Source organism: Kogia breviceps, chromosome 1, assembly GCF_026419965.1.
Source record: "Kogia breviceps isolate mKogBre1 chromosome 1, mKogBre1 haplotype 1, whole genome shotgun sequence".
In the NCBI taxonomy this organism is placed as follows: Eukaryota; Metazoa; Chordata; class Mammalia; order Artiodactyla; family Physeteridae; genus Kogia; species Kogia breviceps.
In genome coordinates this window covers 23061012-23188400 of record NC_081310.1, presented here as the reverse complement: position 1 = coordinate 23188400, position 127389 = coordinate 23061012, and the positions used below count along the sequence as shown (strand labels likewise).

General features: G+C 49.0%; 1 protein-coding gene across 4 annotated transcripts; it reads right to left on the bottom strand.

Annotated features, from left to right (window-relative positions):
- Window positions 1-21428: 21428 nt before the first annotated feature.
- Window positions 21429-91126, bottom strand: STUM (stum, mechanosensory transduction mediator homolog). 4 transcript variants are annotated; one of them, XM_067028623.1, is made up of 3 exons: window positions 90662-91126; window positions 35176-35355; window positions 21429-23056 (listed from the first exon to the last, which is right to left on the bottom strand). In XM_067028623.1, exons 1-3 carry the CDS (start codon window positions 90867-90869, stop codon window positions 22788-22790), a joined length of 657 nt encoding a protein of 218 aa, XP_066884724.1. In that variant the 5' UTR covers window positions 90870-91126; the 3' UTR covers window positions 21429-22787. The 4 variants fall into 4 exon arrangements, with proteins under 4 accessions (XP_066884724.1, XP_058927790.1, XP_066884733.1 ...); XM_059071807.2 differs by lacking the exon at window positions 21429-23056 and adding an exon at window positions 23096-30417 and having other exon boundaries at window positions 90662-91123; XM_067028632.1 differs by lacking the exon at window positions 21429-23056 and adding an exon at window positions 32421-34389 and having other exon boundaries at window positions 90662-91125.
- Between the last annotated feature and the right edge of the window lie 36263 nt (window positions 91127-127389).

Sequence of the window (127389 nt, the reverse complement as noted above, 5' to 3'; positions counted from 1 at the left end):
TTGCCTGACTGAGGGCCTCACCTCCTTACCCAATTGGGCAGGAAGCTGGTCACATCAAACTCCCCCACCAGTTCTGCCAGGGCTGGGGAGGGGAGAGAGGTTGAAAATAACAGAGCACCCCCCCGGGGGGGGGTGTCTACAGAGGGTTGGCTGGAGAGTTCTCAGCTGTCTTGGTAACAAGGAGGCTGTCTTGGGACCAGGGATCAACAGGAAAACCTCCTTGAGCCAGTTTGAGAAGCAGAGGTTAGGGGGTAGGCCTCTGGGGAAGGAACAGGGAGACCCCTGCCTGCCTCTAAGCAGCTGTGTCCCACTCAGCCAGAGGACCTCTCCTCCCACATCTGTCATGGCCCCAAGGTCTCCCGGGGCACTTTACTGAAGTCTGGGGAGTCACGTGGCTTAACACAGTGGTTTTTCACCTTTTGAGGATCACAGATGGCTGAGAAAATCTACAGGGAGCTATGAGCCCTCTTTCCAGAAAAATGTCCATAAGCATATACATAAACAAACGTATGTACGAATTTAGGGACTCCTAGACACCCCTCAAAGCCCCTTGAAAAATTCCCAGATGGTCTACGGGCCCTGGTTTAAGAACCCTTGGATTGTAATAGCCCTTTCTAATAATACATTAGGGACACGTGCCCGCCTCCCCTCGCTGCATGGACATCTCTGTGCATCAGAGACCTGCCTGGCCTCTGCAACCCCCCTTTCCCCTCCCTTAACCATGCAGCCTTCTGTACAGGCACCACCTTTGAACTACGGCCCACCTGCTTTTAGGCAAAGCTTTATGGGAAACAACCATGTGCATTTCTTTATGTACTGCTTATGGCTGCTTTCATATTAAACAGCAGAACTGAGTAGTTGCCAGAGACTGAACAGCTGCAAAGCCTAAAGTATTTACTATCTGGCCCTTTATCGAAAAGTCCTCCAACCCCTGACTTAGAATAACGGTGACCACTGATGAAGAATTCCTCCCTGTCAGGCACCATACCAGGTAATTTAAGGCTACATAGTTTAATCCTTATAAAAACTTCATGAAATGAGCTTTGTTAACCCCATTTTGTACACAAGAAAGAAGAGGCACAGAGAGGGTGAGTAACTTATCTAAGATCACACAGCTGATAAGCAACAGACCAGGCTTGGAACCAAAGCTCAAGATCTTTCCATGACCCTGCATGACTGAGCTTCCTCAAGCAGCAGGGTTTGTCCCTACACCTGGCTGCATCACAGGATTGCTGGAATGGCCTGTTGTCAAGCCAGGAGTCCTGGTTTTGGCGACTATAAACCTGACCAGGCCCTGGGAATGTTAATCCCAAGCATGGCTTTCTCCTGGGGCTGGAGGATGAGCTGCAGAACCCCTAAGACCAACAGGCTGGACCTGGTCTCCAGCCAGCCTGGGGGAGTAGGGGATGGAGGGAGACCCTGGATCAGGTGTTCTCTGATGAGGCACTGTTCGTTCTAGACGCTGTGGGACCCTGCAGGGAAGTGCAGCCTGCACAGCACCGTGACCCCAACACTCAGACTCACACTGCTGCCCCTACCCCACCCACAGCAGACTGTGCAGAGCCAAGTCCACGTGCGAGTTCACGGGCTGGCTCACACGCCTTTCCACAGAAAAACAGAAAACGCATCCTAGCTTTCGAAAACACCAGGAAACAGCACTTGTGTCGTTTTTCTCTCTTTACTGTGACAGCTGTGGCCTGCTCCTGGCTTTCAGTGTGCCACGTGCAGGCCTGAGGTGATAAATTCAGCAGAGAAGTCAGGAAGGGAGTGGAAAGTGCTGAGTGAGAAGCGGGCTTTCACACTTTAGCAAGAGGTGAGGGTTTGCGGTTATTTCTTTTTTTTTTAAAGAAGAAAATAACTAGTTTGATATAATACTGACAACAATAATAATATAAGGAAGGGAAGTGCTTCCCTGACTAGGTACCTGTCTCAAAACATAACCAAAGGGCTTCCCTGGTGGCGCAGGGGTTGAGAGTCCTCCTGCCGATGCAGGGGACGCGGGTTCGTGACCCGGTCCGGGAAGATCCCACGTGCCGCGGAGCGGCTGGGCCCGTGAGCCATGGCTGCTGAGCCTGCGCGCCCGGAGCCTGTGCTCCGCAACGGGAGAGGCCACAACAGTGAGAGGCCCGCGTACCGCAAATAAACAAACCAAAACAAACAAACAAAAAAACATAACCAAAAGTCACAGACTGGGTGGCTTAAACAACAAAAATTAATTTTCTCCCAGTTCTGTAGGCTGGAAGTCTCTGATGAAGGTCTGGCAGGGCTTGGTTTCTGGTGAGGGTTTCTCTCTTCCTGGCTTGCAGATGCTGCCTTCTCACTGTGTCTTCACACGGCACAGTGGCTGGGAGTGGGAGAGTCAGCTCCTGTGTCTCTTCCTCTTCTTCTAAGGGCACCAGCTCTATCTGGTGCTCATAAGGGCTCCACCATTATGACCTCACTTAACCTTTATCAGGCCCTCACAGACCCCATCTCCAAATACAATCACTTCTGGGGATTAGGGCTTCAACATATGAATGGGGCAGGGAGAGACACCTTCCGTAACAGAGCTCCGGTCTACCTAACTTCAGGGACTGTTTCCAACTCCACCTTCCAGGCCTGTACCTTCCAAACTGGTGAATTAGTAAAGCAGTTTGAGGGTGGGTGTGGGGCATGCAACGCTAGTTTCTGTGGTTTGCGATGTGGTTTGCAACCTGTATTGGGGTTATTTTAAAAATAGTTTCTGCAAATCATGGACAAACAGCATCTTACTGAGACAATTTGCTGTCGACAGCAGCCCTGTTTTATTTCAATGGGAAAAAATGCCCAAGTTTAGTCATGCTTTCGAGAACACATGCTGGAGTGAAATCGAGACTGCAGCCTACACAGGCTGCTGAAATAATGCGGCCACTTCAGGGGAGGGTGCCCCCTTCTGGACAGTCATGTGCATTACAAGGTACAGGAAGAAAAGGAAGATGGGTGGAGAGTTCGTTGAACTTCCTTCCAGGTCTGGGAGCCCCGCTGCTCAGCGAGCCTCCTTCCTCTGCTGTCCCCCAGGAATGCCCTGGGGAAGAGAAAGTTCCCTTCCTTCCATGGCTTCTCCAAGCCTAGCTACATCTTTAACTAACAGGGATGCAGTGGCCGTGGCAATGATGAAGGAATCACCAGCTACCATTACAGAGGGTTCAATGTTGGGTGGGGAGGCATGGTGGTAAGCACAGTACGTACATTACTCCATTTAATCCTTACAACACCCAGCTGAGGGAGGTACTGTTAGTATTACTACCTGTGTTGTCTAAATCAGGGAACTGAGGCTTAGAGAGGTTAAGTAATTTGACCAAGCTTGCATTGCAAGTAAATACCAGCTGTGGACCCAGGTGTACAGGCGTGGCGTGGAGGTGGGCGGTAAGCGGGCACATGCAATGCAGAAGAGGGTCATGCTGGGGTAAACATGGGGCTCCACGGGGCACAGAGGAGGGTGCCTGATCCAGGAGAGGCACAAGAAGGCCACTGGAGAGAGTCTTTGCAGAGGAGGTGCCACTCAAGGTCGGTTGACAGGCTTAGTAGGAATTATCTGGAAGGGGAGGGCAGGTAGAGGGAACAGAACCTGCAAAGCCACAGAGGCACATGGGAGGACACGGGTCAGCTGTCACTCAGGTGGCAGGAGCATAGGGTCTGTGTGGGGCTGAGATGGCGGATGGGATGGGGGGACGGGCAGGACCCTATCACAGGGCTGGTGAGCCCAGTGCGGTGCATGGACTTTCCCCCCCGGATAAGGGGCCGTCTTATAGGCTCTTACACCAGGACATGACGAGATCGCCATTTGTACGTGGCGGATGGCTCTGGCTGCCTGTGCCTTGGGGGTGGGGTGGGGGGACGGAGGAGGTGAGGGGATTCATTCGGAGGAGGTTAGGATAAGCCAGAAGAGAAATGCTGGGGTCCTGAAATGAGGCGAAGGCTGTGGGCTGCAGAGATGTGAGAGACGCAGTGTGGGTGCCCTTCCATGAGTGACTGCAGGAGGGCTGGGCCTGGGGGCCCAAGAGTGACCAGCTGGTAGATTGGGGCAGGGTGGCACCACTCCCCTAGGGGAAAGGCGGGGAGGAGAAGCAGGATTGGGGTCCGGCTAGGGGGAGCAGATAATGAGTTTAGTTTGGACGTCCTGAGTTAGAGGTGCCTGGGGCACATCCACGTGGAGCCGGCCTCGGACAACTGGGCACAGGGACCTGGAGTTCAAGAGCCAGGCCTGGAGGGGAAACGATGCTTCTGGAGTCGTCGGGATAGACTGTGGGCTTCCCCAGGGAGGTCGGAGCGGGGAGAATGCTCGCAATATCACCATAAGTGAGAAAAACAGAATTCAGAATTGTATGCGCAATTTAGCCCGGGATTTTGGAGTTAAAAGGAAAACATCAGATTATTAATGGTGTTTTTTTTGAGTGACGGGCTCATGAATGCTTTTAATTTCCTTCCTTACAGTTTTCTATTTAATCAAAAATTTCCCAGCAAGCATAATTTGCTTTCATAATCAGAAATGTTGTTTTAGTCACTACCTCTGTAACCAGATCATCCGGAACCCTCCCAGCAGTGGTGGGTACCCCTTTCCGAGTCCCCCAGCCCTTTGGTGCTTATCACACTCTGTTGTATTTGTTTAACTGCAGGAGGGTCCAAGTCCTCGTCATCCCAATGTCCTCAGCTCCAGCCCAGGACCTGGCACACAGAGGTGGCATGATAAATGTTGCATGAGTGGAAAAATAAAACCTAAAAGGCCTACCACAAAGCGTGTACACCAGAGCCTTGACAGTGCCCTTGTCAGCGTTCACAGGCTTGGGCAGGGGACAGGAACTTGCTTTTTATGGAGCTCTCATTCCTTGGCAAAATCTGTTTATAAAGAAAAATATAGTTGTAAATGCTAATGAAATGCTAATATGAAATAAGGATCAGTAATGAATAATATACCAACTCAGAAATGAGCTCATAAAGAGCAACGCTACTCACTGACATATACACACTACCAAATGTAAAATAGACAGCTAGTGGGAAGCTGCCGCATAGCACAGGGAGATCAGCTCGGTGCTTTGTGACCACCTAGAGGGGTGGGTTAGGGAGGGTGGGAGGGAGACGCAAGAGGGAGGGGATATGGGGATATATGTATACATATAGCTCATGCACTTTGTTGTACAGCAGAAACCAACACAACATTGTAAAGCAATTATACTCCAGTAAAGATATATTTTTTTAAAAAGATGCCATATAAACCCAAGTTCTAACCACCTCCTCCAAGGTACTCATCACTGGGTGCTCCCATATGTATGTACAATGCACACATTAATAAACTTCTGTCTGTTTTTCTCTTGTCAAAAAAAAAAAAAAAAGAAAAGCAACACTACTTTCATAGGGGAAAATTTGGTGGTAAATAGTCCCAAGTTTTTAAAGCACATACATACCCGCTGACTGAGCAAAACTATCCAGGTGTTTACTTATAGATACCATAGCCCATATGTCCGATGACACTGACACAAGAATATTTATTCCAGGACAGCAAAAGATTGCAAACACCGTCCGTGTCATCGTGGGGACTCTGTCTAAATGTATCCTTCTAATGCAGCTGTTACAAAGAACGAAACGGCTCTATCAGTACTGAGAGGCAACTGGCTCCAGAGCATATAGTTAATTGGAAAAAAGCTAGGTTGATAACAGTGTATGTTTGTTATTGTGTAGCCTCTTTGGCAACAATACTTGCTTCCGGGGTGGCGAGGAGAGCTGTGGGTGAGATCCTGTAGGAGGGGGCCTCTTCTCGCTACAGTGTCTTTTTGTTACTTTGAGTTTTGTACCATGTTTAGGTACCCTCATATGAAAAAATTAATAAAATAAGATAAATAAATATTTAGTGAGGCACAATTAATACCAGGCTATAGCAAATACATATTTTATTTTATCTATTTATTTTCTTGGCTGTGCCATGCAGCCTGTGGGGATCTTAGTTCCCCGACCAGGGATCGAACCCCAGCCCACCGCAGTGAAAGCATGGAGTCCTAATCACTGGACCGCCAGGGAATTCCCAGCAAATACATTTTTTTTTTTTTTGCGGTATGCAGGCCTCTCACTGTTGTGGCCTCTCCCGCTGCAGAGTACAGGCTCCAGATGTTCAGGCTCAGTGGCCATGGCTCACAGGCCCAGCCACTCCGCGGCATGTGGGATCTTCCTGGACAGGGGCACGAACCCGTGTCCCCTGCATAGGCAGGCGGACTCTCAACCCCTGTGCCACCAGGGAAGCCCGCAAATACATATTTTAAACCACAGCGTGTTGTATTTTGTTTTCCCCTTTTCAGACAAAGTTCTGCTCAGAAACACTAACCTCTCTCGTTTTCAGGCAGTGCAACTCTCCTATGTATCTTAACAGATTCTCTTGAAAAAAGCTTAGATGAAGGACCAGTTTGGTTGTTTCTTTAGAAAATGAGATTGAGGGGCTTCCCTGGTGGCCCAGTGATTAAGAATCTGCCTGCCAATGCAGGGGACACGGGTTTGAGCCCTGGTCTGGGAAGATCCCACATGCCACGGAGCAACTAAGCCCATGCGTCACAACTACTGATCCTGCACTCTAGACCTCGCGAGCCACAACTACTGAGTCCATGAGCCACAGCTACTGAAGCCCGCGTACCTAGAGCCCATGCTCCACAATAAGAGAAGCCACCGCAATGAGAATCCCACACACCACAACAGAGAGTAGCCCCCTCTCACCACAACTAGAGAAAGCCCACGTGCAGCAGCAACAAAGACCTGACCCAGCCAAAAATAAATAAATAAATAATTAAAAAATGAGATTGAAAGTGCCATATCTGACTTTTCTGCCCTTTTCTTGCTGCCAGTACCATGAAAGGGTCATTCAAGAAGCTACCAGCCATTATGTGGAGCAGATTAGGTTGCAGGTGGCCTGTGAGGGTGGTGGTGGGCTACTGGGAAGGTGTGGGTGGGTTGGAGGAGCCATACGTGGAAAAGCCCCTGACCCTCATCTGCCTGAGGTCGTTGGTCCTCTCATTTGCTAACTGGTGTGAGAAGAACCTTGCAGGGTCCAGAGGTGGGAACTGCTGCTTGGAGCTGTGTGGGCTTGAGCTTCAGTTTCCTTCCCTATGACATAGGCATAACCTCAGGCTCAACGGATCACAAAGGAGGGAAACCCCTGCACCTTCCAAGCAGGATAGAAGCTCTGGATCCTGCCCAAGAGCATCATTCCCTTGGATTTCCTGTGAATGGTCCTCCTTGGAACCCACAACCTGGGCCTTTGGGCTTTATTCCAACTGGAGAACCCCAGGAACCACCCTTGAGGGTCTGCGGTGGACATTGGCCAGATGGTGGCCTGGGGTGTGATCAGAGGGAACGAGTGTGTCCTAGGTCCCCTGGGGAGTGGGAGGTCAGTATCCAGGAAACTGACCAAAGAGTGAGTAGGACTTTAAACAGTGTGGGGTCAAGAAGCAAAGGAGCACAAGATCATGAGAAGAGGGGTCCAGGGCAAGGTGCTGAGGGCCTGGTTTTGCTGGATGCTGGGTGAGGGCTGGACAGGCTGCCCCTTAAAAGTGAAAGGCCAGGCTCACAAGTGGGAATTTTGTTGGACCCCACAAAACAGAAGGAGAAATGGTCCTCAACATTCTTCTCCTAGATGCTGCCTGGAGTCTCCCTCCAGGCTGTCCTCCCACCCTGCTGAGGCCCAGGAGGTCTGGCTCCCCTGGCTGCTGGATGTGGGCACTGTGATTCACACAGGCCATGTGCTGGGAAACACCCAGGATCTTTGAGAAAAGTGTTAGAGATTTGTGATTTGGGGGCCTGTTCAGCCCTGTACTTCTATAGGGCACCAGGGGCTCAGGGCTGGGTCAGATTGGGAAATTAGGAACATTACTAAATGCACCAACATACATGTATGTAGACTACCAGAAGGAGAGGAGAGAGAGAAAGAAGCAGGGGGGAAAAAGTCATTAGAAAATATGTATGAAAGACAGACTTTTAACATGTGATGAAAATCACTAATCTACACATCCAAGAAGCTTGACAGACTCTTAGTATAAACACAAACACTTCATAGAATAAATCCTGTAAATAGATTAATGCTCCAACCAAAAGACATAGACTGGCTGCATGTATACAAAAACAAGACCCATATAAATGCTGTCTACAAAAGACTCACTTCAGACCTGGGGACACATACAGACTGAAAGTGAGGGGATGGAAAAAGATATTCCATGCAAATGGAAATCAGAAGAAAGCTGGAGTAGAAGTTCTCATATCAGAAAAAACAGACTTTAAAATAAAGAGTATTACAAGAGACAAAGAAGGACACTACACAATGATCAAGGGATCAATCCAAGAAGAAGACATAACAATTGTAAATATTTATGCACCCAACATGGGAGCACCTCAATACATAAGGCAAATGCCAACAGCCATAAAACGGGAATCAACAGTAACACAATAATACTAGGGGACTTTTAACACCTCACTTTCACCAATGGACAGATCATCCAAAATGAAAATAAATAAGGAAACACAAGCTTTAAATGATACATTAAACAAGAGGGACTTGACTGATATTTATAGGACATTCCATCCAAAAACAACAGAATACACTTTCTTCTCAAGTGCTCATGGAACATTCTCCAGGATAGATCATATCCTGGGTCACAAATCAAGCCTTGGGAAATTTAAGAAAACTGAAATCATATCAAGTATCTTTTCCAACCACAATGCTATGAGACTAGATATCAATTACAAGAAAAAAAATCTGTAAAAGATACAAACACATGGAAGCTAAATAATACACTACTTAATAACCAAGAGATCACTGAAGAAATCAAAAAATTCCTAGAAACAAATGACAATGAAAACATGACAACCCAAAACCTATGGGATGCAGCAAAAGCAGTTCTAAGAGGGAAGTTTATAGCAATACAATCCTACCTCAAGAAACAAGAAACATCTCAAATAAACAAGCTAACCTTACACCTAAAGCAATTAGAGAAAGAAGAACAAAAAAAAAACCCCCAAAGTTAGCAGAAGGAAAGAAATCATAAAGATCAGATCAGAAATAAATGAAAAAGAAATGAAGGGAACAATAACAAAGATCAATAAAACTAAAAGCTGGTTCTTGGAGAAAATAAACAAAATTGATAAACTATTAGCCAGACTTAACAAGAAAAAAAGGGAGAAGACTCAACTGAATAGAATTAGAAATGAAAAAGGAGAAGTAACAACTGACACTGCAGAAATACAAAGGATCATGGGAGATTACTATAAGAAACTATATGCCAATAAAATGAACAATCTGGAGGAAATGAACAAATTCTTAGAAAAGCACAATCTTCCAAGACTGAACCAGGAAGAAATAGAAAATATAAACAGACCAATCACAAGCACTGAAATTGAAACTGTGATTAAAAGTCTTCCAACAAACAAAAGCCCAGGACAAGATGGCTTCACAAGCAAATTCTACCAAACATTTAGCGAAGAGCTAACATCTGTCCTTCTCAAACTCTTCCAAAATACAGCAGAGGGAGGAACACTTCCAAACTCATTCTACGAGGCCACCATCACCCTGATACCAAAACCAGACAAAGATGTCACCAAGAAAGAAAACTATAGGCCAATATCACTGATGAACATTGTTGCAAAAATCCTCAACAAAATACTAGCAGACAGAATCCAACAGCACATTAAAAGGATCATCCACCATGATCAAGTGGGGTTTATCCCAGGAATGCAAGGATTCTTCAATATATGCAAATCAATCAATGTGATACACACCATATTAACAAATTGAAGGAGAAAAACCATATGATAATCTCAATAGATGCAGAAGAAGCTTTTGACAAAATTCAACACCAATTTATGATAAAAACTCTCCAGAAAATGGGCATAGAGGGAACTTAACCTCAACATAATAAAGCCCATATATGACAAACCCAGAACCAACATCATTCTCAATGGTGAAAAACTGAAAGCATTTCCTCTAAGATCAGGAAAAAGACAAGGATGTCCACTCTCACCACTGTTATTCAACATGGTTTTGGAAGTCCTAGCCATGGCAATTAGAGAAGAAAAAGATATATAAGGAATACACATTGAAAAAGAAGAAGTAAAAGTGTCACTGCTTTACAGTGACATGACACTATACATAGAGAATCCTAAGGATGCTACCAGAAAACTACTAGAGCTAATCAATGAATTTGGTAAAGTAGCAGGATCCAAAATTAATGCACAGAAATATCTTGCATTCTTATACCCTAATGATGAAAAATCTGAAAGAGAAATTAAGGAAACACTCCCATTTATGATTGCAACAGAAAGAATAAAATACCTAGGAATAAACCTACCTAAGGAGACAAAAGACCTGTATGCAGAAAACTATAAGGCACTGATGAAAGAAATTAAAGATGATACCAACAGATGGAGAGATATACCATGTTCTTGGATTGGAAGAATCAACATTGTGAAAATGACTATACTACCCAAAGCAATCTACAGATAGAATGCAATCCCTATCAAACTACCAATGGCATTTTTCACAAAACTAGAACAAAAAATTTCACAATTTGTATGGAAACACAAAAGACCCCTAATAGCCAAAGCAAGCTTGAGAAAGAAAAATGGAGCTGGAGGAATCAGGCTCCCTGATTTCAGACTATACTACAAAGCTACAGTAATCAAGACAGTATGGTACTGGCACAGAAACAGAAATATAGATCAGTGGAACAGGATAGAAAGCCCAGAGATAAAGCCATGTACATATGGTCACCTTATTTTTGATAACGGAGGCAAGAAGATACAATGGAGAAAAGACAGCCTCTTAAATAAGTGGTGCTGGGCAAAATGGACAGCTACACGTAAAAGAATGAAATTAGAACACTCCCTAACACCATACACAAAAATAAACTCAAAATGGATTAGAGACCTAAATGAAAGGCCACACACTATCAAACTCTTAGAGAAAACATAGAGAGAACACTCTATGACATAAATCACAGCAAGATCCTTTTTGACCCACCTCCTAGAGAAATGGAAATAAAAACAAAAATAAACAAATGGGACCTAATGAAACTTAAAAGCTTTTGCACAGCAAAGGAAACCATAAACAAGACGAAAAGACAATCCTCAGAATGGGAGAAAATATTTGCAAAGGAAGCAAAGGACAAAGGATTAATCTCCAAAATTTACAAGCAGCTCATGCAGCTCAACACCAAAAAAATAAACAACCCAGTCCAAAAATGGGCAGAAGACCTAAATAGAGATTTCTCCAAAGAAGACATACAGATTGCCAACAAACACATGAAAGAATGCTCAACATCACTAATCATTAGAGAAATGCAAATCAAAAGTACAGTGAGGTATCACCACACACCAGTCAGAATGGCCATCATCAGAAAATCTACAAGCAACAAATGCTGGAGAGGGTGTGGAGAAAAGGGAACCCTCTTGCACTGTTGGTGGGAATGTAAATTGATATAGCTACTATGGAGAACAATATGGATATTCCTTAAAAAACTAAAAATAGAATTACCATATGACCCAGCAATCCCACTACTGAGCATATACCCAGAGAAAACCATCATTCAAAAAGACACATGCACTCCAATGTTCATTGCAACACTATTTACAATAGCCAGGTCATGGAAGCAAACTAAATGCCCATAGACAGACTAATGGATAAAGAAGTTGTGGTACATATATACAATGGAATATGACTCAGCCATAAAAAGGGACGAAATTGGGTCATTTGTAGAGATGTGGATGGACCTAGAGACTGTCATACAGACTGAAGTAAGTCAGAAAGAGAAAAACAAATATCGTATATTAACGCATATATTTGGAACCTAGAAAAATGGTACTGGTGAACTGGTTTGCAAGGCAGAAATAGAGACACAGATGTAGAGAACAAACGTATGGACACCAAGTGGGGAGGGGTGGTGGTGGTTTGGGCATGAATTGGGAGAATGACATATATACACTAATATGTATAAAATAGATAACTAATAAGAACTTGCTGTATAAATAAATAAATAAATAAATAAATAAATAAATAAATAAATAAAATACGTATATGTAAAAAAAGAAAAAATCTTTCCACAGAGAATAATTCAGGCCATGATGGCTTTGTTAGCAAAATCTACTAATTGTTGAAAGAAACAAAAATACAAATTCTACACTAACTTTTCCAGAATGTAGAAGAAAAGGGAACACTTTCCAACTCATTTTGTGAGGTCAGCACTACCCTATTATCAAAACCAGAAAAACCATTACAAGAAAATGACAGATAAATTACTTTCAGGGCCATAGACACAAATATTTTCAACAAAATGTTAGCAAATCATGTCCAGCAATATGCAAAAAGAATAATACATCATGACCATATGGGGATTATCCTGGGGATGTGAGACTAGCTCGGATTTGAAAGTTAATCAATGCAATTCATCATATCAATAGACTAAATAAGAAAAGATATATGATCATATTAATAGATGCCAAGAAATTATTTAACAAAATTCATCATCCATTCAACATTCAATTCCAGGTAAACAAGAACCAAAAATACTCCTTAACATAATAAGGGCTTCTACAAAAAAAACTGCAACTAACATCATACTTAATGGTGAAAGACTAAGTGTTTTTCTCCTAAGAATGGGAACAAGGCAAAGATATGTTCTCTCACCACTCCTATTCAACATTGTACTGAAGGTCCTATCCACTGAAATAAGGCCAGAAAAAGAAATTTAAAACATGCAGACTGCAAAGAAAACAAATAAAATTTTCTCTATTTGCAGATGACATTTTTGTCTACTCAGAAAATTTGAAAGAACCTTACAAAAAAGCAACTAAAACTAACAGGTGAGTTTAGCAATGTCTCAGGATACAAGGTAAATACACAAAAATCAATTATTTTTTTCCATATACTAGTGATGAACAAACAGATATTGACCTTTTAAGAACAGTACCATTTACCATAAATCATGCCCAAAATGATGAAATACTTAGGTATAAATCTAACAAAATATGTGCAGGATTTATATCTTGAAAACTGTAAAATGCTGATGAAAGAAATCAAAGAAGCACTAAATACATGGATTGATATAACATATTCATGAATGGGAAGACTCAATCTTGTTAAGATGTCAAGTCTCAAAATTCATGTAATCAAAATCCTAGAAGGAGTTTTTTGGGGTAAAAACTGATAAGTTTATCCTAAAATATACATGGTAAGACAAAGTAATTAGAATAGCCAAAATAATTTTGAAAAAGAACAAAGTTGGAGGACTCACACTACCTGATTTCATTACTTACTATAAAGCTAGAGTAATTGAGACAATGGGCACCAATGCAAGAATAGACACATAGGTACATATATGTAGTGGAATACTACTCAGCCATAAAAAAGAATGAAATAATTCAATTTTCAGTAACATGGATGCTACTAGAGATTATCATACTAAGTGAAGTAAGTCAGAAAGAGAAAGACAAATACCATATGATATCACTTATATATGGAATCTAAAATATGACACAAATGAACCTATCTGCGAAACAGAAACAGACTCACAGACAAAGAGAACAGAATTGTGGTTGCTAAGGGGGAGGTGAGGTGGGGGAGGGATAGATTGGGAGTTTGGGATCAGCAGATGCAAACCATTATAGATAGAATGGATAAACAGCAAGGCCCTACTGTATAGCACAGGGAACTATATTCAATATCCTGAGATAAACCATAATGGAAAAGCATTTTGAAAAGAATGTACATATATGTATAACTGAATCACTTTGCTGTACAGCATAAATTAACACATTGTAAATCAACTATACTTCAATTTAAAAAAATAAATTAAAAAGAATAAACACATAAATCAGTGGGACATGAGAGAGAGTTCAGAAAGAGATCTATACACAGATTATTAATTCATTTTCAACAAAAATGCAAAAGTAACTCAATGAAGAAAGGATAGTTCTTTCAACAAATAGTGCTGGAACAATTGGACATCCATACACAAAATAAACAACCTTAACTCAAACTTTGCATCACATGCAAAAGTGAACTCATGTAAACTGAACTCATGTAAACTCATGTAAAACCTAAAACTATAAAACCTCCAGAAGAAAATATGGGATAGCATCTTTGTGATTTGGAGTTAAGTGGAGAAACTTCTGTTCTTTTTTAAAATTTATTTATTTATTTATTTACTTTTGGCTGTGTTGGGTCTTCGTTGCCGTGTGCGGGCTTGGTCTAGTTGCAACGAGCAGGGGCTACTCTTCGTCGCGTTGCATGGGCTTCTCATTGTGGAGCACGGGCTCTAGGCATGCAGGCTTCAGTAGCCGTAGCATGCTGACTCAGTAGTTGTGGTGCACTGGCTTAGCTGCTCTGCGGCATGTAGGATCTTCCCGGACCAGGGCTCAAACCCACGTCCCCTGCATTGGCAGGCGGATTCTAAACCACTGCGCCACCAGGGAAGTCCCTGAAACTTCTGTTCTTTTAACAATATTATTAAGAAAGTGAAAAGACAAGCCACAGGCTGAGAAAAAATATTTGCAAAACACGTATATGACAAAGGATGCAACCATTGTATCCAGAATATATTAAAAAAAAATTTTGTGGTAAAAAACACATAACATGAAATCTACCTTCTTAACAAAATTTTAAATGTATATTATGCTACTGTTAACTCTATGCACATTGTTGTACAATAAAACTCTAGAATTTTTTTCATTTTGCATGACTGAAACTCTGTACTCATTAAATAGCAATTCTCCATTTCCTTCTCCATCCAGCCCCTGACAACCACCATTGTGCTCTCTGCTTCTGTGTTCAACTACTTTAAATACCTTGTGTAAGTGGAATCATACAGCATTTGTCATTCCGTGACTGGCTTATTTTACTTAGCAGAATGTACTCAAGTTTCATCCATGTTATAACACATGACAGGATTTCCTTCTTTTTAAAGCTAAATACTATTCCATTGTATATCTATTCTATGTTTTCTTTGTCCATTCATCCATTGATAGGCATCAGAAACTCATCAATATGTAAACGAATAACCTTCTGCCAAATGGGCAAAACATCTGAACAGACATCTCACCAAATAAGATAGGAAATAAGCACATTAAACGATACTCAACATCATTAGTCATATGGAAAATGCAAATTAAAACCATAATGAACTGCTACTACATACCTATTAGAATGGCTTAAAAAAACAAACTGTGGGGCTTCCCTGGTGGCGCAGTGGTTGGGAATCTGCCTGCCAATGCAGGGGACACGGGTTCGAGCCCTGGTCTGGGAAGATCCCACATGCCGTGGAACAACTAGGCTCATGAGTCACAACTACCGAGCCTGCGCGTCTGGAGCCTGTGCTCCGCAACAAGAGAGGCCGCGATAGTGAGAGACCCGCGCACAGCAATGAAGAGTGGCCCCTGCTCGCCGCAACTGGAGAAAGCCCTCGCACAGAAACGAAGACCCAACACAGCAAAAATAAATAAACAAATTAATAAACTCCTACCCCCAACATCTTCTTTAAAAACAAACAAACTGTGATTGCAAGTGCTGGTGAGGATACAGTGCAAGTGGGACTCTGACTCACAGCTGAAGGGGATACTGAAGGGAATGGTGCAGTCACTTTAGAAAATAGTTTGGCAGCTTCATATAAAATAAACATACGCTTGTCATACAATCCAACAAGCCCACAATCTCTTGTATTTACCCAAATGAAATTAAATTTTATGTTCGCACAAGAACATTCCCAAATGTGTGTAACAGCTTTATTCACGATCATGAAAAACTGAAAACTGCTTATCTCCGTCAACTTGTGAATACATAAAAACTGTGGTTATCCTTACGGTGAAATACTACGCAGCAATGAACAGGAACAAACTATTGGTACAGGCAATGACATGGATGAATCAGAAATGCATTATGCTAAGTGAAGGAAACAATTATTCTAGTTATAATTAAATATGATTCTCATGATATGACATCCTGGAAGTGTAAAAGCTACAGTGACAGAAAACAGCAGTGGTGGCCAAAAGCTGAGGTTCGGGGCAGGGCTTGAACACAGGAAACTCTCTGGTGTGAAGGAACTCTTCTATATCTTCATGGTGGTCATGGTTATACAGCTGTATGTGTTTGACAAATTGTACATAGGACTGTATATAGAACTATTCCCTATAAAGGGTGAATTATGTAAACTATTTCTCAAAAAACCTGACTGAAAAATTAATTGATCTCTGTTATGAATAACAAAGCCTGGAACATAAAGAAAATAAATCACCCAGCATCCCTGTTAGTGTCTTGGACTAATTCCTTCTACATTTCTTTTTTGTGCGCATCACCCTTTACCCTTTGCCTGCTCTATATCAGCTCTGTTCTAGGCATTGTGCACGTGTTCTTTCATTTATCCTTAAACGTGGTTATTATTTACAGAAAACAAGTGTGATGGCCAGTTCTGTGTGTCCACCTCATGTGGCTGTGAAGGTATTTTATAGATGTGTTTAAAGTCCATAATCAGTTGACTTTCAGTAAGGAAGATTATCCTAGATGACCTGGAGGGCTAGATTCTCTCTCTGGGGCACCTTCTTTATTTTAAGCTTCTCCCTTCCTCTCCCCTTCCTCCCTACTCAGTTTCCAGCTTCCCCTGCAGTAGGTTGACAAGAGTCCCTTCCCTGGTGAAAGAGCCGCAAGGCTTTCCTGCACCAGGGCCTTCCAGAGAGGAGCTGGAGCCCTCCCAGCCAGCATCCACTCTCCTCCACCTGCCTCTGGCAGGCAACAGTGCCTATGGAAGAGGCTCCTTCTCTTGGCCCGTTCGTTCGGGAGAGAACAGAGTAGATGCGCCAGCAGTGGCAGGGCTGAAAGTTCTAGCATCTGCAGGGAAGGGTGCGAGTTGGCTCAGGCTCTCTCAGGGCTCGGGGTGTGGGGAGAGTGGGGGGTCTTAAGCCTGGGGTTGCAATCACTCAGGAAGGGAGGCCAAGGTGGGTGCCGAGGACTCATTTATTTCACGGCTGTGTCTAAACCTGTGTTGGGCAGTGAGGTGACCATTGCAAGGACAGAGCTGTGGTGACCCCAGCTCTTTTCTAATCTCAAGGCCGTGGATTGTGGGGTACTGGGACTTGCGATCTAGTTGGTGAGACACCCACTCTCTATACCCACACGCACGTACACTCATCAACAATCAAAACACATGGACTAGGGTTCCTGGTTCAAAACATGGGCATGTCTGGAATCCAGGTCACATGGGTGACGGTTAAAAGGACCAAAGGTATTTATTTACCCTGCAGAAGAGACGGGGAGATGGAGACAAGAGAGACACCTTCAGATAATCGAGGGGCTGGCTGTCTAGCAGAAGAGGGAGAGGACCTCCTGTACTCCCATCTTATCCTCATTCTTTAGCTCTGGAAGGAACCACTGGGACTGATGGGGAGAAGTTACAGGAAAGTAGGTTATGACTCAACCAACGGGCTCTCACAATTCTCTTCACATCCCACAGAGGAATAAGGTAGCGAGTCCCTGGTCATTGGAGGAATTTACACAGAAGCTTCATGACCACGCATCTGGCAGACGGTAGGGGGTATTCACCAAAAAGGTAGGGCATGGGGCACCGTGACCTCCAAGCTCGCTCCCAACTCTAGATTTTATGAAGAGCCAGTTGATGTACAGAAAAGTAATTTTCAACCAACAAATAAGCTTTTATTTTAACTGCCTTTTTATATTTTCCAAAATGTTTTCATGAACATGTATTGCTATGATAGTGAAAAAGATACATTTAAAGGCTCAACTTTTTTGCATCAAATCCTGCAAAACCAGATGGTCTTCCTGTGTCCTGAGGAGGATGTAATAATGACATGACTGACAGGAAATGAATGTGGAAAGCAATCTGGGGAGGTGAGTTTTGAACGGGATGGTCTTGACCTTCACCACTCAAACCACACTACTGTCAGTAGAGAATTCGATCTCTCCAACTAGGCACTCAGGGCAGGCCACCTCCACGGGGATGGCCAGACCAGTTCCCGGGCTGGGACCTAGAGGCCCAGGCAGAAGTCGAGGCCAGTGACCTGCAGTGACGTCTTTCCTTACACCGTGGTCCTTCGCGCACGCGGTGTTCCCCACCTCTGCAAAATGTGGCTCCCTCAGATGTTTCCAGACATGCTCCCAAGTGACCTGGGGCCTCAGGACTCTGGGCTGCCATACGGCCACAGCAAACAGTGCCTCTTGGGTCTCACAGCAAAGAGAGAACAGAGTCTGCAGGATAATGCTTTCGCTGAAATTGAGAGACATTTTGGAAATCCCTGTCAGTCCACCCAAGTGTCACCACCGCTTCGAGAGGCTTGGCTGTTCATCTTCTTCCATATGTTTGTTCTCTTTCTGTCTAGCTTCTTTCTGGTCCAAATGAAATTCTTTGACTTGTGCTTATTTTCATGACTAGTAACCAGCATTTCAGACAGGCAGGAAGCCAACGGACACAAACTTTGCTTCTATCCTAGGTTCCGAGATGGTCCTTTGCACAGAATATTTCCCATTTTAGGTAGAAGGTGGGAGGTTGGAAGAGGGGACCAATATGCAGGTGTGCTTCATGTTAATTAGCAACTTGCTGCTTCTAACTCTTCCTTCCCCGTGCAATGAAATTTCCCTGGGACAGGGCCAGAGGTGGCACGAGGGAAATAAAAATATTATCGGAGCTGGTGCTATTGGGGGGAGAGTTTCATGTCTGAGAAACCAAGTTCCCTCTGTGTAGCGACTTGGGCCACTGGCCTTGCTTTGTGGAGAATTTAGTGGGGCTGGACGGCAGGACACCGGCTGAGGGTCCAGAATCACAGAGAATTCCCAGGGACTTTGGAACACTAACCTCCGGCTGCAGTTCTCACAACGGCTAAAAAGGAGAAACTTAGACCGAAGTCGTGAGCCTTCAGCCTTAGTTTCTTATTCTTTAACTGGCTCCTTATTAACCAGCTAGCAACTCCCAGCATGCTTTTGGTGCCTCGCCACGTGCTCGAAGGCCCTGCACCCACCTGGAGGGTCCATACTTACAATCTTTTATTGGTGGGAAAAGAAAGGGGTTTTGTATGTATGTTAACCTTTTCTGGAACTTCTTATTTATTTATTTATTTATTTATTTATTTTGGCCATGCCGTGAGGCTTGTGGGATCTCAGTTTCCCAATCAGGGATCGATCCCAGGCAGTGAGAGCGCGGAGCCCTAACCACTGGACCACCAGGGAATTCCCAGGAACTTTTTAATATAAAAAAAAGTTTTCATTGAAATCACTGTGCATATATACACCTACATTTTTTCTTCTAAACAGTGTTCTCCACTACTGTCAGGTGACACAGGAGGGGTCAGGTGGAGTGGGAAGCTGGGAGGACGGGGCTGGAAGAGCTGAAAACCTGAAACACGTAGGAGCCAGATCCATCACTTGTCACAGGTGGAAAACAATCACACGTGTCTCCAGGCCTGGCGCATGCACACGTGTGTGTGTGTGTGTGTGTGTGTGTATGTATGTGTACATGCAATGTACGTAAGGATGGAGTCTGTGTCTGACACATTGTAGAAGCTCAGTAGATGGTGGCTATTGTTCATAGGTGGAAGAACAGTGAAGACAGGGTGAGTCAGAGGAGGCTTTGGGAGCAAATATTTACTTAGGATTTCTTCGTGTTAGTGAGAGAATCTCAAGTTGAATGAGTTTATGAAAACGAAGAAAGAAAAAAAGGCAGGGAGGGGGGGAGGGAGAGAGGGGAGAGGAGCACACGGCTCATGCGTTTAAACTGTGTGATGGCCAGGGCTGGTACTGCCTTGGGGGTGACGGGGGACAGCCTCCGTCCCTCTTTCACCTCTACTCTTCCCCGTGTGCTGATGTCTTGCTCCGTCCTCATGTCTCCACGAGTGAGGGGGCCTTGGCCATTGGCAGATTTGGGCTGACAAACCACCGCCTCAGGACCAAGGAGGAAAAATTGCTTTCCCGTACTCCTGTTAGAAAGATCTCAGGAAGGAGCCGGGTCTTTGCAGGTTAGCCCAGCAAAAGGGACATGCTGTGGGCCTGTCTGGGGTGGGGTGCGGTCTGGGAGTGACTCCCTCCCCCAGAATCCCACGCGCTGAGTAGGGGGAGGAACTGGTCCCTGGGAAAGGCAGGTGGAGAGCAGAGCAAAGAAGGTTCCAGTCTCGTCTTGCCCTGGTGGATGCGGTTCCTGATCTGGGCCTGGGAGCCAGCGGGGATCTGAGGAGAGGGGAGGAGGGCTGCCTCCGCTCAGGGAGAGGGAACAGGTGGCAGACGCTCGGGGCACCCCCATGCTGGGGGGACAGGATGCTCAAAGCCACAACTCTGACCGCTCTGTCATAAAAAGCTATACATCACCACCTCAGCTTTTTCAGAAGATTCTGGATGTGTTTCAAGTTTCCCCAGAAACTTTTAAGTAAAAGCAACAGCGGAGGTGAATCCTCTGTCCCCTGACTGCTGGGTTCCCCTCCTGGCCCGGAACCTCAGGAGATGGGGACAGCTTCTAAGGGTTTGGAAAGTGCTGATTTCCTTCACTGAAGACATTCCTAGTTTTAAAAGTTTCTTTGCTTTCTAGAGCTTTTTTTTTTTTTTTTAAACATAGCTATTTTTGACAAAAATATAAATATCCACTGCCCTGACTGGAGAGACAGCTGCAGGCTCCTGCTCTGAGCCCCTCCTCCTCTGATTACCCTCCACAGAGCCAGAGCCCATCGGGGGGCCTGGACTCAGCATCGTGGGTGGAGGGGGCAGTAACCCAGGGGCCATTCAGGTCTCCAGGTTCTCCACAAGGACACTCAGGGCCAAGGCCACAGGAGTGGCTGCACAGCTGCGCCCCACAGCTGTGGGGCACCGGAAGTACCCTGGGCCCAGGACATGGGGCTGCCCCCGGAGCCATGAAAGTGCACCCCACTCACGTGGCCAGACATTGCTCTGTCTCCTCGGTTTCTGCGGGGGGTGCCCCTTCGCGCCCTGCTACCCTCCAAGTGACCATCTCAGTAATTCCTAGTTTATGTCGCTGTGTGATAAGGTCTCAGTGACCTAGCTGGCGGCCATCCTCCAGGACTTTGGGCCACTGGCCAGCTGGGGGCTGAGGACAGGTCACGGGGCTGGGGGAGAGGAGCCATGTGTACAGGAGGCAACTTCCTGCTCAAGGAGCTGCCCCGGCCCGCTGCTTCCTTAGCGCCTCTGCCCCACCCCCCTCCATTCCATGCTTCCTTTCCATAAACGGATTCAAGTTGAGTCCCTCTCACTAGTGACAACAAATCCAAGTTAAGTCCTTGCTCCCAGGATACTCTCTGCCCCGGCCGGGCGCTCTCTTCCTGCTTGGAAGGCCATGCGTCTTCAGAATGGATCCACAGCCCCGTCCACAAACCCAACCATGGCCGCCCCGCCTCTTGCCCCCCCCCCCCCCCCCGTGTATCCTCCCGCACCCCCCACTGTGACTGACTACAGGCGACCACGAATCTCCCTCAGAGCCTGAGCTCTGGGAGTGCAGGGGTTTCTGGACAGCAGATGGCTCTGTGTTTTTTCACAGCCCCTTCCCTCTGGGTCTGAGGAGAACTGTCCGTCTCTTTGGGGGACACTGGTCCTCACTCTCCAGGAGGAGCACTAGAAGATTCAACCCTGTCACCTTCCTCAGGATGAGCAGGTGGTGGCGGGCAGGGGAGGGGAGATGTCGGCGGCCCCCAGGGTTCTCTTCTGTCACGTAGCAGGGCTGCAGGGTGCTGCTAACTTCACTTCCCACTGTGCCTTCCCGCCAGCCCCTCTGAAGCCGGAACCCTCTGCAGGAAGAAGTCTCGAGCCAAAAGCATTCCTGGAATAACCTGAGCACAGTAAGTATTGGAAGATGCACACGGTCAAGAAATGCTCCCCGGGGCGTCTGGGCGACCGCGATGCGTCTTCGGGCATTATGCTGCCGCGAGCTCTGCGTCCTGGTTTCAGCAGTGACTAAAGTCAATCCTTAGGCACAGATGGCATTTCTGGGGCCTCGAAGCAGTCCCTGAGGTCGAGCCGGAAGTCTCCCTGGAAGGTGTACCTCGCAGCAGATTCACTCTTTGGGGCCACAGCAGCATCAAGGCCCCGAGGCGGCTGCATCTCTCAGTAGACACACCAAAACACCCCCCCCGACAAGTGGACGAGGATGGCAGGCCCCAGGGGTACCGGGCTGACGTGAGGAAACAGTGAGCGGCAAGGCCTTTCCCTTGGGGTGTGAGTCTTGGGGTGACACGTGGGGATTCACCTCCCACAGCCCCCAGTGCTGAATGCGGCACTGCAGATGTGGCCTCGTTCTGGACCCCAGCTTGCTGCTCCTAAGGCGTCGGAAATCAGACGGTCTGTTCTGTCACCTACACAGCAGTGCTGCCGGGTGCCAAGCCGCCTGTCAGATGCTTCCCTGGCACGAGGGAGAGCCTGGAGCCTTCTTAATTCCAAGCACGACTCGTTCGTTTCACGCTATTAGATTTCATCTTGTTAGACGGCCTCTGCCTCTCAAGAGCTTTTTGAATTCTGATTGGTCTAATATATTTAGTTCCTTTCATCAACACATTTGATAAGCTCTCTAGGTCTTCATTCAGTTATTAAAGAGAACACCGACTGGGCCACGGGCCATGCCCTGAAATTCCCTTCAAGGTAACCTCAGTTCAACCAGTCCCTTGTTACAACGGAACCGCTAGTTGTAAGTTCTCCTAACCACCCTTACCCAGCGTCTCATTTACACAGGAGACTTGGACAAATAAGTACGCTATACACACGTCTCTCATCAACCCATCTGGCAATCAAGAGAAGGAAATGAGTTTCATCTGTACACTTATTTTTGGAAAACCCAGTCTGGGTCCAACACTCGATTTAGCGCGCAAACTCCAGGTTGAGAAGGGATCAGATTACCAGACATGTGGGCCTTTGAGGAGTAACTTGTACAAGCCTCCCAGGAGAAGGGGGATGCGAGGAAGAAGTCTGAAGGAAGGCAAGGCCCGCCTTGGAGAAGGGCAAGCTTCGTAACAGGGAGGACACCAACAGCAAATGCTGCCGAGGGAGAAGGAGGGAGGCATCGAGGACCAGTCAGAGATCTGCCCAGTTCTGAAAACGAGAGGACACAGGGATCTGAGAAGCCACCAGAAAGGTCACATGGATGTTTATTACATAGAAAAGAGGGAAAGGAAGAAAAGGTTTCCAAAGCCATAGTTCCGGGATTTAAAAAAACACAAACTTGGAATGTCGGAGAGATGCCATGCTTTCTATATTTATAATAGGAATATATAAATATGTACATGGAGATATGTACACAAGTTTTTATTGTCATACATGGTATTTTTCATTACATGTACAGTAAAGGTGCTTGAATTACGCATCTGAAAGCTGGCAGAAGGCTGGAGAAACTGGTTGGAGGGTCTGTGGGAGCTAAGCTGCAGGCAGGCCTGGGACCCAGGCTGCAAGGTTTGGGCCAGGGCAAGTCTGGAAGCTTCCCTAGTCTGCGACATTAGAAGTTTCTTCCTCTCTTGGAAACGAGGAAGGCTCCAGTCATTGCCATGGGCTGGAAAATGGAAAAGTGCCTTGGCTGGACTGGATCCCAGGGGAAGCTTGTGGAGGTAGGGTGGGCTCCCAAGGGTCAGGGTAGAAGTGAGACAAGAAAGCCCTGGAGATCAGGGAGTAGGTCTTGCCAGAGAACAATAGAACTGTACGGCGATTAATTTAACATAAAGAAGAGCGACCCAAACAAAGCCAATCACGGAATCAAAAACTGTAAATCACAACACTCATCCATATATAAATTCAACTGAGAAGCAGCAGAAACAGTCTTGTTTCTAGGTATGTTGTTTTTTTTTAAAAAAAATGGCACCATGTACAACAGCATGGAGCTTAGCCTGTGAAGGGGGCCGGCCAAGGGCTCCCTCAGGGTGCCCAGGCCACTTATAGCCACCATCACCCTCTCCCTGCTTGGAACATGGGCCAAGCACTAACCCAGAAAGTGGGGTGGACGTGACCTCTGTCCCCCTTCTCTCCTCACTGGTTCCTATACCGGGGCTGGTGGGAGGGTTGCAGGAACAGAAAAGGACCTCAGAGGACAGTGTTGTCTGCGGTCCTACAAGAGCCCAGAAAGAGACCATTGTCCCCTCTTTTCTCTGGGCAGACTCCTCTCGCCCCTCCCACAGAAGGCCAAGCTGGGGCGTGGAGCTGAGCACAGCCAGGTTTGGTGGGGTGCGAGTGCTAAGCCCGTGGACCCTGGGAGGAAGAGGTCCAAGACCAGGGGCCCTGGAGGGAGAGGAAACGGTGTGGGCATCTGGGCCTGGGACGGGGGTGATGACGGCAAAAGTGCCACCAGCCAGAGGCCCTGCTGAAGGGAGGTGGCTCCTGGATGGGGCACGGGGCTCCTTTGGAGACGTTAAGTCCCAATCCTGAGTCTCCAGACAGACTGGCCTGACTTCTCCCAGCCTCAAAGGGGCTGTGAGTGTGCACATGCATGCTGTGTGTGGGTGTGAGTGTGTGCACAGGCGGGGCTGTGCATGTGTCTGTGCTTTTACTCCCTCCAGGGTGAAAGTGCGGGGTCGGGGATGACCGTGGAGTCCGGACCAGCCTGGGTGGTTGGCATTTTGGCAAATCCAGACAGGGAGGAAGAGGGGTTAGGAACAGAGATTCCACAGCTAAATCAAAAGCGAGAGACAACCTGTACCAGAAATTAGGACACACAAGTGGGACCCTGTGGTCAACCTCCCCTCTCTGGGGCAGGATCAGGAAGGGAGAGCAGAATTGGAGGGGCCAGTGTTTCTGTTTTACTAGGAAGAGTCCTGGCCTCTAAGTCCATGGGGCCGGCTACTCCCTGTCCTGTCCCTGTCCCTCGCCTGACAAGGCTCATCCTCCAAGCCCTTTGCTCTGAGAGAAGTGGGTTGAATGACAGTTGCCCAAGCCCCTCCTGGTACCCAAGCTATAGATTTAAAACTGAGGCACAAGACACTGGGAGAGACGTATAGCGCTGAGGCTGGAACTCACCCCCTGGGCATGGGGGACATTCGGGGTCACTCTGGTTGGGGTTTCCCCCATCCGTCACCAGAGTGGCTCATTCTGTCTCCACGTGGGACCTGGGGTGGATCCATGAGAATCGGAGCATGAGCCTCCACACCTCTGTTGAGCCCAAGAGCGTTCTGAAGTTCTAAGAATCCAACGGGAAGAAAAGTGATGAAAAATACAGGACCCCGGGCATCGCCACATGCTCAGGCTGACCTCAGCCTCCCTTCCCCTGACAGCCTGGACTCCTGTCTCCTCCAATACACGCAGAGCTCTCTGTGGGGGAGAGGCTCCAGCCCCAGGCCTTGGAGAGCGGCTCCCCTCTTGGACGTCCACTCACCTCCTGTGGAGGTGGGGATGCTAGAGGTGCTGCTCACCAGGGAAGTGGTATCTTTGAAGGGCTCCTCCGAGGCCACGCCCAGGACCTGCTTGGCCCACTCAGCACCCGCTGAGCGCTTGCTGAATGCATACAAGCAAAACAGGGAGCCTCCACTGGTGGGCCTGCTAGGGGGAGCCCACAGAGACAAAGGCCAGGTTCCACGGGGGAGTGTGTGTCAGCCGAGGGTCAGCAACTGCTTCAACCTGCTCCTCCCACAGACGAGGTCACGGTCTCTGGGGAAGGTCAGCGTGGCTGAAGTGGCGGTTGATGCTTTAAAAGCGTTCATCTACCTCGCGTGCCCCTGTTGAAAGCCCTCTAAGCAAGCTGGCCAGAGGGAGTACGCTAACACATATATATGGAATCTAAGAAAAAAAATGTCGTCAAGAGATTAGTGGTAGGACAGGAATAAAACACAGACCTACTAGAGCATGGACTTGAGGATATGGGGAGGGGGAAGGGGAAGCTGGGACAAAGTGAGAGAGTGGCATGGACGTATACACACTACCAAACGTAAAATAGAGAGCTAGTGGGAAGCTGCCGCATAGCACAGGGAGATCAGCTCGGTGCTTTGTGACCACCTAGAGGGGTGGGAGGGAGGGAGATGTAAGAGGGAAGCGATATGGGAACATATGTATATGTATAACTGATTCACTTTGTTGTAAAGCAGAAACTAACACACCATTGTAAAACAGTTATACTCCAGTAAAGATGTTAAAAAAAAATAATAATAACAGTGAACAGCCCCTGCAGCCAACAACTGGAGGATTTACATCTCAATTACATATCCCCAGGCCGTTTACACAACGGAGGAGGCTTTCTCTGTCAACATCACAAACAGGATAAAAACAGCCGGTGTCATTAAATCCTGATGTGGGCCTGGAGCCCATGGCCCAGCGCTTCTCCCAGGGTAGGATCCGCCCAGGCTGGGGCCCAGCAGCCCAGAGGAGCTGGATCCAGGCAGAACTGAAGTGACCCTCACAAACACACCTGTCTGGGCAGGGATGGGGGCTCACGAAAGAAAACCTGTCAGGTCTTTTTTGTTTTTTTAATTTTAAAGAGCCAAGATGGCCCAGAGAGACCACTGTCAGCCAGTGCCTTGCTTTCCTCCTCAGGAGCCCCAGGCCTTTGGGAGCCATCCTCCTGGTCCTGTGGATCCGGTCCCTCCTTTCACTGGCCTCAGGGCTTGAGGTTTGGTTTTTCTTTCTGAGATCTGGGTCCCGGCCCTCCAGGGGCAAATCTCTCTTTCTGTCCTTCCTGTCTGCATGCTCGCTACAGCTCCTGAGGCCTGGTTGGCGCCCAGACGAGGCTGAAGTCACCGCCGTGCCTCTGAGACACGGGTCAGGGACTGGAGCCCCTGGGCGGGGTCCTGCGTGTTGGGACCGAGCAGGTTTGCCTGCCTTCATCGAGGGAGCGCAGGTTTGAGGGCCGCCCAGGATGGTGGCAGCAGGGTGGCACCCTATTACTTCTGAGTGGGCCGGGCACTGCCCCCCGAGAGGATCTTCTCTTGTCGCCTCAGTTCTGACATCTGAAAAACACCCCACCCCCTCCCATCCCCGCACACTGATATCTAGCCCCCCTCCAATTCCCCGGCAGGCTATCGGTAAGGGTCACAGGAGATGAAATGCACCCCACAGTGCCTGGCAAGGGCCCAGCATCTAGAGGCTGCCTTTGTCATTGGGGCTCACACGTGGGTCCGAGGCAGCAGAGAGAGGGCCTCATGTCCCTTCCTTCCCTTCCCTCGAGCACAGCCAGAGCCTGGCTCCAAGGTCAGGCCTGCTGCTCGTCAGGCAGGGGCTGCAGGAGGGCTCCCGCTTGCAGCCTCAGCACCGTGGCAGGCAGGAGGGGTGCCGGAACAGAGCCGGGAGCCATCTGCCCCTGTTGCTCCGGCCTTCCCGGCCTGAAATCTTGGCTCGGGCTCAGATCTTAAGATCCAGGTCAGCTGTCTCCACTGTCCACAAGACACTCCCAGGCGGCCAGGTGGCTCATTCTTGCTCCAGAATCCTGCTCTGGCCCGAGGGAATTACCACTGTGTTCCAAGTATCATAATTAGGTTCTGGGAGTATCTCATTCACTGTGAAGTTCTCTGTGTGCCTGTGATCCCTGCCCCAAACACCCGGGGCCTAGGAATGTCCTACGGAATTCTGACTGATAAATGGCTGGACCTGCAATGCACCCTGGGGTTTCTGGACCATCACCCTTGTGCTGCACCACTGAGGTAAGCCAAGATCTGTCAGCAAAGGGCTGTGTGTCTACCAATCTCTTGCTGGCCAGAGAACCATGCTTTTCAGCTGGCTGGTGTTTCATAAATTAACTTTGGCCATCTAAAAGCCTGAGCGGTCAGCTCAGAGGACTAGCCATTGTTCCTTATCTAATGATGATGATCATGATGAGACCATGGTCTCACTCAAAGAGAAGCTATTTTGAGCTGATCCACACGCCTGGCAATCCCCATAGACTCATTGTTCAGAAGACGGGCTGGGGTCCTCTTGGTTTCTTCTGCACGTCAGTTACCCGGAAAGGGGCTGCCTCTGAGGCTGGTGTCTTCTCAAGTTTGGAGAAGCAGCCGCAGGTGAGGGGAGGATCCCGGGAACGGGATGTAGGAGGGGAGATGTCCTTCCAAGCACACAAACCCTGGCATGAAAGCCATCCCACACTGGGACACATGGTGACACTTGTCACTCAAGAAAACTCCACCCGTGTCTGAATGTGTCACTAAACATGAGACATAAATTGCTCTCTCTTCTCTACCTCCTTAGCAGCCACCCCCGGCCACACCAGGAAAATAAGATCCACCCTCTCCCTGTGGGGGCAGTCCCCCCTCCTGACACCTGTCATCTCTCCGGGGAGTCAAGCAAACTTGGGGGAGCTGTTTGGGGTGACGGACAGTGGGCTGGAGTTACTTCCCTCGGCTGGAGCTGTTTTTATCTGAGTCTAGGGGAGGCTCCGTGCTCTGACGCTGCTTCCTTGAGAGCGGCCAGCCGCCAGCCTGCTCTCCTCTTGGCCTGGAGGATGCTGTCTTCACACAGCAGAAGGTTCTGACTTTCTGGATAAAACCAGATCTGAGCCCGCACCTTGAAAACACAGAGGCTTCCAAACGTGAAAGAAGCAGCAAAGGCCCAGGTTGGGGCCGGGAAGAAAGGAGGGGGAAAGAGATAGACACTGCCAGGTGTTCAGAAAGTGCAACCCGGCCCCAGGCAGCTCATCAGAACTAAGGGGTGCACAGCCGGGTAGGATCAGGCCAAGGAGGAGAGAACCCACCTCTGAGTCAGGGCCAGGGTGGGCTAGGGGAACAAGTGGCTGGAAGGAATTCTGTCTCTCCCAGGATGCCGGTTTGCTCTCCAGGCCACAGGGACACTGAGGCCCACTTCCCAACAGGACTGTAATTAGAAAGCCCAGTGGATGGGGTAGGTGGGCCACTGCCCCAGGTGGAGGGTTGTAGGAACACAGACTATGCAAGCAGTGGCTCGCAAAGGGGCTCACAGTGGAGCGAGGGACCTGTCCTGCGGCCGGCTCCCCAAGCCTTCCCATCTAGCATGGGGAAAAAGGCCAGACAGGCCACTCCTCCTCCAGCCCTGGCCAAATTCTGACTGAGCCCCTGATGGATAGGAAATGCCCCTTGGAGAGAAACACGCCCAATGGCACAAAGTCCAGTCAGGCCAAAAACTTGGCTTTGGGCCAGTCGCACATTTTAGCAATTCCTACATTAGAATGAAAATGAAAAGAAGACAGACATGTAAATGTCCATCTTGTCACTGTCATGTAGATCTCCGTTCTCTTAATTTCTGATTGATCTTGAATCAGACAGCTTCCCTTGGCTCCGCTCTGTCATAATCACTTACAGAGGTGTCTTAAAGGGCCTGATTGTCCCTTTGCAACAGGAGAAATCCCTGTGTAACACCAACAGTATCACCTGAATGCATCTGCTTGCAAGAAGGATTTTCAGAGAGAGGGCCAGCACCCACACAATTTTTTTTTTTTTTTTTTTGCAATCCTAAAGCCGCCAAAGCTCTCAAATGGTGAGTTTTCTCCCATAGCTTATTTAGTGGCAAAATCTGACCTGTACTGAGGTAAGGCTATTTACAGTTTTATTGATCCTAATTAGTCTGACTATTCACATGTTTCTCTGCAGAAATGGTCACGTGTTTGATGGTGGTGAGCTGTTCCAGACTCTGCCGGGCTGTAAGGAAATGTATGGCAAATAGCTCTTATTCTCCTCCTCAGATCCATAATTTGTCATGTCAGAGACCCATTTGGCCCCAGGGATTTCAGAAAAAGGAGAGTGGACCCCAAATGGTGTTAAGTATAATGGGAAAGGCTGCCCATGCAAACCCGGGTTGGTAAATCTGTGTATGAACATCTGGCAGTTCCAGCAGTTTCGCCCCAGGAATGGAGCCACTGCCCTCCTTCCCAGGGAAACAAAGGTCAAACACACCCAGGCCTGGAGATTTCAGGGGCGAGGAGGTGAGGGCTGCGATTAGGGTCAGCAGACACCTGCAGGGATCTGTCCCCCTGACAGCCGAGGGCACAGCGGGCCTTTCCACGCTGGGCCAGAGTCTGTCCATCCTCACTCCTGCTGCCCACAGGAGACCAATCTGGCAGGGGCTGGGGACCCGGAAGAGGTGTCCATGGCAGTCCTGCCCCTTGACGAGCCCTGCTCGTCTGGACGGGGCCGCTGCTGCCTGGACCGGCGGCCCCTCGCGCCCTCGCAGTGGGCAGCGGGTGACGCGACGCGGGCCGAGCCGGGGCGCTCCTGCCTCTCTCTAGGCATTCCCATCTCCATCCCAGCCAACCCAGATGCTCTGGGTGTCTGCACTACAGGGCTCTCTGGAGCAGCGGGAGGAGCTGGTAGCCCTTAGAGCCTGCTGAGAAAAGCAGATGCGTTTTCAAAATCAATAATATGTTTAAGTCCCCTCTTTCCACTCCAAACCCGGGAAGCGGCAGAAGAGAACATGTGAAGACCCCGTGCCCGCCTCAGCCTGACGTGGCCCTCCTGGACACTGGGCTTCTCAGTGGCTCGCCCGGGCTCACAGCTGCTGTGGGATGCCCTGCTCCTTGTAGCCTGTAAGGAAGAAGCAGAGGAGAGATGGTCAGACACCCACTTCCCTCAGCACTCCTCCAGGCATGCCCCCAGACTAGAATATGCTAGAACTTATTCACACAGAGGTGTAAATGACTGCCAAGGTCATTGGCTTTTAATGGGAAACAAAGGGATGAATGGAGAACAGTGGCTCTTTGGGCTTAGTGGGGCATATATGAGAGGAGGGTGTCTGCTGCAGATCTGGTGGGGCTTGGAAGGCTATCACTGTGCTCCTGAATCCACACCCCTGAAGCTACTGCACAGCAGTGGCCCCAGCAGACCGGCCTGCTGTGATTTCCCAATGCAGAGCCTTGGGAGAAGGTACCAGGCAGGCTTCCCCAAGCGATGGGCATCTGGTACACGTGGACCGAGAGGAGGAAAGAATGAAAAAGGAAGACAGAGTACAGAAGGCGGGAGCCAAGCGTGCGCGCTCCATCAGCTGGACGTCTCTGACACAGGCCAAGGCGACTGATGGCTTCGAGCCTTTAAAGCCTTGGTGATGATTATGAGGACATGGGAAAAAATTGACCATTGTTGATACTAAGGAACTGATGCTAGTTTATTTGAGCATGAAAGGGTATTGTGGTTTTTGGTTTTGTTTTTTTTAAAAAGACATCTACTGAAATATTTAAGGGTGAAATTAGAGGCCTGGAATTTGCTGAGTGGTTTTACCCCTATTAGCTGCTAACTCGGCCCACAGAGGAGCATCAGTGGACTTACATGTAGTTTTTCTCTTTATTTACCAGATATTCGTCAAATTTAGGTGTTCAGGGTAGAGGAAGATGTAGGAAGTAATAGAGGAAACCAGAGTGGCCATGAGTGGATAATGGTTAAAGCCAATATGTGCGTTTAGGGACTCATTGTACTAGGCCTTCTACTTGTGTCTATGCTTAAACATTTTCCAAAATAAACAAAAAAAGAAGCTTCTGAAAATAGAAGCTTGTTGACCAATTGGGAGAGGGGGTGTTTGTGTGCACTGGGGGAGCGGGGCAGGACAGTGAAGGGGAGGCCCAAGGCAGCCCAGGCAAGAGGCCTGCCATCCCCCAACAGACTCACCTTGGGAAACTTTGGAGCCACACAGGGGTATGAGGCAGCGTGAGGAAGAGGAGAAAAAGAGAAAGAGAAAACAGTCTGAAAACAGAGGCCAGAGGGACTGCCTGCAATAGAAAAAGAGGGAGGATGCACCGTGGGGCCCAGGAGATGGAAGCGGGCTGTGGCCAGTACTCAGCGGCCAGCCACGGAGGCCAGGGGCCAGCCCCAGCAGGCGTGTGGAGGTGGCTGCAGGAGCGCACAGAGAGCGTGCTCCCCTCCCTGGGGGGTCACACCTGGTGAGATACTGCCAAGGAGCTCTCTCCCCTTCCCTCCGTATCTCAGCCAAGGCCACTCTTCTGCTCATCTCCCGCCTCTCACTCTTCTTCCACCCCCAACCCATGTTTGTCTTGAGATGAATTCTCGATGGACCCCAAGAGGGACGGGTATAGGACAGGTTTAACTGTGACAACCTAAAGATGTTGAAGTGACCCATCCTGGCCCCAGCCCAGCTCTGTCTGAGCCACGGGGTTCGCCTTTTATGTGGACAGGCGCCACATACATAAAACTTATTGCTTTGGGAAAGACCCAGGTGGGGGATGGCAAACAGACTTTATCTTGCAGACATCTTGGATCCATTGATAGTGACTGCCTGAAGCCCTGTGTTAAGAACTTGTAAGACTATTCAGCAGAAAGTGTCATAATTGATTAGCCATGTCTGTCATGGGTATGGCTGTAGAGAGAGGCTCTCGTACAACTACCAAATATTTATTGATCCACAACCAATACAGGGCAGTTGTTGACTGTTGTTTGTTATTATTAATATAAATAGAGCTGTGGCCTTGTAAGTTCCTGATTTTAACTTCTACTTTAATCTATATTTCTGATTCCCCTCTTAGGAGGTTTTTCTTGATGGTACATTTCTTTTTTTTTTTTTTTTTTTTTTTTTGCGTTACGCGGGCCTCTCACTGTTGTGGCCTCTCCCGCTGCGGAGCACAGGCTCCGGACGCACAGGCTCAGCGGCCATGGCTCACGGGCCCAGCCGCTCTGCGGCATGTGGGATCTTCCCGGACCGGGGCACGAACCCGTGTCCCCTGCATCGGCAGGCAGACTCTCAACCACTGCACCACCAGGGAAGCCCGATGGTACATTTCTTGATGACACCCCAGGCAATGCCAGGTAAAAAAAAAAAAAATCACCCTGTATTGTTATAATTGAAAAGTTCCCTTCATTTTCACAGGATGGGGCTGGAGTGACACTGGAAAGAACAGCCCCTTATCCAACTAGCTACCAGGACAAATAAGTCAATTGTGGCTATTCTCTTCTACGTAGTCATCCTGGGGTACACACACTCCATTGCTGCTCGGGGCAGTTCCAGCCCACAGCACCATCTTAGCAGTGGCAATTAGTCATCCTTTGAGGGTGGGCTTACTTTTTGGAGAAAGGGCAAAGGCACCCCTTCCTGAGATGTGTGAGCAAGTCTGGTGGCCAGGAGGGGTCAGTGGGTAGCAGTTAGGTGTGTTGGGTTTTCTGGTGCAGCCCTCAAGTCCAACCCCCAAACAGTGTTCTAAAAAGTCTGACACAAAGACAGCATCCCTGGAACCAAGGAGGTGACCCACAGTGAAAGCTTGGATCGTGGGGAAGAGGGTAGGAAGGGTGGGGAGGTGGGTTCCAGCACTTGATTAGCCTGCAGCCCAAATGTGGCCCCAACACCAGCCACAGAAGAGGGATTTCTGCTGAGTCAACAGCTAGGGTGGTGGAAGGTGAGGAAGTGACAGGTCCCCATCTGCCCTTCTCGGGTCTCTGTTTCCTCCTCTAGGAGGTGATAAGGGGAGTTCTTGAAGCTGTCTCTAAGATCCAGACCCTGTGGGTCCTGGTATCAAGCATGACCAAAAAAAGAATACCAGAAAGCTCTAGGGGTCAGATTAGGCATCAACACATTTATTGAGACCCACCCTGTGACACAGGCTTGTGCCGCTGTAACAGGAAATTTCCTTACTAACATGCCCCAGCGCCTGGCCAGACAGTTGTGTGATGAGGAGATGATGCAGTAAGAGGGGTCGGGGCTCATATTGGGTGGAGATGGGGCAGCCGTCACAGGCTTTCCATCTGCCGCTGAGGAAGCCTCTGAGAGCAGAGGTCCCTTCCAGTTTCCAGCTGGGACCAAGGTCAGGAGCTTACACAGGCCTCTCGGGAAGCACCCAACTCCCTGGGAAATTGTCAGACTTGGCTTCTCAGGGCTCGAAGGATGATAGGCAGCACTTCTGTCCAATGAGCGATGTTCTGCACCCCTCCCCACAAATGCAAGTGGTCCGTGGACAGGCCCATGGGGCGAGGCTCCCACGAGGGGCCCGCCTTGGTCTCTGCCTGCTCTGCCCACTCTCCAACGTCCTCCCTGACATCAGCCCCTGCCCTGAGAGCAGCTCTCCCCAGCAAGGAAGGACTGTCTTCTGACTGCTGCTCAGCTTCTCCCTGCCCAGTGTCTCCCTCCCTCCTCTCTGGCTGCCCCTGTCTCCCAGCTCTAACTTTGGGATGCCCTGGCAGTCCAGCATCCCAGGCAGGGGAGGAGCTGCTTCCAAGCAGCCTGCCTGACCTATCTACGGGCTCTGCCGAGCTCGCTCAGGCTCAGGGACCTGCATTTTCTCCAGCCTGCTGGCTTAATTGGTCACTGACCCGAGTCTTGCTGGGCCCTGACATCTGTGTGTGCTCTGAATCTTGGATCCTCACATGATCCTGAACTCAGACTGGGTCAACTAGGAATCATTCTAGATCGTTCTCGAGCCCCCAACCCCTGCGCTTCCCCTCCTGCTTCTGCTGTCCTTACCTGGCACAGCTCACCTCTGGCATTGATATTCCACCTGTCAATGGTTTTGTCAGGTGTAGGACACGGTAGGAGCGTGGGGTGTGGGGAGAAGGGCAAAGTGCCTGAGGAGACATGGTCCTTGTTAGTGGGGACCTGAGGCCTAATGAGGTAGACAGAACGTGTGACAATACAGGGACATGCACGGGGGCACAGGGTGACGAGCATGGCTGCTTAAAATAGGTGTCTGTTTTAAGATCTCACTAGGTTATTTTAAAAACGTTCATCAAGTCTTCTCTGGTAGTTTCGTGTCGGGATCAAGTTTGTGTTAAGTGACTGGTGAAGGTCCACTGCATACAAATTAGGAAGAGTAAGGCTTTAGCATCAAGGAACAAAGAGCTTAGTTTAAAAGAAGTTGACATTATGCTGGTCTAGTTGTAAAAAAAAAACAGTTACAGTGTTTCCTGAGGGCAAACATACCCAGTGGCCTTTTCCTTCTTTCTGGAAACGGCATGATGGAGGCACAGGGGACCTGAGCTCACGCGGGCCGTACCCCTGCTACCTCGGTTGTCAGCCGGGCTGTTTCTGAGCTGAACAGGGGCTCCCTCCCTCCCTTATTCACGCCCTTCCCCTCCGGCTGGGGTCTCTCAAGATTCCCTGCAGGCCTCGGGGCTGGGCGTGCGGGGAGGGTCCCGGAGCCAGGCGGCCACGGGGCGCTAGTGACGAGGACACAGGTGAGCCCTGGGAGGAGGAGCAGGCCCAGGCGTGCAGACGGCCCTGCGAAGCCCCCATGCCCCGAAGGATCGCAAAGCCCCAGAGCACCCGGGCCCCTGCCCCTCCTCCAGCCCTGCTCCCCGAATGCCGGCCCCGCCCCAGCCCCTCTCGGAGGCGGGGTACCAGCGGTTACTCACTGGCGAGGATGACCATGTCCATGCCCCAGAAGATGCTCATGATCCAGCCCACCATGACGATGGCCGTGAGCATCTGGATGAGGGCCGCGGCGATGTTCAGCCAGAAGACGCAGCACACGTGCCTGTCCGGGAGGTCGGTGCGGGCACCACACAGCACGGTGAAGGCCGAGACGAACGTCCCTGTGAGAGGCCGGAGGGGACAGCCTTCTGAGGGCGCTGGGAGACACAGCGGCACGTGGGCCCATCACTAGCCTGGGGCCCAGCGGTTCGCCCCCCGGGAGCTCCGAGAGAGCGGCCTGTGTGGCACCTTCCGGCTCAGACCACCTCTACTGCCCGTACTAGAGATGCCAACGTAGCAGCCTGGAGGAGGCGTGGCCTGGGGATGCCAAGGACCCAGCACAGCCCTGAGGCCACGGGGGGAACACAGATGTCACACGACAATGGGTCCCTGCCGTTAAGGAGCAACGGTGCAGCCACTTGCAAGGACGACAGACAGCGGGTGGAAAGGGCGCCAACCTCATGTGGCAAAGATCCTTAGGGCCTAAGAGTTCAGAGGCAGGAGTTGCTGCCGCTGAGGTGACGGGAAGCCACCCACAGGGCAAATTCAGGAAATGACCCCCAGCACACACGCTGATTGCGGGGGCCAGCAGAGGGGAGAGAGCACAGGCCAGGGCATATCTCCCGGAACGCTTCCCTGAGGGGGCTCCCCCAAGCACCCCAGACCTGTAAGGGGAAGGACAGAGAGCCCGAGATTTACTGAGCAGCCACAAGGCACAGAGCAACGTGGTGGGTGTGTCCATGGCCTTTACCTCGTCCCAAACTTCCCAGAGCCCTGCGGGTAATATTGCTATATTTACTGACATTTCCCTCCAGCCAGGCCTTTTTCTACACAGGCTCTGAGCCCCTCAATGACCCTGCAAGGCAGCTGGCCTTCCTTCTATTTGTACGAGGTTCCTATGGCTGTTGTAACAAGTTACCACAAACTTAGTGGCTTAAAACAACACAGTTCTGGAGATAAGAAGTCTGAAATGGGTCCTCAGGGCTGGGTCCTTTCTGGAGGCTCTGGGGGACAGTTGGTCTCCTGGCCTTTTCCAGCTTCTTGCGGCTGCCTGCATTCCTTGGCTCGTGGCTGTGTCATCACAGCCAGGAGCTGCACTTCTCTCCTCTCAGACCTCAGCTCCCATCCTTACATCTTCTCTCTCTGACTCTGATCCTCCTGTCTCCCTCTTATAAGGACCCTTGTGATTACATTGGGCCCACCGGATAATCCAGGGTAATTCCCACATTTTAAGGTCCTTAACTTAGTCACATCTGCCAAGTCCTTTGGACCATGTAAGGTACCGTATTTGCAGGTTCTGGGGACCACGGTATGGACATTTCTCTGCCCACCACACCGTCTTACGTATTGTATTAACCATGTGTTTCTGATGCTTTGCTATCGGGGGCCTTGCTGACCCTGGAGAGAACCCCCTCCCAGAGCTAGCCAAGTCCTACAGATACTAAATGACTTTCTTACGAAACCCAACCAATCCAGAGCCCACACCCAAACTCCTCCTTTATGGACTCTCACACTCTGGGTCACTCCCCCCTACCCCAATCACCCAGAGCCAGGTACCAGACCACTAGGGCAGCCCCTACACCCCAGAGACAACGGAAATGATTCAAACTAGGCAATCCTAAACCTGCTTACCCTGTCTTGCCGTTCCTTCCCATGGAAACCACATTAAAGGCTCCTCCCCACGTTCTCCCCTCATTTCTTCCGCCTCCTAACTGTGCCTTCCTCATCTGCCCCCCCCCCCAAAGTGTGGTGTGCCCCGCCTCTTAGGAGCTGTCACAACCTATCTTTCCTGCAAACTATTATCTAGAGAATGGATAAACAACAAGGTCCTACTGGATAGCACAGAAAACTGTATTCAGTATCCTGTGATAAACTATAATGGAAAAGACTATGAAAAAGAACATATATATGTATAACTGAATCACTTTGCTGTACACCAGAAATTAATACAACATTGTAAATCAACTATACTTCAATAAAACTTTTTTTAAAAGAGGAATGTTAAAGAGAAAAAAACCTATCTTCTCAGTGGCCATAATTTCCTGATCTGTTGGCCTCACCATACCTAACTCCTAATAAAATCTACATTTTAAAGCACGCGCACACACACAATCAAGAATTAAGTATCTTGTCCAAGGTCACACTCCCAGGTGGGCATTGACCCCACGACTGTCTGATGCCGATGGCCACCTCTGTCACCCTGACCCCACAGGTGGAGTGACCTGGGAAGGCAGGTCCAGACGAGAAAGCAAGCCACTTGGGAAATCAGCCCACGATTCTCACGTTCCTACTTCTTATGCTTCCTGCTCCTTGAGGAAGCTGCCCGGCAGGCGGGGAGTGGGGTGGACGGAGTTGGGGGAGCTTTGATCTCCTCCCTCTCTGCACCCTGGCTGCTGGCCCTTCTCTGTCCAAACGTGGCGGCTCCTGCTGGCTTCCTAACGTGGCCTTTCCCTCAGTCCACACACTCGTGCCTCAGATCCAAGCCCGACCCCTGAGTCCACCAGGCTGATTTCTGATCCCCGTCCTGCCCCGTCCTCCTCCTCATCCGAACAACTGCCACTGCTTGTGGGTGTTTCTGCCTCCTGAGTTACTGAGAACTCCTCTGAGGTGCCAGGTGGCATCTCACCCACCTTTCTGCCCCCAGCCCAGCACAGCGCCTGGTGAACAGCAGGTGGGAGCCGGGGACCCAAAGAAATGCAACCAGTGTGAAGTTCATCCTCAGACCACCTGCATCATCACCTGCAGTATTTGTTTAAAATGCAGATGCCTGGGTGTCCGTCTGAGAGCTGGATGTCTAAGGGGTGGCCCAGGAATCTGCATTTCTAAGCAAGTTTCTCCTTCCACTCAAATAATGATAATGCTCACTAAAGTGTAATTACCAAGGGTTCAAGTTCAACCAGACAGATTCAAGACCAAGATTCAAGTCTAAACAGCCCTTCTGTGTTCCTCACACAGCGCCAGGGGTGGCCCTCTGGGAGATTTGGGGAGGCAAATGCTGTTCTCCCACTCTCACCAAATGGACAGTCCGGGTTTTTTTGGTTTCTAAAAATTTATTTATTTATTTATTTTTGGCTGCGTTGGGTCTTCGTTGCTGCGCATGGGCTTTCTCTAGTTGCGGCGAGCGGGGGGTACCCTTCGTTGCGGTGCGCAGGCTTCTCATTGTGTGGCTTCTCTTGTTGCGGAGCACGGTGTCTAGGTGCGCAGGCTTCAGTAGTTGTGGCACGCGGGCTTAGTTGCTCCACGGCATGTGGCATCTTCCCGGACCAGGGATCAAACCCTGTCCCCTGCATCGGCAGGCAGACACCCAACCACTGCGCCACCAGGGAAGACGGACGGTCCGTTTTGTCAGCAGGGTGTTGAGTAGACTGAAAGTGTCTGAGATGACTAAGACAAACGAAGAAGGCAGAGCTGAAAAATGATGGGGACACGACTTCAGGGCTTGGTAGTGGACACAGGAGGAAACAGGGCATAGGGACCATTAGAAAGTGTGTGCCACCATCCTTCGCCTCTGCTCGTGTATCATGCTGTGGGATATGAGGTGAACACAGGCTGACACCATTATAAAAGAGAACATCACTGAAGTCGAAAGATGGTAGAAGGTGAACACAGGCATGCGGGGGAAATATTAAGTAAAATTAACACAGATATCATTTACTGCACACTTATAGTGTGCTGCGGCACGCTACCCTCTCCTAACCACACTACCTCTAATCCTTACGACAGCTGGATGGTGGTTCCCACTTTATCGAAGGGGAAACCAAAGCTCAGAAAGGCTAAGTGCCCACATAGCAGAGTGCAGATTTAAACCCAGATCTGTCTAGTGTGGAAGCCTGGGCTCTTTTCAGTCTAGGAGGTTGCATCCTTACATTAAAAATTAAGGAGGGGCTTCCCTGGTGGCGCAGTGGTTGGAAGTCCTCCTGCCGATGCAGGGGACGCGGGTTCGTGCCCCGGTCCGGGAAGATCCCACATGCTGCGGAGCAGCTGGGCCCGTGAGCCATGGCCGCTGAGCCTACGCGTCCGGAGCCTGTGCTCCGCAACGGGAGAGGCCACGACAGTGAGAGGCCCGCATACCGCAAAAAAAAAAAAAAAAAAAAAAAAGTAAAAAGGAAGGAAGTTCTGACACAGGCTACAACATGGGTGAACTTGGAAGATATTATGCTAAGTGAAATAAGTAAATCACAAGAAGACAAATGTTGTCTGATTTCACTTGTATGAGGTACCTAGGGTAGTCAGATCATAGGAAGAGAAAATAGAATGGTGGTTGCCAGGGGCTGGGGGAGGAAGAGATGAGGAGTTATTATTTAATGGGCACAGAGTTTCAGTTTTGCAAGATGAAAGGGTTCTGGAGATGGATGGTAGTGATGGTTGCACAACAATGTGAATGTGCTTAATGCCACTGAACTGTACACTTTTTTGGTTTTGTTTTTTTAAAATTTATGCATTTTATTTATTTATTTTTGGCTGTGTTGGGTCTTTGTTGCTGCGCACGGGCTTTCTCTAGTTGCGGAGAGCGGCAGCTACTCTTTGCTGTGGTGCAGGGGCTTCTCTTGTTGCAGAGCTTGGGCTCTAGGCGTGCGGGCTCAGTAGTTGTGCCGTGCAGGCTCAGTAGTTGTGGCTCGCGGGCTCTAGAGCACAGGCTCAGTAGTTGTGGCGCACGGGCTTAGTTGCTCCGCGGCACGTGGGATCTTCCCAGACCAGGGCTCGAACCCGTGTCCCCTGCATTGACAGGCGGATTCTTAAACACTGCGCCCCCATGGAAGTCCCGTGAATGGATTTATAATATAAAAACATCGTTTTAACCTATTCAACCGGAAGTTTTTTTTTTTAATGATTTTGGCACCCTTTCATACGAAGAGGTGTTAATTACTTTAAATGAGTCTTACCCGCTAAAAAACGAACCCTCTCCAACAGCGACAGGTTAGTTCTAACTTATTGCATGAGCACCAACCGTGAGTCCGTGCTGGGCCCTGGGAATACAGAGTGCCGCAGGAGGTGGGGCTCGGCCGGGTCCCACTCCGGGAGCTCACATTCTGGTGGGGACACTGGGTCACAAAAGGAACAGTGACGAATCTTGTTTGGTTTATCAGAAAAGGCTTCACAGAAGAGAACATGAAGTGGGGAGAGGTCTGGAAAGCTGATGGGAAAAAAATCAAGGGGAGGAGGAGGGGAAGAGCATCCCAGAGATGACCCAGTGTGTCCGTCCGGAAGCTCAGAGGGTGGCAGGGGACTTTGAGGACACAGGGAGCTGGGCATAGGCTGCGGCGTTCGGGGCAGGGATGAAAAACAGGGCTGGAGGCGGGCAGCGGTCAGACTGCAGAGGGCCCCGAGGGACGTGCTGCGGGGCCCGACTGCCTCTTCTAGGCAACACGCAGCCCCGGGAAGGGTTTCAATGGGGGAATCACAGACCAGGGTTTTGACTCCCAAGGGGAGGATGGGGCAGAAGGGGTGAGGCAGAGGCTAGGAGATGAGATGAGGTGAGGTGGGCAGGGAGGCATGGCAGCGGAGAGGGGAGGGGGAGAAGGACCCCCAGGAGGGGACAGTCCCAGGGATTGGGGGACTTGCTGCATGTCCGAGGAGGGAGAAGGGGGCACAGGTGGGTCTGGGTGTCCGGTTTCCCACACTATGTGATGAGGGTGGAGCCACAAACCAGGTATGGAGCCCAGTGAGGGCTGTGCCCACGGGCTGAGCACAGCCGAGCTGGAGACAGTGGCTGCAGCTGGCGCAAGTCACCAAAGCGAATGAGGTCACCTGGGAGGGCATGGAATTCAAGGGAAGATCACTGAAAGACCCAGGGGGACATTAAGACCACAAAAGGGACAGAGCGGGGCCGATCCGAGAGGTGAGGGAGAGTGTCCCAGAAACAGAGGAGTCTCAGGGAAGAGAAGCTGGTGGACAGGGACACTTACCGCAGAGATGGAGAAGGGACATGTGGGTCCCGGGTCTGATTAGGTCACGAGCAGCCTCAGAGGGGGGCTGAGAGGATGATGAGGAGGGAGCAGCATGTCAGAGGTCTGAGGGGAGAATGAGGTGAAGATTTCAGAACACAGGCGAGGACCACTCTCTCAGAAGTGCTTGGGAGAAACTTCAGCTTGTCTGTCTGCTGAGGAGAAGCCGCCAGAGAGGGGAGAGTATGAGGATATAACCAGATAGAGGGTAAGTGGGTGGCGAGGTTCTCGACAAGGTGAGAAGGTGAGGGGTGAGCGGGGGGGTGGTCTACAGCAGATTTCCCAAACCGGTTTGCGCATTAGAATTCTCCAACTGAGGTTCACGCAAATGCAGGTTGCAGAGCTGCACCTCCAGACCACCAAAGGCACAGTGACACATCCAGGGATGGGTCCAGGGATGGCTTGTTTGAAAGGATGAAAGAAACAGTCCCCCAGCTGATTCTAACTCACAATCAGGTTTGAGAATCCTTCTCCGAGGGGCGGTGAGACTGGCCTCCTGGATACAGAGCCGGAAAACCACAGAACCTTGTAGGAAATTAGTCTGTGATTCCGGCCTTTCACTCCGTCCCACAGCGTCCGCCACGTGACCCGGCGCTGAGTCAGGGAGATTACCCTCTGCAGCAGAGGCAGGGGCCTGGCCATAATGTTTCTGGGGGTGTCAAGGCCCGGCCAACACTAATTGGCACAAAGGAAAAGGATGGTAATGAACTGAACTGTCAGCCACCAAAATCAGTGTGCTGTAAGACACCTGCAACTTAGGCATGGACAGGTGCTTTGCGTGTCCTACAGGATCCTGAGGGAGAGAGGCGTGTGGGAGAAGCCTGAGGAGGACCCCACCCTCACCGCACAGAGATTTACGGCAAAGACCCCCCAAGGACTTTGCAGCCATAGTCCTCTCTGGACACCATGGATCTGCCGAGGTCACTGGCTTCCCTGAGGAGCTCAGGGCTCGGGCCCCAGGCGCAGGCAGTGGGGAGGAGAAAGCATCCCTCCACTTCCATCCTGGATATCCCTAAGGGTCCTGGGGGAGGGCTCTTGGTTCCCGCCCCTCCCCCCCGCCCCCCCCCCCCCCACCGTCAGACGCCAGAAGAGAAGCAGCGCAAAGTGGGCTGGCAGTTTCCCGTCAGGAGAGGGGCTGGCTCTGCTCCATAGGATGGAGCTTGGGGGCTGAAATCGTCCTTCATGAGCCCCATCAGGTTCAGCTTGTCACATGACTCACGTGAGAGAAGTAGAAGGTTCTGGACTCGAGGGGGGCTCTCAAGGCCTCTTGAACTCAGGGGGAGAAGGGCAGAGCTGTCCTCTGAAGAAGCTGCTCCCAGAAAATGCACTCCCCTGGGACGGAGACCAGTAAGTCCAGTTGGACCCCAGCCATCACCTGCAGCTGGCTCTGCGGTCATTAAGATGCGCTACTCATCAGTGGCCGAGACTTAAACCTGGACCCCCTCCATCATTCCTCCAGGGAGGGTTGGTTGAGCACAGCTCTCTTACCAGCACAAACTTGAACGTGAGCTTTGGGGGACGGGAAGGAAATGTAAGGAAAGGCTTGGCCTGGACTTCACAGCCGATTTGGAAGGACAAGCCACACCATACAAAACACGTCCCACTGCTGACTGTGTGTTCCGGTTCACAGCCAGAACAAGATAAATGGGAGATCACGTTCAGGGTCAGACTCAGTCCTACGAGATTTCAATTCTCACACGTGGAGGTGGGGGCATAAGAAGCCATGGAGATTGTGCTAACAATACACCTTCCTGGGCTACACCAACCTGAGATTGTAATTCAGTGGGTCTGGTCATCATCTTTTCATCATTGTGCAATCGTTTCAATGGGAAGTGGAAAAGGAAAGGAAAAAGAAGTGACTACAAGTTCACAAATGAGTCTGGACAAAAGCCCTAGGAACACAGAATCAGGAGGGTTTAAAAGTGCCTGTGACAGCCACTCTGGAGAACGGTATGGAGGTTCCTTAAAAAGACAAAAATAGAACTAACATAAGACCCAGCAATCCCACTACTGGGCATATACCCAGAGAAAATCATAATTCTAAAAGACATATGCACCCCCAATGTTCATTGCAACACTATTTACAATGGCCAGGACATGGAAGCAACCTAAATATCCATCGACAGAGGAATGGATAAAGCAGACGTGGTACATATATACAATGGACTATTACTCAGCCATAAGAAGGAATGAAATTGGGTCATTTTTTAGAGACGTGGATGGACCTAGAGACTATCATAGAGTGAAGTAAGTCAGAAAGAGAAAAACAGATGTTGTATATTAACACATATATGTGGAATCTAGAATAAATGGTACAGATGATCTTATTTGCAAAGCAGAAATAGAGACACAGACGTAGAGAACAAACGTATGGACACCAACGGGGGAAAGGGGAGGGGGTGAGATGAATTGGGAGATTGGGGTTGACATATATACACTCTTGACACTACGTATAAAATGGATAACCAATGAGAACCTACTGTATAGCTCAGGGAACTCTACTCAATGATCTGTGGTACCTAAATGGGAAGGAAATCCAAAAAGGAGGGGATATATGTATATATATAGCTGATGCACTTTGCTGTACAGCGGAAACTAACACAACATTGCCAAGCAATACTCCAATAAAAATTATACTCCAGTAAAAATGTTTATACTCCAGTAAAAATTAATTAAAAATAACATAAAAGTGCCTGTGGCCTAAGTAAGCCAGGGCCGGTCTGCAGAAGACAAGGTCTTGGTCGTCCTGGATGGGGCTCTGCGTGCTCCTTCTGTCACCCCGGCTCCTGTGGTTCTGATTTCTTAACAGACGGGCCAGAAAGGGGAGAGGCTTTTGGACACTGCGTGTTCACATGTGCCTGTGGGAAGGCACTGTCTGTTTTTTCAGCTTGACAACTCGAACAGAGTCTGAGAAGGCTGTGCTAGGCGGGCAAGGAAGGCACGCCAGGCCACTACGAGTGGGACCTCGTGCGTCTCAGAGAACGAAGAGTATCGCTGTGAGCCAAAGGACAGTCGGCCCAAGGGCCAAGGCTGTGGAGGTCTGTGAGGACGACTGTGTCCTCATCCAGAAAGTGTTTTGTAGACCCAACACCATGCTTCTCATGTCCTGGCCAGCAAGAAACTTGCAAAGAGGAGACAAATTATAAAACCAAGAGAGAACAGTGCAGGCAAAACATGGACAGTTCTAGTATTTTTGTCATCCTGAGCACCCTCAACGTCTTCAAAACAAATCTGCCTTGTTTCTTCAAAACAAAGCTAACTGCATTCCTCAAGAACAAAACAAAAAGGCCACATACTTAATGGGAGAAGATATTTGCAAATGATATATCCGACAAGGGGTTAATATCCAAAATATACAAAGAACTCATACAATTCTACATCAAAACAAAAATAAAAACAAGAACACAAACGACCCGATTTAAAATTGCACAGAGGGGCTTCCCTGGTGGCGCAGTGGTTGAGAATCCGCCTGCCGATGCAGGAGACACGGGTTCGTGCCCTGGTCCGGGAGGATCCCACATGCCGCGGAGCGGCTGGGCCCGTGAGCCATGGCCGCTGAGCCTGTGCGTCCGGAGCCTGTGCTCCGCAACGGGAGAGGCCACAACAGTGAGAGGCCCGCATACCGCAAAAAAAAAATAATAATAAAATAAAAAAATAAAAAAATAAAATAAAATTGCACAGAGGAACTGAATAGACATTTTTCCAAAGAAGATACACAGATGACAATTTTCCAAAGAAGACATACAGGTGACACATGAAAAGATGCTCAACGTCAATAGTCATCAGGGAAATGTAAATCAAAACCACAATGAGATATCACTTCATATCTGCCAGAATGGCCATCAGTAAAAGGCAACAAATAACAAGCGTGGGCGAGGATGTGGAGAAGAGGAAACCCTCATGCACTATTGATGGGAATGAAAATGCAGCCACTGTGAAAAACAGTACGGAGGTTCCTCAAAAAATTAAAAACAGAACTACCATACGATCCAGCAATCCCGCTTCTGGGTATTTATCTGAAGGAAATGAAAACACTAATTTGAAAAGGTATATGCTATGTTCATTGCGGCATTATTTTCAGTAGCCAAGGTAGAGAAGCAACTTGTGTCCATCAATAGATAAAAGGATAAAGAAGATGTGGTATGTGTATGTACATAAATATATATATATATATTTATATACGCACACGCAGTGGAATAGTACTCAGCTGTAAAAATGAATGAAGTATGCCATTTGCAACAACATGGATAAAGCTAGAGGGAATTATGCTAAGTGAAATAAGTCAGACAGAGAAAGACAAATACCATCTGATTTCACTTATACGTAGAATCTAAAAAAAAAACCAAAACAAATGAACAAACAGAGCCAAACAGAACCAGAGTCATAAACACATAAAACAGAGTCTGGTGGTTGCCAGAGGGGAAGGGGTGGGAGAGGAAAGAAATAGGTGAGGGAGATTAAGAGTTACAAACTTCCACTTACAAAATGCATGAGTCATGGGTATGAAATGTACAGTGTGGGTAATAGTCGATAATTACGTAATATCTTTGTATAGTGACAGATGGTAACTAGATTTATCATGATGATCATTTTGAAAGGTACAGAAATATCGAATCACTACGTGGTGTAACAGTAACTAAAATAGTGTCATAGGACTATTATACTTCAAAAACAAATAAACAAACACAGTTGCAGAAAAAGAGATCAGATTTGTGGTTACCAGAGTCAGGGGATACGGGAAAGGGTAACTGGATGAAGTGGGTCAAAATGTACCAACTTGAGGGGCTTCCCTGGTGGCGCAGTGGTTGAGAATCCGCCTGCCGATGCAGGAGACACGGGTTCATGCCCTGGTCCGGGAAGATCCCACATGCCGCGGAGCAACTAAGCCCGTGAGCCATGGCCGCTAGGCCTGCGTGTCCGGAGCCTGTGCTCCGCAACGGGAGAGGCCACAACAGTGAGAGGCCCGCATACCGCAAAAAAAAAAAAAAAAAAATGTACCAACTTGAGGTTAGTTATAAGATAAATAAGTACTACTTATGTAATGTAATGTACAACATGATAAATACGATAAACACTGCTCTATGTTATATATGAAAGCTGTTAAGAGAGTAAATCCTGAGTTCTCATCACAAGGGAAGCATTTGTTTCTATTTCTTTAATTTTGTATCTACATGAGATGACGGATGATCACCAAACCTACCAAGGCAATCATTTTATGGTGTGTAAGTCAAAGCATTATGCTGTACACCTTAAACTTATATAGTACTGCATGTCAATTATATCTCAATAAAACTGGAATAAAAATATATTTTAAAAATCTGCTAGTGTCTTTGCCCCATAGATCCTGGACCAGTGGCAAAAGGGTTTGTGAACCGTTCTCTCCATTCCAAACAGCACAAAGGTCCCTAATGAGGTTGCAGCAGCCCATCAGAAGGCGGCTTAGAAGTGTTTGGTTGGAAGTTCATCATTTTAGTGCAGGAACTGGGGTTCTCTCCTGCTGTTAGCATCTCCTAGGGGCTGTTCTATCCACCTCTGATCAATTAGAGACAAGAAAGTGAATTTATTACGACTTGAACCTTTCCAAGCATCAAGTTCATGGAAGAAAAATAATGAAGGGTGGACAGATGGGCCTTCCGTGCCCCCAGGAAAGAGAAGGTGTAAGGTACCCAGGACCACTTCACCATTAGCCCCAGCTGCTACCCCACACCCGGTGCCCCCTCTCCTCTCCCCTCTCCTTAGTCAGAAAGTACCAGCTCGGGGTACCCTCTCTGTTTTCCTCCCTGGCCCTCAGGCAAATGCTGAAGAGTCACATGGGGGACCTGAGGATTGAGGTACGGCAGATCAGAGAAAGGCAGCCAGGAAGAAGCCTTCAGATGGATAAGGGGGCTTGCAAGGGAGACCTCGGCAGGTAACAGTCCTGGGTTGAGACCACAGCCATGGAGCGGCCTTAGATTTTCCAACTGAAAAGGCTCCATGGCATAAAGGAAGGAGGACAGGGAGCCCCTCTGGCTGCCGCTAATAAATCTGTCATCCTTCCTTGGAGGGCAGAGAAAACCCTCCTCCGTCCCTCTTACTGCCTCACCGTGACATCAGGCTGATTATCCCGCGGGGGGCGGGGGGGGCAGGTTGACTGGAGCACGTAATTAATTTTAAGGGCGCTGGGCATTGCATCAGCCTCCCTGTGGCTGTTAGCACATCTCCTCTGCCCTCAGCCTCCCCTGCCACATCCTTGATGCGCTCCAAGATGTGCCCCCAGCCCTAGACGAGCTGCAGGACAGAACTAGACACCTTAGGTCTCTCGGGGGCCCCAGAGAGGCCCCAAGATCTCCCCGGGATCTCAAGCCCGTGCAGAAATGTAACCGCGTTCCCCAGTTCTGAGCCTTGTCAGGACGGATTCTGGCTGAAAGGGCAGAGGGTAAACTGAGGAAGTGGGGATAGGACCAGGAGGGCGGCTATGTAATGACCAGGGCTAGGAGTGTCCCGGCCCTCAAGAATCTCACAGGATGGTGAGAGAGAAGAAGCCACGGAACACAACCTGTGTGGTCAGTCCTGGGGGACAGGGCAGAGGCAGGGTGACCCCACGTTACAAAGGGGGGCTCTGGCGTCAGAATTCCGGCTAGAAGCCGGAATTCCAGAAGCCTAGACAAGTGACCTAACCTCTCCAGACCTCAGTTTCCCCATCTATGAAGTTAAGGTAATGATAGTAGCCTGCCTCATAGGCATGTGAGGACTGAATTTGTGCATGTAAAGTACCTGGAACACCCTCATGGGAGCAAGGGGAGGGCCCTCACCCCGACCAGGGAGACACAGAGTCTTCCCCAGGAGGCAATGTTGGAGCAGAACCTTGAAGAATAAGGAGTTATTCTCAGTGAACATGAGTGAAACTGAAGATCTCCATGAATCCTGCTGTCCTAGCGGCTTGTAGCCAACGGTACCACTCTTCACTCCACCTTAAAACAAAAGTTTACTACAGAGCTTCCCTGGTGGCGCAGTGGTTGAGAGTCTGCCGGCCGATGCAGACGCGGGTTCGTGCCCCGGTCCGGGAAGATCCCACGTGCCGCGGAGCGGCTGGGCCCGTGAGCCATGGCCGCTGCGCCTGCGCGTCCGGAGCCTGTGCTCCGCAACGGGAGAGGCCACAGCAGTGAGAGGCCCGTGTACCACAAAAAAAAAAAAAAAAGTTTACTACAATTGCCGAGTTCACTGTGTCAGCCTCATGGAGCCGGAGGCTCGGCACGCGTCCATACGCCACGGTACCATGCAGCCAGTAAAAGTTATAGTTATGGTAACCACGCAGCAAGCCAGGCCGGTGCTTTAAGTGAGATTACAAAAATAGTATGTATACTGTGCAGAGGACTATTTAAAAAATATTTACGCTGTGGACAAGGATTGGAGTGTATTAATGCAAAATGAGAATTGTTTTGCCAAGGCAGAATCAGAGGTGGCTTTTTCTCTATTTTCAAAAACAAATTCTCTTTTCAGTTAAAAAAAGTTTCAGGCACCTGTCAAGATCCAACTCTGCTGTCCGCCAAACAGCATCTTACCGGTGACAGAGAAAACCACGTGGCAGTCGAGCAAACGAGGGGACAGATGGCATGCAGACACCTGATACAGAAAATAAATGATGTCATGTGACCACGTAAGGGCTGTGACAAAACCCCCTGAACTTCCAGGAACACCTCTGGAATGCAGCCCCCAATCCTAGGGCATCTTTGCCACTTAAGCAAGCAAAGCCTGGCTGTCAAGTTAAATGGGAGGCTTGGGCTCACCTGCTGGAGGTGGGATGAGAGGCAGGATGCTCCAGGTTCCTGTTTGGAAGCCAGGAAAGGACTCCAGTCCCAAGAGACCTGGAGGAGCCATGGTGGGTTCATTTAGGAGGCCCCACGACAGCAAGAGCAGACAAGGAGGTGGCTGGGCTGAGCGGGTACCCCAGCCTCCCGGAGAACTGGGGAGGAAGGAGCGAGGGCGGCAGGAGGCCTGTGTGGGGCTCGTGCTCAGATGCTCCCTGTCTGGCTGGGGACTCCCTGCTGGCCCAGCAGACACAACTGCTCCTTCCTGGAGCCGTGCCCTGCAGGGTGGCTGGTGTGTGTGCTTCCGTGACAGAAACAACTTCCTGCCGGGGCTCCTGGGACTAGGCTCGGGTTGGCTCTCCCCAAGCAGGGCCGACGTTGCAGCTCATGGCACAGGAGCATGCCACGCCGGCAGGGAGGGGTTGTCAGCTGTGGTCTTTATTTTGGAAGTAAGCAACTCAAACAGGCTCAAACGACACAGGGATTCGTTGGTTCACATAACTGGAAAAGTCCAGGAAGGCAGTGTGGGGCAGTGGTTAGGCATGTAGGCTCGAGGGTCAGACTGCTGAGTGTGATTCCTGACTATCATTTACTGGCTGTGGGAACGTGGGCAAATTACTCTGCCTCTGGAGGCCTGTCGCCTCAACAAAAATTTGCAGACCTATTTCCTCATCTGTAAAGTAGGAGTTATGATAATACCCTTATCCAGGGCTCTTTGTAAGGCTTAAAAGAGATTACGCATTTAAAGTGCTTGGAACATACTAGGTCCTTAACCGCTGTATGCTGTCTTATTATTAATAAGGATTCAGGATTGGTTTGATTCCATGACTCAGTGATTCAACAGGGACCCAACATGTTCCATCTCTGCTGTGTCTTCCATGGTATCAACTGTATCGTAAGACCAACTTCCCTCACGGTGACAAAATGATTGCAGCAATTCCAGTTTTCACATCTACATACCACTTGTCCAGAGAAGACAGAACATTTCTGTCCCAGTGTTCCAAGCAGGAGTCCTGAGCTCTACCTAGATCGGACTGTGTAGGTCACATACCCACCCTTGAACCAACGATTTGGCAAAGAAAGTCAAGGTACTTACTAGCTTAAGCAATTGGGCCCACCCCTGGAGCTAGAAATAGGGTCAGATTTCCCTACAACGCCCAGATTGCGTGAAGGAGGTGTCGATTCCTGAGTGAAAAATCTTAGTTTGGGGGGGAAGTGAGAAGAGGGTAAAATGAGGCTGGTAAGTGGTCTGTGATGTTTGCTAACAGAAGAGAAATGTGTTACAAAATCCAGCAGAGAAACGACACATTGGACTGTCATTTTCTAAATGGAGGTGTGGTGATTTTAAAAGATCGCCCCAGGGGCTTCCCTGGTGGCGCAGTGGTTGAGAGTCCGCCTGCCGATGCAGAGGACACGGGTTCGTGCCCCGGTCCGGGAAGATCCCACATGCCGCGGAGCGGCTGGGCCCATGATCCATGGCCGCTGGGCCTGCGCGTCCGGAGCCTGTGCTCCACAACGGAAGAGGCCACAGCGGTGAGAGGCCCGCGTACCGCAAAATAATAAATAAATAAATAAATAAATAAATAAAAGATCGCCCCAAATTCTTTGACACTCTTCCATCAAGAGTTGGGGTCTAATTTCCTTCCTCTTAAACTGTGCCCTGTGGCTGGCCAACAGGATATGAGAGAAGTAACTGTGTGCTAGTTTCCCAGGTCAGGCCGTAACAAACTGGCGCTTCCACTTCCTGAACCTCTACCCTCTCACTCTTAAACCCGGCGGGCATGCTGTAAGGAAGCCCAAGCTAGCCTCCTCAAGAAGCCACGTGGAGAGGTGTGTAGGTGTCCAGCCAACAGCCCAGGTGAGCTCTCAGCTGATGGCCAATATCAGCCACCAGACGTGTGAGTGAAGATGCTTCCAGACGAGTCCAGCCCCAGCCATCAAGTCACCTTGGTCTTTGAGTCTTCGCAGCTGAAGCTCCAGACGTCGTGGAGCAAAGATAAAATATCCCCAGTGTGTCCTGTCCAAATTCCTGACCCACAGAATTGATGAGCCTGCCACAGGGCTTTCTTCACACCCACTAAATTTTGGGAAGCTTTGCTGGACAGCAATAGGTCACCGGAACAGGGGGGTCACTGAGCAGCATGTCAGTGGTGGGGAAGGAAGGGTCACAGGAAGCGCGCCAGGCTGCTTGGTTCTCGCAGCGCTCATTTACCACCTGACTCCAATCCTAGAGGGCCAGTTCTGCTCGCCCCCTGGGCACTGGGTGCCTACTCCCATCCTCCACACCGAGCTAGGACAGCCGCCGACAGTCAGGGATTCAGTTAGGACAACACCACACTGGAGCGGTGTTACTGGAAGTACTCAATACTGTCAAAACATAGGGCTGCCAGCCGCGTATGGTATGACCTTTGACCCACACAACTGGAGGCGGCAGCCGGGGACAAGAGAGGCTCATTTGCCCTGTAGCTGGGCCACTCTGACTTCTGTGTCTCCTGGACAGTGAACTGACACCCTCGTCTCCCCCTCCAACCCCCCACTCCATCGAGGAGCAGTACAGTGGACCCTGGGGCTATGGGGAAAGAGAGAGGAAGGGGCCAGTGAGGAGGGGCTCCCTGAGGACCTGCCAGGGGGACAGGGACAGGCTAATAATTCACTGAGAAGGAAGAAGAGACAACTGCTTCTACTGTCCTTTCTGCCAGATACGTGTGCTTGATGTCTACAGAAAGGTCCTTTCCCGACCTTCCAACGGCCACGTGTATAACCGTCATTATGATTCTGATTATGGATCTATAATGTATCGAGCATTCGTTAGAGGTTAACGTTTTACTTTATTACCTCACCCGGTTCCCACAACAAGCCACGTCTTTATCCTCATTTTTAACAGACAAGACCTGGAATAAAAAGGTGCATTAACCAACAGTAGCCAATTGCAGAAGTGGCTCCAATTCTCTATTCCCTGTACCCATGTCCTTTGCCATGTGACTCTGCACCTCCTCCCATGAAAAGAATCTGTTTCCCCACCCTTTGAATCCAGACTGGCCTTGTGACTTCTTTCATGGGCCGATACATGTGCTAGAAGTGGCATTGTGCCAGTTCTGGGCCGAGGCCACAGGACAACACGTTCCTTCACCTGCTCTCGTGGAGCTCCGTCCAGCCGCCATGTGAACAAGTCCAGCCTGTCCGCTGGGGGATGAGGCCACATGGAGGAGACTCCAGCCAACCGGCCATCCTGGCTGAGAACACCACGCCTAGCCCTCCTGAGGCAAGCCCACATCGCAACCCACGGACTAAGTAAATGGCTGCTGTTTTAAGCCACTACATCTTGGGGAGGTTTGCTATGCAGCAAAAGCTAACTAAACACCAGCTGTGCCTGTTTGCAGAACCCAGTGGCCACCAGGAAACGGGAACGAGAGGCCGGAAGACTGGAGGCCCTCAGCTCCATCAAGAGAACAGGAGGGAGGGATGGACTCAGGCTTTGGCTGCAGGACCTATCCTGGGACCCGAGAAAGCGTTTTCAGAAAATAGGAGCCAAACAAAATTGGTCGGGCTCCCCATGGATTGCCCTCTAGAGGGACCACCTCTGGGGCAGTATCTACTTGCTGATTTCTTAAAGGGGCCAAGAGAAGAATGGATTTGATAAACCTACTTATTTCAGGAAAGGACCAAGAATTAAAGCCAGCTGTCCTGATGGAGGCCTTCCCTCAGGTCCAGGAGTCTGGGACCTGATCTCTATAGGACAGGGGCCGTACAGCTGTCCCAGCTCCAGCCTCGGTATTGGTGGAGCTGGGGCAGCACCCCTGGGACCACGCTTCCAAGAGGAGGCTGGGAACTTCCACCGTGGCTGCAGGGTGGCTCAGCCGAGGGGCCCGCATGGGAGGGACACGGAAGCTGTGATGCTCAGTGGGGCAGATACATGAGCGGGGAGGGAGGGCAGGGCAGAAGCTGGGTGGTCTGCAGTTGCAAATGGAAAAAAAGAAGATTTCAGTGGAATCCCAGTTGCGAAGGGGACATCTACATTACTACCCAAGGAGACTGGCCATGGTCAGTCCAGAGGATGGCTCTGCCCGAACCATTGCAGCTTCTCGGTGACCCGAGGGCGCCAGGCTGGGCTCAGGAGGGAACTCACTAACGGGTGGTAAGTGTCCCAGCACCAGCTCCTCCCCGAGCGCCCGGCCTCCTACCCACCAGCCACCTCTTCTCAGCCGATTTTGCTAGTTTCCTATTCTTCTCCCCGCCCACAAGCTGGCTGTCTGTCCGTCCGCCCCCACCATCTTCTCCGCTTACACTCCCTCTCACTGCACTACCCACCTGAATGCTCCAGCTTGGAGCCCAGGTGGTGCCACAGGCAGCCCACCCTCCACCCGGGCACCACGGACCTCCGATCACCGCTTTGTACTATTTGCAGGTAGATCGCTCACCACGGTGCAAAGCCTTCGAGGGCCCTGGCCTTGTCTGGTCCACCTTTGAGGCCCCTACATTGCCTAGAAGCATCATTGGCACAGAGAAGGTACTCAAGTATCTAATGAATCTGAATGGAGCGCAGTGAGGACAGCTCCTGGCTGGAGAGTGGTCCCGAGAAGTTACACTCTGCCCCCCCCCCCCCACACACAAGCTACAAGCCCTTCGAGGGGCACAGCCAAAAGGTAAGAAAGCTGACTCTGAACCCAGCCTACTTGGGTCTGAGCCCTGGCTCTGCCCCTTACCACCTGGGTGACCTTGGACAAGTCACTTAACCTCTCTGGGCCTCCGTTTCCTCATCTGAGGATGAGAGCAATAATCTCTACTGCTCTGTGATGTCATCAACATTATAGGAGGTGTCTGGTGCTTAGAACAGTACAGGGCACCCAATCAGTGCGATGGGAGTGTGTGCTTTAACAATCAGAACGCTAGAAATAGGGTTTGCACTTTACTCCCCTTTATCTTCCAGGCACTGGTGCAATGCCTGGCATGTGGCAGACCTTTAGTAAGGGTTTATTAAATGAATAGATCTCCACAGAGGCATCGGCTGAGGCCTGAAGATTTGTGCGTCTACAGAACTGGGCAAGATGTGCTTGTGAGTTTCTACATCTCCACTGGGTTCCCATCCCACACCCTGACCCGCTTCTGTGGTCGGCGCACAGCTCACATTAGAGCAGTGCCCTCGCGGGACCATCTTTGCTGAGAAGCTGAAGGTTACGCAAGCTGAGGAGCCGGATCTGCTCTTCCTGGTCCCTACAGATGAGAGCTGGCCTGAGGTCCTGGGAAGACAAACCGACTGCCTGCACATGCTCCAAACCCTTGGGCTGTTTAGGAAAGGCCGCGTGGTAAAGGAGAGCAGAGTCACATCCCGGCCTCCAGCCCTACTTGGACACTGTTCGCTCACTGCAGGACCTCGGCCATCACTTCCCCTCTCTAAGCATCCTCCTACTCCCGGGATGGTTATTATTACTGATGTTATTATTATTGGCACCCAGCAGGATTCAGTCCCCAGGAGGTTTGACCTGGGCACCACTTTGCCTTCTGAAATGGAAATGACCCAGCTTCTTGGGGGCTGTGCAGGCCAGGAAGTAGCTCCTCACTCTCCCTGCAGGCCTGGCAGGGTCCGAGAAGGGGACAGGAAAGGGACGGAGGCCCTCGGGGGACAGCCTGACAACAAGAGATCAAAGCCCTGTTGAGAAGGAGCTACATGAACAGCATAGGACTTTATGTCCCAGAGCGTCCCACACCCTAAAAGTGGACACAAAAAGACCCAAGCGCAACGCACATCAAGGAAAATGTCCTTAAAGAGCTTGGGGGACCATAGCCCCCTCCCCCGCAATGAAATGGTAGGAACATTTCAAGATATGTGAACAATTATTCCACAGATAGTCGCCCCAAAGCACACGCTTCGTTCCCTGAGATGCTGTGACTGTTTCGCACCCACACTGTCAGGACAGGAACACTGCAGCAGCCCCTCAGAACCCACACTGGGATTCAGACTCATGGGTCTTGGTCACAGTTCACCCTGATGGAAGTCAGAATACTTGGCTCAATCACTCACTTTATTCACCTCACTTGGCTGCAAATTGGCTCTTTCCAGAAATTAATTTCACCCTCCTTGGGTGTGCTTTCTGGGAATGATTTAGAATTTTCCAAAAAATGTGCTGCTGACCTTGAGAGCAGATCCCCAGGGCATGAGCTTTTTCTGAACCGCGGCAGCCCTGCTAAGACCGATGACACGCAGGACAAGAGGATCACCCATAAATGTGCATCTTGTAGGTGAGAACTTAATTCATGTCCCAGTCACCCCCTCAAAGGCGATGACGTCCAAAGACAGAGCACACAAGCGTTGGTTAAAAACAAAAGCCTGGGGCTTCCCTGGTGGCGCAGTGGTTGAGAGTCCACCTGCCGATGCAGGGGACGCGGGTTCGTGCCCCGGTCCGGGAAGATCCCACATGCCGCGGAGCGGCTGGGCCCGTGAGCCGTGGCCGCTGAGCCTGCGCGTCCGGAGCCCGTGCTCCGCGACGGGAGAGGCCACAACAGTGAGAGGCCCGCATACTGCAAAAAACCAAAAAACCAAAAAGCCTGTTCCCTTATGTCTCTTTCTGGTGCTTCACCAGTGGGGATGGGCAAAGGGAGGTTTGGATGCTGGAGGGCAGTTGCCACCTTCAGCATCACCAACCTCATCTCTAGAGGTGAGATTAGAGCAGAGTCAGGCCTACCCTGCACTCCTAGACTCAGCACATCATCTGCTGCAGTGTTGCACGCCACCTCCACAGGGCTGGAAGAAGTAGGTGCAGGAGGAGAGAGGCATCGGCTCTTATGCAGACACCCTGGTGGAATGGCAGCCACACCAACCAAGGTCCTGGGGCTAGTCAGGGTGCATGGATAGTGCAACCGGATTTGTTACATTATATCTATATTTACAGTTAATGACAGGCTCATGTCATTCTTGAGGCTGGTAAATTGCCCTGTCGTTATGCTTTGTTTCCAAAGCACTTCGAGGGTCTAATCGAGGAACATAGCTACTTGGAGATGGTATCCCTTGGTATGCTTTGGGTTGAATGTGACACAAAGCCAACTCAAAGGAGCTTGAGTGATGTGAAGTGTGTATCATCTCAAATCATAGGAAGTCTAAAGCAGCTCAATGGTGTCCCCAAGGGCCCAGGCTCTTTCCATACCTGCACGGCCACTCTGAGAGCTGGCTTCAACCTCAGGCTGTACACAGGTGGCTGTGGCAGTTCCAGAGATCTCAATCCAGACATGACAATGTCTGCAAGAATAAAGATAACCTCTTCCTGTGGCCCTCTTTCAGGCTTGAGGAAACATTTCCCTGATTAATGATCATTGAGTCACCTGTCCGTTTCTGAGCCAGTCACCTGTAAGGGAGTTGGAATTATAAGACTGGCCTGGACTAGTCATCTTGGTGGAAAGGATGCTGGGAGTCAACCTCCCTGCCCACCACACACAGCCTTTAGCTGGGAGCAGTGGGCCTCTCTCCTTTCTCCTCCTGGGCACACCTCTTCCCAGGCAAGTAAACCAATCCCAGAGACTACTACGGTGAGATGTCACAGCCAGACATCTAGAGAGGCCCTCAGAACAATCACTGCATTCACAGCCAGACATCTAGAGAGTGAGGCCCTCAGAACAATCACTGCATTTCAAAAATGCCCTACCCAAGTGTGCATCACTGATGAATGGATACACAAAATGTGGAATATATACAATGGAATATTATTCGGTCTTAACAAGGAAGGAAATTCTGACACGTGATACGACCTGGATAAAACTTGAAGACATTATGCTAAGTTGAATAAGCCAGTCACAAAAGGACAAATACGGTATGATTCCACATAGAGACAGAAAGTAGAATTGAGGTTACGGGCGGCTAAGGGAGGGGGAGTGAGGAGTTACCGTTTAATGGATACAGAGTTTCCGTTTCAGATGATAAAGTTCTGGAGAGTGGCGATGGTTGCACAACAATGTAAACATACTTAATGCCACGGCGTTGTACACTTAAAAATAGTTAATATGGTCAATTCTATGGGATGTATATTTTACCACAATAACAAAAGTAACTTTTGGATCTCTACTAACTCACTAGTCGGCAGCCTCAGTGAGAGGTGAGCCTTTACAGGGGACATACACCTCCCTGCACGGCAGCCACTCGGGAGCCCTGATCCTGTGTAACCTCGCCATGTCTCAATTTAATTTCATCACGGCTTTTAGCATACGGAAAGAATCCTTTTTTCTTCTCTGACTTGAATGCCATTTTGATTAAAGAGGTCCAACCTATAGGGAGGCAGTGTGTGAACGCCAAAATCAGGGCCACTGACCCCCCCGCTCTAGGGGCACTCACAGCTGGGGACCCCAGAAGACACAGCCTGCCACCCCATCCCCTGCCCCCAGTACAGCTCAGTCCCTCTAACTCTGCTCCTGCAGCCACCCTGGTCAGCAGCTCCAGGAGACTGTGTGTCACTCACTTTAATGAGGAGCTTCTGACACCTGGAGTAAGGACAGATCATCAATCCACCTGCCAGGGAGCGGCCGGGAGAGGAGTCGTGTTCCTTCCTGTGATCTGACTATCGAGCCAAGGGGAGAAGCACAGAGTCAGATAGAGCCGCTTCCGCAGCGGATGGAGTTCTTGGAGCAGGACTCATTAGGTGGAAGGAGACTTATCTGGGGGCTTTGCAACCTCGGCAGGATATTCTCTTTCCAGAGATCTAAACAAGCAGGAAACTAACAGAGGTGGCAGCCTGGGAGCTGGGAGGGGGGACATGGCCCCAGTCCAGACGCCCAGGCAGGCTCTGGGGAGGAGCTCACCACCAGACATTGCAAGAAGCCTCTGCAGATGTGAAAAGCAGAATTTGTGGTCAGAGTGTAGTTCCCTTCAGCATTTTAGAAATCCAAACTCGCCACTATAGGTCCCAATCGCCTAAAAGGGGGCTGGAAACTGGGCAAGTGTTGTTTTTTTTCCTCTCGGAAATGGCACTTTGGAAAATCTTGCCCTCTGATGGACTCCCAGAGACCCCGGCCCCGATCTCCCCAGCAGGGACAGTGTAGGTGGAGACTGGCCCACTGTCCCTGCCCCAGACGTCCCCGTTGCCACTCAGCCATGCCCTGCTCCACTGCTCCCAGCGACCCAGGGGCCAGCCGGGCCTGGCTGCCGAGTTCAGCGACTAGCCGCTTCCGTCCGGCCTCTCTCCCTAGCTACCCACCCGGGGTGCTCTGCTGGGGTGGTGGGCAGAGAGTGGCCTGCCGGAGAACTAGGCCCGGCCAACCTACCTCTCTGGGAACCTTCAGCTCCCAGCTGCGGTGCTTCCTAACTTCTTATGTGTGCAACAGGGCAGGGTGACAGCGCTCATCTTCACCTGGGGCTCGCTCTGTGCCAGGCCTGTTCAAGTGCTCCACCTGCAAAGTCTCCTTCCGTCCCCACAAAAGCCCTGAGGTGGGCACTCCTGGCAAGGGAGGGGGTGGGACATTGGCCACGGGCTGCTGATGGTGCTAGGGTGCCCACGCCAACCTGGCTCTGCCCCCTTCCAACCTGGGGCAGGTCAGCTAGGCTCTCTGTGCCTCTGGCCCCCTTCTGCCCCACAGGGCTGATGTTAACTCGACCTGCTGCACAGGTGTTTCAGGCAGCTCGGGCCACCATAACAAAGTGCCACAGTCTGGGTGGCTTCACAGAAATTTATTTCTCACAGTTCTGGAGGCTGGGAAGTCTGAAATTAAGGTACCGACTGACTTCAGTTTCTGGTGAGAGCTCCCTTCCGGCTCTTCAGGTGGCTGCCATCTCACTGTGTTCTCAGGTGGCAGAGGAAGCAAGAGAGAGTTCGCCTCTGGCGGCTCCTCTTATAAGGACACTAATCCCATCAAGAAGGCCCCACCCTTATGACCTTATTTAACCTCAGTTACCTCCTAAAAGCCCTCCCACATACAGACACACTGAGGATTAGAGCTTCAGCGTAGGAATGGGGTGGCTAGGGGCAGACACAATTCAGTCCATAGCAACAGGCCTGGTGTGATGAATAAGTAAGTGAGTACACACAGAGCTCCTGCAACACAGCCAGGCACACGGTCACACCTACAGGGAGAGTCTAGGTGTGTGACGCAGACTGGTACTCTTCACCCTGACTCTGTGGACACTCTCCACCCTGCTCATGACACAGGATGGGGGTGACAGTCCACACCTGCTCTGGTTGCTTGTCCCCTCTGAGTGCCAGGCAGGCCTTTCCCTGGAGGGTTATGAGGTCTGCATCCCCGGGGTCTCCTGACACCCAGCCTGGTGCCCCCTTCCATCTCTCTGGTTCATTCACTGCCAGAACCTGACTCCTATCCTCCTCTGGGCTTCAGGAGTCCTCTCACAGCCCCGGCTCAGGTGTACTCCTGGAGATGTTTAGATTCTGGACTCCGTAACAGATTTCTGAAGCCCGCCCCATAGCTCCTTCAGAAAGGTGTTTCCTGTCCACACAGGGCAAAACTGGTAGACAGGAACCAGACTTATGGACCCCAATCTATTAACCAATATGAGTAACACCCTAAGGAAACCCCTCAATCCTGCCTCGGGTTGATATCAGGGACAATTTCTCTAATACTTTGTCCAGTTGCTTGGGCTGCAGACCAGCTGTAGCCACCACGGCCCCTTCCTCCACTCAGCTCTCCCCATTCTGAGAGCTGGCAGTGGTAACATCCCCACCGTCAGCTCCCCTAGATGCACAGGTTTCTGTGAGGTCACCACATCCCTCACCTGTCTGCTCACCTGTAATTTTTACCTACTTCATATCAGTTCCCCTTCTTCTGGAAACAGTGCCCAATGCTTCCTTTGGGGCCTCCCTCTCTCCCATGCTCAGGCCATGAAGTTTGGGTGGGAATGACCTTGGCCCCCAACGCCCAAGGCAGATGCATGATACGGACCTGGATGATCCAGATATTCCACTCCCCAGGCCACAGTGACTGGCTCAGAGATGGGCACATGACTCAAGGCAGGCCCTTGAGATTCAGTTCCAGGAGTTTTCTGGACCAATTGGGAGAAAAAGCCCTCTTTACACTGGAATTGCTCGTTTAAAAGACATTGTCAACATGAAGCACCTGGGAGCTATTGTGTAGAAAGAGCCCATCTAAAACTCAAACGTAGAGGAATGGAATTAGGGCCAAGAGCTGGGAAGAGAAACTGACTCCTGAGGACATCTTTGAGCACCTGGATCCAGCAAGACCTGAAATCCACTGTGCCACTAGATTCCACAGTTCTGGAAGGCAATACATTGTCTCTTTTGCTTAAGCCAGTTGAATTGGTTTCCTGACACTTCTAACTTAAAGACAGTAACCCATCACCATGTGTTCCAAGAGCTCTATGTGTATTAACTCATATGACAACAAGCCTGTGAAGTAGGTACTAGTAACATCAGGTTGTTTGAATACAGGCACAAAGAGCTTCACTGACCTGCCCAAGGTTAGAAAAAGTAGAGCCAGGGATGGCAGGGCTGATGCACCACTTTGGAAAACCTTAGTATGCGGTAACTAGCCAAGGTGGGGATCGAGATCACCTTATCAGAATTGCCCAGGTAACTCGCTGTGGGTGCTGGACTGACTCTCGGATAGTTGTATTAAAACAAGAAGCCAAACTCCATAAACTGCAACGGGCCCAGGACTCAGGAGTGACCTCCGTCCTGCCTGGGGCGAGAGGAGGAAGGTGTGGTCACAGCACGCTGCTCAGGACTCGTGGTCAGGGGACCAGGGCTCTCTCCCTGCCTCTTGCTACCGCCCCATGACCTGGGAGAGTCCCTCTCACTCTGACCCCCTGGTGTCCACGTCTGTAAATTGAGAGGCTTGGATGGCATCTTCCCCAAGGACCCTTCCAGGTCTCACTTTTTGTGGCCCTGGTCCTGTGAAACAGAAGAAAGACATTCTGGCAGAACCAGTACCATGGGGCCCACCACTTTCCTGCTCGGTGATGGAGCAGAATCACTGGTGGGCGGGGGAGGGAGAATTTGAGCATTTGCTCAGAGGCGGGTGGGGCCCCCTACACGTAGGCTTGCCCTGGGGCACGCAGAGAGCGCCTGGGCCCCAGGAGCCCTGCCCAGTGGCTGACTCCGGGACTCTGGGAACACGCGGAGGTTTCCCTGCCCACCTAACCCGCCTGCAGGCCTGCCCGGGGGGTGCAGCTCGTGCAGGGCATCCCCTCCTCTGACCCAGAGGTCTCGGGTGCTCGGCAGTGAGGCAGGGTCCACTCCCAGTGTCACCTGATCAGCTTCGCTTTCTGTCTCCCGCAGGCACCTGGTCGCACGGGGCTGTCAACCTCCCGACCTGGGTTTTCCTGGTTTCCACTGAAGCCCGGCTTCACGCGAACAGCACTGCAGACCCAGGATCTAGTTGAGTGACTAAATTTTAGGCACTTGATACATACTTATTGAAAGCTGTTACATGCATGTAGTAAATATTAGAGAAACAGACTGAAAACAAGCCCCATACCTGTCCCTCATAGTCAGAAGCTCTCATCTTTCCAAGGTCAAATCACATCTCAATGACCTTGGCCCGGGACGCCTGTGTTGCGAATGCCTCTCTCTGTGGAGGAAGGTGAGGGCAGAGGACTCCTTGACGACACAGGTCACAGGTTCTCATGGCAGCCCCAGCGCCGCCACACCCGTCAACACGTATTCGCTATGTTTGTTCAACAGTGTCTTGCTGCCTCTCTGTCTGTCTGTTCATGCCCAGGGAGCAGCTCTGACAACGTAGGTTTTTAAGCAACTTTGGTTAACAGGGCTGGGTACACAGAAGTGCGAAGTAGGAGGATTAGGAAGGGAAGAGGTTCTAAGGGGTAAACTGGGGGCCACAAACCTCCTAGGGATCCATGACCTAGGACTGGAAAAAATTTACTTCTTTATTTTCACTAACCTTTAACTCAATTTCAGCATTTCCTTTCATCACAGATGCAGGCAACCGCCACCATAATATTAGCAGAACCTGGTCTTCATCACCAGTAAGATATTTCCATACCACAATGAAGCTGAGTAGATTTCTCAAAATATCATTGACACTTATTACTATTTCAAAGTTATGGCACTTATTAGACTCACGGCTAGATCTTCTTATTTAGTATATTAATACAGGAGCCTGGTGTTTCTATATACAAATTTGTTTTTAATATTTTGACAATTGTTTTTCAAAATCATTCATTTTCTTTATAAGTCTATGTAGTAAATGCATTAAAAATGCATTAAGATTATTTTGAAAGGGGATCCAAGTCTTTACTAGACTGTTAAAGGGTCCAGTGGCACCAAACAAGTTTCAGAACCCCTGGTTTTGGGTCTAATATCTCCTCCAGGGCTCAAACCTGCCACTCTTCAATTACGGACCACGGAAGGCCATTTGATTGGACGCTGGGTCTCCAGGTGCCGGAGAAGGAGGGAGGCATGAGGAGAGGAAAGCCCTCCAGGTGATGCTTGTTCCACCAGCCAAAAGGAAGCCGCGTGGAGGGAAGTGGCTTGGCGTCCCTGGGTAGGAATTTTTGTCCCGCGGAGCTCTCTAATCTAAACCACCAGCTTCTGCATCTGTTCAGGGTTCTGAGTTCTTCTACCTGTTGGAGGCACTATGCTCAGGCTTTTCTCTGGTACTCTACAGATTTTTATTGTGTTTGCGATGGTGCTTGAGGGCATCATTGGATGTTCTGACGCTGCCAGCGCTCTGGATGAGCCCTGTTGCTAAGAAACGAATCCCAGAGGTATCTTTAAACACACAGCTCCATAAAAGCACATTCCTCCTCACTCAACTCCAGCGTGTCTTTTCTCTGGCTGCTTAGGTTAAACTAATAGCTGTTTTCCAAAGGCCTCAGTTTGAGCCTGGAGGAATATCCAATCAACTGCTCCAGTGATGCAAACAGGGGAGCTACTTTCAGAGCTTGGGGTGGTGGCCTTGGACAGAAAGAAGGGCACCACCCTGGCCAAAGTTGCCTGCAGGCTCTGAGCAGGTGGCTGGTGAAGGAGGGCCTCCTAGCAGGGACCAGCGCAGGCTGAGGGGACAAGCTGGGCCCTGATGTGCAGAGATGCCTCGAGGGACACCCCCCCCAACCCCATCCTGGGGGCTCCTTTGAGGGTTTCTAGGAACCACTGACCTCACCATTCCCTGTAGAGCGGTTCCAAGTTAATCATGCTTTAGACCGAATTCAACCACAACTTCTCTCCCCGGAAGGCTCCAGCCTGCCTTGGTGTGTCCCCCAGACGGCACAGAGCAAGGGCTCCTGTGAGGGACACCACCTTCCCCTCGCAGCCCTATCCCACTCCTACTCCTATTAGTAGGAGTGAGGTGGGGCTGAGGAACTTGCATTTTTAAAAAAGAACCCCATTTGAGAAACTCCTGGGGCAGGCCCTGCTGGTAGCTGTCGCCCCTGGTTCCCTTCTCCTCCAGGCCTGGCTCTGGGGACACCACAGAGTGCCACAGGCTGAGGCTCTGCCCCACCCCACCCCTACTAATTCTAAACCAAACTCTCAGAGGATGAAAGCTGGCATCTGACATTTAACAAGCTCCCCAGGGGATTCTAATACACCCTGAGGTTGAAGGACCACAGTGTAGGACCAACACGTCAGCCATGTCCCCACCTGGCTATTGTGATCCCAAATTACGGAGGATCTGCTAAGAGCCAGGCATTGTACCAGCCTCGGAGGGACAGAGCTGAGTGTGACGACCGGTCCTGTGCTCAACAGGCCCATAGTCTAGAGGCCCTGCTGGTTTACACAGCATCTGTGCTCTCAGCGCTGGAATGGGAGGGCTAGCTTCACCCCAATACAAATCCCAAGGATGATAAGAATAATATTTAATTTTTCAAAAAAGCAGTTTAAAAATGGGCAAAAGACCTGAATAGATATTTTTACAGAGAAGACAAATGGCCAACAGGTACAGGAAAAAATGCTCAACATTCTTAATCATCAGGAAAATGCAAATCAAGGAGCTGTCCCCTCACACCTGTCAGAATGTCTGTTCTCAAAACGACCAGCGCTAACAAGTGTTGGAGAGGGTGTGGAGAAAAGGAAACCTTTGAGAACTCTTGGTGGGAATGTACATTGGTGCAGCCACTGTGGAAAACAGTATGGAGGTTCCTCAAAAAATTAAAAATAGAACTACCATATGACCCAGCAATTCCACTTCTGGGTATTTATCTGAAGGAAATAAAATCATTATGTTGATGAGATATTTGCACTTTCATATTCATCACAGCATTGTCATCAAGATATGGAAGCAGCCTAAATGTCTGTGAATGGATGAACAGATGAAAAAACTGCTGTGTATATATATATATATATATATACACACACACACACACATATATATGAATGTTATTCAGCCTTTAAAAAAGAAGGAAATCCTGCCATTTGTGACAACAAGGATGGAACTTAAAGGCATTATACTAAGTTAAATAAGTCAGACACAGAATGGCAAATATTGCATGATCTCACTTATGAGTGGAATCTTTTTTTTAAAAAAAAAGCCAAATTCCTAGTAACAGAGAGTAGAATGGTGGTTAGCAAAGGCTGGGGTGTAAGGGAAAAGAAGAGGTAAAAAATAAGTTCCTTTAGAGCTTGGGAAAAAATGTAGTCCTCACTGTGTTCCAAGCACTATTGAAGCACTTTATGTGTAATAGCTCATTTCCCCTTCAAAAGAGTCCTATGAAGTGGACTATTATTATCCCCATTTTGCAGATGAAGTAACTGAGGCACAAGAGGTTAAGTAACTTGCCCAAGTCACACAGCTAACACATGGTAGAGTAGAATCCAGGCCCTCAGCAAAATAAAGAAGTTATACCCAGAAAAGGATCACCAAGATTCATTGAAGCACACACAGAAAACTGGGGATCCCCGACTCCCCACATCAAATGCCCTTTTGCTCCCGAGCCCACAGGGGGAATCTCCCTCCCACGCCCCCATCTCTGGGCAGTGTAGCAGGTGGTTCTGCTTCTACTTATTTTTCCCACGTTGAGAATGAAATCTTCCTATTCCTGGCAGGGGGAGCAAGGGCCAGCCTGGCCTTCCTGCACCCTGAGCATTGAGGAGCATCTCAGAAGGCAACGCCCCAGGGCAAAGCTCTCCACTGCAGTGCACGCCTGGGCCTCCACCCTGCAGCAGCCGTCAGAGGGGGCAACAGGAAAAAAGGCTCCAGGTTCCTTCCCTCTCCCAGCTGCCCGACAGCCGCAGCCATGCTGCCTTCTACTGATGCATTATTAAAAAAAAAAAAAAAAAAAAAACCCTCTAAATTAAATATGTATTCATGGAAGAGGCTGGAGCAGTGCTCCGGGCACTGTTCTAGTTCTGATTCCCACTCTGCACGGGGCAGTGAGCCACTTTCTGGCAGCTCTCTATGCCAAATTCCTCTGGGCTATTTCAGGGCAAATAAAAATGCCTGAGAAGCCCTCTGAGCAGCCCTGGAAAGCATCACTGCAAACTGGTCACCAGGTCATAATCAAGTCACTCCACCCAGGGTTGACAGAAAGGAACATCCCATACCCCAGGCAGGGAAGCCCCAGCAGCAAAGGTGCCAGCTCTCCACAGTGGGACCCAGCCCTGCCAGCTCTCCACTGGGCATCCACAGTGGGACCCAGCCCAGGTCACCCCCACAATGAGCCTTGCCCCAAGCCTCACCTACTCTAGAAGGGGGCCTCACACCTCTCCTTCACACTCTTTTTCTTTTTCAATAAACACTTAACAAATAACAAATCAGCAGCAGCTGCTGTCTCCAGAGTCTGTAGACTGGATAGTCCACTGTGTGAGGGTGAGACTGTGGGTAGTAGGGCTGGGGCTCTGCACCTTTCTAACTGGTGCAAACTCTGAACATGCTCTTGTCCTGTGGACACTGGGGGCACCAGTGTGTAGGCTCACACGTGCACACACTGGGTGTGCACACACAGCCTCTCCCGGGCATCGCAGTTTGGCTTTCAAGGAACAGAGATCAAGCACTCCGCCAGACAGGGAGTCTCGCACCATCCTCTGGGTGGCCCTGTTCAAATTTCCAGCACTACATAAATAATAACAGTCAACACAATGGCTTTCTAGTAATTCATAATTCCTTATGATTCATAATTCTGTATGATTCAAACCCCTCGGCTGGGCCCAGGTGCTCAATTAGCAACTCCTGGCACTGAATGCCTGCCCTGCTCACTAGAGAGCCCTCAGTGGAATTTATCTCATGCTGACACACTTCCTCTTTTAACTCCTTTTACTGGTCATTTCTTTTCCAAAACATTTTTAGTTACTAGAAAATCCTCTCTCTTATGCGTTCTGCTTCTCCCTCGATAGCTTTGTATATTCCATTTTCTGGGAAATGAAGTTTCACTGTGAAGCCCCTCTGTTTATGAGTCAAAGAAATATCTAGCATCATTGATAAAAAGTCTGGTGCCACTGGGACCATCTACCTTTTCTTCTGTTTATGAGTCAAAGAAATATCTAGCATCATTGATAAAAAGTCTGGTGCCACTGGGACCATCTACCTTTTCTTCTAATTAAATCTGCTTTTCCTTAACTGCTGGCATTCAAGATGACTATAAAACTCTTTCTGATTCAATGTCTTCTTGTTTTAACAGTTAATATTGTTACATTTTGATTTCCTGTTATTTTCCATTATAAATTTCAGCATTTTAGCAGTATTGTGCTAAATGGGATTTTTTTATTTTTGACAAATCTGGTTAAAAGGAATAAAAGAGCCCTCAGGCTCTTCACCACACCTTGGGTAGCTCCAGGGTGTCTGGTCCTCAAAGACTTTCTGAAACCCAGGTTTAAAGAGACTGCAGGTCACTGAGACCTGGACAGGTTCATTGATTAGCTGAGACCACGCCCACAGTCCACCACCCACTGGTTTCATCCGGAGAGCAGGCTGGACTCCTTCTCCCCTGACCAAGTCCACTTCCCAGAAGCCTCTCCTGTCGATTGCATTGTTTAGAGATCCAGGTCTCTGTCATAACATGGATTCTTGGAATCAGATTTGTAGCACTTGAGAGAGCAGCAATGGGTGGCTGACAAATTTATCACCTACTTTCCCCCAGCCATATCAACCTCAGCCTTCAATGTGCAAAAATCTCGACAAAAATCATGTTTATGGAAATTATATCACCATGGCAACTGTAAAGGTCTCACAAGTATTTTTAAAATAGCAAATTAACAAAACCCACTTATAAAAATCTAAAATCTGTTCCTTTATGGACATTAGTGAACACACAGATTCGAACAAATACAAAATATGTTTCATGACATGATGCGCGAAAGTCAGTAAAAAGGGCTCCTGACCCTAGATTAACTGGGGACAGAGGGCTGAATTTGTGAAAGCAAAGTTTCCTTTTTCTAATAAGAGGTTGCACCTTGGATTTATTCTGGAAAATGACACCAAGATCTCCTAGTGCAGAAAAATGTGGATAAGAGACCTGATTTGTTGAAATACTAATTTCTTACTTTCTATTTTCACATCACTGATATTATTACCTTCTCCACTCTGCAAGACTATTCCATTTTTAACTCATAGGTTTTTAACAGTTGCATAAGCTTCTGCCGCTGTGATTTAGCCTGGCTGAATCTCTATTATAAAATCTGCTTCTCAGAAGTCTGCACACAAATCACATAGGAGGAGGAAAAAAACAGATCAGAGGTACCCAACCAGAACCTTTTTGCTTTTTAAAAATGTTAATTGGTATGGCTATCAAAGGGGATCCTTTTAAATAGATGATGCACTCATTTTTGGTGTCTTTTGTAAAGACTTAAAACGTAATAGGCGTATTTTGATGACTCTTCTCATAACAAGGAACCTTTGAGGGTTTTAACAACTCAAACAGTGGGGGTTCTTTTTGAGAGTGGAGGGAGAAAAATCAAACCATGCACCTGCCGACTTCGTTCTCTAACTGGTCTCAGTCTTCACAACGGGGAAGGCCGGTGGTGGGTACAACCAAAGGAAATGGGGGGCAAAATGCAAAATGATGGGTCCTCCAGAGAGGAACACACGCTGGATGGAGGTGGTGATTTGCTTTCAGTGTCTTCCATTTATAGCAGGAAGCGTGAAGAGGAATAGCTGTTACAAGTACAACAGCCTGGGCTGATGCTGCATCTTCCAAAATGATCATAAAGCTCACAAGCAAAAAGTTGCTTGTATGGTGAGCTAGTTCTGAAAAGGTGGACGGTGTTCGGATTCATGTCAGGGGAAGAGGGGGAGAGGGGGCCGAGCGGCCAATGGCCAAGTAAAGACGAGGGCTCCAGGGTGAAGGAGCAGCGCCTCCTGCGGCAGCCACGCTTCCGGCGACCCAAATCTGCAGAGCTGACGGGGTGGGAGGGCAGAACCTGGCTTCTGCCGCTGGTGAAAGAGGGGCAGCGCACAGATCTCTGAGCCAGGCGCCAGAACTGCCCAGGGAGGAGCTGGGGCTGGTGCCTGCCGTTAAACAAGAACGTGAAAAACCATAAAGGAAAACACAGAAAGAAGATTCCTGGGACCCGGGGGCGCCGCTCAGCACCGTGTCAAGCACCCCCTCCCTGCGCCGCCCCCTCCCCCGGGCACTCTTGGGAATGTGGCATCTCACGAGCACGAGAGCCATTTGGAAGCTGGACGCCCACGCTTTTCTGGCTCTGTGTACTGGCTGTTCCAGAGCTTCCAGGAGGAAGACTGTTGGAAACCAACTTCTTTAGGAAAACCGGGCTGGGTCGGGGAGGGGCGAGATTGCCGGGTTGGCGGCCGGGCGGCGGTAACGGTGCCAAGCTGGTGGTTCAGGATCCCACAGCCCAGCTGGGGGCGCTAGAAACACAGGTCTTTCTGCCAGTGGGGGTCAGGGTCTTAAGGCAGTGACTGTTGACAGAGGTCTGGGCGGGACCAGGAGAGCCAACCAGTGAAATGCTGATGTTTAGCAGCAGGAGCCGGAACGGGGGTGTTGTCCCGAGTCTCGAGAGGGCTGGGTGGAGGAAGGGGGGTGCAGGATAGAAACCATGGTCAATACACAAGCCGAAGGGAGCCGGAGGGGCAACATCCAACCTCTCTGTTCCTTTACCCCATCCCCTGCCGGTGCCTCCCATTGGCCAACACGCCTGGAGCAGGTGAGGTCACGTCGAGGTCAGCCTCAAGGCCAGGGATGAGTTGACAATGGATGGGGGAACAGGAGGAAGGATGTGGAAGCCTCCGCCCCTGCCCACCTCGGCAAGGGCAAGCCTCGTGCCCTCAGAGCATGAAAGCTGGAGATCAGCCCGACTGCGTGGGTGGGACGAGCCAGACAAGCTGCTGGAGCAGAGCCCCCATTCACTTCCTGACTTAAAGGGACATGGTGCATATGACCTTGATCTCACTTCGTTAACTATCTCAGCGCAAACAAGGAGGCAAGGATAAGAAATAATCACTCTTGCTACGGAGGAGTACCGAGTAGGGCTCATCACGGAGGTGAGCACCATCGGGCCGAGGGTACTGTTGGCGACAGATCCGGAATGCCAGATCTCAGCCCAGCAGAGGCCACACTCCTTCCCAGCTTATTAGCAGTGCTTCAGCAGGTGTGGCTGGGGCCCTGCTCAGTGCTCTGCGCTGGACCACACTCTAGGGGACGACACAAAAGAGGTGTAGTTGAAGAGACAAGTCGAACCCATGTGATAGATTAGAAAACCCAAAGTTAGAGCAGCAGGTAGGCCAGATAATCCAAAAGAGTAAATAAATGCTCAGTTTTAAGGCATATTCTACCCATCACCCTATCCCCTACCACCAGTCAGTTTCCACTGTCTTCAGACTTATGCTAAGAACCACGTGCATTTCTCCCATGGTTGATGGTAGTGCAGATACCCTGATGCCTGGGGGTGGTGAGTGAGGAACCCCATGCAGAATATGAAATGATGGGATGCAAGCAGCACAGGGGAGACATAACTGCTCACTCCTCCCTTTCTAGGTCTACCTTTAAGGAGTGCGTGGATCCATCTCCAAGTACCTACATCCTGACATCGGGTAGACCAGCTCTTGTCCTCAGGGGAATCCGCACAGGATCATTGACAGCACCCTGTGGCAGGTTCTACATTGGGCTCAGAGAAGCCGGCAGGGAAAATAAAACACACAGCCATGGGACTTCCCTGGTGGTCCAATGGTTAAGACTTCATGCTTCCAATGCATGGGGCGCGGGTTCCAGCCCTGGTCGGTGAACTAAGTTCCCACAAGCTGCGTGGCCAAAAAAAAAAAAAAAAAAAAGTGTACAAGAAAACCAAAAGCAAGACACACAGCCATCCTACCCAACTATGGGCCCAAGCAATTGGGGAATCTTACCCAGGCCATTGCTTTTCTCTGCTTTCCTTTAGCCCAATTCAGTTCCCAAGCCCCAGAGTGAGGCTCCTCTCCTCAGGACAGACTCAGAGGCCAGCCACAGACACTGAGGTCCTAGACTTCGGAAACCTGGCCACGCCCAACTTGTGAGCTTTGGTGCAACAGCCACTACCCCACCCCCTTCTGCCTTGAGCCTCAGAACCCCAGCTTTAGGGCCTAAGATGGATATGTTTATTTTTCTCCTTCCTGAGTCAGGCCACAGGATGATCCCTGAAAAGACTCCACTTGTATGTTCTATCCACATGACCCCTCAGAGTGGCCGAGGCCAAGGGTAGGCTCTCCCATGCCCTCCTGGCATGGTGTGGTCATTGGTTGTTGGCTTGAGGCTCGTTTCTTTGAGGTCCACAAATGATTCTTGGACTCCACACTGAGATGTCAAAAGGAGGAATTACCAAGACAAGAAAGACTTCTCCAAAATAGCTCTGCAGCAACGGGACCTGCTCCAGCTCTGGCTGAAGTATTCAGATGCCTGACCGGCCCCAAAGGAAGGCTGGGAATGCAGCCGGGTCAGTCCCAACCAGCCACTGCAAGGCGGGCTAGCTGTGTGCACTGCCCACGGGCCCCAGCCTCCCCAGAAACTCACTTTAGTTATAATCAAGCCTGTTGTACTTGATGGATGTGCTGACGGAACAGAGGAACGGTTCACGCTCCCAAATGTCTGCAATAAGCTTCTGTGCCTCCTTGGGGTTTTAATGGTTGGCAACCCTGAGAGAATCTCTTTGGGGGGTCTGGACCCTGCAAGCCAATGCCACCTTGTACCATGACTTCGTTCCCATGGCCTCAGTCAGCCCCTGAGTGAATTAGAGCTGGTAGACTCTAAGTGATAGGAAAGCACTTACATAGGGTACAGTAGTTTAAATTTAGGTGCAATTGCTGTATCTGAACTATGTGAGTTCAGAACGTTTGGCTTTTAACCATATAATTTTTAACCGATTAGAAAATACTTTCAAACTTACAGAAAAGTTTCAAGAATAATATAGAAAAATCATGTCTACCCTTTGCCCAGATTACCAGATTTTAACACTTGACTATATTTGTTTTGTTTTTCTCTCTCTTTCTCTTTACATAGTGTTATCTTTTTTTCTGAACTATTTGTAAACAAGGCTGCATACATCATGGCTTTTTATCCCTTAATACTTCAGTGTGTTTCCAAAGACAAAAGTATTCTCTTCTGTATCCCCAGCACAGTTACTGATTTTAGGAAACATAATATGGATACAATATTTTTTCTAATCTACAGTCCATATTTCGATTTTATCAATTGTCTCAAAAATGTCCCTTTTGGTATTCTTTCTCCCTCCAGTACAGAATCCAATACCCCGAAGATGATGCTTTGTATTTAGTGGTCATGGTTTTCTGTCTCCTTTAATCTTTCATAACGATGATATTTTTGAAGAATACAGGCCAGGTATTTTGTAGAATGCCCCTCGATTTGGGCCTTTTCTGATATTTCCTCATGAATAGATTCAGATTGTACACCCCTGGCTAGAATACCACAAAAGTGATGTTGTGTCCCTCTCAGGATGTCACATCAGGAGGCATGCGATGTCTGTTCCTCCTTGGTGACGCTAATTTTTTAACAGCTTTATTGAGATATAATTCACATACCATAGCATTCACCCATTTAATCATTCGGTGGCTTTTAGTATATTCAGGTTGTGCCACTATCACCACAATCAATTTCAGAACATTTTTTACCACCTGAAAGAGAAACCCCTTACTCATTAGCAATCACTCCCCACGCCCTCCCAAACATGACACTCTCCCCCTCCCAACAGCTATTTTCTGTCTCTACGGATTGGCCCATTCTGGACATTTCATATAAATGGAATCATACAATATAGGGTCCTTTGTGACTGGCTTCTTTCACCTAGCATGACGTTTTCAAGGTCCAGGTAATGTTATTTTGTTCACCCAGTCAAGATGCAGTCTGCTTTCTCTGCTGTAAGATTTTTCCCCTCACAAGCAATAAGCATTCTGTGGAGAGACACTTGAAGATCATGCGGATATCCTGCTTCTCATCAAAATGTCCCCTTAGATTTAATTTGATGGCTATCGCCCCAATCAATCTTTATCAAAATGGTTTACGAAGACTGATCGCCTCCACTGCTCCCCCCTCCCCATCCCCACCCATGCTTATCAGTTGTTGGCTGAGCAACTTGAAAGGATGGATTCTGACCCAGCTCTTACCAGTCACATGGTGACTGTCCTCAGTGAATTCCCCACAGAGCAAGCCCTCTGGCCCAGCGACGGGGTGGGGGGGGCGGGCAACATCCCTCTCCTGCCCCATGTCCCTCCCCTGAGTGGCTGGAACACCAAGGAAGGACCCACCAGAGACACACATATTGTGGTACAGCAGGTACCACACCCCTCCAGTCCTGCCTCAGCCCTGAGAACTGGATCCCATTCTTCCCTCAGAGCCGGGAAGGCTGAGAAGTGACACAAGAGCCTATGCCCCTTGGGTAAGAGACACACTCACTAGGTTAACGGGGCCGGGACATGCTCTTGACTCTGCCTTCACAACCAGAAGTCAGTCTGCACACACATCTTTCCTTCAACAAATGCCCACTGGGCCGTGCTAGGTGCTGTGGGAGGTTGAAGTGATAAAGCATGGCCCCTACCCTCAAGGAGATGATTCATATGAGACTAACAGCAGAACAGAATTTAAGGGGAGCAAGAGAAATGTCCTAAGTGGCCTGACAGTCCCAGGAAGGAGGAGCTCCCCACACGGAAACGGTCAAGAAAGGCTTGGAGGGGCAGGGCGCTGGAGGTGGGCCTGGAAGCTGGGCGGGATTTGGACACGATGGTGGAGAAGGGTGTTCCAGGCAGGGGTGCAGAGGAGCAAAAAGGCATGGGCAGAACCATAAAAGCAAGTCGTCCGGTTTGATTCCGTAAGGGGAGGGAAAGAATAGGTGAAGTTCATTGAATCCTGGTGCGTCTAGTGTGGAATGTGACCTTAGTCCGCGGACAACAGGGAGCTATTGAAGGTTTCGGGGCAGAAGAATGAAATGGGCAGAGCTGAGCCATGGGCAGACACGGGCTTAATCTGCTAGCACAGAAATTCTACTAAAACCATAGGGGCACTGAGCTGTTGCCCAGGAAGACCCACGTCCACCTGAGGTGCTGTGGGCACTCCCTTCTGCCGCCTGGCCTAAGGGTGACTCTTCCCGGGCCCAACGCAACACCCACAACCAGGGCCAGAGCCCATCTGTCTCCGGAGGGAGGGGGTCACTCCACCTGGGAAATGGCCCGCCTTTCAACTTATGCCACTGGTGCCATGCTTTGACGTTCTTCATTGAGAAAGTTTTCCCTCTCGGTGAGATGCTTCTTTTTAAAACAAAACAGAAAATAAAACATGACAACCTCCCTAAAAATGTTTCTTCCGAAAGCCTCCAAGCGGCTTGCGTCTCGCCCGTCCGGGCCTCGCCTTCTGAGATGCGGATTGCTAACTAGCAGAACTCTGAGAAGAAGATACCCAGACAATCACTCTTCCTCAAAACCACCTGCCTGAAGGGGTTCTTGTCACATTAAGCTTCTGAGGTTCTCAAAGGAGACGGGCCAGATGGTGAGATTGGAAAGCAGGGCAGGGAAAGGAGCAAAAGACTCTGAATCTGCTGAAAACCACCGAGTTGTACCCATTGAAAGAGTGACGTTTATTTTATGCAGCTATATCTCAATAAAGCTGTCACGAAGGGGAAAAGGCTGGGGCAGTGAGAAAAAGAAGGTCCAGGTGGTGGGATAGGATGTGATCACTGACAAGTCACGCCGTGTTGGCCCCTGCAGCCCTCATCAGGACTTTATAATAGCCACATACTCATTTAATTCGACAAATAGTAATTAACCCTCTAGTACAAGCCAGGCACTGGAGTGGGCAGGAAGACCTTGGACTGGGGTAAGTGACGCGAGATTGTGGGTAAGAGCCTTCCGTCCGGGAGGAGACCTCTTCTCTGTAAGGCGAAGGGGCTGGACGGCCCTAAAGCGGCCTGGCCCTGGGAAAAGGGGACCATTTTCTTTGTTGAGGTTTTAGGACAGGTGACAGGCTCTTGTCCACAAACACCAAATTATGCTTGGCTTTGGGGTCGAACTTCTCAGTCAGTGAAGACCTGGCTGTGGCCCCTACACAGTCCTGGTTCCAGGACAGCCCTGGTCTCGTGTCATTTTATTCTTTTCAAGAAAAATGACTTCTTCAATGAATTTAAGACCTTTCATAAAATAAATGCTTATAGATATCCATCAATAGACAAATGGATGATGTGGTGTATATATACACAATGGAATATTACTCAGCCATAAAAAAGAATGAAATAATGCCATTTGCAGGACCTAGAGATGATCATACTAAGTGAAGTAAGTCAGACAGAGAAAGACAAAGACCATATGATATCACTTATATGAATCTAAAATACAACACAAATGAACCTATCTACAGAACAAAAATAGGCTCACGGAAACAGAGAACAGCATTGTGGTTGCCAAGGAGGGGGAAGTGGGGAGAGGGAAGGACTGGGAGTTTGGGATTAGCAGAGGCAAACTACTATATATAGGATGGATAAACAACAAGGTCTTACTGTATACCACCGGGAGCTACATTCAATATCCTGTGATAAACCATAATGGAAAAGAAGATGCAAAAGAATATATATTTATGCATAAATGAATCACTTCGCTGTACAGCAGAAAGTAACACAACACTGTAAATCAACTATACTTCAATATAATTCATTTTAAAAAATGAAATTCTGCTATTTGCAACAACGTGGGTGGACCTGGAGGGTATTATGCTTAGTGAAATATGTCAGACAAAGACAAATACTGTATGATATCACTTATATGTGGAATCTAAAAAAATAAAACGAATGAATATAACAAAGTAGAAACACAGAGAGAACAAACTAGTGGCTACCACTGGAGAGAGGGAAAGGCGGAGGGGCAAGTTAGGGGCAAGTCTGTTAGAGATACAAACTACTATGTATAGAATCACTAAGCAACAAGGATATATTATATAGCACAGGGAATATAGCCAAAACTTTGTAATAGCTTTAAATCTATAAAGACACTGAATCACTATGTTGTACACCTGAAAATAATGTTATATTGTAAATCTATGAAACTTCAATAAAAATACATCCTCCCAAGGCCGACCTCTGCGGCTACAAACCACCTACATGGCCTCCAGGATGAATCAGTGGTTTCCCTGGACTCATGAGCTGGGAAGTTCAAACACATACCTAGGACCTGTCTAACTTTTACAGTAAGACAACTACAGGTAAAGCTTGCGGGGCATTTGTGCATGTGCCTGCGTGTCCAAATACACACTCACACATTCATTCTCCAGTTTGATGCTCCCACGGCCTTTTACCAAATGGTAGAGTCAGCCTCAGAGACATGTCCCTCTCAGAGGCCCAGGGTTTGGGGGTTATAATGGCAGAACCTTCTGGTAAATGGTAAACCAAGCCCTAGAGAATGTGCGCTGTTGCCCCCTTGCCCCCAGCGTGCTGGGTATGGGAGGTCCCAGCAGTGCCCAGCAGGAGGTCCCAGGTCTCAGCTCTGAGCCACTTGGGACCAGATGTTGAAAAAGCTGCCCTGCTTACAGCTCTCCCGCTCACCCTCGTACCACTGTGAGGAAAAGCCCAGGATGAGCGTGGGAACAAAGGACATTTTGTTAACATTAACTGGTAGTGATAACCCCCTTTCTGACCATGGAGTGCTTTGCGGCTAAACAGAACATGAGGACCCTGCGAGGTGGCTGAGTGGGGATTATTTCCATTTCACGGATGGGGAAATGGGCTCAGAGAGGTGAAGGGGCTCAGGGCTGCACGCATCTGAACTAGCTCTGGGGCCTCCTAACTTCTAGCTCACCCCCTTTCCACGACACCTCGTGGCTTCATGAATCTGATGCGCAACGGGAGATGTGATTTAGTCCAGTGCCCTCCAGGTCACCCCACTGTATTTACCCTACCTGCCTACCTATATATTGCAGCATCACTTAAAAGCCAATGTATAAATGTCACGGTGCCGGGGCTTCCCTGGTGGCGCAGTGGTTGAGAGTCCGCCTGCCAATGCAGGGGACACGGGTTCGTGCCCCGGTCCGGGAAGATCCCACATGCCGCGGAGCGGCTGGGCCCGTGAGCCATGGCCGCTGAGCCTGCGCGTCCGGAGCCTGTGCTCCGCAGCGGGAGAGGCCACAACAGTGAGAGGCCCGCATAACGCAAAAAAAAAAAAAAAAAATGTCACGGTGCCAAGCGACACTCGCTCAGTGAGTCTCCCATGGGACGTATCCCACAGTGAGTTGGGTCACAGCCTGGGCAGCGATACTTTGAGGGGTGACCAGGTCTGGTTCAATAATGTAAATAGCATCCACATTTCTTCCCAGATGTTGCAAGAAACGGAGCTGCTATGGGGAGTGGACGTGGTCAGTCAGCAGGTGATACTAAGGAAGTTTGTGCTGCAATCAAGCGTAGACCCAGGGGCGTGCAGAGCAGAGGACAGTTGACTCAGTGCCTACTACACAGCACATCACTGTGCACTGTGCTCCTGCTGAGATGCAAGGTCAAAGGGGACAGGGTCCCTGCAGTATACCGTATGTTCGATAGAGTGCTCTTAAGGAAAATGAACTAGGGAAAGATAGGGAGTCTGGGGAGGAGGAGGAGAGCCACAATTTTAAGTAAGATCGTCTGGAAGGTGTTATGGGCTGAACTGTGTCCCCTCAAAACTCCTATGTTGAAGTCCTAACTCCCAGTGCCTCAGAATGTGACTGTGTTTGGAGACAAGGTCTTTAAAGAGGTAAATAACTTAAAATGAGGTCTTGAGGCTGGGCCTTAAACCCATATGACTGGTGTCCTTAGAAGAAGAGGAGATCTGGACACAGAGACACACAGACAGAAGACCATGTAAAGACACATGGGGGAAAGCGGTTGTCTACAAGCCAAGGAGAGAGAAATCAGGAGAAACCAACCCTGCTAATATCTTGATCTTGGACTTCCAGCCTCCAGAACTGTGAGAAAATAAATTTCTCATATTGAAATGCATCAAGGGCTTTCCTGGCAGTGCAGTGGTTAAGAATCCACCTGCCAATTCAGGGGACACAGGTTTGAGCCCTGGTCCGGGAAGATCCTACATGACGCGGAGCAACTAAGCCCGCGAGCCACAACTACTGAGCCCACATACCACAACTACTGAAGCCCGTGCGCCTAGAACCTATGCTTTGTAACAAGAGAAGCCACTGCAACGAGGAGCCCGTGCACCGCAACCAAGAGTAGCCTCCACTCGCCGCAACTAGAGAAAGCCCGCATGCAGCTATGAAGACCCAATGCAGCAAAAAGAAAAAAAAAAAAAAGCATTGAATGATGAAATTTTGGATATACTGGGTTAAGTACAATATACTAATAAAGTTAATTTCACCTGTTCCTTTTTACTTTTTTTATAATATAGGTACCAGAAATTTTAAGATTACACCTGTGGCTCATGTTATATTTCTTTTTAACATTTCAGGCCTAGGGCCACGAGGGTCATCATGAGGACTTGAGCTTTTACTTGAGTGACGTGAGAGCCATTGGAGGGTTTCCAGCCCCAAAGTAACATTATCTGATTCACTTGTGTTTTAAAAGGATCCCTCTAATTGCCACGTTGAGGACAGACTATAAGGGAAGTCAGTAAGGGCAAGCAGCCCATTAAGAAGCCACTGCACTCTGGAGAAGATGGAGGCTTAGACCAGTGAAGTAGACACAAGATGGTGAGAAGTGGTCAGATACTGACTACATTACGAAAGCAGAGCCAAGTGTTTCCTGACAGACTGGGCGTGGGGTGTGAGAAAAAGAGGAGTCAAGGATGAATCCCAGCTTTTGGCCTGAGCTACTGGAAGGATGCCATTTGCTGAGATGGAGAAAGACAAGGGAGAAGTAAGTTTGGGGAAGAAAATCAGAAGTTTGGTTTTGGATAAGTCTATGATGCCTTTTTGCTTTCCAAGGGGAGCTGTTGAGAAGTCAGTTGGATATAAAACTCTGGAGCTCAGGGGAGAGGTCTGAGCTGGAGATCTGGATCGGGGAGCCATCATCACAAGGGTGCAATGTAAAGCCAGGAGACTCAGCATGAACATGGTGGGGGGGCGGGGGGAGTGGAGGCAGAAAAGAGATCAAGATCAAAGAGAAGATCAAGATCAAGAAGATCTAGTGCCCTGGGGAACTCCCAAGTTTAGAAGTTGATGAGATGAGCAAAGGAAACAGAGAAGGAGTCACGAGGTATAAAGAAAACTAGTAGAGGGTGGTGTTCCAGAAGCCGAGTGAAGACAGTGTTTGGAGGAGGGAGTGAGCAATTGTGTCCAATGCGACTGAGAGGTCCGGGAAGATGAAGGCAGAATTCAACCCACTGGATTCAGAAAATCTGGAGGAGACTGGTGATACTGATAAGTACAATTTAGGTGACTGATGGAGGTAAAAACATGCTTCGAGTGGGTTCAAGAGAAAGTGAGGGAAGAGGATTGATGACAACAAATCTAGATACAACTCTTTCAGGGAACTGAGCCACAAAGGGGAACAGAGAGACGGGCAATGGGCAGAGGTGGGTGAGGGATAAAGAGATCCAATTTCAAAATGATGGGAGACAATTTCAGTATGTATATGTGCTAATAATGAGTCACTAGACAAAGGAAAATTGATGATATCTGAAAGAGTGGGAATTCTTCTGGTGTTTTCCTAATCTCCAGAGTATGCTTGTATTGGTTTTTTTCTGTTTTATCAACTTTAGACATCATTTACTGACTTTCTGCTATGATACATAAGAGCTAGCTTACTTAACCATTCCTCATCTCCCTTCTACTCTTGCTCCCACGTTATCCCATTGTCCCAAAACACCGCTACTGTATTTCAGTGCGTCTGTTGATTTCCTTGGTAGTCTTTATGTCTTGGTCTAGCAACTACAGACAATATGTCTTGATCACCCACTCCACGTGACGAGGGTATTCACATCTCTACTCTACCCTCCACACGTTAGTCAGCTTTGGTAGGTTGTGTCGGGACAATAACAACACTAACACAACAACAGAAAAATCTCAGTTAACTCAGGCTTATTACTCACTCACGTGACATGTCGTGCCCTGCTTCTGATACCCTCTTTATTCTGGGAGCCAGGTTGAAGAGCAGCCTCCATCTGAGACCTGCCATTCTCATGAGAGAGGGAAAAGAACAATGGCAGAACCTCACAATACCTCTGAAAATGTCTGCTCAGGGATGGCATATGTCACTTCCACTCACTCAACTGGCCAAAGCACGTCACAGGGCCAAGCCTGACACAGATGGGCAAGAAACAAAGGAGTCCCCTCCCACAGGAATCGTGGCAAGCCATAGGGCAGTAAGTGGAGGTGTGCCATCATCTTTCAGTGGACAAGTGGGAACAATAATTTAACCTATCACAATCTACCTGCCAACTTCTACAAGCTGTTTTTTTTTTTTAATTTTATATTGCCAAGGTAAAAAAAAAATCTTTCACACTTCTTTTTTTTTTGCGGTACGTGGGCCTCTCACTGTTGTGGCCTCTCCCGTTGCGGAGCACAGGCTCCGGACGCGCAGGCCCAGCGGCCATGGCTCACGGGCCCAGCCGCTCCGCGGCACGTGGGATCCCCCCAGACCGGGGCACGAACCCGTGTCACCCGCATCGGCAGGCGGACTCTCAACCCCTGCGCCACCAGGGAAGCCCTTTCACACGTCTTTATAGCTATTATTAAGTACTCTTCAGTGCTTTGCCTGTGGTTGGTTTTAAAAGTTGAAAACCACTGAGGAGATGGCCGACTAGGAGAACGTGGAATTCGCGTCTCCGCACAACTAGGGCACCTACCAGGCACCGGTGGGGGGCCATAGACACCTAAGGGGACGGGAGCAACCGCCAGTGACCAGGTAGGACGTGGGGCGCGGGGGGGAGTGAAGGGGGAGGAGTGGTGGAGGCCAGACGGAACTGGAACCCCTGAGGGATGGCTGGGGGAGGAAAAGGGATCCCACATCCGAAGGGAAAATTGGGGGACCATTGGGAGGATGAAGGATCAAAAGGGAGCGTGGCCAGGTTTCCCCTGCCCACTTGGACCCCCAGGAACCTGCTGAGGTCCCGGGTCTGACCCTCTGCCCACCTAGGCCCCCTCCAGCTGTGCAGGTCCTGAGGGAGTGGGAGGCAGGGAAGGGGGAGCAAAAGTACAGGCCAGACCTACAGGACCGGCACCCGTGAGGGGGGGTGGGGGAGGGGAGGAGTTCCGACACCCAGAGGGACCCACCCACGGTTAGGGGTCCAGCAGGGACAGAGGAGACCCTGGCGGAGACCATGGGGGTGGCATGGAGGAACAGAAGGGAAAGCGGCCAGTGCTTTCCCTGTCCACTTGGGCACCAGGGAGCCTGTTGGGTTCCCAGGCCGATCCTCTGCACTCGGAGCCTCCCTCCTCCCGTGCAGGGCCCAAGCTCCGCCCCTACACCCCCCACCCAGGGTCCCACCTCTACACTCGGAGACCCCCTCCATCAGGCTGGGCCTAAACCCCACCCACACACCCTCACCCAGGGCCTTACCTCCAAACTCCAGAACTCCACACTCCAGAGGCCCTCCTTTCCACGTGCTGCCTCTCCCCTTCTGGGCAGGTCCTAAGCAGATGCCCCGCCCCACACTCAAATGTCACCCCCCCACCAGCCTAGTTCCCACCCCTGCCTAAGTCCCACCCCCGCCTAAACTCCACCTCCACAGCCAAGGCTTTTTTTTTTTTTTTTTTTCTGTTGTGGTTTTATTTTATCTTGTTGCAGTTGTTTCAATTATATTTTTATTTTTCCTAATATATTTTTTATCTTTCTAATTTTATTTAGTTTTTTATTCTTTGTTATTGTATTGCTCTTTTTTTTTCTTTCTTTTTTTTTTTTTGCCACACCACACAGCTTGCGGGATCTTGGTTCCCAGGCTGGAGGTCAGGCCTGAACTCCTATGGTGGGAGCTCCGAGTCCAAACCACTGGACTAACAGAGAACCTCAGACCCCAGGGAATATTATTCAGAGTGAGGCCTCCTGGAGGTCCTCATCTCAGCACCAAGACCCAGCTCTATCCAACTGCCTGCAAACTCCACTGCTGGACACCTCAGGCCAAACAACCAGTAGGACAGGAATACAACCGCACCCATCAAAAAAAAAAAAAAAAGTAGAAAAGACAAAAAAAATGTTACAGACGAAGAAGCAAGGTAAAAACCTACAAGACCAAATAAATGAAGACATAATAGGCAACCTACCTGAAAAAGAATTCAGAGTAATGATAGTAAAGATGATCCAAAATCTCAGAAACAGAATGGAGAAAATACAAGAAACATTCAACACGGATCTAGAAGAACTAAAAAGCAAACAAACAGTGATGAACAACACAATAACTGAAATTAAAAATACTCTGGAAGGAATCAATAGCAGAAACCGAGGCAGAAGGACAGATAAGTGAGCTTCAAGATAAAATGGTGGAAATAACTGCCAGTTAGCAGAATAAAGACAAAAGAATGAAAAGAATTGAGGACAGTCTCAGAGACCTCTGGGACAACATTAAACACACCAACATTCGAATTATAGGGGTCTCAGAAGAAGAAGAGAAAAAGAAAGGGTCTGAGAAAATATTTGAAGAGATTATAGTCAAAAACTTCCCTAACATGGGAAAGGAAATAGTCAATCAAATCCAGGAAACGCAAAGAGTCCCATACAGGATAAACCCAAAGAGAAACATGCTGAGACACATATTAATCAAACTATCAAAAATTAAATATAAAGAAAAAATATTAAAAGTAGCAAGGGAAAAGTAACAAACAACACACAAGGGAATCCCCATAAGGTTAACAGCTGATCTTTCAGCAGAAACTCTGCAAGCCAGAAGGGAGTGGCAGGACATATTTAAAGTGATGAAAGGTAAAAACCTACAACCAAGATTACTCTACCCAGCAAGGATCTCATTCAGATTCAATGGAGAAATCAAAAGCTTTACAGACAAGCAAAAGCTATGAGAATTCAGCACTACCAAACCAGCTTTATAGCAAATGCTAAAGGAACTTCTCTAAGCGAGAAACACCAGAGAAGAAAAGGACCCACAAAAACAAACCCAAATCAATTAAGAAAATGGTAATAGGAACATACATATTGATAATCACCTTGAATGTCAATGGATTAAATGCTCCAACCAAAAGACATAGACTGGCTGAATGGATACAAAAACAAGACCCTTATATATGCTGTCTACAAGAGATACACTTCAGACCTAGGGACACATACAGACTAAAAGTGAGGGGATGGAAAAAGATGTCCATGCAAATCAAAATCGCAAGAAAGCTGGAGTAGCAATACTCACATCAGATAAAATAGACTTTAAAATAAAGACTGTTACAAGAGATAAGGAAGGACACTACATAATGATTAATGGATCTATCCAAGAAGAAAACATAACAATTATAAATTTTTATGCACCCAACATAGGACCACCTCAATACATAAGGCAAATGCTAACAGCCATAAAAGGAGAAATCGACAGTAACACAGTAATAGTGGGGGACTTTAACACCTCACTTACACCAATAGACAGGTCATCTAGACAGAAAATAAATAAGGAAACACAAGCTTTAAATGACACAATAGACCAAATAGACTTAATTGAAATTTTTAGGACATTCCACCTGAAAGTGGAAGAATACACTTTCTTCTCAAGTGCACACAGAAAGTTCTCCAGAATAGATCACATTTTGGGTCACAAATCAAACCTTGGAAAATTTAAGAAAATTGAAATTGTATCAGGCATCTTTTCTGACCACAACGCTATGAGAGTAGAAATCAATTACAGGAAAAAAAACAGGAAAAAACACAAATACATGGAGGCTAAACAGTGCACTACTAAATAACCAAGAGATCACTGAAGAAATCAAAGAGGAAATCAAAAAATACCTAGAAACAAATGACAACAAAAACACGATGATCCAAAACCTATGGGACACAGCATAAGCAGTTCTAAGAGGGAAGTTCATAGCAATTCAAGCTCACCTCAAGAAACAAGAAAAATCTCAAATAAACAATCTAACCTTACACCTAAAGCAACTAGAAAAAGAAGAACAAAGAAAACCCAAAATTAGTGGAAGGAAAGACAACATAAAGATCAGAGTAGAAATAAATGAAATAGGAACAAAGAAAATAGCAAAGATCAATAAAACTAAAAGCTGGTTATTTGAGAAGATAAACAGAATTGATAAACCTTTAGCCAGACTCATCAAGAAAAAAAGGGAGAGGACACAAATCAATAAAATTAGAAATGAAAAAGGAGAGATAACAACTGACACCACAGAAATACAAAAGATCATAAGAGACTACAAGCAACTATACGCCAATAAAATGGACAACCTGAAAGAAATGCACAAATTCTTGGAAAAGTACAACCTTCCAAAACTGAACCAGGAAGAATTAGAAAATATAAACAGACCAATCACAGGTAATGAAATTGAAACTGTAATTAAAAATCTGGATTGGAAGAATCAATATTGTGAAAATGACTATACTACCCAAAGCAATCTACAGGTTCAATGCAATCCCCATCAAATTACTGAAGCCATTTTTCACCGAACTAGAACAAGAAATTTTACAATTTGTGGGCTTCCCTGGTGGCACAGTGATTAAGAATCTGCCTGCCAATACAGGGGACACGGGTTCAAGCCCTGGTCCAGGAAGATCCCACATGCCGTGGAGCAACTAAGTCCATGAACCACAACTACTGAGCCTGTGCTCTAGAGCCTGTGAGCCATAACTACTGAGCCCATGTGCTACAACTACTGAAGCCCACGTGCCTAGAGCCCATGCTCCACAACAAGAGAAGCCACCACGATGAGAAGCCCACGCACCACAATGAAGAGTATCCCCACTTGCTGCAACTAGAGAAAGCCCACACATGGCGATGAAGACCCAATGCAGCCAAAAATAAATAAAAATAAAAATTAATTAATTTTTTTTAAAAAAGAAATTTTACAATTTGTATGAAAGCACAAAAGACCCCAAATAGCCAAATCAATCTTGAGAAAGAAAAACAGAGCTGGAGGAATCAGGCTCCCTGACTATATCAGGCTCCTCTTCAGACTATACTACAAAACTACAGTAATCAAGACAGTATGGTACTGGCACAAAAACAGAAATATAGATCAATGGAACAAGATAGAAAGCATAGAGATAAACCCACACACATATGGTCACCTTATCTTTGATAAAGGAGGCAAGAATATACAATGGAAAAAAGACATCCTCTTCAATAAGTGGTGCTGGGAAAAATGGACAGCTACATGTAAAAGAATGAAATTAGAACACACCCTAACACCATACACAAAAATAAACTCAAAAGGGATTAAAGACCTAAGTGTAAGGCTAGACCCTATAAAACTCTTAGAGGAAACCGTAGGCAGAACACTCTATGACATAAGTCACAGTAAGATCCTTTATGACCCACCTCCTAGAGTAAGGGAAATAAAAACAAAAATAAACAAATGGGACCTAATGAAACTTAAAAGCTTTTGCACAGCAAGGGAAACCATAAACAAGACAAAAAGACAACACTCAGAATGGGAGAAAATATTTGAAAATGAAGCAGCTGACAAATGATTAATCTCCAAAACATACAAGCAGCTCATGCAGCTCAATATCACAAAAACAAGCAGCCCAGTCCAAAAATGGGCAAAAGACCTAAATAGACATTTCTCCAAAGAAGACCTACAGATGGCCAACAAATGCATGAAAAGACACTCAACATCACTAATTATTAGAGAAATGCAAATCAATACCACAATGAGGTATCACCTCACACTGGTCAGAATGGCCATCATCAAAAAATCTATGAACCATAAATTCTGGAGAGGGTGTGGAGAAAAGGGAACCCTGCTGCACTGTTGGTGGGAATGTAAATTGATACAGCCACTATGGAGAACAGTATGGAGGTTCCTTAGAAAACTAAAAATAGAACTACCATATGACCCAGCTATCCCACTACTGGGCACATACCCTGAGAAAACCATCATTCAAAAAGAGACATGCACCCCAATGTTCATTGCAACACTATTTACAATAGCCATGACATGGAAGCAACCTAAATTTCCATCAACAGATGACTGGATAAAGAAGTGTGGCACATATATACAATGGAATATTACTCAGCCGTAAAAAGGAATGAAATTGAGTTATTTGTAGTGAGGTGGATGGACCTAGCATCTGTCATACAGAGTGAAGTAAGTCAGAAAGAGAAAAACAAATACTGTATGCTAATGCATATCTATGGAATTTTAAAAAACAGTACTGATGAACCTAGTGGCAGGGCAGGAATAAAGATGCAAACGTAGAGAGCAGACTTGAAGGCACAAGGGGGAAGGGGAAACTGAGATGAAGTGAGAAAGTAGCATTGACGTATAAACATTACCAAATGTGAAATGGATGGCTAGCGGGAAGCTGCTGCATAGCACAGGGAGATCAGCTCGGTGCTTTGTGACCACCTAGAGGGATGGGATAGGGAAGGTGGGAGGGAGGGGTTATGGGGATATATGTATACATATAGCTGATTCACTTTGTTGTACAGCAGAAACTAACACAACACTGTAAAGCATTTATAGTCCAATAAAGACGTGGAAAAAACCCCAGAAAACTGAGGAGCATTTATATCATTATGACTAAGCAAATATTCTTCACTACAGAATCAAAAGGAAGCTAAGAGCCCATACAGTGCACCACTGTTCCAATGACAGATTCTATGCAATTAAAAGAGCTTTCCTTACATTCCACCACTTGCTTAAAATCAGGCCACATTTTGATTTGCTTCCTATTTGAGCTATACCTTTAATAATTTTTTGTTGTTGTTTTTCCTGAAGTTGTAATAACTCTTTTTTATTGTTGGTAGAAGAAACATGTGCTTTCTACACCATATCCCTAGTATCCTCAAATTCTTTCTCATTGATTGTTTGAAATCTTCTATTCTTTTTGAAGCCTACTGGCCTCCTAATTGGGTAGGTTTCTTCATTTGAGGATATTAATGCTTTTGCATAGCTTTTTGTCTTTACTGCAGTTACTAATTGCCTTCTGTTTTTCTTGCTTTCTGTTTTGTATCACAACTTTAATCTCTTGCAGTATACCAATAATATTCTCTACTCTGTGGAATGTCCCCTTCTCACATCATCCTCAGAAACCTCTTTCCTGGAGCCTTCTACCCTCCCACTCTAATGAAGACTGACTGCTCTCCAGGCTTGCTGAACAATTTTATCCTGCGTTGCTTTTCATGTCTGCCCTGAATTGGATACATTATTCCCTGGATCTCATATCTTCTTTCTTGGTTTACTCTCTTGTTTTGCTGAAATACACCCTCAAATGACTTCCTTAAAATGGTTGAGTAGGATGTAAACTTCCTTGGTTCTTTCATCCTCTGGCCTGCCTCACTTCTTTTTTTTTGCGGTTCACGGGCCCCTCACTGCTGTGGCCCCTCCCGTTGCGGAGCACAGGCTCCAGACGCGCAGGCTCAGCGGCCATGGCTCATGAGCCTAGCTGCTCCGCGGCATGTGGGATCCTCCCGGACCGGGGCACGAACCTGTGTCCCCTGCATTGGCAGGTGGACTCTCAACCACTGCACCAGCAGGGAAGCCCCTGCCTCACTTCTATATAAAATAAAGGCATTGGGCGAGATGATCTCTAATGCCTATTCAAGGAGTAAAATTCTGGTCAGTGTGCATTCCATAAGTAGCATGTTGATAGTATATCAAGGAGAAACTTTAAGTGGTTCCTGCTCTCAAGGAACTTACAATCTATCCAGATAGACAAATAAAAAACTCTTGAAACAATAATAAAAAGGCAACAATACAAAAGCTGCCACAGAGTAGGGCATGGTTCATCATCAACTAGAGGCTCAGGCTTAAAGGAAAGAGAGAAGCTGAGCCAGCCTGTGGTGCTCTGACCAGGGAAGCAAGACCTTAGCTGAGTGTCAAAGAGTAGGCAATATATTAGGGATAGATTAAATATTTATGAATATTCAACAGTAGATTAATATCCAACATTAATCTGATTGAATGGTTAACAGTCAATGGAAGTTCTCCTCTGTCCAACTTTCCCTGCCACTATCTGAGTTATCAACATTTTCATTTCACCAAGTCAATCAAGATAGATACAATTTTCAAATATGAAAGTATAATTTGGATCCTAACCAACAGATAAACCCTCTGGCCATTTGGGGGCATAACAGTGAACTTCCATTACATGTATGAGTAATTGTGTGCACTTATAAATGCCCTACCAGTTGGACTATGAAGGTCCATGGTCTTTATTAGCAGACTTTCACTGAATAGGAAATTACCGTCATCCATTTTTCAAATTTTTTTTGCATTGTTCCAATGAGGAATCAGAGCGATCATAAATGACTTCTTCCCATCCACTCCCCAGGAAAGGAAACATCCCTCTTATGCATGTTATCCCAACAGCACTGTTGCTTGGGTGGAGAAGGCACAAGGGAACTGTAAGGACTGGGCTTCTCCATGGCAGGTCCTGCAGACTGGATGGCCCTGAGACCCTCTACCAGAGAAAAACCGTGCCTTCATTCAGCCCAACACTGGCACTCTCATCCAATTTGCAAATGAGGAGAGGACTTGCAGGTAAGGAAGCTTCCAGAAAAAAGAAGAGCTCTTTGGGCCAATGCTGTGGCCAGTTTCCAGAGAGTGGGAGTGAAGTGAGGATGTCAAGCGTTTGGGGCCTCGTGATGGATACTCTCAGCAAAGTCTAACCCAATACTACTCCCTCTGGGAGGCTTTCTCTGAACACCCACCCCAACCCTGGAAGAATCAATTACTACACAAATACTCTTCCTGCTGCCATCATAGCACTTTCAAATTTAAACAAAGTTTGCATCAATTTCCCTCAACTATCTATGACATCTTGACTGATTTATTCATCATCACATCCCCAGTGCTGGGCATGTGGTGGGTGCTCTGTGTTTGTCGAATGAATGAGTGAGTGCATTAAAAGAAGCTTCGCTTCCTCAAAGGGCAGAGCCAGACATAAATACTCAGTTTTTGCAGAAGCATCAGATAAGCCAGGAGGACCTGGAGAGGTGGATCTGGGTTGAGGGAAAAATTTCTGAGAGCTGGGGACGGGGGCAGTGCAAAAAAAAAAAAAGAAAAAAAGAAAAAAAGCCTGCAAGTTTTGCCTGTGCTGCTGTCCAGGACTCTACTGCAGGTCGAGGGGAACAGAGAGATCAATAAGTACTCAGAAGAAAGGTCCCGTGGGCAGCCCCACATACCAGAGATGGGAGCAGCGCTCAGCTCTGTAGAAGAGCAAAGAGCAACAGGGACCCACGGTCTCTGGAACACTCTCTAATGGCCAGACCCTGAGCTTTGCGTAATCTCATTTCATCCTCCCAGCAACCTGGAGAGACAGGCATCCCTGACTCACAGATATGAAACACCAACAAGGATCTGGAACCCCCTTCAGGGTGGAGAGGGGCAGGGAGGGGCCTATGCACTCAGTCCGCTGTACAATGACAGTCAAAACAAAACGATAAAATGCCTGGATTTTGTCATTGAAAATTCCTAAGTCTGTATACCCATGGCTCATCTCAGCCTGTTTTATTACTTTTGTAGTTTGCTTTTTTTCCTCTTTATTTTCTTCTGGCTTAGAAAGGTTTCTTACAAAAATCCCATAGGATTCTGATCTAACAAAGGGAAGTGTAAAGAGGGAAGAGCTGGATGCCCAGGGCCGGGGGGCAGAAGGGCAGGGGGCGTGCAGCAGGACTAAGGGTGGGAAAGGGACCTAGTGAGGCAGACCCAGGAGGGCGGGCGCAGGTGCACAGGGGCTGTGGCCTCAGCCAGCAGAGACTTGACGTAGCTCCTCCCACCAGGCCCCAATGTGCTTCTTTCCTCAAAGACCATAAGATGGCATTTACTTCACCACTTTAGGAAAAGTGAAATCGAGACACATCCCTGCTCATGATCTTCACATCCCCAGAGAGGTGGACAGACAGTGAGTTTTTACTCCAGCAGGTGGGGATTTCTGACAACTTAAATTAACGTCTGTTGCGTCCCCACCTGTCTAAATGTACTAAGAGAGCCGCCCTGATGACACCAACCAGGCTGCTGAAGGCGCCAACAAGGCGGACGCCCAACTAAAGACCACCTAACTTCCTGCTCAGACAGATGCACTGCTCTGGCCACAGCCCCCCACCTCCCCCCACGGGGCAGAAAGGCGAGCACGAAGGGGAAAGTGAACGCGACCTGCGTGGGTGGGTGTGATCTTCGCTATCAGCGCTGCAGAGGACCCTGCAGAGCTGGCTGAGAGCGGGGCCGTGAGAAAGGCCAAAGCAAAACAGAAAACCACTTCTAGCTGACCTCTGTTCTTGGGAACTTGGAGCCTTACAGCGGCAAGCTTTCTCCTGGGCACAGAGGTGCCTGCCTCTCCAGTCCCGCACGGAATTGGGGGGTGGGGTGCTCTTAGCACGGAAGAACAGCCGGTGCCAAGCTGGCAAGCTGGGAGTGGGGGGAGGGCGTGCAGACAGATTTGGAGGTGGGGTTAGGAGAGGGAGGGTCAAGAAAACCTAGCATTTCCTCCCTTTACGCCCTCTTCGGCACTCCCATCTCTGTGTTGGGCCTCTGTTTTAAAATTTGGGACACTGGTGCCATCAAGCACCCTGCAGGCAGCCAAAGTCCGACACCGAATTACAACCACGCTCTCTCCACTTTCTCAGGAACGGAAGTGATGGGATGGAGTTATGGGGTCACCTCTGGCCAAGTGCGGTTCAAACCCACAGGCATCTAAACTAACAAAATCATCCCCCTTCCCCTCGGCGTCCTGCGGGGCTGCCGGCGGAATCGCGGGCACTCGGAAAGGAGGTGTGGGGGACTCTGGCTAAAGAGCTCTCGCCCACACACGCCCAGCACCGCGCGAACGCAGGCGGGGCTGCGAGGAGCCTTCTATCCGGGCTCGCCCCGCTTTTCCCCAGCTCGGCCGACTTCTCGAACGCCCGGGGCCTTGGGAACCCCCACCCGCGGCCCCAACGCTCCTCCAGCTGGGGGCCCGCGCCCCTCCGAGAGAGGAGCTCGTAAGGGGGCGCGCGCGGCGGAGGGAAAAGACAGGATTTGGCGGCGCCTGGAGGGGAACCTAGCCGAGGCCGAGAGAGCCGCCCGGGCCGCCGCCCGCGGGATCCAACATTCCCGGCAAAGTTTCTGGCTCTTTGGGCCCGAATCAACTGGCTCCCAGGTCGGAGAAGGTGAAAGGTGTGTCAGGAGCCCTTCGCCGCGCCTCCCTCCGGGCGCCCACTCCAGGCGCTTCTGCCACCTGCCAGAGGGCGCCGGGAGCGCCGGCGCAGCACATGTCGCCCGTGGGCGCCGCCCGAGGGTCCCTCCCCGGCGCCTCCCCTGCCGCCCCACCCGCGCCGGTGCCCGGGGCGCAGGCGTCGCGGCCGCCGCGTCTTACCCAGTCCAGGCACGAAAGTGTTGAGGAAGAGACAGATGACGGCCACGGGGAAGGGCATGTAGGGGATGGCGGCGCGCAGGGGGCCCTTCTTCTCGCGGACCTGCACCACCACCCCGCTGGACGAGGACGTCCCCCGGTCCGCTGCCGCCGCCGCAGCCACCGCCGCCGCCGCTGCCGCCGTCTCGGCGTCTTTGTGCGAAGGCTCCATGGCGGGGCGCGCTCCCCGGGAGCCGGGCTGCCGCGGCCGGGACTGCCGCCCAGTGCACAGGAGGCGGGTGGCGGCCGGCTCCGGGCTCCGGGCTCCGGGCTCCGGGCTCCGGGCTCCGCGCCGAGCTCAGGCGTCCAGCGTGCTCGGCGTGCCGCGCGGCTCGCCCAGAGCCCCACACTCCCGCGTCCCCAAGCGCCCGGCCCTCTGCCGCGCGCTCCGCTGCGCTCCCACACCCCCGGCGGAGGGGCGGGGAGGACGGCGTGACACTCTGTGACAGCGCTCCGACGCCCCTCCCCGCGGGGCCCCTTCCCCGCCCTCCCCTCCGCTGCCCCCACCCGCCAAAATACCACTTACAAATCAGGGAGGAGGGAAGAAAGTAGAAGAGGAACGCAGAGGGGGCTGGTGTCCGGGTATTGGGAGGAATGGACACATGTCTCATTCCCCAGACAGGTGAACCGCGCGGGAACCTCAGCCAAGGACACCGCGAATTGGGCGTGTGTGCTCGGCTGGCACGGCGGGGAAAGGCTTCGAGGTTGAGTCCTTTACTCCGGAGGATGCATTTAACGCTAGGGAGATGGAGGCAAGGAACGCGCCGCGCCTGGTGCCTACTACGCTTTAAATTCGTTCTGATTTAAATGGACTCGAGTCAGAGAAAAAGCGATTTTAGGATCGATAATCGAGCTGAAAGCAGGAGACGCAGCTTTTCAAACAGGTCTCCATGAGACTAGTTTAAATGGGACCCTTCCTTACATACACACGCACGCACACACACACACACACAGATGCGAAAAGCTAAAAGAAATGAGCCTGTTGCTCGGAACTGGGCGGGGTGGGTGGGTGGCGGTGTTGGGGACCATCCCCTGAACAGTTCAGGGAGAAACCTGAGGCTTTTGTGAGCTGGACCTGGTGTTTAAAAAGCCAGCGAAGACACAGCGCCGTCTGGTGTTGATAATGCAGCAATTGGTAGAAGCAGAAGGATGTGGCCGGGCCGTGTCCAAGCCAGCAGCAGGAGGCCCCATATTTAATCAGATTTCCTGAATAACGCCACCTTCACCTCCACACCTGGAAAAAGTGAACGAAAGCAGCCGCCTCTTATGTTAGGGAGGGATTCAAGGCATCAGAATTATCCAGATGTTCAGCAAACTGTCTGCATAAATCCCCTTCCTTTTCAGTAACCCTCTTTCTCCAGGAAAAATGGTGATTGAATAATCCCCAAACAGCCCAGGGACTCCGAGGAAGGATGCTAAAAAGAACCATGGGTATCATTTTATGGGTGTCTGAATAAAATAATTTTAAAAGCAGATGGTCAGCAGGGGGTAGTGGTGATACTGGTGAGCACACACATAGTAACTAGTTAGGCCTGGCAGTCAGAAGTGAACAGGACCGAAATGTTTGTCTTTATTGGGCTGCTAATTACCTGTATGACTTCAAAGAACTCATTTAACCTCTTATGGGCTTAAGTGACTGTGATTGTAAAATCAAAGCAATATTCAGTTTAATACTTACTTATTGAAGACCTAATATGACTTGGATTCTGGGGAGAGGGAAAGGAGTAAAACCCAGCCCCTGACTTCAAGAGTCTAATAGATGAACTGATAGATACTAACAAGTACAAGGGACAAAATTACAGACGGTGATGAATGCTGTAGCTGGGTGAGCTGAAGGTGCTGAGAAAACATGGAACCATCTGTGAAACCAGCTACAGAGGGGAGGCGTCAGGAGGTTTCCCAAAGAAGGTGATAGTGGATGAGATTTGAGCAAAGACTGCAGTTAACTCCTTGCAGGAGATTTATTTTATTTTAAACAAACATTTATTTATCCAAGCACTCTGCCGGGCACTAAGCACTTTACATATTTTAACTCATTTAATCCTTACCACACTCTGTGAAGTAAGTATTATTTATTACCCCACTTTACCAATGGGAAAATTGGAGCACAGAGAGGTTAAGTAAACATTCTTTGAACATTCTTTTGCAAAGCACCTGAATGGTTTTAGGGCCACTAAAATGGTTTCAGGGAAGGAAATGGATTTACATCCTCCAGTTTTCTAGATGATTTGCTTAATATCTAGAATGGATGTGAGAAAGACATCTAGGCAGAGCAACAGCATGTATGAACGCATGGAAACCTAGAAAAGTAGGAACATTTCCGGAATTCAAGTGTGGCAGGACTAAGGCTGGGATGGGCAGGGGCTAAAGATGGCTCTGGTGGGGTGGGCAGGAACCAAGTAATGACTGGCAAAGGAATTTGGATTATATGGAATCACTGCAACATTTTAAGCAGGCATGTGGCACGACTTGAATATTCCAGTCACTATTACTATGTAACAAACTACCCCCAGACACAGCATTTTGTTATGATCACGAATTCTGTGAATCAGGAAATTGGACAGAGCGCAACTCAGACAGGTCTTCTTTGCTTTATTATGTCTGGAGCTGAGAGGACTCAAACGGTGACAGCTGGAACATCTGTGACTAGAGGGTCCACTTCCAAAAGGATTCTCGACTCTGATACCTTGACTGGGATAACTTGACAGCTGGCTCAGCTGGGACTTTTCCGTAGAGCGTTTACACATGGCCGTTCCACGTGACGCGGGCTTTTCACAATGTGGTGGCTGGGTTCTGGGAGAAACTTCCCCAGAGGGGGCATCGCGGGACCAGTAGAAGCTGTGTGGACCTTCTGCCCGAACCTCAGAAGTCACACAGTGTCAGTTCTGTGGGCTCTGTTGGTCGAAGCAGTCACAAACCTGCTTAGATTCAAATGGAGGACACCATACCTCTCAATGGAGTCATGTCAAAGAATTTGAGCCCTGGTTTTAAAACTACCCTAATGAGATACGGTTTGGGGGAAGGACCACTCAGTCAACAGTGTGGAGGCTGGATTTGAGGGGGTTGTAGACAACAACAACAACAAAATGTTGCCGTTATATCAGTAAACAACGAACGTTGCCCTCCATCAAGCCATTCTTTACCACAGCCATCCTGATGGTGCGCCCGGAGGGGAGTTCAGGACGGATGGAAGGAAACAGGATGCTGGCCCTAGGTAGTTAAGATGCACATCAAAGGTATAATTTCAATGAGCCCAGACTCTTGCATCTTCCCAGACATAGAAAAGCACGAAAATTATTAACTTGAGATGTCTGTTTTTTGTGAGTACCAGTAATCTTTTGATGCTGGACTACATGTTTGTTTTTCAACGAAAATTCCTATACATCCCAGCTCCTCCTCCCTTACCTCTTTAAAAGAGTCCTTCAGAGCTATCTGAGAGGTTATCTCCCAGGCTATAGTCATCAGTAAGGTCCCCTAATAAAACATAACCAACAACTTTTAGGTTGTGCATTTTTGGTGGGGTTTTTTGTGTGTTTGTTTGTTTTTGTTCTTCAGTTGACGGTGTAAAATTAGGGCTCATGAGAGGGAGGACTCTTCCTGACCTCCATGGATGGGGAATAGGGAAGAGATAGTTCCCAAATGAACAAATAATAATGATATTATTAGCAGACAAAGCGGAAAAGTTGAGTTTGAAGGACTGAGGACAGCCAAGGGGTGGTGGGCACTTGTTGATTATATAACCAACTGTCTTGACTGTCATTTAGTCAGTGTGAGTGAGTCTCAGTAAAGCTATTTGGGCTGCAGATTTTGGAGCCATCAGCATACAAATGATACTTAAAGCCCTGTGGAGTAACACAAATGTGGAATAAGAAGACTACAGTTTCCAGGAAACTCACCAGAGGCTACTGAAACTAAGCAGAAAGAAAGGAGGAGGGAGAAGGAGATTTTAAAGGAGAAACACTAAGAGTGTTTCATGGGAGCCAAAGAGGAAGTTTTTTAAGGAGGAGCGGTCAGCCGTGTCAAATGCCATAGAAAGATCGAGTAAGACCCCAAAAGTGCCTATTGGATTTGGCTGTTAGGAGGTTCAGCTCACTGGAATCCCAGCTCAAAAGTCTCACCTACTATGTCCATTTTCAAGGAATTTGTCCCATTTCGCCTAAATTGTTGAATCTGTTAGCATAAAATTATACATAATATCCTTTTATTATCTTTTTAATGACTGTGAAATCTGTAATGATGTCTCCTCTTTCAGTCCTGATATTGGTCATTTGTGCTTTCTCTTTTTTCTTAATCCTTCTTGCAAGGGGTTTATATCTGTTTGACATTGTGACCATGACTGATGTTTGAAGGTGAGTTTAAGATCTAAGCTACTTCAGGTAGTAAGAGGTCTCCAAAAATGTTGAAACCTTCAAAAATAATCTCCCCCCCACCAAATCAGACACAAATACAGCAGAGGAAACAAATCAAACAGTTGATTACATCAGCCAAATACATCTAGGCTATGCATTGTGTCATGAAGATAAAATCTGTTGTTTGGCCTTGTTCTGTCATCAGCTGAATAAAGTACCTCAGCTTTGAACCTCTTTTTAGCTGAAAAATTTTTTTTTGCTTAACTCAGCTTCCAAACTGTACAAGGAATTCATATATCAACCAGGATGGCTCCTTTTGGAAAAGACTACATCGTAGCCTTGGCAGTAGAAAGACAGACTTTATTTGGAGCTCCCTGTATTTAAACAATTTCTTAACTTCTCTGAGCCTCAGTTTCCAAAACTGTAAATAATACTTATCTCATTTGTGTATGTGTCGGGATTAAGGGAGAAAATATGTGCAAGATACTCAATAAATGGCAACTGAGTCAGGAGCCTTTTCACCCCAAGTGATAGAAAAACCCAACTCCAATTTAGCTTACAGGGGAAAAAAGGAATTTATGGATGTAATGGCTTTTTGATGTATGAATGTGGCAAAGCTGAATTACAGTTCCCAGAATTCCCTTTCTAATTTGTTTCCATTTAGCGTGGGCTACAGATGATAATTGCTCTCAAGAGCTGAAGGACAGATGGAGGCGGTGGCCACTTTATACCATACGTGCACCTTCTCTGAGGCATTTAATCAAATACTAATCTAGGTGTTGTGGCGAAGCAATTCTGCATATGTGATTGAAGTCCCTAATCAGTCAACCTTAAGTTAATCTATGAGTGTCCTGGCTGGGCCTGACTTAATCAGTTAGAAGTGCTTTTAAAAGCAGGCTTAGGCCTTCTCTGAGGGAGCAACTCCAAGAGACTGTTAGGTCAGCAGTTGCTTTCCCTTCCTTCTAGATCCTCCTTTGTGACCAAAACCTGTGAACGTCAAGTTTCAACTCTTACCAGGGGCTTCCCGCTTGCTTGTGATCTTCTCTCTCTATCTGCCTGGACCTCAGATTTGCTTAGCCAACCCCCACAGTGGTGCAAACCAATCCCTTGTAATAAATCCATATCTGTATCCTTATCTATCTGTCAATCATCTGTGATTCTGCTGGATCTACTTCTCTGATTGAATCCCAACTGATACAATGGGCTCACATGGCTGGGAAGTCCAGAGAAGGGCTCAAACTATAACAATGAGTCATCTAATCAATTCCTCTCTCTCTCTCTCTCTCTCTCTCTCTCTCTCCATCTCTCAACTCTGCTTCCCTCTCTGTGTAGTGGCTTCATTCTGTTCATTTTGTACACTGGTTCTCCCCATGTGGTGAGGAAGATGGCCTCTGAACACTAGGTTCACATCTTCCCAATCAAACCAAGCAGAAAGAGACTTCTTTCTTTCCCACAGAGAAGGGGTTCTGACTGGTCCACATTTTGGATCAATCACTTTTGCCAGAATACTATGTTAAATTTGACCAGGCTTGTCATGAGCGGGATTCTGTGATTGACAGCCCCCATCAAACCTCAAGGAGTGGGTAGAAGCACCCCCCAAAAAAGAGGTGCTACTGTAACCAGAACAGGCGTCTGGGGATGTATGCTAGACAAACATAGCTGTAGTGACCACAGTCTACTGCAAAGACTGTTGTTAGTGGGCTTCTTGGTGATGAGCCTTCTAAGCCACTGATCTCAATCTACACGAGTCATGTGTTCGGACTTCCATCCACATGCTGACTTCCACTGACACATCTTCTGGTTGCCTTTCCCAGACACAACACACTCATGCGAAGTGTGGTCTTAAAGACAGAGCCCAACCTGGCTTCTCTTCACATCTGCACTTCTACCCAACTGTGTGATCTCAGTCAGAGAAAATCATCTCTCTGTGCCTCCATTTATCCATTTGTTGAATAGGAATTTTCATGCCCAAACCTTCTCACACTGAAAGACCAGGAATGTGGATTTAGATCACAAATTAGAACAGTAGTATTATTTCAGGTCTTGGGATCAGGGGGATCACTTCCCTGCTTCCTCTGTGGATGGAGCTTCTCATCTTCCTTCCTAAAGTGACATTTGTCCTCCCTATGCCTCCCCCAAAGCCATAATGGTATAAGGTTTGCAGAGGAACATAATGAGAGAAAATGAATGTTTATAAGGCCAAGATCAAACAGAGAAGTGGAGGCCTGGGACCCCCACCCTCCCGTCTTCCCATGCCGGAGCCAGAGTGTTCTACTGGACTCAGTGTGGGTCCCTGTTCTAGTGGAGGGGTGCTCCCCTTTGTAGGTATTCTTTTTTTTTATTTAATAGGTAAGCATGGTAGAAACCTTGGCCATATCAGACCAGGCTGTCTAGATTTGGACACTAACTGCTTACAGAATTTGGAAACCTAGTGCTCATAGGAAGTCACCCCTCACAGGGAAGGGTGAAGCTTAGCAGAAGTTACGTATCCCCCCAAGTGGGAAGGTGAGCTTGGACATAGCATCTCCACCCCAGGGGAAGAAGGATCTGGGACCCAGAGTTACTGTTAAACAATATTGCTCCTTGCCCTGCACTATATTTAAGGATCAAGGGAAGAATTATTATCACACTGAATTTAGAGTCTTGATGACCTGAGAAAAACACGTTAAGGTGACGAGCAAGGCCTGGTGGGGAGGCTGCCATCTCCTTAAGAGTCCTCAGCAGACACTCAGCCGGAGCTTTAGCTTGCCAAGTCCTACTTCTTGTGCAAACAGTTTTACAGTTTTCTAAAGTTGGTCAGGCTGCAATTACTAAGAAAAATATGGAATGCTGTTAAGAGAGAGACCAGGAGGGCTAGCAAAGCGCTTTCTGATCTAAAAGCAGGCGGATTTGCAGTCTCTTAAGAACCATGCACTCCTAGACTCTGACACGCTGAAGTGTGGGCCAACTTCAGAACCACCAGAGGCAGAGAGGACCCTACCCCGGGGACCTCCTCTCTATGTGGGGAAGTAGTTGAAAGGGTAAAAGGGTTGTCTCCAGAGAGACTGAGCAGCCTAGAGCCTGCCTGGGACACGTAGCAGCTATCATGCGGCTCAACATGGGAGCTGTAGCTACCTGTGGCTACCTAAAGTTAATTAAAATTCAGCAAAACTTAAACTTCAGTTCCTCAGCTGCACTAGCCACATTTCAAGTGCTCAATGTACACCTGTGGCTCTTGTCTACCATATTGGATGATGCAACTAGAGAACATTTTCCTCATTGCAGAAAATTTGATTGGACAGGACTGAACTAGAATAGGATTGAGCTGCATGTTAAAAAGATGCAACACCAAGAAGCTCAACCAAGATATTAGTTTATTTCCCTCTTTTATAAAATTCCACGTCAGTCAAGTAGCTCAATTCCCCAAAGTCATCAAGACCGGTTATGCTCATGTGGTGTCCACAGAGTCAGGGACCCAGGTTCCTTCCATCTTGACACTCTGCCACTGCGAGGGTGTTTCCTGGTTCACATGGTTGAGAACGGTGCCCCAGCCAGGGGAAGAGGGAAAGAGGAAGCATCGCAGCTCCTTTTTTTTTTTTTTTTTTTTTTTTTGCTGTACGCGGGCCTCTCACTGTTGCGGCCTCTCCCGCTGAGGAGCACAGGCTCCGGATGCACAGGCTCAGCGGCCTTGGCTCACGGGCCCAGCCGCTCCGCGGCACGTGGGATCTTCCCAGACGGGGGCACAAACCCGTGTCCCCTGCATCGGCAGGCGGACTCTCAACCGCTGCGCCACCAGGGAAGCCCTGCAGCTCCTTTTAAAGGCATCACCTAGGCCTGCATCAATCCCTTCCACTTCATCCATTGGCCCCATTTTGTCTCATGGCCTCACCTAACTACAAGGGAAGCTGGGAAACTTTACTCTGGTGAAAAATTAAAAGTTTACTCCTGGATTTCCCTGGGGGTGCAGTGGTTAAGAAGCCACCTGCCAATGCAGAGGACATGGGTTCGATCCCTGGTCAGGGAAGATCCCACATGCCGTGGAGCAGCTAAGCCCGTGCGCCACAACTACCGAGCCTGCGCTCTAGAGCCCACGAGCCACAGCTACTGAGCCCGCGTGCTGCAACTACTGAAGCCTGCATGCCTAGAGCTGGTACTCCACAACAAGAGAATCCACCCAATGAGAAGCCTGTGCACAGCAACGAACAGGAGCCCCCGCTTGCCGCAACTAGAGAAAGCCCACGCGCAGCAACAAAGACCCAATGCAGCCAAAAATAAATAATTAATTAATTTTTTTTTAAAGTTTGTTCCTATGGGAGAAAGGGAGCATGGATGCTGGGGTCACGTAGCACTCTCTTCCATGGCAGTTATGTGGGTAGCCCTGGAATCCATTTCTGCGAAGTTTTCTTTCTTGTAACCTTTCTCTCTGTTCTCTGTCTTCCTACTTTCCTATTTCCCCCCTCTTCCTTCTACCCTACTCCCCGCTGCACCCCCTTCTATGCAGCAGGCCCCATGCTCCCCAATTTCACATACACAGTCTCATTTTGCCATCAGAGCCACCTAGTGAGGGAGGTAGTAATTGTGCCTATTTGACAGATGAAGACAGTGTGACTCAGAAAAGTTCAGCGATGAGCTGGACTAGGTAGGTCCCGAAAGCTTCCTCCCCCCGTTCACTAAATTCCATCTGTGTCTTCCTCTCTCCCCGGCCCAGGCCCGTCTCTCCTTCTCCTTGGATTCTCTCCACTGCCTGACTCTCTCCTCACATCCTAACCCTCTCCCTTCCTCCCCTGGTTTTATGGCTTTTATTCTTCTTTTCTGTCTCCCAATGTAACAGGATGGCCTCACTCAGCCGATTACTCACTGCTTCCACTCAGCTTCTAATACATCTATTAAATTGTAATGAACCTATAAATCAGCTCTCCTGAGAAAACCTGGTAGGGATTAGGTTTGCGTTTCCCTGTAATTACAGCTGAGGAGCTGAGCAATGAATCAACTTGACAGACAGAAAAAATGGGGTGACCTCAGACACCTTATGTCGTCTCTCCTGTGGCCTGTCTGGCCAGGGCCTGGCCACAGATGACCTGGCTCGCTGCTGTGTCCCTCCCCACCTGTCCCCAAAGCTGAGGATATGGGGGCCAGACCAGACCTCTGACGTCAGGCTGGAGGTTAAGATCCTGAAGGTCACAGAAAAAGGGGGTCTCCAAGATAGGCAAGAATCTTCCAGAGCTCTCATCCTCCCGTTCACAAATACCCCTCCTCCTCTAGGTCTTGGGTAATTTCTCCCTCCTTTGGTTTCCTGGGGTTCCTCTCCCTCCACTGGGGAACAGAAGTGGGAGGGAGTGGGACTTTCTGAGAAGTGTCAGTACCCTAAGTAGTCTGGAAACTCTGCACTTGATCTTGGCTGTTTCTGACAGAAACAGAAGGGGACGGCAGGCAGCAGTGAGCCTTTGGTGGGGACCAAAGATGGAGAGGGGTGCTAAGAAGGCCAGAGGGTGAAGATGCCCTGAAAACTGTGAGGACCAAAGATGGGGGCAGGGGTGCTAAGAAGGACAGCTGGGGAAGATGCCTTGGAAACTGAAAATCAACCTGCCTCTCCTTTCTCTCCAGGAACCCAACTGGGGTTGAAGCAAGTGTACCTCGTCCAGGCCTTTCTTCCCGCCCTCCTACGGAGATTCCTTACCATCCGTCTTGGGCTTCTGTAGCCTTCAGGCCCACACCGGCAACTCCTCTTCCCTGCAATACCCTCCCACACCGGCCTGAGCACAGCGGCTGACACATCCCGCGTGTTCGATCAATGTGAATTGAGTTCGCTTACTCATTCAGGCGCCAATCAATTCATGTATCTCCACATGCAATTTTTATTATCTGGCTGTCCCAGACAGCCCCCAGTTCGCTGATGTCTTTTCGGAAACAGTGCGAGTCCTAGAACTGATGACTCGCTAGAGGATGAGAGAAACCAGGAGGAATCAAAAGAGAAAGAGCGACGATGAGAGAGAAGGAAAGAGAGAGGAGGGTGTGGGAGAGGAAAGGCGAGACAGAGACAGAGACAGAGGGAGCTTGCCTTTCACCTTAAAGGTGATCTGAACGAGGGCACAAGGGTGGATCGTGTGCCATTACACTCACAACCCTGGCATTTAACTAAGAGGGTAACAGACTAGAAAACAAAACGGAGAAAGGCAACCACAAAGCCCAGCCAACCTAGCAGGCAGGCGCCCTCAGCCCTGGACACCCTCAGATCTCTGAAGGTGGGTCAGAGCAGAGACCCAGTGTCTGGTTCCGAGCCCGTCAGCTGAACTCCCTCTGGCCCTAAACTGGGAGGCCTGGCCCTGCGGCCACTCACCAGCAGCCTGGCTGGCTGGCTCCTGCTTCCTGGCCCTTCTTTCTGCCTTCCGGGGGCCCCTCCCTGGGTCCCAGGCTGCTTTTGCACAGGTGCCTGGTCTCCTGCTTCCTGTGATGACACATGGGGACACGGAGCTCTGTTGTCCTGGCAGGCACTACAGACTGGGCTCTGTCGGCCCTTAGTCCGTGGCCGTAGGTTGGTTTGTCTCTCCGGTTACCACCCGGCACTGATGTCAGAGGGGCTTCAGAGGGGCTGAAGGAGGCCTCTCAGGCCTGCACCCCGTCCCCACCCCAACTCGCCCAGGGTCCAGGGGGAGCCTCAGAGAGACCCAGGGGTCCATGCCCTGGGAGGTGTGCACATGCATGCTCAGTGCCCAGGACACTCAGGCTCTCGAGAGGCCGTCGCATGGGCTCTGGAGTCAGACGTTCCAGGGGGTGCAATCCCACTTCTGTCACTCACCAACTGTGCAAGCTGGGGCAAGGGACAGACTCTCAGAGACCCTGTTCCCACACTTGTGAATGGGGCCGATAACAGTGCCCACCTCATAACGTTGCCCTGAGGGCTGCAGAGCGAGTACTAAGTACGACGCCTGGTACATGGCAAGCGCTCAGTTACCGTGATCCTTATCGACACTTTCTAGAGGAGACCGGGACAGTTCCCTTGGTACCAGGTCGCCCTAGTCGTCCCATTTGCCAGATACAAGCACACAAAGTCCAGGCGATTCACTAGGCCAGTTGTCCACTGGGGTGGCAGAGGGGGGAGGCATGACCCTAGAACCCTATAAAGGAGCAAACTGCGTGGTTATCTAAGCAGAGTAATTAAGAGTGACCTTCCCAGCATCTCAATAAACCATCTTTACCACAAATTAGTCCCGAATCCCTAAAACGTCCACCACTGGTCACTTATTTGGGATAAGGCAGAAGCCCCAGACAAAGAAAATGCATTGAGTCCTCTTTGGGAGACTTACTTCTTTTTTTTTTTTTTTTGCGGTACACGGGCCTCTCACTGTCGTGGCCTCTCCCGTTGCGGAGCACAGGCTCCGGACGCGCAGGCTCAGCGGCCACAGCCGCTCCGCGGCACGTGGGATCCTCCCGGACCGGGGCACGAACCCGCGTCCCCTGCATCGGCAGGCGGACTCTCAACCACTGCGCCACCAGGGTAGCCTGACTTACTTCTTTGATCTGACCATTTCGGCCTTGTTGGACAGCAGGGAGGAAAGATGTGTTGGGGTAAGATGGAAGGCTGAGTCTCTGATTACCAGCTGAGAAGAGCGGGGCTGGAGTTGGGCGTGAGGTTGGCGGGGAGTGAGGGTGGGGAGAGTATGGGTCTCAGCAAGCAAGGTCATGGATTAGGGCGCTGGAGCCTGGGGTTTCCAAAAGGGGGTGTGTGGGACACACTCCAGGGTGGCCTCCATGATTCCTACCCCCTGCTGTTCACACCCTTTGAGCCTGGGTGGCAACTGTGACTAATCCTAGCCAGTGGCATATGGTAAAGGCGAAGGGATTTTGCAGATGGAACTAAGGTCCCAGATCAGTTGATTCTGAGTTAATTTGAAAGGACAGTGTTCTGACTTAATCAGGTGAAACCACTTAAAATGGGACTGGGTCCCCCTTGAGGTAAGAAGCTCTCGTTGCAGCCTGGGTGAAGTCAGCAGCCGTACTGAGGAAGCCCACAAGGCGGGAGCTGACGGCCTAGTACCTGAAGGCAGCTTCCAGCCCAAAGACAGCAAAAAGCCAGAAGCCTCAGTCATATCAGTGCAAGGAAACAAACCTTGCCAATAAGTCGAATGAACTTGGAAGTGGGATCTTCCCCAGTCGAGCCTCCTCAGGAGAAGGAGGCCAGCCGACACCTGGGTAGCAGCCCAGTGAGCCCCAGAGCAAAGGACCCAGTTAGGCCACGCCTAGATTCCTGAGCCACAAACACTGCGATAGAATGAAGTGTGTTGCTTCTTGTTGCTAAACATGCGTGATCTGTGACGGTGACAGAAAACTAATATTATGGAGGGAAACGTCCTGGAGCTGAAGACAGCCTCCAACTGTAATGCATTAGCCTGCTTCTGTCTCCGGGAAGCACCTGCTTGGGCCAAAATATTCAACCCTGATCGCCTTGCTGGTCCCACTCTATTTTTGTCCTGAGGTGGAAAGGGACCATGTCTGTGGGTCCTGCTCCCCAAAGAACCCTTGCCTGAAGCTGCTATAAGGAGAGTGGCACCCTTGAGTCACATCGCCAAGACCCCTCACCCTGAGAGAAAGCCAAGTGCTCTGTAGCAAAAGTGCCCTGGCTCCCAGGCTCACCCAGGGAGGGGGCTGCTGGGAGCTCAGGGGGAGCTCCAGGTTCTCCAGTCAGATCCGGTCCAAGACCAGTGCCCTCCCTCTCTTTCTGTGCTCCCAGGGAGTGGTCATCGGAGCATCCCTGGCCCTGGCTCTGTCACCTGAGACCTCACACCACCTTTAGTTAGACACGGGGCCACCCCTGGGTAAGTAGGCAAGCGTGCCGAGACTGTACCCTCAGCCTTGGTCCTGGAGCCGATGCAGGACCCTGCGCACCTCAGCTGCTTCCCTCCCTCCCTCCGTGGCAAAGGCCTGTGGGCCTGCTTCCCATCTCTGACCCTGTGTGTGACATCCCCCATCCCGTGTCTCCACCTGCAGCACAGGCCTTGAGCTGACTTCATGTTTCTTATGGATAAAATCTCTCTGAGTGACTTCTTAACTTTTATTTTCTTAGAACCCTTTCTTCGCACAAAAATCATACAAGAAGACTCGGTCTGCAAGGACACAAAAGTGGAGCAGCTCTGATTGAGTGGAGGGAGGTCAGTGGCCTCTACCCGGCAGACCCCTGCCTGCTCCCTCCCTGACTTCAGCTGAAGCGCTTCTTGGAAGTTTGTTTAGACCTTCCTGCCCACGGCCCAGTCAGGACTTCCTGTTTGTCTTCCTCAGGGCAGGCCAGGACAGGAAGTTCCGCCCTCTCATCCCCAGCACAGCTGTCCATCAATGAGAGCAAAAAGAATGTTCCCAATCCATATGAGTCCCTAAATATACAGCCACTAAGATATTTTCCACCTGGAAGACTACGATCCCTGTCACCCGATCCACCTCTCAAATGCCCTGACATGAACTTGCCACCTGTGAGACAAATGTTCTTCCTGGCCTGCCTAGGAGAGCTTTAAATAGACTCAGAGTTGAAAGGAAGCTTATGGTTACTTAATCCATCTCCTAACGCAGGGAAGCATTCCCTATACATCCCCACCAGGCTCTCTTTGGACACCTCCCATGACGGGGAACTCACTATCTCCCAAAGCAGGTGTCTCCCTATTAAAACTCTAATCTGTCTTCCTGTAATATTCCCCCACTGGCCCTGCTTCCGGAGCTCAAAGAATAAGTTATGTAACCCATACTAAGCGGAACACGGCTCACTCCAGGCCAGTCTGCTCCTTCCCTATGCCACTCTCCTCAGAGGCCTCTTGTGTAGACTGGTACGTTGGTGGCCCAAGGAACCATGCCTCCCAGTATCCGTGGAGATATATCTGTCTATCCTCCTGTCTCATTGACTCTGGGATTGGCCATGGGACTTGCTTTGACCAATTGGGCTATTAGCCACATGAGGCTTGATTAACACTTGCAAATTGGGGTTTGCCCTCTTACAGAGTTCCCTCTTAGGAGACAGCTACCATGCTGAAGGAGCACAAGTTAGGCTATTGAATGACACAAGGCCGTGTGAAGAGAAGCTCTGGAGGACGGCAGGCCGTTTTGGATGTTCCAGCCACAGGTGGGCGCCCAGCTGAGTGCCACCACATGAGTGACCTAAAAGATTCACATGAAGCAGCACTGCCCAGGGGGGCTCAGCCAACCCACAAAATCGTGAGAAATAATAAATGGTTATTTTAAGCCACTACGTCTTGCAGTGGTTGTTATGCAGTGATAGATAACCAAAAACCACTGATAGGCTGTTTCTGGGAGCAAGTTTCTGGGATAGTATAGCGAAGATTTTTCATCCCAGGTCAGACATTTACAAAGAGCATAGACCAGCTGGCTCAGCTGTGAGATAACAAACATCTTCACTGGGGATACTGGGAGCCCTGCCACTTGGAATTAAATTAGAGGGAGCCAGTCGGAGATGGGGGTAGGTAGGAGCCTTTGGCTTGAGCAAGTCGGAGAGCCCTGGCTGGATGACAAATCATGCAGAACAGCTTGGCTTTCTGCACAGAATGGAATTATGCTTTGGTTCAAATTTTTTGCCACTTATAAATTACTTTTTATTTTATTACCCTCCAAACTGCCATCCAGACAGACTTGGAGGCTGTTTTGGATATGCCAGTTGCTCTCCAAAGCTGTGAAGGTGCAAATCATGTGTCATCCCCAGTGGTTTGGGAAGAGATGCCTTTTCTTTCCAAAAAAAAAAAAGCAATTTGGGTACACGTGTGGTAATGACTTAGAAGTGGAAAAACAGCAAGATCCACTGGGGATTATAACAACATCCTGCATAGGGAGAATTAATGTGAAATGTTCTAGAATGAACGCTGCCCCAGACTCCACGCATTCACCCCATAAGCATTATTTGAGCACCTACATTCCCTGCCTTCCCGGAGCTCACTGTTCAAGGGGAAAGACTGACAGGTGAACCAGCAGGTGCAATGTGGTGTGATAATGGGTAAGTTTGGGGTTAGAGAAGCACCTAGAAGAAGGCTGACTCCCAAAGAAGCTGTATCTAAGCTGAGAACAAAGGGTCAATAGAACAGCTGAACAAAGAGAAAGGATATTGAATGGCAGAGATTACTAGTTCTTACCCAATATCTATCCATCACTTCCTTATGATTAGAATATCTTCTTAGCCCGGTGTGCAATGCACCCAGCTAAAACACTCCCTTGTTTCTAATGATGAATAATGAGATATAAATGGAAGTTTATATAGATTCTTTGGAGGGAATTCTGTCTCACCTAGGACCTGTCTAGAATATGTACCTGATGGCTGGAATTCCAGCAGCCATTTTGTACCATGAAGCAAATTTGAGGATAAAAACCAACTGCTAAGAATGGTAGAGCAGAAAGTTAAAAGGACCCTGGGCCCCTGACAACTATGAAGCATCTGGGCCAGCCCTGGAGAGCCTCCCACCTAGCTTCTTTCACACACAAGAGAAATAAACACCATATTCAAACTACTTATTAGTTGTGTTGTTGTTGCAGCATGCCTGGTCCTAACAGATACAACTGCACGTGCCAAGGTCCAGAGGTAAGAGAGCACATGGCGTGTTCCACACTCTGCAAGTGGTTCCAAGTGGCTGGAAGTCAATCATGGTGTGTGATGGGGGAAGGCGTGGTGGGAGGGCCTGGAAAGGGAAGCAGAGTGAGACTGGAGTTCTTGGGATGATGCAGCGCAGAGGGAAATCGTGATTGCCGGCCCTGAGAAAGGGTTTTTAAGAAGTGGTTCTCCTCTTCCTCTTCTCCACATCTGGAGAAAGGATGACTTCCTGTTCCCGCAGAGACTTAGAACTAGGAAACAAAGTGTCTAAGTCAAAGAGTGTGTCTCAAAACTGGAGACCTGGTCACAGATGACTGCCCTCATGACTTCTCCTAAACTAAATTAAATGAGGCTCTGAGCCCCTTTCCCGGGTCGTGCCACTGAGCCTCCCCCTCCCGAGAGCTGCACAAAAGTAGAGAGCAGAACTTGCAGAAACCAGGAAAGGATTCTAGCCTTCCATCATGGGATCATATCTGAGATGCCCATTGCCAGGCTGGCATGGTCCATGGGCAGCTTTGTTTCTGTCCAGCTAAGGCTGGGAACAGGAATCCCTGTGGAGGAGCCCAAGTCCACAGCTCGCTGTAAACGGCCTCCTGCATCCATGCGCCACCCCTGCAGAGGTCTGACAGCTCCCAGGCTCCAAGGGGAGCAGGGCTTCCTCCCTGCCACCCTCAGAAACCCCCAGATGCAGCCCCTCACGTTTCTTGGGGAAACTTCTTCACCTGCTTCTGGATCAGTCCCTCCCAGCACCAGCCCTGGCCCTTCCTCCAACCCAAAGGAATTCAGCTTGAGTCTCCTGAGGCCTCAAACACAAGAGATTTACCTCCCACCTTTCTATCCTTTCTCCCTGCCATGAGGAAAAGGATGTTATAAGGAACTCTTTAGAAAACTCAATTAGATGTCTCCCACCATCAATGACAGAAGAAGCCCTTGAAAATGATGCAGGCCGAGAGCAACTTGTCGCACCAGACAGCAAGGAAGCAATCAAAGACAACTAGGGCCAGGGCCAAAGGACTCAGGAGCCAGGCTGAAGAGGCTCTCCCTGGCAAGAGAGACAACAGTGTGTATCAGTGAGGACAGCAACCTCAGGAGATTGAAACAGGTCAAATGTATTAAAGTCTGTGAGTCTGTAAATGATAGTTTTAAAAAAACAGAGACTAATTGATTATCAGTTGAGGATGCTAATAAGCTATTTCATTACTTCAAAACTGACAAATAAAAGGAAAAACTCAAGCAAGAGACAAGGATAGAAAGAAACCACTCTGTTCTGAGTAAATATATCCCAAGATGCTAAAGAAGAAGAAAGAGGAGGAGGAGGAGGAAGAAGAGAGAAGGAGTTTAGCCTGTAATGGCTCTGATGTCATGGAAACAGGAAAAGCAGCAGCTTTCCACAGGGGAACTGGGGACCACAATTTATTTCTCTGTACCTTGCTGGTCAGCGGGGGGTCTCTGTGGGCTGGAGTAGGCAGGGCTTCCTAGAATGTGGTCCTCCAGAGAAAACATCCTGCCAAAGAGAGCGGGGTGCTCTTGGGATGGGAGAGCAGCAAGAATATTCCAGAAAGCATGTGGGCATTTTCCCAGAGTCCAAAACAAGCTATTTTACACAATGCTGAGTGCTCTAAAGAAGATGCCCCCTCTGTGGGAAGGACGAGAACCGAGCAAAGGCATCGAGTTTGGCAGTTTGCAGACTCTGAATAACTTTCAAGGGAGTCGACTCAGGAAAGTCACGTGTTGTCCCCAAAGTACAGTGGGAAAGGTCAGCCAGCCCAGCAGGAAAGTCAGAGAAGGTAAGTTGACTTGAGGATGAAGCAGGGACAAGGGAACTTCTTTTTAGCCTTTTTTTAAGCAGAGGCAAAACACCGTAGTGGTTAAGATCATCAATTCTAGAATCAGACAACCCTGGCTGAATCCTAGCTCTGCCAAACGCTAGCCGCGAGACCTTGGGCAAGTTACTTAATTTCCCTGTGCCTCAGTTTCCTCAGCTGTAAAATGGCATTTAATAGTGGGAGGTGCTGGAGCAGCCAAGCATTACAGAGTGGACAAGACACGGCCAAGAGGACAGCTGAGCTGTCATGACATGAGAAGGAGGCCATGAATTTCCAGGTTGGTGACTGTCCTGTTCCTCACTCAGGGCCGCTGGCCTTTGCTTTGCGACGCTCTCCTCTGCGGGGTCTCCACGTGGGCTGGGGGTCCCCTGGGGCTGAGCACCTGAGGGTGTCCTCTTGCCATGTCTTCTCTGAAATCTTCCCCCTCGGAGGATAAGCTTCAAAGCTGGTCTTTGGACATAGGTTTTATGCCAGGTGCTTTCTCATCTTGTTAAGTCTCTGTCTAGACAACAACATGAAGTAGGGATTATCCACTTTTTTTACAGGTGAAGAAAATAAAGTGGTCAGAGGTCACACAGAGAAACGGTGAGAAGGAGTAGCTCAAGTCCATCTCTCGGCGGGCCTGGCAGTGCCCCCCTGAGCCCTACCACCCCACAGCCTGTCGCTTCTCCATCGGCCTCCCTCTCCAAAATGGCCTTCACAAGGCAGGCTTCAGGCCCTTGAGGGGTGCAGCGTGGCCTGAGAACTTCTCTTCCACCGAAGTTTTAAACCCACCCATATGGAGGGTACCAAATAGTAGTCTGCTGAGTGCCAGGCTCGATTACTTAGGCCTGAGCTGGCAGCGATAAGCATCATCTCATTTAAACTTCTCAGCCCAGAACTGAAAACAACCAGACTCACAGGACAAACACCTCTGAGACAACGGTGCTGAGCTGAGTCCTGCAGAGTTAGTGCCCAGCATGAAAGCCTGCACGCAGGGCAGGTAGTGACAGGAAATGACAGGGAAAGGCGAGAGAAAGAGACATGGTTGAGTTAGGGCTGGGAGGCGGACACCTTGAGAGATCTCTTTCTAATTTTGGTGAGTAACCTTGCCATGTACCAGCCTGGTCTGTTCACTTCCCTCCCTTACCCTCTTCTTCAGTTGAGGATGGACAGGGATCCAAACACCCAAGAGAAATATGAAGAGATTCCAAGGCCCTCGCTCCCGAGAGACCGGCAGGTCGGCGAACAGTGCTGCAAGGTCTAGGCCACCTGGAGCCAATGGGACAGGGAAGGGGGAGGGGAAGGGATGTTGGTGAGGGGTGGGGGAGAGTGAAGAGGAGGGTGGGTTGGGAAGGGAGGTAGAGAGGGAGCTGGCAGACACGGAAATGCAGTATAATTGGAAGTGGCTACCATTGCATCTGACACTTTCATCGTTCAGGTGAGAAAATTGAGACCCCCAAAGGGCCAGTTCTTGACCACAAAGCTCATCTGTACCCCAAAGGGGAAGGACAGAGGTGAGAAACATGTGAAAACTAGGTCGACACCTCTCCCGGAGACCCCATCATGGAAAAAAAAAAGGCCAAAAGATCCCTGGCTCCACCCGGGTCAGGTGACTTTGGAGGGTGGTGCTTGAGGGAGGGCCCAGGAGTCTAGGGTGCATGGGTGCAGCCCCATCCTTCAGGGTTAGTGCCACCCTTTCCCAGAGCTCTCAGCTCTGCAGGGAAGTTCGTGGGCTTAACTGCTATTCAGCATGTGAAGTAGGAGACAAGACACTTGGAAACATATGAACCCCTGCCCGGTGGAGAAAGGACAAGGTGGCCCCTGTTATACACACACAGGTGAGACTCAGGCCTGCTCCAGCGAGGCAGGCTGTCCCCACCAGGCATGGACCACAGCCACCGTGGAAACCTCCCCGTAAAGGACTGAATGACCTGCATTTTGAGTTTCATCTCCCGACATAGGATTTTATCAATAGAATGCAGAAGGCAGAGACAGGGATGGGTTTTCTCTTGTTTCAACGCCAGCTGAGCAGCATGCAGAGCCCAGGAGGCAGCCGATGAGCTGCTCTGGTGTGTGTATGGAGCGAGGGCATCTCCTTGAGCCATCCGCTGCCATTGGCCACTCTGCTTTACTCATACAGGTTCCAGGTGCTTCGACAGGTACCGAGGACATGAAGATGAGTAAAGGACAAATCCTGACCCAAGGAAGGGCACAGTTGAGTTAGGGAAACAAATACAAAGAAGTCATTACTACCCCATGGGGCACGTGCACTGGGCACGCAGCCCAGAGAGATTTGCTCAATAAAGTAGGTGAAAGAGGGGCAATCTGAGGTCGGAGGACTGGAAAGAAGTGGTGAAGATTTTCACAGTCATTAAGGGAGATCAGGGGGCCAGGTCAAGTGGCGACGGACGGTTGGATCACAGGCCAATGTATAGGCCATGTGATTTTCTCCAGCAGGGCTTAGCTAAGAAGGTGTGTTGTAGAGGCTGCAGCCAGAGAGTGAACCATTGGTTGGCAGTAAAGATTTAGGCAGAGGAGCAGCTGTGGACATAAAGGCAAGGCCCAGGGTGGGCCCTGCCAGTGGATGGCACCCAGGAGTGGAGAAAAGCCACGGGAGTTGCAGAGGTACAGGCATTCCATCGTGTTGTAGGACAGGCTGTGTCCACAGACACTGCCATCTCCTGGGATGGAAGGGATGCTGGCAGGAGTGGGATGGAGAAGATGGATGCCGCAGCCCAGCCGCTCAGGGAATTGGATCCCTCTCTCTGCCCCGGTTCCCTCATGTGAAGCAGGGGTGATAACACTCCTCTTTGGATCCCTGTTGGGGCGTCCAAGGCTGGGCACGTAGTGTGACTTCCTCTTCCCACACTGCCCCGTTTACTTCCCCAGATCACTCAGGAGAGCGGAGTGCTCTGTGCCACGTGGGTACACCTGGCTCAGAACCCTCGCCAGCTCCGGGCTAAGTGTGGATATTGAGCCACGACTGAACATTGGTTCGAGACTGTATTCAATGCGTGTTATCACATTAAATAAAGGAATGAGAATTCTTCAAGCAAATAAGAGAGAAAAGGACAGCCTGAAGGAGGTAAGTTGAAGGCTTTTCCCAGGTTAAAATAGCCTGGCGCTCTCTCCTTGGTCACGGGGGGCTGGCAGCCTTTTCAGATGCTGAGCAGGCACCTGTCAAGCCATTTCCTGCTGGGGTGAATGACAAGCACCCCAAAAGGAGTGTTTAAAGGAGATTCAAGTCCCCTCTTTATAGAGAGCCAGGTTGATAAGAGTTTACTCATCCCCTCCCCAGCCCCCTGACTGCAGCTGGAGGAAGCCACCCCCCTCAGTGCCACGACCTCCTTCTGGCAGCCACAGTCCTACAAGGAAAAAAGCAGGACTAGCTGAGTCCTCATGCCCTCCTCTGCGCTGGAAAGGTGAGACTAGTGGGATCCGCCTCAGCCTCGGCACCAGAAGACCTTCGTTTGAAGCCCAGCCCTACCACTTTCTGCTGTGTGACCTTGGGTAGCTCAATCAGCCTCTCTGAGCTTTGGTTTCCTGTCTCGTAAGACAACAACATGGGGTGGTCGTTGAGGGCCAAGGGTCAGAATCATACTTCTAGAGTCCAAATCCTGCTTTTGCCATTTACTAGCTGGTGACCTCATCCTCCCCAGTCTTGAAGCCCAGCCTTGCAGGCACTCCGCACAGCCAAATGACCGTGTGACCCTCCCATGGCCACTCTGGGCCTGTCTGGTCCAGCTGGGTCCCTAGGGGCCTAGGAAGAGGGACTATCTTACCCACACGTGTCCCCCAGTCCTGCCTTTCCTGGTTCTCCGTGGCCTGCGCTGTGTGTGGCCTGCACTGTCTTCCTTTTTCTGCCCTTTACAGAGTCTGCCTGGGATTCTCATCTGGCTTGGATCCCATCAAAACCTCCTAAAGGCCCTCCTCCTGATTCTGTTTTTTGCCTCTTTGGTACCATTTAACCACTTGCTTTCATGTGCCAGAGCAATTTGTATTCGTGCGTCTTTCCTCCCCAGGATAACTTACTGGCTCGCCAAATACCTGGGCACAGCCTGCTCACACTGCCTGCCACAGAGTGACCTATCTGTAAGGCAACCGGGGTTATTTGGTGTCGATTTTTCCAGAATTCAGTGATCATTTTTAACTGCTTTATTGAAGCATCATTTACATAGCATTCAGTGGTTCTGAGTGAATTTACTGTTATGCAACCATCACCACAGTTGAATTTTAGAACATTTTCATCACCCCAAAAAATCCCTATGTGCAATTGCAGTCACTCTCTGATCCTAGTCCCAGCCCCAGACATTTTATAATATTTTGACTAAAAAATACGAGTCAAACTTTTTTTCCCAGATGCTTTGCTTTTGAAAATAGAGCTTTGAAAACATTCTTATAGGAGAAGAATGTTCATTTCCTATAAGAACATTCTCATAGGAATGTTCTTATGCTCATTTCTCACAGACTCACTGATGATGGGGGGAAGTGCCGAGTATCTGACCTGGACCCCACGTCCCACAGGTGACACGGGAGTGATGAGCACCCTCCTAAGGCCACAGAGTCTCCGCAAAGCAGGGACTGGGACCCTCCAGCTCTCCTCGCCCAGCAATGGCCGCTTCAGCAACTCTGTCCCTCTAATGACAGCTAGCCTAGTTAACTGGTCTTCATTATGTTAATTATTTTTTTCTTCCACCCTTTTCTTACCCTCCCTCCACTCAACAGAAAGGCTAACTAGATTTGACTGGCCCAGAAACAAACAGCAAAGAGGGAGGTGGAAAAGAAAGGGCTATGAAATCATAAGTCATTCTCCAAACTTCTCATGCAAGGCAGGAGCCTTCTCCTTGGCTTTCCCACCTCCACGTGGGTCTCCCAGTGTCCAGGAGCTCACAATTGACAGTCTCTGTCTGTCTTTTTTTTAATTATAGGTTATTACAAGATATTGAGTGTAGTTCCATGTGCTATATAGTAGGTCCTTGTTGTTTATCTGCTTTATATATAACAGTGTATGTCTGCTAACCCCAAGTTCCCAATTTCTCCCTCCCCCCTACCTTTCCCCTTTGGTTACCATGAATTTGTTTTCTATGTCTGTGAGTCTATTTCTGTTTTGGAAATAAGTTCATTCGTATCATTTTTTAAGATTCCACATATAAGTGATATCATATGACATTTGTCTTTCTCTGTCTGACTTCACTTAATATGATAATCTCTAGGTCCATCCATGTTGCTGCAAATAGTATTATTTCATTCTTTTTTATGGATGAGTAATAGTCCATTGTGTGTGTGTGTGTGTGTGTATCTTCTTAAGCCCATCGTCTGTTGATGGACACTTGGGTTGTTTCCATGTCTTGGCTATTGTAAATAGTGCTGCCATGAACGTTGAGGTGCATGTATCTTTTCTTTTCTTTTTTTTTTTTTTTTCGCGGTACGCGGGCCTCTCACTGTTGTGGCCTCTCCCGTTGCGGAGCACAGGCTCCGGACGCGCAGGCTCAGCGGCCATGGCTCACGGGCTTAGTTGCTCCGCAGCATGTGGGATCCTCCCGGACCAGGGCACGAACCCGTGTCTCCTGCATCGGCAGGCGGATTCTCAACCACTGCGCCACCAGGGAAGCCCATGTATCTTTTCAAATTAGAGTTTTCTCCGGATATATGCCCAGGAGTAGGATTGCATAATCATATGGCAACTCGATTTTCATTTTTTTAAAGAACCTCCATACTGTTCTCTATAGTGGCATGTCTTTCCTTTCCAGGTCCAGAAGACCCATTTCCTCCAATGTGTCTTTATGTGCCATGAACATGTTCTTCTGGATACACTTATTTGTGAGTAGGAGGCTTTGGATCAATGGTGGAGTGGGCGTAGGGAATCCTAACTCCACTGTTCACTAGCTGTGTGCTTTCAGGCACCTCCCTAACCTCTTTGAGACTTGGTGTGCTCATCTGTAAAGTGGAATCAGAATTGCCTACCTCAAAGAATTATTGGGAGAATGCAATAAAATAGTATAGGCAAAACACCAGGTACAAAGTACATGATCAATAAATGGTAGGTTTAAAAAAAAATTAATGTATGTACCACTTAAACTGTGATCCCAGTAACAGCTACCTGAATATACTTTTATATATTACAGTCATATGTATTATACACTTATGTTTATGGGGCCTCTCCCATACACTGACGACTCTTTCCTTCTGCTGTGAACTGAAGTGTTCTCCCAGGACGTTTTCCTGTCCCCTTTGAGGACAATGCATCCTCACTCCGTAGACGCAGCTGGTCCTTAACCAGATGCACGTTTTTACAAAGTTCAGATGGTGGGACTTCCCTGGTGGTCCAGCAGTTAAGACTCCATACTCCCAATGCAAGGGGCCTGGGTTCTATCCCTGGTCAAGGAACTAGATCCCGCATGCCACAACTAAAGGTCCCACACGCCTCAACTAAGACCCGGCGCAGCCAAATAAATAAATAAATATAAAAAGTTCAGATGGCAATGCAGGGAATAGATTGTAAAGGTAAAAACTAGAGACCAGGAAGCCTGGTAAGGGATCATGCAACAATCCAGGTGAAAGATGATAAGGCCCTGAGAAGGAGGAGAAGCTGAGGAGGACAGCCCTGAGAGATATTTACGAAGTAGACTCAGTGGCTTGGCTGTACAGCAGAAATTAACACAACACTGTAAATCAACTATATTTCAAGAAAAAATATATATATTATATATATATAATATATATATAATATATATATATATATATATATATATATATATATATATATATATATATATAAGAATTGGACTCAGCAGAACATGACAGATGATTGCAGAAGGCAGCATGTTGTAATGAAGAGAACTCGAGCTCAGCCAGCCAGGAAGACCAGAGCTCACTCGCTCTCTGCTATGTGAGGACACAGCAAGAAGGCAGCTGTCTGCATGTCAGGAACTGACTGCACCTTGACCTAGGACTTCCCAGCCTTCAGGATTGTGAGAAATAAATGTTGTTTAAGCCACGCAACCAACGGTATTTTGTTGGCAGCCTGAGCTGACTACATCATATGCGTAAGGTCTTTTAGGAGGCTCTCTGCTCTGCTCCGTTGGTCAATTTGCCAATTTGCCATCCCTACACTAATCCCCCATTGTCTTAATTATTGTAGGTTCGTAAGTCCTGATGTGTGGCGGACGTTCCCCACCTTCCCGCTATTCCTCTTCAGAAGTACTCTGCTATTCTTAGCCTTTTGCTTCTTCCATATGAATTTTTAAATGATTCTATCAAGTTCTATGAAAAACAGTGTTCAGATGTTGATAGAAATGGCATTGAATCTATAGATCAAATTGGGCAGGATTGGCATCTTCATGATCTTAAAACTTCCTGTCCAGGAGTTTGGTGTATCCGCTTATTTGGGTCATTAACATTGCTAAAAAAATTTTATAATATTCTCCATAGATGTCCTGCACATATTTTGGTAGATTCTTGATATTCTCTGATGCTTTTATTAGACACCTGATACTCTCCACTGTCTTCAATAGTAATTACATTCCTAATCATTTGCTGCTGGTATATAAAAATATACCGGAATCTTATATCCAGCAATTTTACTAAACTCTGGTATGATGCATGTCAATAATAGCATATGAATTCTTTTGGCTTTCCTAGGTAGCAATCATGTCACCGGCAAATACTAAGTTTTATTACCCTCTTTCCAGTTTCATGTCTCTAATCTCTTTTTCTTGTCTTACTGCACTGCCCAGGTCTTCCAATACAATAGAACTTATGGTAGCAGGGATTCTTGTCTCATCCTTGATTTTAAAGGACATGCTTCTTATATTTCCCCTATTAGGATTTTATTTGTTTGGTTTTTTATGGATACTTGTTTTCAAACAAAATCTTTAATTTAGAAACAGTTTTTAGCATGAAAGTGTTCAAATTTATCAAAGCTAAATCTACTGCCCTCTTTGAAATGGTTAGATGGTTTTTCTCTTTTAATCTGTTAATATGGTGTTATATTTGCAGTTTTCTATTACTAGGGCATCCCAGACAGCTGGGATATACCCAATTAAATGTGGTATATTATTTTTTAATGCCATGCTGGTATTTTATTTGCCAATATTTTGTTTAGTGTTTTTGCATCTATATTCATGAGTGAAATGGGCCCATGATTTTCCTTACTGATAAAATCTGTGGTTTTGGTGTCAGTACAGGGAGAGGAAGATGTTGTAATCCGGCTTTAATATCTTTACACAGAAATATTTGAAAGCTCTTTTTGTGTGTGTGTGTGGTACACGGGCCTCTCACTGTTGTGGCCTCTCCCGTTGCGGAGCACAGGCTCCGGACGCGCAGGCTCAGCGGCCATGGCTCATGGGCCCAGCCGCTCCGCGGCATGTGGGATCTTCCCGGACCGGGGCACGAACCCGCACCCCCTGCATTGGCAGGCGGACTCTCAACCACTGTGCCACCAGGGAAGCCCTGAAAGCTCATTTTTAATAAACAATCCCGGATTTCCCTGGTGGCACAGTGGTTTAGGGTCCGCCTACCAATGCAGGGGACACGGGTTTGATCCCTAGTCCAGGAAGATCCCACATGCTGTGGAGTAACTAAGCCCGTGCACTATATCTGCTGAGCCTACGCTCTAGAGCCTGCAAGCCACAACTACTGAGCCCGCGTGCCACAACTACTGAAGCCCGCACGCCTAGAGCCCGTGCTCCACAACAAGAGAAGTCACCACAACGAGAGGCCCACGCACCACAGCGAAGAGCGGCCCCTGCTCGCTGCAACTAGAGAAAACCCGCGTGCAGCAATGAAGACCCCATGCAGCCAAATATAAATTGTTTTTAAATTTATTAAAAAAAAAACACTAGTGGGCTTCCCTGGTGGCGCAGTGGCTGAGAGTCCACCTGCCGATGCAGGGGACACGGGTTCGTGCCCCGGTCCGGGAAGATCCCACATGCTGCGGAGCGGCTGGGCCCGTGAGCCATGGCCGCTGAGCCTGCGCGTCCGGAGCCTGTGCTTCACAACGGGAGAGGCCACAGCAGGGAGAGGCCCGCGTACCGCAAAAAACAAACAAACAAACAAACAAAAACACTAGCAATCAATGGCACCTAGTGAGGACTAGTTTTTTCCCCTAAGTACTCAAAAAAATCAACGAACTTAACAATTTTCTGTAGCATTTTCTTGTGGATTGACATCATATTCACCAATGCGTAGATGTTAAAATCTGTCTTGTTCCCTCTAAAAAGATCTGGATGAGTTTCCCTGGCTCCACCCCCAGCACCTCTCCCCCTTGCTGTCATTCCTCTGAGTCGACCGACCACTGTGCCTCCAGAACCCCTGTGCGACCCCGAGAGCTCCTCACAACCTGGACATGGCTCCCGAGAAACCCAAGAGCCAGCTGGTATGTGACGTGTGCTTTGGGCACAGTGCAGGAGGCTCCCCAAGTTTCTTAGAAAAGAAGTAACTTTAGGGCTTCCCTGGTGGTGCAGTGGTTGAGAGTCCGCCTGCTGATGCAGGGGACGCGGGTTCGTGCCCCGGTCCGGGAGGATCCCACATGCCGAGGAGTGGCTGGGCCCGTGAGCCATGGCCGCTGAGCCTGCGCGTCCGGAGCCTGTGCTCCGCAACGGGAGAGGCCACAACAGTGAGAGGCCCGCGTACTGCAAATAAAAAAAGTAACTTTACATCAAAGACATCATTAGGTTGTGGACTCTTGGCGAGTACACTAAAGTTATCCTTCATACAGAACTTTCTAGATCTGCTTCTGGGCAGGCAGCCCAATGTGAGAGCACTCTGTGGCCAGGCAGTGCCACCCAGGAGCAAGGCATCACTGTCATCGCTGGCAGGAGCATCTCGGGGCCAGCTTTCGGCTCCGGCAGGGCCTCGCCTCCATCAGCATGCTCTCCCCCCCCCACCCCACCCCCCACCCCCATCCCCCGCAAGCAGCTGGGCTCCAGGAACCCCTCAGGGCAGAGCGAGATCCAGCTGTGAAGTTCCAAAGCAAGAAAACACCTGCACCTGGCATCTCCCAGCACAGCATCCCTGCCTTTGCTCCTTTCGTGTTCTGGCTGCAGACAGGCCACGTCATCACCACGTGGGGCCCCTCCTGGCTCCTGCGTGGAAAGTCACGGAGGCCCCTTCAGCTGGACAGGCCAAGCCAGGCTCTGCTCTGGATTAAAGACAGGGCTTCGCTCTCCACAAGACCTAAGGGGTTTCTGATCACTGGGATCATAAGATAAGGTGGCCAGTTCCCTAAAGAGAAAGGGTTTGTGCTTTGTCCCTCTGCTCATTCGCTTTTCTCCTTTCCCTCCTTCCCCTCTAGAAGGAAAGAAGAAAGGGAGAAAGGAAAGTAGGAACAGGGAGGAAGGAAGGAAGGGAGGAAGGAAAGAAGGAGGAAAGGGAGGGAAAGAGGGAGAAAACTGCAGGCAAATAAAACCCCACATCTTGAATTTCTATGAACACAGGAAGTGGATTCATTAGTCAGGGTAGCGGGAGGTAACCAAGGCAGCTCTGAGGGTGGGAGGGCAAAGCTGGCCGTGAGGGTTGATGCCAGTAACCTATGGCAGCTCAGTGGACACGCCATGCCCTGGCCGGGGGCTGCACTGAGCTGCCGCGACGTGATGAGCCCTGTACACCCTCCCTGGGATGGCCAAATCTGCAGCCCCGAGGCTGCTCTGTGCTCGATGAGCTGGACTAGCTCCCTCCATGGAAGTATCTGTCATGGCCCTGGTTTCCTGCCCAGTCCCTGACTGATACTTTCCCCATCACCCCAGCCACCCCTTACCCTCACCAGTTTTATGATACCCTTCGGGCCTCTGTTCCTTTCCAGTTGCTGTTTGTTTGTCTCTAACTAGCCTTCATCAGGACAAAAGAATGAGAAAGAGAATGGCCCTGTCTGTCTCAAAACACTTCTGCGATGTTTATTTTTTCCATTATAAAAGAAGTAGCCAGAGGAAGTATGGAAAAGTACAGGAAAGTTTTAAAAAGAAAGAATTTACCCATGGTTCCACTACTCGGGGACAACTGACATTAATATTTGGGGGAACACTTATGCCCCACTTAACACCTTTTAATATTTTCCAATTTAAGAAGATAGAGGTAAATAGGTATTAAACAAAATGACAATTATCACAACAGAGATATTCTTAGTAAACAACTGTCCTCCTTAAGCTCCTAGCTAAGTTTTCCCTAAAAATCTTTCTCCTGAATGAACTATTATAATGTGGCGGTGGGGAGAGTCTCTCTCTCTTCTCATGCTTTCCAAATCAGTTATTTATTATTTGAATTCTTATCCATCACATTCATGTTACTTTGAGAGATTACAAATTTATTCTCCAACATCTCCAACAGCCTCAGAAAGAGAAGATCTTATGCATATGTACAAGTCTAAACCCAATGTCAGATTGAAGACGGTCACAAATTCTTGGACAAATTTTTATGTCCCCCCCCCTCAAATTCACATGTTGAGGTCCTAACCCCCAGTTCCCTAGAAGGTAACTGTTTTGGAGACAGAGCTTTAAAGAGGTGATTAAGGTAAAATGAGGTCATTAGGGTGAGCCCTAATCCCATATGACTGGTGTCCTTATAAGGAGAGGAAATTTGGACACACACAGAGACACCAGGGATGTGCCCAAACAGAGGAAAGACCATGGGTGAAAGTGTCATCTGCAAGGTAAGGGGAGAGTCCTCAGGAGAAAGCAAATTTGCTGACACCTCGGTCTTGGACTTCCAGCCTCTGGAACTGTAAGAAAATAAACTGCTGTTGTTTAGCTTACCCAGTCTGTGGTATTTTGTATGGCAGCCCTAGCAAACTAATAAAGTAGCTGTGCAGCCTTGGGCAAGTCACTCAACCTTTCTGAACCTCAGATCTCCATATATAACCTGGGTCATCACAAAGGTAAGAATCAACGTATGTGATACACAGTGCTCTCCAGCATTCATTAAGTGGTTAAATCAAGATGCAGAGTGGCATAGCTAGAATGCTTCCTTCTGTATAAAAAAATATACATATCTATGTTTTGGTTATCTACCACTGCATAAAAAACCATCCCCAAACTTAATGACTTAACACATCAACAAACATTAACTTATCTCTCATGAATCTGTAAGTTCACTGAGCCATTCTTCTGTAGGTTTTTTTGGGGGGTGGTTCTCATGCTGCTGCAGTCAGATGATTGCTGGGCTGGATGGTCCGGGATGACTCACTCACATGTCTGGTGTGTTGGTGGGATGGATGAGAGGCTAGGATGTCTCTATCTCCCCATGGCTAGCTTGGGCTTTTATATTTGGCAGCTGAATCCTAAATCCCAAGGGTGAATGTACCAAGGAGGAAATGAAAGCTGCCCGTCCTCATAGGCCTAGAATTAGCAGAGGGTCACTTCCTCTGCATTCTCTTGGTTAGGGCAGTCCCAGGACCAACCCAGGTTCAAGGGAAGGGGGAAGAAACTTCATCCCTCAGGGGGGAGAGTAACAAAGAATTTGTTACCTCACTAATCCACCACAAAATGGGAGGGGATAATGTGAATACATATGTATTTGCTTATATTTTTTAAAATTGATGAGTGGATAAACCAAATACTAATACATATTACTTATGTTAATAAAAGTTACCCATGCAGAGAGAGAACAGGATGGAGGAGATAGGGGTGAAAGCTAGATTTCTCTGAATATATTTTGTTATAGATTTTTGACTTTGAATCCATATTTTAAAAAAACAACTCCAAAAAGCAAGTCTTAAAAATTGAAAACAGGGCTTCCCTGGTGGCGCAGTGGCTGAGAGTCCACCTGCCGATGCAGGGGACACGGGTTCGTGCCCCGGTCCGGGAAGATCCCCCATGCCGCGGAGCGGCTGGGCCCGTGAGCCATGGCCGCTGGGCCTGTGCGTCCGGAGCCTGTGCTCCGCAAATGGAGAGGTCACAGCGGTGAGGGGCCCGCGTACCGCCAGAAAAAAAAAAAAAATTGAAAACAAACAGAAAGAAATGCACCTAACTGCATATCAAGATGGTGGCATAACAACACACACACAAAATAATTGCTTCAAATAATTTTAAAATATAGAATTGATTATACAGTCCTATTGGGAAATATTCTAAGGACAAAAACAAAGATATCTTATACTGCATTAAGTCATCTTATTGTCAGCAGCAATATGCATATAGCTATTTTGAAATTATTATACTTGTGGAACAGGCAAACAAGCGATTGTGTTAAAAGTCATTAAAAACCAAGTTTTTCAGCAAAGAGAAAGTGAAAGTGTAAACTCAACCAAGTTAAGTGAAAACTCTGTGATCTCACATTTGAATTGGAAATATTAGTATGAACTCATGATTGTTTCCTCTTTAAAAAAATATCAGAGTACAAACAGCACAATTATGCAAATTTCAAAACCAAGCAAAACTTAGGATGTTAGAAATCAGGAGAGTGGTTTTCTTTGTGAAGTGGTGGTGCCTGGAAGGGGCCATAAAGCGGCCTTCCAGGTGCTAATAATCAATTTCTTTTTTAAAAAAAAATTTATTTATTTTTGGCTGCGTTGAGTCTTCAATGCTGTGCACGGGCTTCCTCTAGTTGTGACGAGCAGGGGCTATACTTCATTGCGGTACACGGGCTTCTCCTTGCGGTGGCTTCTCTTGTTGCAGAGCATGGGCTCTGGGCGTGCAGACTTCAGTAGTTGTGGCACGTGGGCTAAGCTCTGGATATCCCCCAACCCAGGGCAAGATGGACCAACCCCAGAGGACAGGTTATGGCAGGAGCCTGAGAAGGAGACTAACTGACCCTTAGGGTGAGGGTTCAAGTACTGAACTAGTCACGTGAAGTTTTCTACTATACACACATACACACACATTGCTTATATGACTGAATACGTATTAGAATAATTTTGTTGTATTGCTTTTATCCCCTTTAATAATACAATAGCCAGTTATTTTACCAGGAAAAGTCAGTTTATTCAGGAATCGCCAGAGGAACCACAACTCGAACACGCAAATTAACCAGAGTCCATTGGAAGAACCAGGAGTCCAAAGTATAGAGGCTTCTCATTGGTTGGGCTGCTACAGTCTTCGATTGGCTGAGCTGTTCTCCAGTGAAGAGAAGTTTTCTTCTTTCTTCTAGAAAGTAAAGTAGGCAACACCTTCCTGTCTGAGATGTAAGTGTACATCTCTTCCTGTTTAGAGTAATTGAGGATGCATGGTGGGGCGTGAGAGCCTCCCCTACAGCCCTGTCTCGACTCTAGTTTTAGCTGAGATTTCTTTAATTAATTCCACAGTTTTTATTACATTTGTACTCTGCTGTCTCTTACGATTTGATTTGTTCGCATAGCTTCTCGCACATGTAGCATCACTATATACTGTCAGATTTTTTAACAGTAGAAATGCCCTCCAGCCAGCCAGGAAAAGAGGCTCAGCAGCCCTCATCTGAGCAATAAGGCTCGTTGCCTAAGTGTTGGGTGACCTGGATCTGTAAGTTGAGAAGCTATTGTGGACTTGCCTCCCGTGCTGACAATATTCTGAGAGATAAAATAATTGGGGGCATTAGATCGCCTGGGTGCAAGTGTAGGTAATTTTAAATGAGGTGGCTCCCCTTCCCTGTTCAAATCCCGAGGCCGCCAGTGACCTGAACCCTAAAGGTGGTGACAGGGAATGCCCAGCCCAGCCCCCTCAGGTCCTTGCCTTGGGGCATCTGTAGTGTCATGATAATGAGGGAAATGACCCAGGCCCTCCCAGCCCAAGAAAGCTACCTAAACCTAAACCTTTCTTCAGAATTCAGTTGGAAAATAAACTTCCATTTCAAAAATAAATGCCAAAATATTAAAATACAAATAGACAAGCTACTTCCCAATGCAAAAGTCATGTTCGTAGTTGTACAACTCCTCACTTGTTCAGCATTCACCATGGACTGGCTGGTATATAGTTCTCCATGGAGAGTTCTCCCCCAAAGAGACTGCAAAAATACCCTCAGGGCAGCTCTCTCTTGCCCAGCATTTAGCAGAACAGCCAGCCTAGAAGACTCTTGATGTTTGCTAACTACAGTCATATTTCAAAAGCACTGATAAAGGGGCCACAATTCGCTTTGTTATTAGAGCCTGAGTGATGGTTAAGGAATGAGGGTTTATCGCATCATATAGCCTTCCATCCTCCTCCTGTCTCTCTCTCTTTTCTCACACTCCTCCCTTCCCCCTTCTCTGCATCTGAGTATGTGTGTGTGTGCGCGCACGTGTGTATGCACAGGTGTGTGCGTGCACGTGGTGGAATGCTGGTGAGATTCGGGGGAGGAAGGATGTTGGTCTCACGCACACCCTGTCTTTTCAACGTCCTGACCTTTTCTTTTTCCCATCCCCACTTCCATGCCTTTCAATATATTAAGAGGCCCTCGGGCTTCCCTGGTGGCACAGTGGTTGAGAGTCCGCCTGCCGAGGCAGGGGACGCGGGTTCGTGCCCCGGTCCGGGAAGATCGCACATGCCGCGGAGCGGCTGGGCCCGTGAGCCATGGCCGCTGCGCCTGCGCGTCCGGAGCAACGGGAGAGGCCACAGCAGTGACAGGCCCGCGTACCGAAAAAAAAAAAAAAAAAAATTGGCCCTGCCCCTGTCCGCACCCCAAAGCCTCTTCCGGGTTTGGATTGTTTGGGCAGGAGTGGGTGGGAAAGAGAATGTCAGTTGCCCCCTCTGCCCACGATGAAGATGGCCTCTTAGGCTCCCTCTCCCTCTTCTCTGCGCTCTGGGAGACTGGTGTCCTGAGAGCACAGTCCTGGGAGATAAAGAAGGACTGAGTGAGCTGGCCGACTTTAAACTGTCCTCCCAGGGCAGATGTGGCCTGAGGCTCTGCTATCGGGCTCCGCCTTCCCTTATATCGTTTTTTTTTTGTGAGCAGGGCTGACTGCCCTCCTCAGCTGTGACTTTATTCATTACTTTTTCCCCTAAGCGCTCAGGCAGTAGTGTGGGTGCCCGAGAGCTGCTTGGAGTGTGAACAGAAGCCCACTTAGGAACCACATCCTGGTTTCTCTCCCCCCAACTCACACCCCAGCTGCCTGCACTGGCCAGCAAAGTCCTGTTCTTGGGGACAGAGGGGTCACCGTAACAGCACCACTCGCCTCTGAAACCCCTATGCAACCCGCTAAGGCTAATTCTTAGAGAAACCCTGGCAGCTCTATTCCATGGAGACACTAATTAGTTCCAGAGCTGCTAATTAAAGGCCCAAGCTGCCGCATAGAACCAAGTTCAGGGTTCTCTGTGCGCCGGGATGAGGCCACGGTGAGAAGTGGGAAATAAAGCTGGAGGCATGGCTGGGCCCGCACTGGGGGACTCTTCAATGACAGGCCCAAGAAATAAATGAACCTCCAAAGGCCCTTTCATTTTCTCACTTAGCTGTTTTGCTGTTTTGATAAGAAAGGACTAAAGCCTCGTCGTGATTTGTTGGGCCACTGGGACAAATGAGGGACAGGCTCCGGAGCTGAAGTGAATCCTGCTCTCTCGCCAGGGTAAGCTTCTGTCTTACATTAACTGGGGGCTAAAGAATGTCTCGAAGGAGAGGCTTTGAGACCTTCACGTGGGTTGAAGGATCACTCCAGTGGCAGCTAAAATGCCAGTGACGGCCTGCCTTTGGCCCGTGACAGCATTAATAGGCCCTTCAAGACACGGGCAATTTCTACCAGAGCCGGTCCTTTGCTCAGTGGCCCCCATGGGAGTCAATAAACAGAAAAGGTCAGATCCCGCACCCACCTGGAATAAACACAGACCTGGAACTCTGCGCCACGCACACAGGGTCTGCAGACTCTCCAGGCACAGGCTCCTCCTTGGCCCAGGGTGGGTCTGGCATTTGCTGGCAGATTCTCCCTCAGGGAAGTCACAGCATCTGGGAGTTCCCGCACAGAGGTGCTAAGGGAATCCAGTCGGGTCTTGGACACACCACACCACAGCCCCTGGGTGGGAAATGCAGGAAGGAGCTTTAGAGAGAAGAGGAAAGGGCAAGAATTGAGGAAGGCAAAGGGCAGGGGGTAGGGAACCAGGGAAGGTCCTCTGGTCAAATGGGGGAAGCTCACCGCAGCAACGCCTAGCCACACTTCCCCAGAACTGGCCCGAGGCCCCGGGACTGCTGTTCCCCTCACTCTCCCCCTTCCTCAGAAGATGAGCCGGGCCAACACAGCCTTTCCGAGGCAGCTCTGTGGGCCAGTGGCCTTGGGTGAGTCACTTCCCTTCTCTGGGCTCAGTTCCCTCCTCCATGAATGGTGGTGGGCTCATTGGATGCTCTCACGTACGGACACCTCTGGGCTGGCTTGGAGGGCTCGGGTGGAATAAGGTGACACTTCCTTCACAGAGTAGAGGGCTCAGCGCAAACACCTGGCAGTCTCCCTCCCTGGCCCTGTGGGTAATGTCACTAAGGAGCCCACACTGCCCGTCAGGCCCATCAAAACTCTCCAGCCTGGGCTTCCCTGGTGGCGCAGTGGTTGAGAGTCCGCCTGCCGATGCAGGGGACGCGGGTTCGTGCCCGGGTCCGGGAAGATCCCACATGCCGCGGAGCAGCTGGGCCCGTGAGCCATGGCCGCTGAGCCTGCGCATCCGGAGCCTGTGCTCCGCAGCAGTGAGAGGCCCGCAGTAGCCTACATCACATCCCCAGTGCTGCGCCACGCACCCTGGCCACGCCCCTCCCCAGTCCTCCAAACACCTTGCTGGTCTGGCAGCACCCTTCATGCCGACTGCTCTTTCTACCCCTCCCAACCAGCCCCCTACTCCCTCTCTCTCCCTTTACCTTGTTTCATTTTTCTTCAAAGCCCACCTCACGGGCTTCCCTGGTGGCGCAGTGGTTGAGAGTCCGCCTGCCGATGCAGGGGACACGGGTTCGTGCCCCGGTCCGGGAAGATCCCACGTGCCGCGGAGCGGCTGGGCCCGTGAGCCATGGCCGCTGAGCCTGCACGTCCGGAGCCTGCGCTCCGCAGCGGGAGGGGCCGCAGCGGTGAGAGGCCTGCGTACCACAAAAAAAAAAAAAAAAAAAAAAAGCCCACCTCACCACGAGATACCATCAAATCTATGAGTTTGCTCGTCGCCTTTCTCCCCTCCTCGACGGCAGGAACAGGGTCCGCCCTGATGGCCGCACCACACGGTGAGTCCTCAACAAATAACTCCGTGCCTTTGCTCCCACAGCTCCACTGTTCCCCGCCACCTCCCTCCAAGATCCAAGATCGTCACCACCTCATGTCCCCCCTCCCCTGCCTCTGGAAGCCTCTCCAGCTCTGAGGCCCCCTTCGCTCTCATGCTTACAGGACCAGGCTTCCCTGAGGGTCATGGCAGTAAGTAGTGCTGGGCACGAAGCGGTGCTCAGAATGTCAGCCCCGGGGCCAGAGGTTCCGACGCGATGGTTTAGACAAAGAAAACCAAATACCATGCACGTAATTGGCACAGAGGGAAAAAACTCTTCTCAAAGCCTCCAGCCCACAGAACTCCACTCGTCCCTTCTGGGTACCACAGATGCTTAGTGACAGCTGAGATCAGTTTTCCAGAAGCAGGAACCAGGGAGTATTTCTGGCCCAATTAAGCTTTAGTGCTTGACAAGTAGGAAATGCAGCCTCACCTCTTTACGTTCCTCGTGTGAGAAGCACATGGGCTCCGTGTACATCTGGGCCATCTTGCTTGCCTTCCTGTAGGTACGCCATGCCAAGGACGCAGGTGGATGTGCAGGCCATGATGAGGGCATCTCCAAAAGGATGCAGTCGACTGGTGGCATCTGCCTCAGGAAATGGGTACAAATATTGTTTTACAAATTATCAATATTAGAAAATCAAGCAATTATCTCCATTTCAAAGGTATGAGAACTCTTCTCATAGCTATTATTACCAGCAGCATCGAGTTTATAAGGGCAATGCTGCCAGGAATATGGTTTCTATTCTTCCAGGCATGGCAGATTTTACCCTGTCAGTTTTAGCAGGGAGACCAGATCTGAGTCGTGTTCCCTAATTGAACCCTAGATAGGTAGGTAGATGAGAAGACAGATTAGATGGCCTATTTAAGTACACACATTTGAAAAACT

What these genes read in the sequence shown, in the direction of transcription:
- STUM (XM_067028623.1), bottom strand. Translation starts at nt 90,869, where the DNA reads ATGGAGCCTTCGCACAAAGACGCCGAGACGGCGGCAGCGGCGGCGGCG. An exon ending in CACTTTCGTGCCTGGACTGG is followed by an intron (nt 35,356 to 90,661) that starts GTAAGACGCGGC and finishes GGCCTCTCACAG; the next exon opens with GGACGTTCGTCTCGGCCTTC. An exon ending in GGACATGGTCATCCTCGCCA is followed by an intron (nt 23,057 to 35,175) that starts GTGAGTAACCGC and finishes TCTCGTTTTCAG; the next exon opens with AACTGGGCAGATCTCTGACT.